This window comes from Schistocerca piceifrons, chromosome 6 (assembly GCF_021461385.2).
Source record: "Schistocerca piceifrons isolate TAMUIC-IGC-003096 chromosome 6, iqSchPice1.1, whole genome shotgun sequence".
NCBI lineage: Eukaryota > Metazoa > Arthropoda > Insecta > Orthoptera > Acrididae > Schistocerca > Schistocerca piceifrons.
The window spans coordinates 184,489,434-184,633,612 of NC_060143.1; positions in this window are offsets into that span (position 1 = coordinate 184,489,434).

The following is a 144,179-nucleotide window of genomic DNA, read 5'->3' on the forward strand; positions in this document are numbered from 1 at the left end:
TATTAAGCCCTTTGCTTGACATTTGAACGAAATGAATTCTTCCTCCCCTGTTGGAGCTGTTCACCACAGAACTCGGAGCACTAGGCAGGATCGCAGACGTAGCGAACGCGGAGTGTTGTTTGGACAGGCCTGATCTAGCAGAAACAGGATCATAGGATGTGCCAAGAGATGAGGGCTTAGTTTCCATGATACAAGAGGAAGTCACAAAAGGCATACAGAGAGGCATACAGAGAGGTATACAGAGATTGGTATATACGTCATCAATAATTGTGGACGTTGTGTGTAAGTGTGTGCCGGAGGTGAAGAGATGGGCAAAAAACTCTGGAAGACTTCATAGGACTGGTACAACAATTCAGGCGAGGGAGAAACCCGAAAACCAAAAAAGTCGTGAATGGGCGGCGATGTGACAGTAACAACAATCGCCTTCATCCAGAGATTTGATAACTCTTAACTCCTCCAGTCACCTATGGGTGAGGACGTAACAGCTAATTTCCAGGGACTTCCAGAGACAGTGCAACTGCTTAGTCTTACACATACAGCATCTTTTTATAAAAAAAAAGAAAAAAAGCTCTTCCTTCGTAACCTAAGAAGAGGAGCAATTGGAGACAAAAAGACTGTAGAGAAATTGCTACGAAGAGAGATCCAAATACAGGAATTGTGCCGCTGGCGACACAAGGCTTCACTAATACATTTATGGGTCTATTTTAACTCTCTGTCACAAAGCTCTTTCATGAAAGTATAAAGGCAGAGAACGAGCTCATTCACAATGCCCAAAATTATATGGCATACAAACAACATAATTGTGATACTGAAATCAGCCGAGAGCTATACTACTAAAATTACGAACTAAAAGCAGGATAAAAGGCAAATAAAAAAAATGCAGTTGTTTTTGAAACCGTGTTCACACTAACAGGAAAATATGAACCTAAGGTACTGAATAAACCCAGATACCGAAGCTTTTCATACTGTTACAGACAGCGAAATTCGAGAAGTGACAGTCGCACAAAACGACTGTGGCGTTGTAGGCGGTGTAAAGCTTCAATACTAAAATTACGAACTACAAAGGAAGAAAACACGGAAATAAATACAACCCTCATATCCAGTAGAAGCAGACAACGTTAAATTCTTACACAAAGCGAAAACTGTGAGCTGTTTAATAAGGTCAGAGATCAAACACCACTGAAATGCCTGCAGATACACATCTAAAAACACAATGCAGATTATCGTGCATCAGTAGTAAACTTCCACTTGATAATACAGTATTGCTGCAATAGTGACATGTGTTGATGATGACACCGAGCGAGATAGCGCAATGATTATCACACCGGACTCGCACTCGGGAGAACGACGGTTCGAATCCGCGTCGGGATATGCAGATTTAGGTTTTCCGTGGTGCAAGGCCGATATCCTCCTCTACCCTTCCGTAATCTGAGCCTGTGCTCCATCTCTAATGACCTCTTTGTTAATAATACATTAAACACTAATATCCTTTCTCCCCTTCCTTGATGATGCCTCTAACCAATAGACGGAGGATGACATCCAATAAATCTGCAGTAAACCACACTTTAAGAGAGAAAAATAGAAATAACGTATCACGAAGAAATTAACCAAATGTAACTTAGATCGGTAGATTTCATTTACAAGTGCAGACAACCAAATGATTACAATTTCTGAAACATTGGATGATTTATTCACGCGTAAGAGATACGCTAATCGAGCAAGTCAGTAACGCATCGTGCCACCTCTGACCTTAACGCAAGCAGTTATTCGGCTAGACATTGATTGACAGAGTTGTTGCATGTCGTTCTTAATTACATACTGCTACATGCAGTTCGATTGGTGCATTAGATCGCAGAAGCCTGATCAGATCGGAGGACCCTACCCTTAACGTTGCTAACGTTTTAGACTGGATGACAATCAAAGGTGTCCTGATATGATATGAAATCGCGCCCCAGATCAAACGAGTCCTGCTATGATATGAACTGGTGCCCCAGACCTTTGCTCTTGGTTGCTGGGCCGTATGGTGGGCGGTAATCGGGTTGATCTCTCACTGCTGCCAGGGGTGTTTCTAGAAACGTCGTGGTCTGGAATCTCATTGAGTGGGGTAGTATTGCCTTCCGTGACGAGTTCCCGCTTCGATTCGTGCCACGATGACCAGTGAAGACGCGTCAGGAGACGCCCTGGAAGCCGTGGGATATCAACCTCACTGTAGACAACCATACGTCCTGACAATCTGGAGTGATGGTCTGCGGTTCAATTTCTTTCCGTAGCAGGACCCTTTGGCTTTCATCCATGGAACCCTCACATCACAGCGGGACATCGTGATATTCAGTCCCCCCTATGGTTGTCCTTCGTGGCAGATCATCTTGGGCTTAAATTTCAGCAAGATAATGCCCACTCGCATACTTCTAGAGTTTCTAACACTACTCTTTGTGCTTGCCGAATCTCTCTTCAATGAAGAGCATTTGCAGAATCATAGGCAGGTCCCTCCAACCTACTCGGAATTTTGACGATGCTACAGGATATTGAGACGAACACTAGTAAAAGCTCCAAAAAGGGCTTAAAACGATGTGTGATGTGGTCGGTGTCTGTCAGGGTACATGTTTTGGTATAGGTGTGATGTCTCTCAAACGTTTCTATTGAAACGTCCCCTTAGAAAAATTATACAAGACTGTGCTTAAACTGACACACAATATTTTTAGCGCAACGCAATCTGACTTTCAAAAATCCCTACAAAAGAATGGCCGTGACTAACATTAACCTATACGTTTCACAAATCACTTACCACACAAAAATCTTCGTTACTCGAAGTACTGCAGTACAGCGAGCGCCACTACTGCCAGCTAAATAAAAGATTCAAACTACGGAAGGCACTAACTACTAATAGGCATAGTTAGCAAATGAAAGATTTTAATAGAGAACAAACAATCTATTTACCTTAATAGTCATAATATATATAGCAGTTCATGACAAATTTCAAAATTTCGCCATCTCTCTCCCCACAACCACCACTGCTGGCGGCTCACCTCCAACTCTGCAACGCTACGCGCTGTTCACATCCAGCTGCCGCTGCCCAACACTACAATGGCAGACAACAATGCAAACTAGACACAGACTGCACACAGCACAGCCAGTGATTTTTATACAGAGGTGGCGTTACCAATAAAAAAACCTAAACAGCCTACTTACATAGCCCCATGCTCCCCATAAAAAATTTTACAAATTGTTTTGGGCAGTGGCCAATAATGATTTCATAAAAGTTTTCATAATTACAATAACAATCAAATGAGCACACTTATTGATACAATGTTGGTCAAAAGCTAAAATTTTCTCACAGTCCATAAAGACAGTCCTGATCAGTCATCACAGTAAAATTGCAGTGTTTTTCTCAAAGTCTGAGCAGTAAAAGGAAATGCACACGGAAGTAGTGGATTTCCATGCAGTCTTGAAGAAGTAGTGTTGTCCTTCCAACGGAAAGACAGTGCTGACTCTTGACATGCAGACAGGTAATGGGCCACAACAGAGCAAACCCACAGCAGAGTCAGTCGAAGTTTTGAAGAATATTGGTAGGTAGGTCATCACAGAGTAGACCCACTATAGTCCTGGTAGAGATTACGGTATTGGTGGGCCACCAGAGGTGCAGACCCACTGCAGTCCTTGTAGAAATAATGGTACTGGTGAGTCAGCAAAGGTGTAGACTCACTGTAGTCCTTGTAGAAACAATGGAATTGTTGGGTCATCAAAGGTGCAGACCCACTGCAGTCCTCGTAGAGATGGCCAACAGCCATCTGTTGCGACTGTGCAGGTGCACAATCACCATCCAAGAGTCTTGCAGAGACTATAGCAAGTCCATAAACCACCACTTGTCCACTCACAAAAAATTTGTTTGAAATGTCCTTAGAACCAGCAATGCTGTTATCCAGTCCCTTGCTGAATTATTAACACACATGCAAACACTATCAGTCTCTACTTCTCACATATTGTCCATATACTATGACCAACAGAAACGTGTGCAGTGAAATGTAACTTACAAGTTACTTAATTTGATGAACTGGTGTCAATTACAATTTTATAACATAAAAATACAATAACAAAGCTACAAAATACATCATTAAAGAATATAAAAATACAGATAACATTTGTAGTAAAACAGGCTTTACAAAAGAATAGAAATAAACATGTACATCAGTGTTACAGGAATTATGACGTAAGTAAATATATAAAACAATGAGAATAGTTTTCGAAACATTAATTTCACACTTGAGCATAGAAACAGAACAGAATTAATAATATCTATTCATCTTTAGAAAGTGAATAACATATTATTCATGCAAATTATATTTGAGGATAGCAGTATTCCTCATCATAGTGAATGTACCTTAGTACTAAAAAAATTCCACGACATAAATCGTATTAGCTAAACACATAAAGACAGGAAGAACACAAATATACCAGAGTACACAAGCACATAGCGGAATAACAGAAAGGGAAAGGACAGGGTTTGTTTTACTGCAGTATCTTGCAAACAAAACTTTCTTTACTTCTTGGAGATCTCCCTTCGTTCTTCATTATTTCATAAAAGTGCTATCTATACCTGCTTTCTGTACTTTCTTCCTAAAACTTCTCAATGCATTTCTTCCAATTCATCGCAACTCATTCTCTTATATAGTCTACCCCTGTTAAGCTAACTTAAATCTACTGAGCTCAGATACTAAACTAAGGAACGAGGCAATGCAGGAGCACAAAACATTTAACACAAACAGCAATGATAAAAAATACAAAAGGCAAAGCAAGCAGCATAAATTACAACTAATAGAAGGCAATGAGCAGCAAACAAGAAAAATAAATCAGTAGTAAACTGGCCTAGCAGAGTAACACAAATTAAAATTCAGTAGCACTATGCCTGGCAAACAGCAGCAGTAAATACTATAACATATACCTAAGCATGACAAAGCTCAAGCAGAAAAAATAGTACACTAAAGACAACAATGCAGATAAAGGAAATGTATAATCGCATCTTAATGTCTATATAATTAAAGTGGTGCACCACAACTATTTCTACAAAAGAAATTACCAAGTACTTGAAAAGAAAATGATATATGCAGTTACTGTTATTAGTCCCTTCTTATTGTTCTTTCCATCCCAAGAGCTCCTTTTTCGAAGAATGTGGGTCATAAAATAATTATTTAATAGATCTGTTGACAGAAAGTGTTCACATTAGCAAATGCATTTAATTTTATTTTATGAAACCAATGCTGCAAGACAGCTGGAAACCAGATATCAAATGAAATAAGCAACTATGTACAAAGTAAAGCATAAAATAATCATTCAGTAGTCATGAGGCATTTCATAAGTTAGTTGAAATTCTCTCAATTCTCGTAGATAGACACTTGTCCTAATCAGGTGTGCAGATGTAAGAATGTTTCCAAGTAATGAGCATGTCGTATTTCCGATGCTTTCTACAAAGGAATGTCAATAGCGAGGATAATGGCCTCCCTTTTTTTTCTCCACCTGTACCTCTGAAAGGCACACGCTAATGGTTTTTTTTTTTTTTTTGCAGGCGACTGTCGCCCAGCTGGGTGCCCACGACGCATTACGTGCAGGTGGTCACTTAACTTTCTTACCGAAATATTTACGACACCAGTTTCCGTTACAGTGGCAGTCTCATATAAAAAAAATCACAGGTTGAGAAATTGCGTTACAAATGTGTAGAAACAAAATCTTATGAATATAACAGTGTCCAAAAAATTTTCGCCGGCATTGTGATACATTCACGCATTTACACACATTTCATAAATCTAAAGTACGATTCTTGGTTTCCAACATCCTTTTCCACAAGTCACAGTCCCTAATCACTTTTCATTACTCCTTACCTTATTACACATATACATATTCGTCGACACGTCAAACTTGCGACGACGCTTCAATATTTCATCGTAATAAATACATAGCATAATCAAATTCCTCATATAGCATCAGCTTATTGATCATAAACATGCCACAACAGCATAATACACATAGTCATCGTAATAATAACATCATAACACCCCAGTCAAATCTCAAAAACGTCGTAGCTTTTTGCAGTAATTTGAAAACCAAAAAAAAAATTCTTTGCTCATTTCAATAGTGTCATCTACCTCAAACATACCCTAAAAATCATGATGTCATACCAAATACATCATTCAAAGCTCTCATAGTATCACAATGGTTCCGAAAAAATATGAACAGTTCACAAAGTACAGACAAAATGCAATTTCGTAAGTGTGAAGGTATCTAACTGTGTAATTGCGTAAACATGTGTCAGTGATGTAGTAAAAAAAATGTTTATCTCTCAGTTAAATGATTAGATAGCTGTGTAATTTGTGTGTTAGAGAAATATGGAACCGATGTGTAAATTTGTATAAGCAAATACCATATTAGCCAGGGCTCCTTGTGCTTGCCAAACACATGGTACACAAAGTAAGCGTGTACCCCCCTGAGGATTAATGTAATTATACCCTCAGGTGTTACAGATTATTGCAGTGGAATTAAATGTATCATGGAAAAACTTCGTATCGTTGTACATCAAATATCTTTAAAAATAAATGTTTTAAGTATGAAATTAATCACTCAAATACGTGTCCTATAGCGCTAAATGTGCGTCTTGCTGTAAGATAATTCTGTGGAAGTGTCGTAATTATCGTCCTCCAAAAGCTAAGTTCTGCAGAAGTCAATGTACTTACTTCATGATAAACAAAAGTGAAATGCTTTGAGTATAGATATCTTAGTTATTACGCTTATTGCCGTGATGTAGAAAGTACTGTGCTGTAACGTATTGTTGTGCTACAGAAAAGGCTGTCTCCTTGTAGCTATACCACAAAAGTTACTACTAAAATATGTTTTACTTTTGAGAAGAATTCAGAAATACTGTGCAGATATAAAACAGATACACCCAAAAGCAACAAGGTAAATTGTGTCACACATTCGTAGCGTCATGATATAGTCGTGTAGCTGTCAAATAAACTAACCACTGTGTCATCTGGTATCTCTCAGAAAGCACTTTAAATTCAGAATGTATTTTCAAGTAAACCAAAATGTTGCATTAAAATCTCATTAGCAGTACTGGTAAATGTTCTAAGTATGTAAGCCTTATAGTCGTTACATAATCATGCAACTAACAAGCAAGAATGTACACACACAATAACACTGTGACGTCTGTTCACTATAACAATGCATTCATAATTTCTGTTTAAATAAGTTCTCTTGGTTCTTGATTGTATATTTAACTTCAAACATTGTTGCATGTTAACAGTGTCTTAAGTCTGACAAAGCATACTAGAAATGTGAAGTGAAAAGTTTTATGGCAAAGACAAAGTTAAAAAGCAGATTATCTTTCAATAAACGGTTATACATGTGAAATGTGGTGTAAACCTTTACTCTTCTTACTATGCAAAGCTCGAGCTTCAACGGAATTGTCATGTCGTATACGTCGGTAAAGAATACTGGAATTTTTCTCAAGGTTAGCCATGTTATTTTTCTCCCAGCCAGCCGGCGAACGTGGCTGCCTGTGGGCAAGTCATTGTCTGTCCCTTTGTTGGCGCGCGTCGTTATTGGGATTTGGAGACCTAACTTCTACAAATTCACCATGACGAGAGGGCCCAGCTCTGTTAGAATCCCGCCAGTTCTGATGAAATTCACGTCTTTCGTTTTGTCGGTAGTTTACATAGTTTCTTGTTTGTCGGTCATGTGATCGAGAATTTCTCCCTGAATCGTAACTGCGCGCTGGACCATTGCATCTAAAGTTATTCTGTCTCCCTTGATAATAATTGTTTTGGTTCCCATATTGTCTGTTTCTCTGATTGTCTTTGTGATAGTAATTACTGCGGAGAGGTGATCTTTCCCTGTAATTATTACTACTCTGTCATCGATTGTCATACGGGTTTTGGTCACAATATGTGTTGTGAGAATAGCCTTGTCGTGTCCAGTTATTACTTCTTTCATCGCGGAATTGTGACGAATGTGATCTGTAACTGTTGTGCTCCTGTTTTCGGGTTCCGCGATTGTCAGTGTCAATTTCCAGTACTTGTAACAGTCCCTGAAAAGCTTCAATGTCGTCTTTGCAACGTCCTGCTAAAATAATATGTCGTAAATGTTCAGGCAATTTGAGTAAGCAAATGCGGATGAGTTCTGAGGGGCTGTATGGGTTTGAAAGATACTGATTCTTATGCAACATGTCTTCAAAATACACTCCTGGAAATGGAAAAAAGAACACATTGACACCGGTGTGTCAGACCCACCATACTTGCTCCGGACACTGCGAGAGGGCTGTACAAGCAATGATCACACGCACGGCACAGCGGACACACCAGGAACCGCGGTGTTGGCCGTCGAATGGCGCTAGCTGCGCAGCATTTGTGCACCGCCGCCGTCAGTGTCAGCCAGTTTGCCGTGGCATACGGAGCTCCATCGCATTCTTTAACACTGGTAGCATGCCGCGACAGCGTGGACGTGAACCGTATGTGCAGTTGACGGACTTTGAGCGAGGGCGTATAGTGGGCATGCGGGAGGCCGGGTGGACGTACCGCCGAATTGCTCAACACATGTGGCGTGAGGTCTCCACAGTACATCGATGTTGTCGCCAGTGGTCGGCGGAAGGTGCACGTGCCCGTCGACCTGGGACCGGACCGCAGCGACGCACGGATGCACGCCAAGACCGTAGGATCCTACGCAGTGCCGTAGGGGACCGCACCGCCACTTCCCAGCAAATTAGGGACACTGTTGCTCCTGGGGTATCGGCGAGGACCATTCGCAACCGTCTCCATGAAGCTGGGCTACGGTCCCGCACACCGTTAGGCCGTCTTCCGGTCACGCCCCAACATCGTGCAGCCCGCCTCCAGTGGTGTCGCGACAGGCGTGAATGGAGGGACGAATGGAGACGTGTCGTCTTCAGCGATGAGAGTCGCTTCTGCCTTGGTGCCAATGATGGTCGTATGCGTGTTTGGCGCCGTGCAGATGAGCGCCACAATCAGGACTGCATACGACTGAGGCACACAGGGCCAACACCCGGCATCATGGTGTGGGGAGCGATCTCCTACACTGGCCGTACACCACTGGTGATCGTCGAGGGGACACTGAATAGTGCACGGTACATCCAAACCGTCATCGAACCCATCGTTCTACCATTCCTAGACCGGCAAGGGAACTTGCTGTTCCAACAGGAACGTCCGCATGTATCCCGTGCCACCCAACGTGCTCTAGAAGGTGTAAGTCAACTACCCTGGCCAGCAAGATCTCCGGATCTGTCCCCCATTGAGCATGTTTGGGACTGGATGAAGCGTCGTCTCACGCGGTCTGCACGTCCAGCACGAACGCTGGTCCAACTGAGGCGCCAGGTGGAAATGGCATGGCAAGCCGTTCCACAGGACTACATCCAGCATCTCTACGATCGTCTCCATGGGAGAATAGCAGCCTGCATTGCTGCGAAAGGTGGATATACACTGTACTAGTGCCGACATTGTGCATGCTCTGTTGCCTGTGTCTATGTGCCTGTGGTTCTGTCAGTGTGATCATGTGATGTATCTGACCCCAGGAATGTGTCAATAAAGTTTCCCCTTCCTGGGACAATGAATTCACGGTGTTCTTATTTCAATTTCCAGGAGTGTATACAGCAGTTCATGACAAATTTCAAAACTCCGCCATCTCTCTCCCCACATCCACCACTGCTGGCGGCTCACCTCCAACTGCGCAACGCTACGCGCTGTTCACATCCAACTGCCGCTGCCCAATACTACAATGGCAGACAACAATGCAAACTAGACACAGACTGCACACAGCACAGCCAGTGATTTTTATACAGAGGTGGCGTTACCAATAAAAATACCTAAACAGCCTACTTACACTATTTGCCTCGGTATATAGAAACACCATCTCGACCTATTCGCCACCTGAATACCGGAATATTCTGCTGCTTATTGTAGGTTGCGTCAGTCACACAAGGAACACATTGCACATGGTCAGAGGAATGTGTTCAGCGAGTGCCATGTACCATGACAGTGGACACTTGTACATAAAGCCTTTTGTCCTTCATTTCCAAACAGTAATCCGTCCCTGAAATTTTTCGGTTTCATTAATGATCACCCAGTATATGTCGTTGATGACTACAATGTCTGTATCTGTACACTGCTTTCATGTTCACAATACAGTGTCCTTCAGACATGTATGTTCGAAATGTGTGAGAATGAGGGTTGTGGAGAGTATGTGATACGGAGGTTTCAGTCGGTCCTGGAGTCGAGTACCGATAGCTGAAGTTATAAGCTAACTGCTTGTGTTAAGGAGGAAGTCTGAGTTCGAGTCACTGTCTGCGTCATACACCGCAAGCCACCTATTGGTGTGTAGCGGAGATACTTTCAGTACCACTAGCTTATCCCTCCAACTCACGAGTAGTGAGTGGGTAGAAAGATTGTCGGTAAGCCTCCGTACTGGCTCTAATTGCTTGAATTTTCTCCCGTGGTCAATACGCGAATTGTATGTGGGGGGAAGTAATATGTTGTCCCAATCCTCCTGGAAACTGCTGTCCCGAAATTTTAATTGTAAATATCTCCGTGATGCACAAAGTCTCTCTTGTAACGTCCGCCAGTGGAGTTTGTTTAGCATCTCCGTGGCACTATCTCGCCAGTTAAACGATCCCGTGACGAAGCGCGCCCCTCTTCGTTGGACCTTCTCTATCAGTTCTACTGATAGGGATCCTATATAGATGAACAATACTGAATAAAAGGTGAACAAGCGTGTTATAAGCCACTTCTTTCGTGGATTAGTTACATTCTTTAAGATTCTTCCGAGGAATCTGAGTGTGGTATCTGCTTTTCCCACTATCGGTTTTATGTGGTCATTCCACTTAAGGTAGCTCTAGATAGTTACGCCTAGATATTTTACGGCATACACTGTCTCCAGCTGCTAGTCATCAACAATGAAGCTGAACAGTAGTGGCTTCCTTTTCCTTTGTATGCATTATATGTTACGTTTATTTACGTTCAGGGTCAACTGCCAGAACTTGGACCATTCACCAATTCTCTACAGGTCGTTCTGCAAATTCTTACCAACTTCAGGTGTTGCTACTTTGGTACAGTCAACTGCATCATCTGGAATAGTCTTAAAGAGCATCCGACGCTTTCAACGAGATCACTTATATATATTATAAACAGCAACTGTCCTATCACACTTCCCTATGGTACTCCGGATATTGCTTTTACTCCTGTCGATTTTGTTTCGTTAAGCGATGTGTTGAGTTCTATCTGCAAGAACATCTGGAATGCAATCGCAAGTCTACTCTGATACTCTGTAAGCTCGTTTTTTTTCATTAAACGGCAATGCGGGACGGTGTCAAATGCCTTACTGAAATCAAGGAACACGCCAAAGACCTGAGCGCCGTTGTCCACTGCGCTCTCGACCTCATCGAGGAACAGAGGGAGTTGAGTATCGCAGGATCTCTGTTTGCGAAATCCATGTTAATTTTTATAGACAAGATGTTCATTTTCCAAAAACGTCATAATTCTTGAGCATAATACATATTCAATAATTCTACAACAGTTTGACGTCAACGATAAAGGTCTATAAGTGTGTGGATCTGTCTTACGGCCTTTCTTAAAAACGGGAATGACCCGGGCTTTTTCATGTCGTTAGGTACCTTTCGTTGCTCAAGCGATGTATGATAAATTACTGCTCGGAGGGGAGCAAGTTCTTTCGCATAAACTTTATAGAATCTTATAGGTATCTCATCCGGCCCTGACGCCTTTCCACAATTAAGTGATTGTAGCTGCTTTTCAGCTCCGGGATCGGTTGTCTCAATATCTACCATTTCGACGTTCGTACGACGATTGAAGGGAGGGACAGTGATACGATCTTCCGCACTGAAACAACTTCGGAAGATCGAATTCAGTGTTTCGGCCATCTCTCTTTTACCTTCCGTTTCGGTGCCGGTGTGGTCCCTGAGAGAATAAATAGATGATTTTGACCTCTTACTGATTTTACATCCACCAAAATCTCTTAGCGTTTATACTCAAGTCGTCTGACGACGTCTTACTTTCAAAATCATTGAATGCTTCGCTCATATTTCTCCTTACGCTCATTTTGGCTTCATTCAACTTTTGTTTGTCAGCTAGAGTTTTACTTTTCTTGAATCTGAGATGAAGTGCTCTTTGTTCACGTAGCCCTTTTCTAACACGGTTATTTAATCACCATGGATATTTCCCATCCCTTAAAACCTTATTCGGGACGTACTTGTCTAGGGTATATTGAACGACGCCTTTGAATTTTTTCCATTTCTTCTCCACGTCTTCGTCCTCATCACCAACTGTTTGATGCTGACCGCTCAGAAATTCTGAAATTTGAATCCCGTCACCCTTGCTGGGAAAATATATCTTCCTGTTATTCCTAGCATTCCTTGTAGTACCCGTCGTTATAGATGTTGTCACAGCCTTATGATTACTCATACCTTCTCTGCGTTAACTGATTCGATAAGTTCAGGTTTGTTTGTTGCCAGGAGGTCTAGGACGTTACCCTCACGAGTACGTCCTCTACCTCTCTGCTCACGGTAATTTTCGGACAACATCCAGTACAATGCCACGCGAATCCCTGTCTCTGGCACCAGTTTTGATGGCACAAAACTACCAATCTATAACTGGCACGTTGAAGTCACCCCTATTACAACGACATGATCAGGAAAATTACCGATGATACTCTGCAAGTTCTGTCTGATGCGCTCTACAACTACAGATCCTTACCCAGGTGGTTCATAAGAACATCCGATCACCATTTTTGACCGTTTTTTGAAACTCAGTTTCACCCAGATTGAATCACATTCGGAGCCCGTGATAACCCCGCTAGATTTTATAGTATTGTTTACTGCAATAAACTCCTCCCGTTGGAGCTTCGGGTCCTCCCTCGGGCATGGATGGGTGTGTTGTTCTTAGAATAAGTTAGTTTAAGTAGTGTGTAAGTCTAGGGACCGATGACCTCTGCAGTTTGGTCCCTTAAGACCTCACACACATACACTGCAATAAACAGGCCACCACCATTGGTGACTAACCTATCCTTAAGATAAACATTCCAAACTGAACTTAGGATTTCGTTGTCACTGATGTCTAGTTTCAACTATCTTTCTGTTCCCAATACTACCTGTGCATTATAACTTTCAGTAAGTGATACTTATTCTGGAGCCTTTACTTGAATGCTTCTGCAGTTTACTAAAGTCATATTAACGTTTTCTATCTCTGATCTGCAAGGTCCGAGATTCGCTGAGGTCACTGTGGCTGATTTAACAGGCAAATCTTTGTTCCCAAGGACGGTGTTCTCTAACCTAAAAAACCCCATGTGCACGCCACACGTACTCCGCTACCCTAGTAGCCGCTTCTTGTGCGTAGAGCACGCCTGGCCTATTAAGAGGAACCCTGTAATTCTGCACCCGATAGCGGAGGTCGAGAAATTCGCACGGGCTGCTCCCTCTTTCGCCTTCCGCCCAGTGACACGAGAACCCACCACGGCCTGCCACCCACTCTGGAGTGAGGACGGACCGGCCAATTGTAGGGTATCAGAAGCCACAGAGACGTCCAGGCCGCCAGGGGATTCCGTTGGCACCAAAGGTGTCACAGGTCTCGTCACTGGCGCCCCATCTTCACCACAACTTTGAGCATCAGCTGGAAGCTTGTCGACGGTAGCCAACACAGCTTCCAGCTGTTTACGGACAGCAGCCAATCCCCCTTGTGTCCGCTCACAACGAGCACAGGCCCTAGGCTTATCATACTGTTTATAAAATAGATATAAGGTCTCAAATGGCGGAACTGAGTTTGAAATGTATACAAAATATACACCACTGGCCTTTAAAATTGCTACACCACGAAGATGACGTGCTACAGACGCGAAATTTAACCGAAAGGAAGAAGATGTTGTGATATGCAAATGATTAGCTTTTCAGAGCATTCACACAAGGTTATCGCCGGTTGCGACACCTACAACGTGCTCATAAGACGAAAGTTTCCAACTGATTTCTCATACACAAATGGCAGTTGACCGGCGTTGCCTGGTGAAACGTTGGTGTGATGCCTAGTGTAAGGAGGAGAAATGCGTACCATCACGTTTCCGACTTTGATAAAGGTCGGATTGTAGCCTATCGCGATTGCGGTTTATCATATCGCGTCATTGCTGCTCGCGTTGGTCGAGATCCAATGACTGTTATCAGAATATGGACTCGGTGGGTTCAGGAGAGTAATATGGAACGCCGTGCTGGATCCCAGGGGCCTCGTATCACTAGCATTCGAGATGACAGGCATCTTATACTCATGGCTGTAACGGATCGTGCAGCCACGGCTCGATCCCTGAGTCCAACAGATGGGGACGTTTGCAAGACTACAACCATCTGCACGACGACGTTTGCAGCAGCATGGACTAAAGCAGCAGCATGGACTATCAGCTCGGAGACCATGGCTGCGGTTTCCCTTGACGTTGCATCACAGACAGGAGCGCCTGCGATGGTGTACTCAACAACCGACCTGGGTGCACGAACGGCAAAACGTCATTTTTTCCATGAATCCAGGTTCTGTTTACAGCATCATGATGGTCGCATCCGTGTTTGGCGACATCGCACATTGGAAGCGTGTGTTCGTCATCGCCATACTGGCATATCACCTGGGGTGAGGGTATGGGGTTGGTTCAAATGGCTCTGAGCACTATGGAACTTAACGTCTGTGGTCATCAGTCCCCTAGAACTTAGAACTACTTAAACCTGACTAACCTAAGGGCATCACACACATCCATGCCGGGGCAGGATTCGAACCTGCGACCGTAGCAGTCGCGCGGTTCCAGACTGTAGCTCATAGAACCGCTCGGCCACTCCGGCCGGCTGGTATAGCGCGCCATTGGTTACACGTTCTCGCTAACATTGACGGCACTTTGAACAATCGACGTTACATTTCAGATGTGTTACGATCCGTGGCTCTGCCTTCATTCGATCCCTGCGAAACTCTACATTTCAGCAGGATAATGCACGACCGCATGTTGCAGGTCCTGTACGGGCCTTTATGGATACAGAAAATGCTCGGCTGCTGCTCTGCCCAGCACATTCTCCAGATATCTCACCAAGTGAATACGTCTGGTCAATGGTGGCCGAGCAACTGGCTCGTCACAATACGCCAGTCACTACTCTTGATGAACTGTGGTATCGTGTAGAAGTTGCATGGGCAGCTGTGCCTGTACACGCCATCCAAGCTCTGTTTGACTCAATGCCCAGGCGTATCAAGGTCGTTATTACGGCGAGAGGTAGTTGTTCTGGGTACTGATTTCTCAAGATCTATGCACCCAAATTGTGTGAAAATGTAATCACATGTCAGTTCTAGTATAATATATTTTTCCAATGAACAACCGTTTATCATCTGCATTTCTTCTTGGTGTAGCAATTTTAATGGCGAGTAGTGTACAAAAGGAGAATAAAGTAACCCTAAAAATTACTGTGCAGATTTCACACTGTACTCTGAGACCGCGACCTATTACACAGGAATAAATTTCTCAACTGAAGTTGATGTATTTACAGATACCTGTCATTACAAACCCTGTTTACCGATAAGTAACTGCACGAGATAAATATTCAAACTAGAATATACTGACCTAAACTGTATGCTGTCCACTAACACAAAATTAAAATTTAGTGGCGTGACGGAGTTTCTGGAGACTTGAAAATTTACGGTACACAAGGATATTCAGAAGACTTACGCAAAATCAAAAAGTACGATTAATTTCCTAACCTCTGGTCTACACAGTAAAATACATACGTATAGTTCACTTCTTTGCAAAAGCACGTGAGAAAAGCAAAGACTAAATCAATTTACTGTTTACTAGACAACTGCTGCTGCTGGGGGCACTGCTGCGCGTCCTCTCAGCTAGGCGGCTGCTGAAGTCAGTATGTATTTCCAAATGTGAATCGATTTCGCAGTACTTCAACAGCTGTATTCACAGTGTCTGTCCCTGAGACATGCGTGTTTATTTAAAAGATGTACTGTAAAGGTGTAGTGTACAAAGATAGACATTGTAATCAACACTTTTGGTAATGGGACGAAACTGCTGAGGTCATCGGTCCCTAGGTTTACACACTACTTAATGTAACTTAGACTAACTTACACTAAGGACGAGACACACCCATGCCCGAGGGAGGACTCGAACCTCCGACGGGGGAAGCAGCGCGAACCGTGACAAGATGCCTAAACCGCGCGGGTACCCCACGCGGCTGTGATCAACACTGATTCACTGTATAAGATTCATCAGAATATAATTTATGTGTACCCATTTTCACACGACGCTTTCAAAATCAGTCTAGATCACAAAAGTACTCACATGAATTGCATGTGTTCAACAGGTTCTGTAATTTTAAAACGTTCGTTTTTTGAACAATCTTCCTTGTGATTATTTAGAGTCATTTCAGAAACAAAGTATTGCAGTCGTATTCTCTTTATATAACTTTTTCAATATATGTTGTATACTGAGAAAGAACTATAAGAGGCACATTTTAATCCAGTATTGTGTGGATTATTAGAATCTTTTATGCACAGAATGTCTTCATGTATTTTCATTTCGCATTTAGTAAACATTAATTGGTGTATTACTAACGTCTCATCATACGCATATACATAACCGATGTTTTGGTTTTATACTCATTTTAGATATATCATCGGTATTAATTGGATATTCTATTAGATCTAAATTTCCCTCTAATTCTTTCATCTATTCTTCATAGTTATTAGTTCAATTATGTTTTTTGCGCTTTCTAGGATCAACTCGATGTAATGCTGATGCTATTGACCAAAGATACAACTTCTGAATATTGTTCTTAACACATTTACATGCTTCCTTATTCCTTATTTGCATTGGAAATTCCTTATAACGTGAAACATGAAGTGGTGTGTATTTGTTAATACCTATTTGTAATCCTAAAAGCCTTGTGCTACAAGGAACTCAAATACGTTGGTAAAATCTTAAAGGGAGCTATCTAGATGTTGGAGGGAACAAATTAGGGTTTAACACGAATCAAAGAAATTAATGAATCTCTTATGACACGTGAAATGAAATTACCTGCAGGCAAAAACTAAAAAAAAAAATTGAAGGTACTGTTAAAATGCTCCACCCCTTCTCTAGCATATTTGCCTCAAAGAAAATTCTCCAAAGGAGTGGATAAGTGGAATGGTGATAAACCTCCCAAGAAAACAAAATATGTCAGAGTGTAACAACAGGTGTGTTGGTACATAGCTGTCAGTACCCATTGAGTTCTTCGCCAGAGTTATTGTAAAAAGGATTAAAGACTGAGTTGAATATCGACTGCATAAAGAACACGCCCGTTTTCGGGCACAATACAGTTGTATTGATCTTATTAATACTCTTAGGACCATATTGTCACGTAGAGGAAGGTGTAAGTAGACGAATACTAACTTCACTTAACGAAGGTTTATTCAGCACTTCAACATACAACAGCGCGGAGCGAACTGCCTCGGGCCAGAACACATACGGTATACATACAGCTACAGAACATTCCACTACAATGATTCTTGCCATTTGTAGATACTTCTCGAATGTACTCCATAGTTCAGGGGAGTTTTGAACTCACGACCGTCCAAGCAACAGTCCAGTATCATAACCACTACACGACAGCGACTGTACTACACCGCTTCTTCTGCGATATTGCTCCCTCCTTAAGAGAACAGCGTCTCGGTGTTACGTCATCCTAGTCCAGGAACGAGTCATTAGTCCTGCATACTCCGACTCCCGATGACCGATGTTCGCCCTGGCGGTGATCTTCTTAGAACTTCCCTGGCCGCTACGTTCTTCGTCCCCTTTCCGCTTGTCGCCTGTCGTGGTGCTTCGAATTTACCCTGGGTTGCAGGATCCTTATAAGGCTTCATTCGAAGGACATGGACCGTATCTCTGATCTTTCGACGTCTTGTGTCGGGGTCGAAATTTTCAACTTCGTAAGTAACATCAGACAACTTCCTTACAAACTTATACGGTCCAAAGCTGCGCCTGAGGAGCTTCTCAGAGGGACCAACCTTCCGAACGGGAGTGCAGATCCAGACGAGGTCATCAGGCTGGTAGACAACAGGGTGGTGGCTCACGTCGTGCCTTCGGTGATCGTTTTCTTGAGCCTGCAGCGTGCGGAGTCGGGCTAACTGCCGAGCTTCCTCAGCTCTGGTTAACACCTGGCCGATGTAGTCGTCGTCCACGTCATCAGGTTGTAACGGAAACACAGTGTCCATCGTCGTCGTCGCCTCACGCCCATGCACCAGGAAAAATGGCATAAATCCTGTGGTGTCTTGCTTGACAATGTTGTAGGCAAACGTCACGAAAGGTAGCACCTCATCCCAGTTGCTTTTCTCAACAATGACAAATATTGATAGCATGTCGACCAAGGTCTTATTAAGGCGTTAAGTAAGCCAGTTAGTTTGCAGATGGCACGCAGTCGTCAAGTGATGAGTAATGTTGCACCGTCGGTTTATCTCTGTCACAAGATTCCATTGAAGAACTTCCATCAATCCGCAATTAACGACCTTGGGGCACCGTGTTTTAAAACGATGTCTTCTACGATGAATTTGGCTACCTTGAGTGCTTCGGCTGTTTTCACGGCTTTTGTAATGGCATAGCGCGTCTGATAATCAGTGCAAACATTAATCCATTTTTGCCACCATCAATCGTTGGAAATCGTCCGAGGATGTCAATCCCAACACGCTGGAAAGGCGTTCCGGCTGGTGGAATTGGTATGAGTCGCCCAGGTGGTTTCTGAGAAACTGCCTTTCTTCTCTGGCACTCTCGACAGTTTGACGCATAGTGACGGACACTTCTGAATAAACCTGGGGCGAAAAATCTCTTGCGGACCCTATCGTATGTCTTAATAAATCCTAAAAGTCCGGCCTCGAGTGTGTCATGGAATTTCTGTAGAACATCTAAGCGCATGTGTTTACAAATCACTGGTAGCTACCTCTTTCCAAATGGATCAAAGTTTTTCTTGCAAAGTAATCTTTTAACTACCTTAAATTGTCCTCTCACATCCCCTGACTGATTTAAGGCAAGCATAATTTGAGATATCTTGGCGCACTTCTTCTGCTCAGCAGAGAGATCCTGGAGAGCAGCAAGACAGTCACTATCTTCATCAAAGTTTTGATGGTCTTGCACAGGGTTTCTTGAGAGATAGTCGGCGTCTTGGTATTTTCTTCCAGTTTTGTAAACTATGGTAATGTCATACTCTTGAAGATGTAGTGTCCACCTGGCGAGTCGTCCTGTTATATCCTTAAGACCTGTCAACCAACTAAGTGAATGATGGTCTGTAACAACTGTGAATGGCCTTCCACAGAGATACTGTCGAAATCAGCACATGGCCCAAATCACAGCAAGACAATCTCTTCATGTAGTTGAGTAGTTTCTCTCGGCTTTTGTAAGTGTCCTAGAAGCATTGGCTTCTCTTTTCCATCCGAAATCTGATATAAAATGATATTTTATATTTTATTCATTATGGAGTATCCAATATTGCAGGGAATCTGAATTGATCTCCTGCAAATATTAACATTATCGAAATGAATTTTATTAAACTGTTAAAACAACTACAACTTAGAATACCCTGAGATAAAATACAATAACCCACTCACTTTGGAATATGACTACATACAATTATAACTAACAAGGGAAAGAGTAGCTAAAACAATTGCATAGAAAACTACTGAAGATGCCATTAGATGAGAAACATAATTTTACACATGTTTCTGACAGTCCTTGTTCAAGGTTACTGAAAAATAACATTTTTCTTAATGAATCCGTGTCATATATATTTTTTCTATTATCTATTGGGATTTTTAGATTTTTATATGATATTTCCTACCCATTGAAAATTTCAAGCGCATTGAAAATGATTGTGATAATGGTCAGGATGATGTCACTCACCAGTAAACGAAATTACCTGTACAAAAATTATATATGTAAATGAAGCCATTCATTGATTTAGTTAACAGCAAACTTCTGAACAATGACAAGAAATTTTTATAATGTTTTGATGATAAGAATAGAAGGTGAAAAAGGTAAATTTCCGTTTTGTGGCCTATTCTGCTTGACAAACCACCATGTCATCCTCTTTCCATGAATCATCTGATGTGATGCAGAGTGGCATGGAGTCGGCACACTGCTCTCCTAATTGTTCTGTGGTTTATTGATCTTGGAACTGCTACTAATCAGCCGAGTAGCTCTTCAGTTGGTCTCTGGAAGCTGGGTGCTCCTCATACCATTCCTCCCACCAAAGGTAAGTCCCTGGCAGTGCTATAAATTGAACCTGCATCCCCCAAATGGCAGTAAGCCATTCTAACAACTAAGCTATGGACACAGATGATGGTAAGAATAGTCCTTGCTTTAAATTTAAAGATATAGCTTAAATAGTGGAGTATAAAAACACAAAACAAGCTATCAGAAAGAATGTTGATGATAATTCGTTACAACTTATGCACTTACCAGAGGTATCACTGTGAACTGCAGGATATAGATCTGAAAACTACATTTATTGGTGAAGCAAGCTTATATTAACTCATAATGCCATTTAAGAAATTAGAGACAAAGTAGTTTGAAAAATCCGTGTCTGGTAACATTGCACCATCAATTAGAGAATGCACTAAATAGAGATTTAAGAACAAAGTAATTCATTTGGAAATGGAGAATAAAGATTTGAAAGAGGATAGTGTGGTTCCATTTGAAACAGCTCAAATTGCAGTTGACCTCATCCATCCTGGTACAGAAATGTTATCAAAAGGAAAATATTATCTTGAGAAAAGTGTTTATCAATTTAACTTTTTTGATGAACTGTTTCCAAATGATCACTATATGAGTAGATATCAAAGCAGATTACTACAGATATGATTATATGTACTTCACAACAGGAATCCTAATTCTGAAGAAATATTAAGAACTGTTTGTAATCCACTCAATAAACTTAAATGACAGAATTAAAGAAGCACTGAACAAAACGTAAATTTTTACACAAAGTACTTTAACCTTTAACTCATGAAGTGACTTCCCTGTAACTGATAATGCGAGTTGAGGATCTGGGACCTTTAAATTTAGGCTGAGATTTAATTTCCAAATCATTTGAAATTTTTCATTTAAGTTATACAAAATTTATATTCATAATTACTGAAGTGTTATTTAACTACTGCTGGTTGAATTTATTGCACTAAAGAATGCTTGCTGTATTTTACTTTTTTCACACAAAATCACATACTTCTGTGAGCTTTTTTAAATAGTATATATAAACAAACTGCTAGAAAACTGAATTTTACATTATGAAAAATTGTACTATGTCGGTAAAGGAAATGTTCACATAAAATTAAATTTAAGGCTGATGTGGAAGCCCTTGTGTCAGTGTAAGCTTGTTTGTCTAGGTGTTCCACCTTAAGCAAAACAGTTTTATCTTTTTTTCTGTTTTGCAAGCATGTTTTGCTGAAGTTTCAGATCATCACTGGGCTTTTTAATTGTCTTTCTATTAAACAGAAAAAGTACTCTGCCTGTACACATATCAATTTGAGTTTTTCAGACACTATTGAACATTTGAAAAACAGAAAAATTTTGTATGTACATTCCTTATTACTACATGCTGTGGTTTTCCCGGGTTTTTATATTTTCTGTTGCACTTACAACTATAAAATAAAAAAACTGCATTAAAAACATAAAAACCCTGGAAAACCATAGAATGTGTTATAAAGGTTTATATACAAACCTTTGCCTTTTTTTCTAATTTGTAAATACTGCCTTCAAAACTCAAAATGATATATGTGCAATTACTAAAGAGCATATCTGCTGTTTAATAGACTGTAAATGCCCACTCATAATGCCAGAATTTCAGCGAAACATGTCTGGAAAGCAGAAGAAAAGATGAAATTGTGTTTTACTCAAGGCAGACACCGTTCAAAAACAAGATTCGAATTCCAGGGTTTAAACTTGAACTTAAAAATTACATTAGATACTTACAAGGAGAAAGTCTGCGAAAATTGACACTTAATTCTCAGATCTAAATTTTTGTCATCATTCAGGATACATATAATTTTCAGTACCACTTTAAGTAGTCCATCAGAGAAACAGGAAGATTCCTATCAGAATTGTCGTGAACTGGTAACTTTGAATAGTTGTCGTGTTCACTACCATAGCTGTGATTACCAGCTGTTGTATAAAAACGTCATCTTATTTAGAAAACGTCATCATATTTGTCTATTTCTTGATCTATATCAGCGATATCTTCCTACACATTCCACCATTCAACAAAGCTAGGGTCGTTGAAAGCGACACGTTTCTGCGAACAAATTTTTACTATACTGACGAAAACAGGAGGTCAAGAGGCGTGGTCTAGGAGACAACAAAATGTATGGGTAACATTTATCAACAACGAATAAATTAGGTGGTAATTCAACTGACTGCAAGAAATTATACGGTGAGCTATTTATGGAGGGTAGGTACCGAAAAGAACCAATGATTGCTGTCAAAACTTGCATATTTTTCTTCATCGATTTCGCAGCCGACACCTCTCACGACGTTTTGAGAATAATCACTTTTTCGTTTGTATTTGCTAATTATTATCTTTAGGGTACCAAATTTCCACTTTTCTTTAAAATGACCTGTGTATTGTTTAGACACTTTAGGGTCCCACATCATACTTAATGAAAACACACTCTAGCACTGCGTATACAGGCAATCACCGGGTCACTTCGCCTGTAAACAGAAGGCCCTTTATGAAGTAAATTGCGTGTCGTAACCTGTCAAACTGTGTTCTTCATGGTGGTGTAGTACGATATCTACTTCTTACATGTCGCTGACTCATGTCCGCACTGGCAATGTTCCGCAATACTGATATGATAATCCCGTTTCTAGTAGGTTTCAAAACCTGCGAAATACCGTCCTGCAGAAGCCAGGTTTAAGATGCAATGTTAGAGACTCAAGACACAATGTCGGGGAATCACTGAGTTGCCGCAGTTTTGAATGAACGTGTCACAATTTTGCGTCCCAGTGCGTACAAGACGACGGTAGCGTATGGGTTCAGCATCTTTGTGTGTGTGTGTGTGTGTGTGTGTGTGTGTGTGTTTCTCTCTCTCTCTGTCTCTCTCTCTCTCTCTCTACCTCTCTCTCTTTCGTTCTAGGGCGTAAACACAGTACTCATACAATGGCCAGGTTTTCTCTTTCATTTCGCTGGTACATGCTTCGTGTTTAAACTTATGATGTACAAATACTACCATTCAAAAGTATTGTCTTGATGATTCTGAAATTACATGCATGTACAGATAAACAAATGGCATGAGCAGAAAGTAAATATGTATATACTTCAGGTCACTGTGGATGCAATACAATAAAATGTGGCAGAATGTGTACGCAAAAACATAAATTTCATTAATTCAGCTGCAAATACAATAACCCCAGAATTATTAATATAGTAAATATCACTTGCATTACTTTCTTGATTAACAATGTTACACTGTCGGGACACATTTTATGGAGTTTTTCCTGTTCGTAAGTACTCTTTTTAGGCCATATTTCCTTCTGTCTAGAGCAATGCCACTTGGAAAAGTCATACAGTGAATCTTTTCTGAAATATAGTTAACACAATAGCTGATAACGCTGACGAAAAGCGGCAGTGTGTTCTGTGCAAACGTAACAACAAAGGCTATGAAATTGAGCAAATTGAAAGATCACTTTGAAAGAAATCATGCAGAGTGCGCTGAAAATGACGTTGACATATTCAAACGGCAGTGTGTTCTGTGCAAACGTAACAACAAAGGCTATGAAATTCAGCAAATTGAAAGATCACTTTGAAAGAAATCATGCAGAGTGCGCTGAAAATGACGTTGACATATTCAAACGCAGTGATGTCGCATTGAGAAGTCGATGTATGGATTCATCAGATTACTTTTTCCAGTCAATAAAAGTTTGTCTTGAGGCTTCATGCTGAAAGGCTCTTCGAATCACTAAACCAAGAAACCTCAGCAATAAGACAGGATCTCGTCAATCCTTGCTTACTAAAGGCTGTATAGGTAGGAGAGCAATATGTAAAAATGTCTCTTTCTGGAACACAGTCGCAAGTCGTGTCAAGGACATAAATTTGGATATTTCTGACGCAGTGCTAAGCGAAATAAGATCATCGGGGTGAAAATGTTTTCCTATCAGTGAATAATTTTGATAATGAAAATGAGGTACATTGGTCGAAGTTGGTACATGTATGTAGAGACGGAATACCTTCCATTTGGAACATTCAGTATCGATTTTACAAGATGGTGTTAGAAGTTTCTTCAAATGCAGCGTTCAGCTTCTGCATTTTACATCTTTATGCTTTGATAGCGAAAACACTTCCACCGTATTTGTTGAATGGACTAATTCAGATAAACCTCACCCGAAATGGTGCAACAAACACAAAAGTTCTCAAAGGGTTGTGCAAAGAGATTGGATCCAAATTCGATGTACTCTTGCTCCACACAGAATTACGATGGCTTTGAGGTGCCATGGTGTTGCACAGTGTAGCGTGTTGTAAATATTACAACAGATTACTCAACCTTGAAAAAGAAATTTCTTTGTTTCTCGAAGTGGCGAGGACGAAGAAGCAGCCAGTCTTACATCAAAATATAACAAGTAATACACTTACTTCCTAAATGGCATATCCTGCAGATTTCTTTGCAGAAAGAAACACGCTTCACCTAATCTTGCAAGGAAATATGGCAAATATTTTGAGAGCACAAGATGAAGTTGCCAGTTTTATTCGTAGACTGGGCTGAAAATCAAGGAGCTTCCGTTTTCCAAGAACTTATACTGACGCTCGACGCTACAGAAAAAAAAAAAATATTTCATTCCCGCTGGAAATCAGACAGCAATTATGGTCGCTAATAAGTTCAACTATTAATTATTTTCCTGGACTGGAGAATCGACAACTAAATGCATTGGTTTTAAGACCATTTTCACTGAGTGATTGGTTATTTTCGTTCAGAAATGGAAGCAAAATTTCCTGGACTAAGTGAAGACAACATAACGAAAACCGATTTCTCTCAAACAGGACTAATAGCATTTTGGAGGAAGACTGGTGACAAGTATCCATTATTTTCACGAAAATTCTTCAGACTACTCATTCCATTCACCACAATTTATAGATGTGTGGTGGATTAGCGACTATGGTGGCAACTAAAACAAGGGCATGGAACCAACTGAACTTGGAACATTATTTATAATGTGCATTGGCCGAAGCCAAACTGAATACACAAAAGTTCTTTAGAAATAAGCAGCATGAACCATTTAATTACTTTCATTATTTCTTGTTTTAATACAAGACCTACAAAATATTTAAATTTTATTTGTTCAACGTTAATAAAACGTTGAGTATTTTGCTGTAATTTAAAAAAAAAAAAAGGAATGTTCACACACTTTTCTCACATCAAACTTCGTTAGATATTAACTCTGTAGGGGTGTATCGGTTTCTTATCATCACATTCAATGATAAAGGCCGCAGAAAGGTCGAGAATCAGTAAAGTATTATCGTTCAAATTACACTGCAATAAACTAATTACAAAAGTCAAAAAATTACTCAAAAACGCAGAAACAAATCGTAGTACAAAAATGCAGCAAAACGGATTATAATTAATCCAGAAAACGAAAGATATTGTGCCACGTGTGCACGACGTCTTCAGTGCTCTAGTATCGACTGCATCTGCCCTGCGTTCATCCTTGTCTGTTTGCTGAGAGATCAGAGGACGTCTGGCCACAAGAGGGAACGCATAAGCAGTGGTGGTCGTTTCGATAGAACTCCGCTAACTAGGAGGAAGTGACTTGCTGGCAGCTGTGTGCAGTGGGATGTCCGTGGTTGCCGAGGACGCATGAACCCTCTGTTGGTCTGAACATAGTAGGTGGCGACCTGGTTTCTGGAGTGTTACTGGCGCCAACACGTCATTTGGAATTTCAACTATTAGCTACTCGAGCACTGAATGAAGCGTGGCTTCTAGGGGACTCTTCTATGCCATTGCTGTAGTCTCGCTACTCCCCAGAAAGTTTCAACGCACGAATTGTGAATTTCTTCTGTTTTATTCTCACTGCGGCCAGGCAGTAGAGATCAGTGTCAACTGATGTGGTAACTAAGTAACCCATAGACATTATGACAAACCACTCCAGGCGCACAAGAGTTTGTGAAACAGGTGAAAGGTCGAGTGCAAGGAACAGCTAACACAAGAGTGAGGTAAACTGTTTTTGTTGAGAACTAGCAAAAACCTCACAAGTTGCCAATTTAGCTGGGCCCAACAGCCTATACTCGGCACCGAGCGATCTATGGTACGCTGACAGGTCTAAGGATATGAAGCAAACCTACTCGTCCACTCCAGTAGAACTACGTCAGAAGTGTAGCTATTAGTGTAGCTATTAGGGTATCAATCGAGCTTAGTGGCTCAAAACATGCAGTCATGCTGCCAATCTGTCTGCGTCTTGAACTGCAGAGATGGGTTTTTGAGTTTCAGAGAAACCACAAATGGCTCTGAGCACTATGGGACTCAACTGCTGAGGTCATTAGTCCCCTAGAACTTAGAACTAGTTAAACCTAACTAACCTAAGGACATCACAAACATCCATGCCCGAGGCAGGATTCGAACCTGCGACCGTAGCGGTCTTGCGGTTCCAGACTGCAGCGCCTTTAACCGCACGGCCACTTCGGCCGGCAGAGAAACCACAACCCATCCTTGATGAAGATCGGCCAACCACCTGCCTGCTGACTAATTCGTCGAGTTCCAGTGATGCGTAACTGCCTGTCGCGTAGCACTGAAGGATTTGGGAAAACTCACCAACGGAAGGAGCTTCTATGCGGCTAGCATCCTCTCGCTGAGGGACTTCAGCTGACAGACAGGAAGCTTTCGGTCATAGAATTGCGGAGGCTTGTCCTTGCGGTTTCCTAGCCAGCTAGATGTCATCGGCCATCGTCCTATTCGAGCCCTTGAGTGTAGGAGAGGGGAGGGGAGTGACTGGGGCATTGATGCACGGCAATGGACGTCTCGTGTTGGTTACCGCACATAAGTACACGACATGGGGCCATGAGTAAGCGCAAGGGAGGGGGGGGGAGGGTGCATAGCCGCCGTCCTTGACTGCTGGTGGTTTGCACGGCATCACAGTTGCTTCCCTCTGCAACCCAAGCCAAGAGTCGTCACCAGCATTCCTTGACAAGCTGCATTTCCAAGCACACAGTGCGGCTATGAGAATGGCCAGACTGCTGCATAAGGCTGTATGAATAAACGCCTGTCTGTACCACCAATGTTTGACTGTACGCCCAGGCATAAACCTGCCCTCTCCCTCTGCATTGCTGCCACCGATCCTGACGTCTAGCGGCCCAGAACAGGCCGAGTCATTACAGCTGGTGTCAGCAAGTCGCCGTCACACTTCACGGCATAGATTGTGTTGGGAAGAGTTCGTCCAACGTCCAAACGCTGGAGTTTGGCGAGAGAAGTGATTGTAGAGTAACTCTTGACACGCAGACACAGTAGTTCTGTATCGAGCGGTAAGACTGGGTACTTCAGTAAATTACGTATGAGCAGTGTTACTTGGCATATCTCCAGTTCAGCACTATCAGCTCATCTCAATGGACGCGGCGAGTATCACTTTATGTTTAACTCAGCATTTATTCTCAGTTATTAGACCTAATTTGTGGATTACTGGATAGAATATGTTTAAGGTTACGTTTCCCAAGTCACGTGAACCCTTGAACTCATCACTGTTTAAGGATAGTACCAGTAGGGTGACAGTTTTGTAATCCTGCAAGGTACGAATTTCCATGCACTAGAGATCTATCAGCCAGATGTTTTACTTGTGGACGTGTTGGTCTTTTGGCTCGCCATTGTTCAGATTGTAGGCGAGTGATTATAAGCAGGTAAAAACAATTAATAAGATTTTTAATGTACTAATGAGCCATTTGGGTTTCTGGTATTAATTACAGCACAGATAAAGTACGCAAAATGGAAGTAACACGTGCTGCTACTGCTACAGATTATGTTACTGCTGCAACAGAGCAAGTGTGGGACTTAACAAAGGAAAATTTAAACCTGGGCCCCTTGCATGCCCTTCAGCGGCGCTGACCACTCAGCTACCGAGGCGGACACATGAAGACTGTCGGGCCTTAAGTCACAACCGCTCTTTATCATAAATTATTTATTCTGTTGACTCACGAAATGCGGAGCATATGTCGTGATCCTGGCAGTTTTTCAAAAGAAAGGGTTAAACAGGCTCATGACCGTGTATTGTCAGGTCATGGCCGCCGGCGAGCAACAGATGGGCATGTTACAGAAAGGCTTTGGTGGAGAAATAGGAAGATCGACATGGAACAGTAAGTCAGAGACTATGTAATCTGCGCACAGGGAGCGGATGTATCAGAAAATTCATTTGCAGCTACTTCTAGTGCTTGGGATCCACATTTGCGGACAATATAAAAGAACATCTGCAGGATGTAGGCATATGCTTACGATCATCGACCTTTTTTCACGGTATCTAGTAATGACAGCGATTCCAAACGAAGAGGTGAGTAATGTGGCCGGTCATTGTTAACAGCTGGACACTGGAGTTTGCAGTGTCTATTAACTTAATCGCATGTGAACCTACGAACTTAGTATTGGAATTTATGAAACTGTTATGTCATGCTGAAGATTAGATGGGCAGATCACATAACTAGTGAGGAGGTATTGAATAGAATTGGGGAAAAGAGGAGCTTGTGGCACAACTTGACTAGAAGAAGGGATCGGTTGGTAGGACATGTTCTGAGACATCGAGGGATCACCAATTTAGTATTGGAGGGCAGCGTGGAGGGTAAAAATCGTAGAGGGAGACCAAGAGATGAATATATTAAGCAGATTGAGAACGCTGTAGGCTGCAGTAGGTACTGGGAGATGAAGAAGCTTGCATAGGATAGAGTAGCTTGGAGAGCTGCATCAAACCAGTCTGAAGACCACAACAACAACACAGTCATGTGTTGCGTATTCGGGAGGTACGAACGATCCCGTTCAACCTTCAAACCAACGGTAGCATGGAGCGTGTCCATAAGATCATTTCGAAAGAGCTAAGCTTTTACGAGAATGTTAGACACAACTACAGGGATACCTACCCTACATATGTGGTTAGTACACAAGTCAACGATTCATATGGAAACAGCCATGTCATCATTTGAGGTGGTTTATGGGAAGAAGATGCCGACACTCTTTGACATTGTAGGTCCTGAACTAGGACCGAATTGAGAATCAGTGAAGACATTTGTGAGAAGAATACGGGAGGTGTGAAGAAAGGTACAAAAGGCTACATAAATGTTCTGGAACCTCAGTAACAGCCGATTAGGCGCAGGGGCAGATTGTCACAGTATTGTCCTGAAGTAGGACCGAATTGCGAATCAGAGAAGATGTTTGCGAGAAGAGTACGAGAGATATGGAGAAACGCACAAAAGGCCAACACAAAGGCTCTAGTAGCCCAGCAAAAGCCGAATAAGCCCAGGAGCAGACTATCACAGTATTATAAAGTGCAGTCGTTATTGATCAATAATCCCTGTACAGTAAAGGGGGAGGGGAAGAACATCTTGACCAAACATCACGGACCACATCAGGAAGTGGAAGTGACCTCACCAGTTAACATAAAAATAAAGATACGGTTTCTGATCGAAAGGTCTATCTTGCTTATCAATTGGGTCAAACTGTTCACGGGTACCGTGGATACAGGGTCACAATTAACTGCGACTTACCTGCTACGCAAAGGCGCAGTCGGTAGAAAGACGGGACCTCTATGGTTAGACTGCGCAAGGCACGAGACATAGTTATGCTTTGAGGCCACGTAATTGATTACATTGTTAGGTTCTTTGTAATGGTATGTGGATGACAGATTTATTCCTGATATTTGTTTACGGTATGTTCTAGTGTATTTGGTGTATTCTTTTCGTTTCCATGTGTATGTTTCACTTATTATTGTAGGGTTATTTTCACGCTTTTGTTGCTTATATTTCTAGTTTCTAACTGTTGTTAGTTACTTGTTTCAGAAGGAGCGGGGATGACGGGCGGTTTCTTTCTGCAGGTGGCGACATCATGAGGACATCCCGGATTATGGGAGTGGTCCTTGGTTGACCAAATATCGTTAGGATTGGAACACAATGCTTAACTCCTGTCCATCCGTTGAAATTAGATGTGTTGTTCTTTAGGCAATCGGATGTCTTGCTTGAAATCGACAAAGAAACCTGAGAAATTAGGAATGAAATTCTGAGACTGTAAGGTGCTTTTTCGGAATTGCATAATCAGGCACGGAGTGGTGTTGTTTTCAGGCAAGTTCAAAGAATGTACCATGAGTTACAGTTTACCTATGCGAAATTAAACGCAATGTCATCACAGCTGGTGGATACTGTGTAAGTAGGCTGTTTATGTTTTCTTATTGGCAACGTTACGTAGCGCTCTGTATGAAAATCACTGCCTGTGCTGTGTGCAGTCTGTGGCTAGTTTGCATTGTTGTCTGCCATTGTAGTGTTGGGCAGCGGCAGCTGGATGTGAACAGCGCGTAGCGTTGCGCAGTTGGAGGTGAGCCGCCAGCTGTGGTGGATGTGGGGAGAGAAATGGCGGAGTTTTGATATTTGTAAGAATGGATGTTATGGTTCAAATAGTTCAAATGGCTCTGAGCACTATGGGACTTAACATCTGTGGTCATCAGTCCCCTAGAACTTAGAACTACTTAAACCTAACTAACCTAAGGACATCACACACATCCATGCCCGAGGCAGGATTCGAACCTGCGACCGTAGCAGTCCCGCGGTTCCGGACTGAGCGCCTGAACCGCTAGACCACCGCGGCCGGCCTGATGGTATGAACTCCTGTATATATTATGACTTTTGGTGACTATTAAGGTAAATACATTGTTTGTTCTCTATTAAAATCTTTCATTTGCTAACTATGCATATCAGTAGTTAGTGCCTTCCGTAGTTTGAATCTTTTATTTAGCTGGCAGTAGTGGCGCTCGCTGTATTGCAGTAGTTCGAGTAACCAAGATTTTTGTGAGGTAAGTGATTTGTGAAACGTACAGGTTAATGTTAGTCAGGGCCATTCTTTTGTAGGGATTTTTGAAAGTCAGATTGCGTTGCGCAAAAAAAATATTGTGTGTCAGTTTAAGCACAGTCGTGTATAATTTTTCTAAGGGGACGTTTCAACTGTACACAGACCATATTTCGGAGGAAACTAAGTTGCTTACTTGTGGGAGCTAGTTTACTGCAGCACATACGGATGATGTTCGTAACTTACAGCATACACATGGCCAAGTCAGCAAAAGGCAAAGTTCTACGAATAGCGTCGTAGAATGGCAAGCAACTTGGTTATCTAATATACAGTTGCGAGTATTAAATAATGCAAGGTTAGTACGAGAGTTGACTACAGAGATGACTCAAGATACCAGTAATACAAAGAAAATGTTGAATAACTATCTGTGACAGACACAGTCACAATTAAATTTGTTGGATGAAAAATTGGCCATTTCAAGTTGGCCATGTGCAGTGGCAGATCGGCTGGGAGAAGCAAGCAGTGAAGTGACCGTATTGCAGAAAGTAATTTATCATGCGGTAAACAGACAGCTCTATCCTGTGCTGAATCACGCACAGGAGCAGAGAAGCAGTTCCCAGCAGAATTAAGACATATAGTAGAAGTGGTAGAAGGTAATGTAGCGTTATTTTTTAATTTGCCTAGAAACGGACGGAGGGTGAGTAATTAACTATTGCCACCTAGAAAGTATGACAGTAGGTGAAAAGTTTGTGGGGCAAATATTGCCCATTTCAGGTTTCATCAGTGCAATAGAGCACGTTGCAGCCACACTTCCACCTAACGTGGCAGAAAAAGTCCGCCGAGACATTTGGAGGGCTCTCACCAACGCGAGACCGCCAGAATCGAACATAACAACTGAGGAGAGGTGTGCACTAAAAAAGCTCCGGGAAGACAACAGTATTGTAGTACTGCCGGCAGACAAAGGGAATTCTACAGTCATTCTGCAGCGGGTGGAATACGATGAGAAAATACTGCTACTTCTGAGGGACGCTGCATTTAAAACCTTTGAGTGTGACCCCATTGAAAAGGTGGACAAGAAGACCAGGGCTATTCTGAAGGACACGGGGATGCCCGATAAGGTCATCAGACAACTATGGGCAAATGCACCAGTATCACCTAGACTATATGATTTGCCTAAAATACACATGGAGGGCGAGCGCCTACGCCCAATTGTCAGTAACAGTGGGGCGCCTACGTATGCAGTAGCCGAGTACCTGAAAGATCTGCTGTATCCGTATGTGGAGAAATGTGTTCACAACATCCGAAACTCAGAAGACTTCCTGCAACGCCTCAAGCGACTAAGCATCACAGATTCGGACATCATGGTTAGTTTTGATGTGGTATCATTGTTCACTATGTTCCCGCTGAAAGACTAACTAGAACTGATTTCGGAAAAATTTGACGGTTCTCTGTTGGACCTGTTCAGGCATACACTAATATCCATGTATTTCCTGCATGGGAACGAATGTTACGAAAAAACTGAAGGTGTAGCGATGGACAGCCCACTGTGTCCTGTGGTGACCAACATGTTTATGGAGAGATTTGAGGAGAGGGCATTAGAGACAGCCAGATATAAACCCACAAGCCTTTTCAGGTATATGGACACCTTCTCGAATTGGCCTCATGGGAAGGACAGGCTCAATGAGTTCCTTGAACATATTAACTCCTGCCAGCCAAATATCAAGTTCACCACAGAAATGGAGAAGAGTGCCCAGCTGCCGTTTATGGATTTACTAGCTAAAAGGAAAGTAGATGGATCAATTGGCCACAGTGTGTATCGAAAACCCACACATACTGATTCATACCTGCAGGCCAGCAGCTGTCACCACCCTGCGCAGAAGAACGGGGTTCTTAAGACATTGGACAATAGAGCACGTATCCTGTCACAACAAGAGAGTATACCAACAGAAAAACAGCATCTTAAAACAGTGTTCCGTAAAGATAGATACACTACCAAACAAACTGAGATGGCACGCCGGCCGGAGTGGCCATGCGGTTCTAAGCGCGACAGTCTGGAACCGCGAGACCGCTACGGTCGCAGGTTCGAATCCTGCCTCGGGCATGGACGTGTGTGATGTCCTTAGGTTAGTTAGGTTTAAGTAGTTCTAAGTTCTAGGGGACTGATGACCTGAGAAGTTGAGTCCCATAGTGCTCAGAGCCATTTGAACCATTTGAGATGGCACACCAATCAGTCACTACACCACAGGTTCCAGAAGCAGAGCAAGATGGAGAAGAAGTTGGCGTATCTGCCCTGTGCTAGTTCTATTTCTCCCAGAATCAATAGGATCCTCCGTAAAAACAACATCAAGTGTGTTTTCTGTCCATCCAGCAAGATCGAGGGGACTGGTGGGAAATGTTAAAGACGACCTCGGGTTAAGGAAACCAGGCATTTACAATACACCTTGTCAATGTGGCATGTCATACATCGGCCGGGCGACAAGAACAGTGGACATCAGGAGCAAGGAACATCAAAGGCACGGCCGATCAAGGAGGTGACGAAATCACCCATTGCTGAACACTGCCTAGAACTAGATCATACCATGAATTATGATGAAACAAAAATTCTAGCACAGACACCCAGATTTTGGGACAGTGTTATAAGGGAATTGATAGAGCTAAAATTAACTGCCCATCCCACGAACCGCGACATGGGGTACCAGCTAAGCAGAGCCTGGGTTCCTGCTCTGTAATTGTTAAAGGAGCAATTGAGACAGCTGCAGCACTCCATGAATAGAAGAACTGAAGGTGTGGATATAGAAAACGATCCACAGACAGGGTTCCAGGCTCTTCGGACCGATATGGAACCTCCGGGAGAGGGGTCGGCGGGCGTGGACCGCAGAGATAACACCCATAATCGCAGTGAGAGGGAGAGGTCCGCAAGGAGAATGCCTGACAAACCAGACAGAACTCCAAAGGCAGCAGACTGAAGACGAAACACCCAGGAGCGGGTCTGGTGGGCGCGGGCCGCAGAGGGAACTCCCAGAACCGCAGCGGACGGAAAACGGAACGGCAGCGCTGCAGCAGGTCGCAGCGGGTGGGCGCGGACACCAGAGGAGACATCTGCAACCGCCAGTGGAGGGGGAAGGCCACAGACATAAATATTTGACCAGATCCACTCGAGGAGCAGCCTCAGGTCGCATCTGATGAAGGTTACGAGCTACGTTACCGAAATATCGTGCAAGAGCGACGCTGATATCCGCAGAATACCCAACAACCCAAGATGTCACGTTGCCATTTGCTTATTTATCTTAGCTATCCACGGGGCTTAAGTGATTGCGTCTACATATCTGGTCTGCTATTGCTGCTGTTTGTTTTCCTGTTATCTCTACCTCTCTGCTTTCTTTGGTGTTTGATATTTAAGTTTTAGATAATTTAATGCAACTGACTTCTTCTAAATCGTTTATGAGTAAAATCACGCAACAAAATCTAGAGGCGGGCTTTAATATAAGATTAACCTGATGTTTGGCTCCCTCATTCGGTAATAAAGCTCTATTTGTTGAAGCTAACATTCTCCAAAATCGCTACTAACACCCATGAATCCTGGAGCACCTTCACTAGTTGTAAAGTTGTCACATAGATGTCGACTGTATGTTGTTAATACTCTATTGGCTGCTCCTTTAAGTTTAAATCTGTCTGTCCACCTATGTTTCTTCGATGTTACGGGTTAACCGGTGTTATGACCGAAGAAACATATTCCTTGTTGAAATGATTTCGTATTGGTAAATATTTTTCATTGATATGTAAATTGAAGCTGGAGTGTAGAGGGGAGGTATCATTGATATGTAAATTGAAGCTGGAGGGGAGGGGGAGAGGGAAGGGACGGAATTACTGATGTCAGCTGCATTGGAACATTATGCGGAATCAGCCGTGACGAGTGAAGATGTGTACTGGACCGGCATTCAGACCCGGGATTTCCTTCTCACCAGGCAGGTGCCTTAACCATTGCACCATCCGGGACACAATGTTACTGCAACTGCCCAGACTATCTCGGCACGCCTCATGGCAGACCCAGGCTCCGACCGAGCGCCACCTATCCGCAGTAGCTGTCCATTTCCTTCATGCTCGCTACTCTGAGATTTCTGCAGTCGGTCAGAGGAACTTCTGCATCTGTACTGAAGAAGGTGAATCCATTGGCCATCTACTGCGGACAGAAGTCGTTCGGTGGGAATGTGGGTCGGCCGTCAGTCCCTGCAGTTACGATAACGCTTTGTCCCGGATAGCACAATGGTTAACGCTCCTGCTTCGTAAGCAGGAGGTTCTGGATTCGAATCCTGAGCCTGTACACATTTTCACTCCTCGCCTCAGATTCCACACAATGTCCTGATGCAGCTGACCTCAGTAATTCCTTTGCATCCATTCCCTATCTGAATGAACGGGTACCACACATTCATACAACTTATTCATGAGCCTTAAGTCGTTTAGGCTATTACTCATTTGATGTTCTTGTTCTGTAGTAGGTGCTTAGCACTTGATTTATTTGCTAATTTCATTTTCTCCCTACAATGTTAGGTGACTTGTATTGTTTTGAATCATTATCATACTTTCGTGGATTTCAACGCTTATATTTAACTGTGTATTTTCTCACTGAAAGAAGTATAATTTTTGTGTTAATGAATCAGTATTCTAGTACACCTTATTTTGTGGTTCCCAGCCAGCTTGCTATTGTTTCAGATATACATCCCATAAACTGTAAATCCGATTTCCTAAGAAGTGACGGCCGCGGTGGTCTCGCGGTTAGGGCGCTCAGTCCGGAACAACGCGACTGCTACGGTCAGAGGTTCGAATCCTGCCACGGGCATGGATGTGTGTGATGTCCTTAGGTTAGTTAGCTTTAAGTAGTTTTAAGTTCTAGGGGACTGATGACCACAGAAGTTAAGTCCCATAGTGCTCAGAGCCATTTGAGCCTTAGAAGTGAAAGACATCATTCAGACTATCACAGGCACAGATGATAAACATTAAACAAATGATAAGGAGAAGCAAGAGACCATTAATTAGTCAGTCATATTGTCTACCTACATTCTTCTTAGAATAGCGATGATCGCCGTCATATGTTCTACGGATTCACAACACAACCGCCGGAAAAATGTGAAAACCCGCTTCTTTGAACATTAATTCTTCTTGCATCGTTTACAAAGGCATTCCGATATACGTGTCTACAAAACTAAGATCATTGTGTCCTTCCACTTTTTGTACTTGCAAATACTATCGTACTATAACGAGACTAAAGGAAAGAAAGCAAAAGAGATGGTTCAAATGGCTCTGAGCACTATGGGACTTAACTGCTGTGGTCATCAGTCCCCTAGAACTTAGAACTACTTAAACCTAACTAACCTAAGGGCATCACACATCCATGCTCGAGGCAGGATTCGAACCTGCGACCGTAGCGGTCACGCGGTTCCAGACTGAAGCGCCTTTAACCGCACGGCCACACCGGCCGGCTAGCATATGAGAGAAACACAGTGAAGGAAACTGCATTAATAAACGATAAAGCATATGGAGCACACCGAACCGACTACAGTGCCATTAATTTCGCGGGTCAGACTGTAAAACACAAAGCTTACACAGAGCGTTGGACGCACAAGTACTCATCCGTATGATAACGTGCGTAAATACATGACAAATGTGGCAGTATTTGAAAATGAAATTTGAAAAATGGCTGTTTGACCAATGTTTTTAAACGTTTGCGTCTGTTTACTCCTTGCTAACACAGGCAGTTGTATAGATAGACCCCGATAATACTCCACTAGGTAGAATGACGTGAATGACCGGAGAACTCAGCACATATGTTTGTCACTGACGGCAATCCATCACAGAAAAACAGCACGGCTCATAAGTAAGTGGATGCAGGTGGAAGTGTCCGTTTCAGGCCGGAATACCGCCGCGTATGTCTGAACGAAAGTGGACGTTAGCCTTTATGACGGTTTCAACTGTGCTAGGTACACTATCCTAGAGGAATCGGAATGTCGATGGATGAATGGCGGCTCACTGTTCCTCAAGAAGGAGCGAAGTCGACGTTAAAACACATTACTGAAGCTTCTCACTGGATTCAGATCGGAACTCTGGGCATTCTTGTACATTTGTGGAATGTTATTGTCCACAAACCATTGCTTCACACATTCTGCTCTGTGGCAGAGTACGTGGGCATTCTGATAAAAACAATCATCTTCTCCAAATCGCTGTTCAACTGCACGTAGTAGACCATGCTGTAAAATGTATTCATATCCTTTCGCATTTAGTTTCAGTGGAGGCCAAGAGCTAACCATTAAAAACGCCCGTATAAAATAACCCCACCTCCTCCGTACTTTACTGTTCTCATTAAACATGACGGCGGATACCGTTGAAAAGCCGTTGGCCAAACCCCAACACCTTCCATCCGATCATAGCATGATTCACAGTTCTACGTAACTCGTCCCCCAACGCTTGTTCTGCAGTGGTATCGCTTTTTACTACACCTCATGCGCCTCTTAGCATTGACTACACATACACTGAAGCACCAAAGAAACTAGCGTAGGCAAGCGCAGAGGTATGTAAACAGGCAGAATACGACGCTGGAGTCGGAAACCCCTATATAAGACAGCAAGTATCTGGCGCAGTTGTTAGATCGGTTACTGCTGTTGCAATGGCAGTCTTATAGTTAGCGCACATAGGATCTCCGAGGTAGCGATGAGGTGGGGATTTTTGGTACGAGTGTACCTTGAATATCAGGAATCTAGTAAAACATCTAGTTCCCGACATCGCTGTGGCCGGAGAAAGATCCTGCAAGAGCAGGACCAACGACGACTGAAGAGCATCGTTGGGCGTGACAAAATTGCAACCCTCCCGTAAATTGCTGCAGATTTCAACGCTAGGCCATCAACAAGTATGAGGGAGCGAACCATTCAAAGAACCGTTATATATTCTTTCGGCGCCGAAGGCCCATTCGTGTACCCCTGATGACTGCACGACACAAAGATTTACACCTCGCATGGCCCCGTCAACACCGACACTGGACTATTGTGACTGGAAACATGATGCCCGGTTAGACGAGTGTCGATGTTCCAATGTGTGTGTGAAATCTTATGGGACTTAACTGCTAAGGTCATCAGTCCCTAAGCTTACACAGTATTTAACCTAAATTATCCTAAGGACAAACACACAAACTCATTCCCGAGGGAGGACTCAAACCTCAGCCGGGACCAGCCGCACAGTCCATGACTGCAGCGCCCCTGACCGCTCAGCTAATCCCGCGCGACGACGAGTGTCGTTTTTATTGTATCGAGCGGATGGACCTGTACGGGTATGGAGACAACCTCATGAATCCATGGACCCTGCATGTCAGCAGTGGACTGTTCAAGCTGGTGGAGGCTCTGCAATGGTGTCGGGCGTGCGCCGTTGGAGGGATATGGGACGTTTGATACGTCTAGATACGACTCTGCTAGATGACATGGAATGAAGTATCATGTTTGATCACCTGCATCCATTCATGTCCATTGTGCATTCCGATGGACTTTGGCAATTGCAGCAGGACAATGCAGCACCTCACACCTCCATAATTGCTACAGAGTGGCTCCAGGAACACACTTCTAAGTTCACATACTTCAGCCGGGTAACAAACTCCCCAGACATGAACATTATTGAGGTTATCTAGGATGCCTTGCTACGTGCTGTTCAGTTGAGATCTTCACCCCCTCCCCCCCCCCCCCTCATACTCTTACGGATTTAGGGACAGTCCTGCAAGAATCATGGTGTCAGTTCCTTCCAGCACTACTTCAGACATTAGTTGAGTCCATGCCACATCGTATTACGGCACTTCTGCGTGCTCACGGAGGACCTACGTGATATTAGGAAGGTGTACCAGTTTCTTTGGCTCTTCAGTGTAGAAATATGATTTACGAGGAGCTACCAATGTACCGCATTAGTTGTTGGAACTCCAAGCACAGTCATTATGCTATCTTGACTTCTGGCAGCACTCTAGAACTCACGAGTGGTTCCTCAGATTTCTTACAACAAACCTCCCCAATGCTCTCGACTCTCCCAGTCCGTCAGTACATGACGTCTACCTGGACTTGATAACGCCGTAGTTGTTTCTTCGCGTTTCCACTTCAAAATCACCAACCGTCAATCAGTTTTAGAAATGATGACTGGCACTGGTGGATTTGTCACTCAGGTGTCGAAGTTACTTAGCTCTCCTGACAGACCCATTCTACTGATGTGCCTCTCTACTGTCAACACAGTTCTCCCAGCCTCATTTCACACTGGTATGTCCGCCTCGCATTAAACCTGGTGATCAATTGTGTTTTCCATTGGTGTGTCCGGATATTTTTGATCAGATAATGTATACTCCACACGCCTATGTACGATGTCTAGGTAGGTGAAACTGTAATATTTCCCCATTCCCGCCCCCCGATCTCCCCAAATCTTTCCAAGTCCTTTTGCTGATGCTACGTGGGATGTAAGGCAGTGTGTTTCCATCCGCAGGGGCATAAGATGTTTCTTCTGGCTTCTCTCTTTTCAGACTGATGGCGTTCTCACGCTTAGTAAACACGTCCCCAGCTAATCAGCTCTTCTTTGTACTATTTCTATACTTCCGTTTAGCGAACTTGCTACTTGTCCCTGATCAATATGGAATAAGAAAATAATCAAGAAATGGTCAAAAGAGAGATTTGGAAGAGGCGTTAGCGTTCTACCAATAAACCAGAATCTCCCATCTGCCTGACCCATAGCTAGACACATGTGGTCGTTCCTCCTCGAACCGTTCTAGACAGGTTCTCCTAGCCTTGCGGCGTTGTCGAATGAGTAACCGCAGATGTCGTGCGAAATGAAAGCGATCACGCACTCTCCTCTCCATAGGAGACGACACAGGCTCAATATTACAGAGATCTAGTGGTTGGTTCAAAAGGCTCTGAGCATTATGCGACTCAATTTCTGAGGTCATCAGTCGCCTAGAACTTAGAACTAATTAAACCTAACTAACCTAAGGACATCACACACATCCATGCCCGAGGCAGGATTCGGACCTGCGACCGTAGCGGTCACGCGGTTCCAGACTGAAGCGCCTTTAACCGCACGGCCACACCGGCCGGCGAGATCTAGTGAATGTGGTGTCCAGGGATATGCATCTATTCATCCGCGTGTTGATAAAGCCAGTCCTGGATGATACGAACTGCATGAAGTATGGCACTGTCGTCTTGCAGCACAGAATCACAACTGGGGAACAAACGTTCTCCCATGGAATGGACTTGACTAGTGAAAAGGGTCACATAATCCTTGTCAGTAATTCGAACTTTCAGAATATCTATGGAATCCAAGGAATACTACTATACTTTTATTGCCGGCCGGAGTGGCCGAGCGGTTCTAGGGGCTACAGTCTGGAACCGCGCAACCTCTACGGTCGCAGGTTCGAATCCTGCCTCGGGCATGGATGTGTGTGATGTCCTTAGGTTAGTTAGGTTTAAGTAGTTCTAAGTTCTAGGGGACTGGTGACCTCAGACGTTAAGTCCCATAGTGCTCAGAGTCATTTGAACCATTTATACTTCTATTTTTTGAATCATCAGTCATCTGACTGATGTGATGCAATCCGCCACGTATTCACCTCCTGTGCAACCCTTTTCATCTCAGTTAGCGGTTGCAACATACGTCCTCAGATATCTGCTAGATGTATTCCAATCTCTCTCTTGCTCTACAGTTGTTAGCCTGTTTTGCTGCTCGTCTGTTTACGCTAGCTATATTACGTTTATTTACGGTTAGAGTTAGCTGGTAAGTCTTGCACGAGGGACTGATCCTCAGACCGACTTTCTGCACTCCACTACCATGTTCATTCATTGTTATCTCCCACTACACAAGTACGTCGTGTGCAAACTGCCTCTTAGGATTATGGCCATTACGCACCAAACCTTTTATACAATGTGATTTTGCTGAATGGGGACGAACTGTAGGAAACCATTCCCTAGAGGGTAAGGAGCAAAGAAAATTCATATGGACACATGGATGGAAGTGCACCCGAAGGGAGGTACAACCATTAGAAGCTGGAGATAAAAGGCTTTGAACAGCGAAGGTTCCAACAGTTCTAAGGACACACCAGGCAGCTGGGATCGTACTATCTCTCCTAGTGTTTCATGCTCAACAGGGCACTGAGCTGCGGCACCATTAGATATTAACCTTATTACCATTCGTACCACCAAAGGTACGTCTTCCAGCAGGGGATTCGAAATTATATTTAGGGCCACAAACTTTAATCTGCTGACAAACTCCAGTTCAAGAGTGATGGTCAAGGGAGAAGTCTAATATCGTGCAGGGTCCCGTGAGCACGCGGAGGTACAGCAACACGACGTGGCATAGACTCAACTAATGTCTGAAGTAGTGCCGGAGGAAACTGACACCATGAATCCTGAAGGGCTGTCCATAACCCCGTAAGAGTGCGAGGGAGTGGAGATCATTTCTGAACAGCACGTTGCAAGGCTTCCCAGATATGCTGAATGATGTTCATGTCTGGGATGTTTGGAGGACAGCGGGAGTGTCTGAACTCAAAAGAGTGTTCCTGGAGCCACTTTGTAGCAGTTATGGGCGTGTGAGGTGTAGCATTGCCCTACTGGAATTGCCGAAGTCCGTCGAAATGCACAATAGACATGAATGGATGCAGGTGATCAGACAGATGCTTACGTATGTGTCACCTGTCAGAGTCGTATCTAGACGTATCAGGGGTCCCATATCACTCCTACTGCACACGCCTCACACCATTACAGAGCCTCCAACAGTTAGAACAGTCCCCTGCTGATATGCAGCGTCCATGGATTCACGAGGTTGTGTCCATACCCTATACAATTTGAAACGAGACTCGTCCGACCAGGCAACATGTTTCCAGTCATCAACAGTCCAATGTCGGTCTTGATGGGCCCAGGCGACGCATAAAGCTTTGTGTCGTGCAGTCATCAAGGGTACACAGGTGGGCCTTCGAATCCGAAATCCTATATCTATGATGTTCCATTGAATGGTTCGCACGCTGACACTTATTGATGGCCCAGCTTTGAAACCTACAGTAATTTGCGAAGGGGTTGCACTTCTGTCACGTTGAACGATGCTCTTCAGTCGCCGTTAGTCCCGTTCTTGCATGACGTTTTTCCAACCGCCGCAGTTTCGGAAATTGGAAGTTTTACCAGATTACTGATACTCACGGAACACTCGAGAAATGGTCATATCTGAAAATCCTCACTTTTTCGCTATCTCGTAGATGCTGTGTCCCATCGCTCATGCACCGTGTATAACACCACGTTCAAACTCAGGTAAGTTTTGATTACCTGAAATTGTAGCAACAGTCACCAATATAACAACTGCGCCAGACATTTGTTGTCTTCTATAGGCGTCGCCGACAGCAGTGCCGTGTTCTGCCTATTTACATATCTCTGTATTTGACTACGCATGCCAATACCAGTTCCTCTTGCACTTCAGTGTATATCCTATCAAATGCCCAGTAAAATTAAGATGCCCATTGTCTGTGCCACTGTTCGTCAAATTACTCGACTCATTGATAAACAAGATCATCCTGGAAAACTCAGGCACTGTTTGTAAAACACAACAGATGATCTAGGGATGTTGATTGAAGATTTCCAAGACTTGGACAAGGATCAATACGAATGAGCATTGGCTGCGGCGATAAGCCCCACGAAAACTCCGCACTTCCCCATGGGGACAAAAGCAGAATAATTCCAGCTTACGCAATACTCAATAAAAGAGAGAAACAAAACCCTCGAAGTAGATGTATAATCCCATATTTGCCATATGGTGGCTTACAGCTGGCGAACAATCTACAAATAAGACTACACAAAACTTGACACTGACAGTGAAGGTGAAGTTATTGAACATATATTTAGTATGAGGATCTTGAAAATTGTCCAAATTGTGAACCTTGTAAGAGGTCCATGATTAAGAAATTCGTTGCTAGCGCACTTGAGCAGATGTAATTTCGATGGATTACTCACGCGCTGCCCGCGGCACGTAAGGTATAAGAGAATCTCAGACCATTTTGTATCTTATAAATAAATTTTTTTTAAAAGAAATTTTAAAAATATATTTATTATATTTTTTATTTTTATTTAAAAAAAAATATAATAAATATATTTTTAAAAAATTTAAAAAAATTATTTATAAGATACAAAATGGTCTGAGATTCTCTTATACCTTACATATCGCAGGCAGCGTGTGAGCAATCCATCGAAATTACATCTGCTCAAGTGCGCTAGCAACGAATTTCTTGATCATGGACCTCTTACAAACTCACTAAGGACCTTGGTTGAGCTATAATACAAGTATGAGAATCTTGTACATTGTCCAAATTATAAACCTCACTACGGACCTTGGTCGAGCTATATTACAAGCGGTCTCCTGGCTACTGCGATGTGGAGATACATTGTGATTTCATATAAGATATGTGCTCTAAAACCATATAAATGAGTCTCCAGCCGAATCTATTTTATGTCGAAGTGCGTCGTTCTGCTGATACACAGGACACTTGATATCATGGAGAATAACGGGGCCAGACAGACAGCGGTCTTTTTCGATAAATGCAGAGCAGTGGCCGACAGAGCGCCAATGGCCCACACAAAGATTCCAAGTAAACACGCCTGTATGCGACATATTACAAGCAGGAAACCTACGCAATTAGAGGAGCCTTCAGTCCCAGACAGAAGACTATAATGAAAACATATGACGCAGTCAGCGGCAATTGACTCAAGAACACCATTACATTAAAACTTCCGCAATACCGTGAAACATAGCGTAGCATAATGTCCTTGTGTTTTTTTATTCCCGGAAGTACGCTGTACGTGGTACAAGGGTTTTTTAGCAGCACGATACCGACCAGTTAAACACTAGCAGGTAGACATCCATTTGAGAACGGACGCCTGCGACATGTGCAGCGAACCATACAGTCTGCAGCACAGTTTTCTGTGTACATCGTTCGCAGTCGTTCGGAAAACTAGTGAAGTAATACTCAGCCCGATAAACCGTAACGCGCCGAACCATTTGCGTGCAATTCACACGGCACCAGACATGCCACATTCTGCCTGGAAGGGTTTTCCACCACATGGATAGTCGATAGTCGTCCACACCGTCGCACTCCATCTAGCACCTACGACATACTGAGAAATTACAGTTTCTATTTGATCTATGAGAGCAACACGAGAAAAAGAAAAGACAAAACTATGTAAAAATGGTTACGAATTTTTTAATCATTGCTGCAGACACAGCCTTTCAAAACCCTGCGGCGGACGTCGGCAGTCCGGCCGGTCAACCAACTGTTTAACGACAACCATCTGTGTTGATCCATCGTGGATAAGGGACAGCGGCCGTTGAAATATTTACCAAAGAAAAATTCACAAAACGGCCACATGTTTTCAGAGGTTATTTTTTTCTTTGGTAAACAACATCAGGCCGATGGTCTCCTAATAACACGAAGACGCAGCAACACAGTATGCCAACACCTGGGAAGAACCAAAGCTGCAAGAGCCTGACGGACGAGGCACCTTCTATACGGGAGTCGGTCTCTCTGTAACACCAAAACACAATGAGTTGCCACAAGAGTGAAATTCATTCCCAACTCACAATGATGAATTAACAACGTATGCTCTTAACATAACAACAGAAGTAAGTATTTAAAAAAAGTGGATGCCAGGTCCCGCAAGATATAGAAGGGATGTAGAAAGGGAGGGGGCAGGAAGGCATGGATAGGGATAGAGAGGGCCGGAAGATATGCACAGAGAGAGGAACAGGAGGGGATGGACAAAGGGAGGGGAACTGACTGAGAGAAGATGGATAGGGAGTGGGGTGGTGGTAAATAGAGGGCCAGAAGACATGGACCGAGAGATGGGCAAGGAGGGGAGGAGATGTACAGAGATGGAAGGAGGTGATTGTCAGAGATAAGGGAAGGAGGAGATGGAGAACAGCGGAGAGGTGGCAGGTAGGAGGTGTAATGGGATAGTGGGCAGGTGGAAAAAGAAGAGATGTAGAGAAGATAAACAAAGAGAGTTATGTCGAACATATACGTAGACGAAACCGTGTGGAAAAGGCTAGTCTGTCAGTAAATTAACATGTCATTTTGTCCTACCTCAATAGAGTATGCCCGTCTGTAGCAAAGATCTCTCACCCGCTGAAATCTTATGACCATTAGCTGCCCAGAACCTATCTGCTATCCTCTGTGACTGATGAACTCTAACACAGAACTGACGCAGCACAGAACGGTGTACGCAAATCTGTCGAACAAGTTCTGGATGTTTCAATATCCAGCGGCGTTAGAGCATTGTTGCTGCAAGAGGTCATAGCTCTGTGTACTAATTTTCGCTCCCTTTACATCCTTAAATCACCTACGGATCTGATAACGCTTTCTCTGTAGTATACCAAACGAGAACAGTAAGTAAAATTTTGTGCTTTACTCCATTGGCGGCTCATCAGAATACACTCTGGGTGTTCACAGACTATTAGATTCAGATAATTTTGAGAGCGTGAAATTAATAGCACCCGCGGTATAATAGTTTCGCTTATAAACAAATTTAAACAACTGCAGCCACAACTAATAATAATAGTACCAATAATAATAATATGTATTACTTGCGTGACAAAAGAAAGAATTGTTTTTGTCGAATTCTGTAATTGTGTACCTAATTAACTACAGTTCGGGGCAAGAACGAATTAATGTGTGCGCTTTCGCTACTCTCCGTCTGACACTTCTGCGCGAGTGGAAGTTTTCGCGTTTTTTTTTTCATTTTTTATGGCAAATATACAGGATCCCTAACATCTGTATTAGTCCACGAATTAACCTCCTGGCTGAAAATTGGACATCCTTAGGTTGCACCCATCCAACAGCTTATGCTTGTTTGATTTCGTCACTTTCTCAATCAACGGGTCTGGTCCGGCATGCCTTAGTTTCTTTGCGGCTAGCTTTTTCAGGTAATTTACATTCCTGTTAGTACTTAAAGTAGATCGAACAGAGTTCATGTTGACATTGCACACGAAAGCCAATTCCCACACAGTATTCGACCAACTCAAAAAACTGCCGTTTGTGGAAATGGTTAAAGTCAGGTACTGACGTCTACCAACATGGTCTCTTGGCAGAAATAGAAACAGGTGCTCATAACCATAAGAGACTAAAGCAAACCGTCGTCGACTGCACATTTAAGTGACTCTCAGAGAAACGGAGGCTTTTCGTGAATGTCCATGGGCGTATATGCTATGTGAAACATGAGTTACCGTAACGTCAAAGGATGTCAAAAGCATGAATACATACTACAATCTCACAAGCGACGAAGATGTGCTGTAGACGCTCATCGTTCTTAGCAGATCAAATAGATTACTGTACGATCAGCCGGCCGCGGTGGTCTAGCGGTTCTAGGCGCTCAGTCCGGAACCGCGCGACTGCTACGGTCGCAGGTTCGAATCCTGCCTCGGGCATGGATGTGTGTGATGTCCTTAGGTTAGTTAGGTTTAAGTAGTTCTAAGTTCTAGGGGACTGATGACCACAGATGTTAAGTCCCATAGTGCTCAGAGCCATTTGAACCATTTGAACTGTACGATCAAATACAAAACATAATATGCACCAACTCATTCAGAAACCGACAAAATAGGTTTTGCTGCCGTATAACCATAATATACAGGGTGTCCCATTTATCTTGACCACCATAAATAACTGTATGTCCAGATGCAAATTACAAAATCTTTCTAGCAAATGTTCTTTAGCCGTCAGGGGGACATCAATCAGCATGATTGCCTTCTTTGTAGCGTTGTTTTCTGCAAAGATATGAACAGCGGAATGACTTTTTTTAAATGGTACCCTGTATTTTTTATTCGGTAGCTCATTTCACCCCCCCCCCCCCCCCTCCATGAACCATGGATCTTGCCGTTGGTGGGGAGGCTTGCGTGCCTCAGCGATACAGATATCCGTACCGTAGGTGCAACCACAACGGAGGTGTATCTGTTGAGAGGCCAGACAAACATGTGGTTCCTGAAGAGGGGCAGCAGCCTTTTCAGTAGTTGCAGGGGCAACATTCTGGATGATTGACTGATCTGGCCTTGTAACTCTAACCAAAATAGCCTTGCTGTACTGGTACTGCGAACGGCTGAAAGCAAGGGGAAACTACAGCGTAATTTTTCCCGAGGACATGCAGCTTTACTGTATGATTAAATGATGATGACGTCCTCTTGGGTAAAATATTCCGGAGGTAAAATAGTCCCCCATTCGGATCTCCGGGCGGGGACTACTCAAGAGGACGTCGTTATCAGGAGAAAGAAAACTGGCGTTCTACGGATCGGAGCGTGGGATGTCAGATCCCTTAATCGGGCAGGTAGATTAGAAAATCTAAAATGGAAATGGATAGGTTAAAGTTAGATATAGTGGGAATTAGTGAAGTTAAGTGCAGGAGGAACAAGCTGTTGGTCAGGTGATTACAGGGATATAAATACAGAATCAAATAGGGGTAATGCAGGAATAGGTTTAATAATGAATAAAAAATAGGAGTGCGGTTTAGCTACTACAAACAGCATAGTGAACGCATTATTGTGGCCAAGATATACACAAAGCCCATGCCTACTACAGAAGTGCAAGTTTATATGCCAACTAGCTCTGCAGATGACGAAGAAATTGATGAAATGTATGACGAGATAAAAGAAATTATTCAGGTAGTGAAGGGAGACGAAAATTTAATAGTCATGGGTGACTGGAATTCGTCAGTAGGAAAAGGGAGAGAAGGAAACATAGTAGGTGAATATGGATTGGGGGGAAGAAATGAAAGAGGAAGCCGCCTTGTAGAATTTTGCACAGAACATAACTTAATCATAGCTAACTCTTGGTTCAAGAATCATAAAAGAAGGTTGTATTCCTGGAAGAATCCTGGAGATACTAAAAGGTATCAGATAGATTATATAATGGTAAGACAGGTTTTAAATTGTAAGACATTTCCAGGGGCAGATATGGATTCTGACCACAATCTATTGGTTATGAACTGCAGATTGAAACTGAAGGAACTGCAAAAAGGTGACAATTTAAGGAGATGGGACCTGGATAAACTGAAAGAACCAGAAGTTGTACATAGTTACAGGGAGAGCATAAGGGAACAATTGACAGTAATGGGGGAAAGAAATACTGTAGAAGAAGAATGGGTAGCGCTGAGGGATGAAGTAGTGAAGGCAGCAGACTATCAAGTAGGTAAAAAGACGAGGGCTAATAGAAATCCTTGGGTAACAGAAGAAATATTGAATTTAATTGATGAAAGGAGAAAATATAAAAATGCAGTAAATGAAGCAGGCAAAAAGGAATACAAACGTCTCTCAAAATGAGATCGACAGGAAGTGCAAAATGGCTAACCAGGATGGCTAGAGGACAAATGTAAGGATGTAGAGGCTTGTCTCACTAGGGGTAAGATAGATACTGCCTACAGGAAAATTAAAGAGACCTTTGGAGAAAGGAGAACCACTTGTATGAATATCAAGAGCTCAGATGGCAACCCAGTTCTAAGCAAAGAAGGGAAGGCAGAAAGGTGGAAGGAGTATATAGAGGGTTTATACAAGGGCGATGTACTTGAGGACAATATTATGGAAATGGAAGAGGATGTAGATGAAGACGAAATGGGAGATAAGATACTGCGTGAAGAGTTTGACAGAGCACTGAAAGACCTGAGTCGAAACAAGGCCCCGGGAGTAGACAACATTCCATTAGAACTACTGACGGCCTTGGGAGAGCCAGTCCTGACTAAATTCTACCATCTGGTGAGCAAGATGTATGAGACAGGCGAAATACCCTCAGACTTCAAGAAGAATATAATAATTCCAATCCCAAAGAAAGCAGGTGTTGACAGATGTGAAAATTACCGAACTATCAGTTTAATAAGTCACAGTTGCAAAATACTAACGCGAATTCTTTACAGACGAATGGAAAAATTGGTAGAAGCGGACCTCGGAGAAGATCAGTTTGGATTCCGTAGAAATGTTGGAACACGTGAGGCAATACTAACCTTACGACTTAGCTTTGAAGAAAGATTAAGAAAAGTCAAACGTACGTTTCTAGCATTTGTAGACTTAGAGAAAGCTTTTGACAATGTTAACTGGAATACTCTCTTTCAAATTCTGAAGGTGGCAGGGGTAAAATACAGAGAGCGAAAGGCTATTTACAATTTGTACAGAAACCAGATGGCAGTAATAAGAGTCGAGGGGCATGAAAGGGAAGCAGTGGTTGGGAAAGGAGTGAGACAGGGTTGTAGCCTCTCCCCGATGTTATTCAATCTGTATACTGAGCAAGCAGTAAAGGAAACAAAAGATAATTCGGAGTAGGTATTAAAATTCATGGAGAAGAAGTAAAAACTTTGAGGTTTACCGATGACATTGTAATTCTATCAGAGACAGCAAAGGACTTGGAAGAGCAGTTGAACGGAATGGACAGTGTCTTGAAAGGAGGATATAAGATGAACATCAACAAAAGCAAAACGAGGATAATGGAATGTAGTCAAATTAAATCTGGTGATGCTGAGGGAATTAGATTAGGAAATGAGACACTTAAAGTAGTAAAGGAATTTTGCTATTTAGGGAGTAAAATAACCGATGATGGTCGAAGTAGAGAGGATATAAAATGTAGACTGGCTATGGCAAGGAAATCGTTTCTGAAGAAGAGAAATTTGTTAACATCGAGTATAGATTTAAGTGTCAGGAAGTCGTTTCTGAAAGTAATTGTATGGAGTGTAGCCATGTATGGAAGTGAAACATGGACGATAACTAGTTTTGGACAAGAAGAGAATAGAAGCTTTCGAAATGTGGTGCTACAGAAGAATGCTGAAGATAAGGTGGGTAGATCACGTAACTAATGAGGAGGTACTGAATAGGATTGGGGAGAAGAGAAGTTTGTGGCACAACTTGACTAGAAGAAGGGATCAGTTGGTAGGACATGTTTTAAGGCATCAAGGGATTACAAATTTAGCATTGGAGGGCAGCGTGGAGGGTAAAAATCGTAGAGGGAGACCAAGAGATGAATACACTAAGCAGATTCAGAAGGATGTAGGTTGCAGTAGGTTCTGGGAGATGAAGAAGCTTGCACATGATAGAGTAGCATGGAGAGCTGCATCAAACCAGTCTCAGGACTGAAGACCACAACAACAACAACAACAACAACAGTTCATTTCCTCTCCTGAAGACCTATTCAATAATGTATCCCAGTGTACCGTTCACTGGAAAACAACGTTGTTAATTACATAACACAACACTGACTTTGATCTCGGGATCACAAACTCGTCCACTTGCTAGAGTTGTCAGAAAACAAATGAGAACCAAGTAAATACGTAACACACAATTGACTGTCACTCTCCTGTATCATTGCCCTGGAGTAGAACATTCAAAGCTGCTCAAAGTGGTGACCCTGGACACCCATACACTGGTGCACTCGTTGAATGAAAGAATTATTTACTGCTTCCAGTGTTGCCTGCTGAAGAGAATTACGAGCAAGCACGATACGTTCCTGCATGTCATCTGGAGTTGTTGGAATATCGCGATAGACAACATCTTTAATGCATCCCCAAAGAATAAAGTCCAGAGGATTTAATTCAGGAGACCTGGCAGGGCAAGTGACTGTTCCTCCTCGACCAATCCATCTGACAGGATACCTTCAGTTCAGAACACGACGTGCACGGAAGGCATTATGTGCTGGACATCCATTGTGTTGATACCACATAACCATTCGTGTTCTTAGCGGCAATCCATCCAGAAGAGGAGGAAGAATCTCAGAAAGTTGGCATACGCTATGCCGTTTAGACTACCACTGATGAAATAAGGGCCAATAATTGTAGTACCAGGCATCCCACACCAGACGTTAACCCTCCGTTGAAGCTGATGTTCCACCTGTCTTAGCCATCTTGGGTTGTCGCTGGACCGATAATATATGTTCCATGTATTTCTCCATCCTTTGTTTAAGAAGTAACATTCGTCGGTAAATAGAACATTGGAGAAGAAGTCCTGGTTGGCGAGGATTTGCTGCTGTGCCCACTGACAGAACAGTACACGATTCTGAAAATCATTCCTATGCAATTTTTGATGTAGGTGTACATGGTAAGGATGGAACCGGCGACGTGTAAGAATACGATGTACACTGGTTTAGGAATGCCAATGTCATGTTCAAGCTGTCGTGTGCTCACATGTGGATTCACAGCAACGGTAGCGAGAACAGTAATTTCTGCAGCTTCATCTGTGCGAGTGCTTCGACGATTGCGTTGTCGTGAGTTGATACTTCCCGTTTCCTTCGTCGCAACAAGACGAGAAAACTTCCGTCGCGTAGGTGGGTTCTTGTCAGGATATAGCTCTCTGTACAGTTCCGCTGCTTGCGTAGCATTTCGCCTACCTCCAACAACAACAATAAAAGAAATGTCGATGTAGTTTGTAGCAAGGACAGCCTTTACTGTATGCCTAATTTACACAACAATATTTACAAGGTCTAAATTATTGTAGAAAATGTACCCGAACATAAGAAAACAGTATTGCAATTACTGTTCTGCTAACTTACATGCCCCATAGATGACTAGCATTTCTACCTTCTCTTCGTTGGTGCACATTCTACTCAGACAACTCTTCAACTAACGATGGTTGTCGGAATGACGTATGTTCATTCTACTTATGTTTACATTTGTCCTCTGTCAACGTCAGCACGTGGATGTGTCCCATTACCCCGAGTACCTGCACTAAGCACTGGGAGCGTCGACATCAATGTTGTGTTTCAGTGAATGGTACACTGTGATACATTTTTGAGTAGGTCTTTAGGAGAGGAAATGAAGTAGCGAATAAAAAATACAGGGCGCCATTTAAAAAAGTCACACCGCTGTTCATAACTTTCTAAAAAACAAAGCCACAACGTAGGCAATCATGTTGATTAACGTCCCCCCCGACGGACATGGAACATTTACTTGAAACATTTTGTAATTTGCATCTGGATAAACAGTTATTTAGGGTGACCAAATAAATGGGACAGGCTTATCCTAATGTCCAGTCTAATTTTAGTATATAGTAATTGAACTGGCGTATCTGCAGAATGTGCTACGTCCTAGTGGGATGTATTTCAAGCGGAATGGAGTGCCACCACCTAGTAGCATTGACGTGAAATTGTAGTTGAGTTGTAGGGGGCCAGATTTCCACGCCGTGAATCGCGCATGGTTGTTCATCAAATCCGTATGTATTTGACCCATAAGGCCATTACTTCACGCCAGTCGCACAAGCACAAAAGCTTCTTAAAACGTGCAAAACTGTAGGTGTGCCCGCGACCCTGATGCCAGGTTTCAGAGAGCCTTATAGAAGACTAGCAATGTACACTACTGGCCATTAAAATTGCTACACCACGAAGATGACGTGCTACAGACGCGAAAATTAACCGACGGGAAGAAGATGCTGTGATATGCAAATGATTAGCTTTTCAGAGCATTCACACAAGGTTGGCGCCGGTGGCGATACCTACAAACTGCTGACATGAGGAAAGTCTCCAACCGATTTGTCATACACAAACAGCAGTTGACCGGCATTGCCTGGTGAAACGTTGTTGTGATGCCTCGTGTAAGGAGAAGAGATACTACCATCAAGTTTCCGACTTTGATAAAGGTCAGATTGTAGCCTATCATATTTGCAGATTATCGTATCGCGACATTGCTGCTCGCGTTGGTCGAGATCCAATGACTGTTAGCAGAATATGGAGTCGGTGGGTTCAGGAGGGTAATACGGATCGCCGTGCTGGATCCCAACGGCCTCGTATCACTAGCAGTCGAGATGAAAGGCATCTTATCCGTATGGCTGTAACGGATCGTGCAGCCACGTCTCGATCTCTGAGTCAACAGATAGGGACGTTTGCAAGACAACAACCACTTGCACGAACAGTTCGACGACGTTTGCAGCAGCATGAACTATCACCTCGGAGACCATGGCTCCGGTTTCCCTTGACGCTGCATCACAGACAGGAGCATCTGCGATGGTGTACTGAACGACGATCCTGAGTGCACGACTGGCTAAACGTCATTTTTTCAGATGAATCCAGGTTCTGTTTACAGCGTCATGATGGTCGCATCCGTGTTTGGCGACATCGCGCTTAAGGCACATTGGAAGCGTGTATTCGTCATCGAGTACTGGCGTATCACCTGGCGTGATGGTATGGGGTGCCATTGGTTACACATCTCTGTCACTTCTTGTTCGCATTGACGGCACCTTGAACAGTGGACGTTACATTTCAGATGTGTTACGACCCGTGGCTCTACCCTTTATTCGATCCCTGCGAAATCCTACATTTCAGCAGGATAATACGCGACTGCATTTTGCAGGTCCTGTACAGGCCTTTCTGGATACAGAAAATGTTCGACTGCTGCCCTGGCCGGCACAGTCTCCAGATCTCTCACCAATTGAAAATTTCTGGTCAATGGAGGCCGAGAAACTGGCTCGTCACAATACACCAGTCACTACTTTTGATGAACTATGGTATCGTGTTGAAGCTGCACAGGCAGCTGTACCTGTACACGCCATACAAGCTATGTTTGACTCCATTCCCAGGCGTATCTAGGCCGGTATTACGGCCAGAGGTGGTTGTTCTGGGTACTGATTTCTCAGGATCTATGCAGCCAAGCAGCGTGAAAATGTAATCAAATGTCGGTTGTAGTATAATATATTTGTCCAATGAATTCCAGTTTATCATCTGCATTTCTTCTTGGTGTAGCAATTTTAATGGCCATTAGTCTATGTTTTTTAATCAAAATAAACGAAGTGCGAAATATTCTTCCAGTTGATAAATAAACTTATTCCGCCTCTAACTTCCATTCTGGCTACTTTTATACAAAAGCAAGCACACACCGACATACGTCACCTGAATCGTGGTTGCAACATAACTTTCCCACCGTTAGTTAGTATGAGGTTTTACGTAAAATGAAATATTAAATTTTAACGTATGTCCCACATACACTCTCGCACTCACATGGCAAAATATAATCAAGCAACAATTTTGACCGATTTTTGTATTACGTAATGCACAGTGACTAAAGTTTTAAAAAGGAAATTCTATTTAATTGATTTTTATGCACTGATAACTTTGGAATGGCTTCATATGATAATGAAAGTCAATCTGTCAGTGTACCTAACTGGGTTTTAAAAAACAAGCGTAGGTTGTAGGACTATTGGGTAATTCTCTAATTTTGAAAGCAGCATTCCATTAATAACAAAACTCTGCGTACCAAATTTGAACAAAATCGGATGGATTATTTAGGTTAGTAGAGGACATGAATCTTCGTATCGACTGAATGTTACGCTATGCAGTTTTCACGGCAGGCAGCGTCAGCTATGCTGTGACCAGAGCGAAAAAAAAAAAAAATAGCCCCACCATACTAGACGGCTGCGTGTCTTACTGCAACGAATGTTGAAACATCCCCTTATAAAAATTAATCAATTACTGTGCTGGAAAACCTCTACGTTATTTGATTTTCGAACAGCTGAGCACAACTCAACGTGCTCAGACATTTCTCTCTTTACTTATTCTGATCATCACTAAACTGACACAGAACATTTTTAGCGCAACGCAATCTGACTTTCAATAATCACTACAAAAGAATGGCCCTGACTAACAATAACCTATACCTTTCATGAATCACTTACCTCACAAAAATCTTCATTACTCGAACTACTGCAATACAGCGAGCGCCAATACTGCTAGTTAAATAAAAGATTCTAACCACTGAGGGCACTAACTACTGATAGGCATAGTTAGCAAATGAAAGATTTTGATAGAGAACAAACAATGTATTTACCTTAATAGTGTTCAAAAGTCATTTTATATATATATATATATATATATATATATATATATATATATATATAACTTCATGACATGCAGTCTTACAAATTTACTGTCTCTGATGGACACACGTCCAGATAATCCGCTCTCAAAACTCCGCCATCTCTCTCCCCATATCCACCACCGCTGGCGGCTCACCTCCAACTGCGCAGCGCTACGCGCTGTTCATATCCAAATGCCCGACACTACAATAGCGACTATTCCAACAATGCCAACCAGCCACAGACTTCACACAGCACAGTCTGTGATTTTCATATAGAGGGATACTGACAATGTCATCTCGTAATGACTTGCTGCGGTACAGTGGAGTTGTAGGGGCTAGCTTTCCACGCCGTGAATCGTGCGCGGTTGTTCATCAAATCCGCATGTATTTCATCCATAAGGCGGTTACTTCACGCCATTCGCGCAAGCACAAAAGCTTCTTAAAACGTGCACAACTGAAGGTGTGCTCGCGGCCCTGATGCCAGGTTTCAGGGAGTCTTGTAGATGACTAGCAATGTAGCATGGCGTGGTAGATTTGGTGCCGTATGTTTCAGATTAACCGTGTGTGTTATATTTAACATCACGAAAAAAAGAAAGAAATCCGCAAGGTGTCAAAAAATAAGGCGTACGCGTGCTCTTGTGCTGTTACACAACAGTCGCCACTGGTTTGCTATCGTTTCTGGTGTTGCAGTTTTAACGGCCAGTGGTGTAGTTTATGACAAGTACTGAACGCTCACGATTCTCGGCCGATATTTCACCTTTCAGAGGGCTGACTGTTTAGGGCGCAACGACTGCGCGCCCTTAAGAGACCGCCGGCACTGGGACCTGCACTGTGCTACGTGTCGCCGACAGCACACGCTCATCGTTCAGCAGGGAGCGGCGAGGCGCGGCGATCCAGCAGTGACCCCCCGGGCCGTAACGCGCCAAGTTTTTAACGACCCGCCATTGTGCTTTATGGAATTGTTTTGCATTGCAGTGGCGGCCGTTACAGCATGACGCACACAAAAGGGCCACCTGCACGAGAATAGATCGTTACGCGTAATTCATTTCCGAGGCTGACCGTGCATAATGAAGATACGGGCAGCCGAAACTAATGTCTGCGCCCACAGACCGGGCACACACCCATATTTCGTTTCGTCCCGTTGTTTTATCTCTACGCGAAACGTAAAAAGTACGGACGTTGAAGTAGAGACCACGAACGAATGATTGGGACGTTTCTACAATTTCTTGAATTCTGGAATTTTTTGTTTTTGGCTGGCTCACGTGAGTTATAAAGCCCTTAGCTACTCCATCGGAAACTGGAGCAAATTTAGTATCACAAATTGCGAAATATTTTACATCACTGCAACTTAGTTGTTCGTTCCTAACGTCAGCTCAGGAAGATTAACATTTATAATAATAGAAAAAAATAACAGCTCAAGGTGCATGATAAATACGTATCTTGTTTCACGGTCATTTTGGCTATTAAATTATACTTAGTAATTTCGATATAAAGAAACTAAGTTTGATAAACGAAAATAGCGGGAGCAGTAAACATCGCTGATATGAATAATGTTGCTTAATAAGTTGAAATCATATTTACGTTAAACTTGTATCTACAGGATGGTTCTAAAAGAGCGCTGAATTTGAAATGTCAAAGTAAGAAGTTTAGTTTTGCAAAAAACACAAACAAAAGACACAAACATGTTCATCGAACCTTGCCATTTCATGTATGAAATACGTGAGGCATATGACCTCCTGTCCATGAAATTCACTATGACTGCACCACAAATTTTTACGTCAGTTTCGCTGGGAACTCTTCGACTTTTCTCTTTCAAAAAAAAATCAGTCTGAGCACTATGGGACTTAATTTCTGAGGTCATCAGTCCCCTAGGACTTAGAAATACTTAAACCTAACTATACTAAGGACATCACACACATCCATGCCCTAGGCAGGATTCGAACCTGCGACCGTAGCGGTCGCGCGGATCCAGAATGTAGCGCCTAGAACCGCTCGGCCACTCCGGCCGGCGCTTTTGTCTTTCAAATCATGGGTGTTTCATGGTTTAGTGGCATACAAAATTGACTTAAGACGACGCTAAAGAAGAAAGTCACAAGGAGTTAAGTCACGTCATCTTGGTGCCCATTTATTATCAGACCTGAGTGAAATGAGGCGATACGGGAACCGCTCATAGAATAACTGAACTGTTTTGCGGGAAGTATGGCACGTGGCACAATCCTGCTGAAAACACAATGCTTCAGTTTCCATTCCATCGAACTCAGGCCATAAAAACTGTCTTATCATCACACGGTATCGGTCTCCATTGACTGTTATAGTTTGTCCTGCCGCAAATTCAGAAAAAATAAGGCCGGATGACGCCGCCCGACCAAAAACCGCACAAACTGTCATCCGTTGTTGGTGCGTTTCCCTTTCTTGGGCCACGCAAGGATTTTCTGTCACCCAGATCGGCTGTTCTCCTTATTCACAAAACCATTTAAGTGAAAATGTACTTTATTGGTGAAGATGATGTTGTTTGAGGATCTGTTGTCCTACAGTCGTCCTCTCAGAACCATGTCAACAAACTGTCGTCTGTTCCGGTGATCCGTCACTCTCCCCTGCTGAGTTTCCTAAATTTTATAAGGATGCTAATGGAGACCGTAACGGAGAATTTACTGTACTGAATAACTGCTTAAGCTCAATTGTTGCGAACGGTGACGAATTGATTTCATCGGACTAACTGTAACACTGCCACAAACCACCGCAATCTTCTACTTACTTCGAAAGAATGAGACGCCAAGGACTTTTAAGGTTTACAGTTGAACCCATATCAAAGAACTTTTTCATAAGTCTGCGAAATATTAATTGACCTTGAACCTCACTACGCCCGAGTTACACGAAGTCGCCTCATATTTGCTGTATAGCTTTCCCCATTCTAATAAAAGGTTTTCACGATTAGCACACGTTGTGCACAAATGAAGTGCTCCACGATTGGACACTAAATGCAAGAAATTCAAACTGAGTCAACAGTCGGAATGTTCCTGGAAACAGAAACGAGTCAAAACAATGACCGCAACCTACAAACGAAAATTTACTAGTCATTTCAAAACCGGTGCTCTTCTTTTCCAACCGCACTGTGAAAGATAACCTGTTTGGACTATTTAATTGATTGAGAGTGTTGGCAAAATTTAATGTACTAACAACATTAATTTTACCAAACAAGCCATAAATTATACTAAACTCTGTTACAGATTGAATTCCCTAAACAACTGACAGATGCTTAAACACTCCACTGCGTGGCACCTGGTTGACCAAGATAGTTTAACTAGGTGATCAGTGTGTCAAGTACTGTGGCCCTAAAATGTGGATAACGAAAGCTGAATTGTTCTGACACTGAGCAGACATTGAGTGATCAAATCTACTAAAGTTTCTCTACATAGGTGCAGCTGAGAGCAAGTGGCGATTGAGACCTGTACGCCCTGACAATGCAGTACGTTACCCTGGTTACTTAGTGCGGCGACGTGATCTGCAGCTGGCGAGATGTGTGCGGCGGAGGAGGTGAGACGTAAATCGATCGCGGCCACGAAATTAAGGCAAAAATCTCACGGTCTAGCGATCAGGCAGACGGATCGCAATTTACTCTCTACCAGAGCTCTGATATCACAGTAGATTTCAGTATGTGACAGACCCGTTCGCTGATCGTACCAAGGATCAGTTTGGCTCACTTATACGACAGACCGCACAAGGATACCAAACGTCAAGACTGGTAAACCACAACCGAATATGTGTGTCCTCTTTTTTTTTTTTTTTTGGTCATCGGTCTACTGACTGGTTTGATGCGGCCCGCCACGAATTCCTTTCCTGTGTTAACCTCTTCATCTCAGAGTAGCACTTGCAACCTACGTCCTCAATTATTTGCTTGACGTATTCCAATCTCTGTCTTCCTCTATAGTTTTTACCCTCTACAGCTCCCTCTAGTACCATGGAAGTCATTCCCTCACGTCTTAGCAGATGTCCTATCATCCTGTCCCTTCTCCTTATCTGTGTTTTCCACATATTCCTTTCCTCTCCGATTCTGCGTAGAACCTCCTAATTCCTTACCTTATCAGTCGACCTAATTATCAACATTCGTCTATAGCACCACATCTCAAATGCTTCGAATCTCTTCTGTTCCGGTTTTCCCACAGACCATGTTTCACTACCATACAATGCTGTACTCCAGACGTACATCCTCAGAAATTTCTTCCTCAATTTAAGGCCGCTATTTGATATTAGTAGACTTCTCTTGGCCAGAAATGCCTTTTTTGTCATAGCGAGTCTGCTTTTGATGCCCTCCTTGCTCCGTCCGTCATTGGTTATTTTACTGCCTAGGTAGCAGAATTCCTTAACTTCATTGACTTCGTGACCATCAATCCTGATGTTAAGTTTCTCGCTGTTCTCATTTCTACTACTTCTCATTACCTTCGTCTTTCTCCGATTTACTCTCAAACCATACTGCGTACTCATTAGACTGTTCATTCCGTTCAGCAGATCATTTAATTCTTCCTCACTTTCACTCAGGATAATAATGTCATCAGCGAATCGTGTCATTGATATCCTTTCACCTTGTATTTTAATTCCACTCCTGAACCTTTCTTTTATTTCCATCATTGCTTCCTCGATGTACAGATTGGAGAGTAGGGGCGAAAGGCTACACCCTTGTCTTACACCCTTCTTAATACGAGCACTTCGTTCTTGATCGTCCACTCTTATTATTCCCTCTTGGTTGTTGTACATATTGTATATGACCCGTCTCTCCCTATAGCTTACCCCTACTTTTTTCAGAATCTCGAACAGCTTGCGTCATTTTATATTGTCGACCACTTTTTCCAGGTCGACAAATCCTATGAAAGTGTCTTGATTTTTCTTTAGCCTTGCCCCCATTATTAGCCGCAATGTCAGAATTGCCTCTCTCGTCCCTTTACTTTTCCTAAAGCCAAACTGATCGTCACCTAGCGCATTCTCTATTTTCTTTTCCATTATTCTGTATATTATTCTTGTAAGCAGCTTCGATGCATGAGCTGTTAAGCTGATTGTGCGATAATTCTCGCACTTGTCAGCTCTCGCCGTCTTCGAAATTGTGTGCCCTCAGCAAACGTGTAGTCGGAGAAGTTTGAAGTCACCCTGTAGGTACAGTAAGAACTTCACCACAGGCTCCCCCGTCTAAACTACTCGCAAGTGAAGTCAGTCTCAGGACAGGTCCCAAGTACCAACCACACATGCCAGAGCTTCGACCAGAAGCTTACCAACCCAAAGTCTCTGCACCCGAGAGCTTCCCACCTATCCAGAAAAAAATTCCGTTTTCCCACAAAGTTCCCAAACGACACTGCCTTCATACCATCTTGAGCAAATCTCGAGGTTCTACAGGCGCTAAATCTCCCCTCCCACACGACAGCACAAACTCATGTCTAAACAGGGTAAGCATTAAAAAACCTGTGTCTCTGAAAAAAAAAGAAACCGCCAATTATTAGCTTTTTTAAGTTTTTGCAGAGGGGGCAAACGACGATTTTCTCCAAAGTCGTGTCCCTTCCCATGGCAACAAGCAAACGGATACAATCTCAAAGATCTTTATATAAATTGCCCGTGCCTTGGAACTTGTTAGTCCTAGCTATGAGGTGTAATACAGATTCCATGTCTGTTTCTCAGATGCTGGACTTTTCCTATACAACAGTGGCAGCTGAGAGAAGTGGCTCACTGGCCTTCTAGCAATATCTGCAAACATGAAAACATGTGAATTTTTATTACACGTGACTCTGCACACAATGCCTGGTTTACAACTCCGCTGCGTAGACATGTTCCTTTAGACCGTCAACCCTGCCCAGGCTTCTGCTGGCGCCATGGCAGGTATCGCAGCATTGTTCTGCTGGAGCCCTGCCCTGATTACAGACTGCCCTGTCTGCCCTGTCTGGCTGTGGACCTGTCCAGCAAGATTTACTAAGGGGTGGGCTCATTGCCAATTGCTTTTGACTCCCAACAAGCCGTTTCTATGAGCTAAGAATCATAAAAAAACCTCTTTCTCTTAGCGCCCTACCAGGCTCCATCAACGTCTACTCAGGCCGTTAACTTTATGGAGTCTCACTCAAAGTCCCTCAAGTTGTAATAAAATCCTTCACAATTTTCTGTTAGCAGAAAATAGTTGAGAGTAACTTGTCCTCTCTCAACTGTAGACAGATATATAAATTGAACACACTGCAAGTCTTGCTGCCAGACTGTAGCCATTCGAGGCAAACCATTGGAGGAGAGAGAGCCTGTTGACGATGTACTGAGACTGGAGAATAAAGGAGAGAGCCAGAAGAGGGAATTTAACAGCAGCATAATACAAACAGAGACACAAACACTACGTTTCCAAACCAAACGGAATATAGTAGCACACAAAGCAAGACGCATCTCATCTAGGGAAGAACAGGTGACTATTCATCAAATTGTCCACCAATATACTTGGTGTACATGCTAAGTCTGGCGCGTTTCCTGTTGTCTTTCGGCAGATATCTGCACTTAGTTATTCCCACGTGTAGTTGGAATCAGCCAAAACAAATACTGCTCATTACAGAAAGCATCAGTTAGCTTCCCATAATACACAAAATGATTTTCAAATGGGAATTTTATGCACCCATTCCACAGAGTGGCCCCACATCAGTCATGTAGGATATTCGTCTTATCGATATGCAGTAACAGGAACACTAAAAAACGGTGACTAACGAGCACTCCGTCCGCCCCCGGTAGCTGAGTGGTCAGCGCGACAGACTGCCAATCCTAAAGGCCCGGGTTCGATTCCCGGCTGGGTCGGAGATTTTCTCCGTTCAGGAACTGGGTGTTGTGTTGTCCTAATCATCATCATTTCATCCCCATCGACGAGCAAGTCGCCGAAGACTTGCACCAGGTGAAGGGTCTACCCGACGGGAGGCCCTAGCCACACGACATTATTACTACCAGTACTCCAACAGCGATTGAGCGACTGTGTTGCAGGGCGGTAGCAATCTATGTGGGCCAGGGTGGCACACAAGTCGCTTTTTAAGTAATCGCTATTTATCGTGTTTAACATATACGCACAGAGCTGTTAAATCAATACAAATTCTTGGTTTAACAATAACGAAAGACGCTTCCATACATGAAAATCATCAGGAGACACAGAAAGGTTTCCAGTAAGTTATTTAATAACAACAGTGATGTTGTGAAACCATATCAGTGACAGACGTGAATACTGAACATAATTTTTAGAATATGAACTGCAGATTAAAACTGATTATGTTACAGGAAGGTAAGTAATCAAGGAGACGGCAAAAGAAGCAGTTATAAAAAATAAAATAAAAGGAGGAAGAAGAAGAAGAAGAAGAAGAAAAAAAAAACAAAAATCGAGAGATTCAATGAGAACATTAGCCAGCTATTAACAAGAAATGTACCCCATAGTTTCTTTCCCTGAAGTGCCTCACCCCCCCCCCCCCCCAACCATAGGTTTTTTTCATCTCTTTCGACTCTTATAACAGCAGACTGGTTTCTACACAAGTTGCACATAACTGATCGCTCTCTGCTGCCTTCAAAATTTCAAAGAGAGGTGTCCAGTCTACAATTTCAAAAGCTTTCTGTAAATCTGCAGATACTATTAACATACGTTTGCCTTTCACCACCTGTCTTCTAAGATAAGTCAAAGGGTCAATACAGCCTCTCGTGTTCCTACATTTTTTTAGAACCCAAGCTGTCCTTCTGTGACGTCTGCTACTACTATTTCTTTTATTTGTGTCAGCATGAGTTATTAGACCTTTCCAGCTGTTGGATCTAAGAGGGTAGTAGCTTGCATGACGTATTTCGCATGGTTTTAATCTACGAACAAGTAAAATGATTAAGTGAGCCATAAACGTAATTTTCCTGTTTTCTGTTAAAAATGACTAATAAACGAAAAGCATCACAGCACATTATCACAGCAGAGCTTCTCATGTTTTTTCTCGCAGCGGGTTTAACAGAAAGTGTTATTGTATAATTCTTATTCGATTTGGCATCAAACATTGTCAGACTCACTGATTCGGCGATCATGTGGTTCATTTCCGTTGCGCATACACCCACCTACATTTTGACGCCTCACGAGTGCCTATTTTCCAGAGAAAGAAAATGTTTGCAGTACACCAAATAACCACGATCTGACATCAATGAAGTCTTTGAAACACAACAAAGACATGATCCACACCGCTAATACACGTTTGGCTTTCTATTTTGTCGACTATCCGAGTTTTTTGTGCGTAAGATCCAACTGAGCAAGTCGAACTCGACTGTATCCGTCTTTTCGGAGTCATGATGGATCGCAGTTGGGAAATTCTCATTCGATTAGCCTCCAAACGCTGTCTACGCTTTTCGTCAGTCTCACTGACTGGACAATCAATTGATATTTGGACTCCTCACTGGTGGCACATTTTTCAGAGAAATAACCACGAGTTGAAATAAATTGAATGGTTCCAACACGCTAAATTACCAATAAGCGACGTCAATTCAGTTTTGCAACACACCAACGACATGATCACATCGCTTTTAGTTGTATCCTTCTTCGCAAAATATCAATATTTAATGCGGAATTTGTTATTGTTATGAAAACACGCGACAGCAGAACTGTCAGACAGTCCGTCACATTCTTTTCATTGGGGTTTTCATACCAAAATACCAACCAGATTTCCGACTTTTACACTGCATTTTTACAATCTTTTCTTCATATAAATCACGTCCTTCCAATTACGAAAACACACACTAAACACCAGCCAAATCGGTGGAGCAGTTCTCAAGTGATGATATTGCATACATGTGACAGCAGATTTTTATTTATGTAGACAGACAGATACGCATTTATATACGTAAAAATTTAATCTTTTCCACCTTAACTTTGCTGTTGATATTATTTCATCGATGTGTCCACATCACGTAGTAAAGCGCTTCCTCACTAAGAGGCAGAGCGACAGGGAAGCTTGGAGGGGATGAAGTCTGCGTAAGCAGAGACAGGGAAAACAAAATCCTTGACGCCAAAAAGTGTTTCCGCACACAACAATCTGTACATCCTATTATACGTTCGAAAACTTGGAAATTTGTGCTAAGGTCCTGTCGCACCAAACTGCTGAGGCCATCGGTCCCTATGCGTACACTCTACTTAATCTAACTTAAACTAACTTACTATAAGGGCAACACACACAGCCATGACCGAGGGAGGACTCAAACCTTCTACGTTCGAATAACAAATTTAAAAACCGATGTCAAATAGCCGTTTGTGTGAGAGAAATCTTATTGCTCTATGTTGTACATGCTTCTCCACAGATATGATCCCTGTGACGTAGAAAGGCGAGACGAGCCAGTCCAACTGACTCAGCTTTATAAAGACATCAAGCACAACTTTTCCTAAGAACACGATAGTCTAACGACAAGGTCATCGAAATTGGTTACAATTTTTGCAATTTTAGTGACAACGTTACAAATAAAAAACACCAAAACAAAGTTAATTAAAAAAAATCACTCAAATTAATACACTTGCTTCCCAACGCCTTGTGCTCTATAGAATTTTAAGAAAATGTGTACTTTTATAATGTATGTGAGTGTGTGTCTATGTGTGGGTATGTTCGACTGTATTTAAGTGTAAATCACTGTACGCGAAAAATAATTACTAGTTGCAAAGACAAATGTAAAATTTTGTCATGTAAATTGTTTGTATTATGATGTCATTTTTTTCTCTGTCAAACAGTGTTATGGATGTAAACTAACTCGTTCGACATTACAGTGAGAAACTTCGCTTTTTCCTTCTACATAAAATCACCAACGACAACATTTTGTCCTCTACAGTGATTTACCCACCTGAGCCAGCTCTCCTTAAGACAGGTAAATTCGCCCTGACTGACCTTTTGATTCCCGTGCTTCAAGACATTTCCGGTGAAACGATTTTTATTTTTTTTCAAATCATCGACAATGTAGGTGGTAAAATAGTGAACTGTCTTGCCATATCTCTTTTCGAAATTCTGTTCTCCACAGCTTCAATAAGAGTTTCTTTTCATTAACTGAAAAACATAACATTTCACTTTTTCAAGAAACACAGATTGCTTGCAACACAGTGTGAAAGTACACTGAAAACTTAATGGGACATTGGTCAAAGAAACAAACGACGGGATGTCTGAGCATGTAATAGGAATTACAGAAGTAGGCTGACTTCATTGGGAGTCACAAAAGTGGGACTTCATGTTGTACTAATTATAAAATGTTAGCGAGATCCCCTCACTACTACATCCTCAAACGCATTGATGGTTTTCAACTTTTCGAGTATTTTCATATTACTAAGAGTTTCAAATGCGTGTCAGATTATCGACAACTAGCATTACTTAGTTGTTGCACTGATGATATTCTCGGTAAACGTTATGATGTGGAATGTGTCAAAAGTACGAACTGGAAGACACACTCACTCGCACACACACACACACACACACACACACACACACACACACAAACCGTAACGTGTCCGGCTTTGTGAGCCATAGTATTCACTCCCAAGCATCGAGTAAGTGAATGTTCTTTGAAGCATCATGACGCAAGAGGTGGAGTAAGTTGTACACTTTATCTTTCATTAATATATCTTTATATGTAATTCAGATTTGATTGACAGTTATCGGAGAGCTCCTCAATAGTAAGTCGTTACACACTGTATTCCGATACTTTTTATAGCTAGTCTTTTTGACAACTCCGGTATTAGGAAATGCAGACTCGCTACAACAATACACACCGGACAAGGTGTTTCGAGCTGACTATAGTTTGGAGAGTCGAGTCAAGTGAGTGCTTTGGTAGAGAGGTGTTGCACAGTAGGGTTGTACACCGAAGGATACACGTTTAACACCTCAGCGGCGTGCCACATATGTAAATATCTTAAAGAATAGCGTTTCAGCGAGCAATGCGGAATGAAGTGTAAATACGAAGTCTTTTTTTCATCTGTGATTGTAATTCATGTACAGTATTTCTACGTACTTGCGTACTATCGATGTTTGTTGTATCATTATTTAGTTGTTAACATCTTTGTCTTCTACATCGTTTGTTTATTTTTTTAAGCTATTGGCATCGGTCTTTGAAATTTGACCTCTATTTTAGTAGCGTAGAAATCCTTAGCCTACTCACTGAGAGAAGTCGCAGCCTCACATCATGAAACACATACCCACGACCCTAGTGTTGCATCTGTGATGGGACATCAGCAGAAGACACCAGGTGGGTGTAGAAATTAGAAATCTCTGTGTTCTGCCTAGATGAGAAGAGCAGAACTGGGTCTCTCAGATGTTCCGCAGTCATAGCACAAACTTGGCCAGGTGCATGCAATCTGTAGTAAGGCAGAGGTCGGAATACACAGGACGCTTGTTGCGTTTTTTTTAACATTGACTCTGTTTCCATTCGGTCTAAAAGTTAATTATCTTCAAAACGACGAACGTTGTGGTATTGTTCCTCCGTAACACAAAAACAAAACACACATTCACACACGTATCACTAATCGCTGTCTATTTCAGTTTTTTTCTGCAAAAATTGACTATTTCCATTCAACAGTTGCACAATGAAATACACTGAGTTTTTGACGATTATTTTCTTTAATTTACAGTTGATAAACTTCTGCCACCAATAAGACATTTTGTTTCAAGGGTAGACTGTCATAGAGTTTTATGGCTGCATATTTCATACCTTCATGTGTCAAAGTCAGTTTCATTAATGTGTAATGTAGGTCATTTTCTCCTTCTAATGTTGTACTCGTACCTTCGAAAATCTCAGTTTCTTTCGAAGATGGATTATTGATCATGAGCTAAAAAGTGTATTGCGAGGCAGTGAGTAGTATCCCAACTCCTTGAAGAGAAGCCTACGGGCTGTACGTATGTGAACCCACCACACAATTCTAATTACTTTCTCAAGGTATTAGGCAGAATGTTATATCATAAGACATCAATGAATGAAAATACGGATAATGTGTTAATTTACTGACTTCTGTATGTCCAAAGTAGGAAATTATTCTTATGGGAAGAATAGCTCAACCTAAGCATTTTACCAGATCAACTATATGACTTTTCCAGTTGAAGTTTTCATCAATGTGCACAAGTAATAATTTAAATTCCTTCTACCTTACTTATAATTTTTATTGGTACGCTGGGTTGACAGGATGTGGGGTCCTCTTTACAGCACAAATTCCACTAGCTGTTGTTTCTTGTGTGGTTTAAAGCTAGCCCCTTTGTGAAAATCAGTCTCTAAGTTGCACAAAAACATTATACACTACCTTCATTGTTGATGCAACTCTACTCGGCATCGTAACAGCGCTTGTGTCTCCTGCCAACAGGACTCATTCCGCCTCCTGATTCAAATGAAAACGCAAAATATTAGCACAAAGCAAGAGTAGAATTGGATCAGTGATCGAACAGTGTGGGACATCCACTGTAATTTATTCCCATGTCAAAAATGTGGCGTTCCTCTATATATTACTTGAATCGCCTAGGACAACTCTTCGCGTTCTGTTTCTTAAACAAGAACTACACCAGCCACTTGCTGTACTGCGTATTCCAACTTGCAGTACTGCGTATTCCATAAAAATGCTAGAGTAGTGAGACTAACACAGTACGAGAACGATGCCTTCGATAAGTCACAGAAAATTCCGACTGAAGATGTTTCAGCATTTACAGCCGCGCGAGATTAGCCGAGCGGTCTGAGCGCTGCAGTCACGGACTGTGCGGCTGGTCCCGGCGGAGGTTCAAGTCCTCCCTCGGGCATGGGTGTGTGTGTGTGTGTTTGTCCTTAGGATAATTTAGATTAAGGAGTGTGTAAGCTTGGGAACTGATGACCTTAGCAGTTAAGTCCCATCAGATTTCACACACATTTCAACATTTTTTTAAACCATTTACAAGTTCTATTACGTGCTCAGTAAACGAAGAGGTGCACCAGACCTCTGTTCGCAATGAAGACCGACACAACTAGAGTGAGGCTTTAGAATTCGAGCATGAAATCGAGAACAATAGTCTCTATCTCAACACTTCCCATCAGCCACCTCGTCAAAACGTAACACCTTCGCGGTGACGGCTCTCCCAGCCGGTCTGACGCCTGCGAGGAATTTCGGCGGCTCCGGCAACGCGGGGCGGTGCATCTGAGAGGAGCAGAAATGAAAGTAATCTAAAATGAAAAGATTCCATTTCGGGGGGCACAGGCAGCCACTGTACCTCTGGAATTAGGCCGCGACCTCGCTCCGTTCTGCACAGGGGCTCGCGGCCCGCCCACCTGGCTGAGCCGAGCCGCGCTGCCCGAAAAAGAGAGACCCACTAGAGAACGAACAGAGTACAGCGCAGAGCGCCGGCCGCAAATTGGGCCGCTCCGTGCGTGCGGCGCTTCCGCTGCCTTTGAAAGTCGCCCATCCGCTCGTTACTTTGCGTCTTGCCGTCGCTTCTGTTTTCTCGTTTCCCTGCTTCGCTTCCTTACCTTTGACCTTAGCCGAGCGACTCTCTTCCTCAAAGCACTTCTCGTGTTTTCAAGCTGTTCTAAATCGCATGCTCGCCACACGGTTTGCACATTCGCGACATTGCGTTGTTAGCTATTAAAACTGCATAACAACGAAGCGTAGCAAGTGATGAAATTTTAATTGGTGTGAATAAACAGCATACAGTATACAGTACATTTCACAAAAATATAACAAAGTATTAGAGATAAAGTTAGTGATATGCTTATAGATGTTGACTATTACATTATTGGTACATCAGAGAACCACTTAAATAATGTGATAGTTCAAGGGCTTCCATTAACAGGATACAGATTACCTGGCTGTTTTTCAAGGAGTTCTTTGCAGATTACTGGAGTGGCCCTGTATGTAAGAAACGTTATTCCATTTGAGTCCGCAGATGTGCCAAAGCACTGCAATGGACAGATACTTGAGAGCTGTGCAGGAGCAGTTTAATTTAGGGAAACTAAACTTCGAAATGTTGTTGTATAGGTCCCCTAACTCTGACTTCTGAACATTCCTGCTCAACATAGAGAGTGTTCTATGTGCAACTGATAGGAAGTACCATAAATTATACTAGACTCTCGCTAATCCGGCCCTCAGTAGTCCGGCCTCTCAGTAATCCGGCGTACATCCAAAAACACGTGCACAATGAATTATCGTGCGTAACAATGCTTAGTTAAACAATGCTTTATATACTGTATTTGAAACTGTAGCTTTCTTTATATTTCGGAATCATGTCTTCTAAAAAGAAACACCTTACGCTAGACCTCAAGTAGAGACTCGAAATTTTAGATAAGTTAAATCGAGGTTCTTCGCAGAAGGCCATTGCTGCTGAGCTCAGTGTTGGACGAGCAACTACTAAAGACATCTAAAAGAAAGAAGATATTATTCGACAGTACTCAACACAAATGTATAGTATGCTGGGAAACGGAAGTGGCTGAATGAGGAAAATTGTGATGCGGACCGAACTTTAACAGATGAAAAAATAATCAAAAGCGTGTAAGAAAGTAATGATGAAAATGATGTAGAAGAGGACACAGGAGGAGAGAGCATGAAGGTTTTTCACTCTGCTGGTGCTGAAGCTGCTGAGGTCTTCCCGGAGTACAACCAGATACATGCAGTACCGATGTAATGCTTGTAAACAGGTTGCGTGATAAAGCATGCCACCGTCACGTATCATCATTGCGACAGTTAAAAGTTAGGGACAAGTCTCATATGGAGTGATAAGACTGTATAATTATGTACAGTATTCACACAAGGACTAACTATTCTTTGAAACTTAATGTATTTTTGGATTTAATAAAGTATGTCCTCTAGGTTCTAAAATTGTATCCCTCGGCGTAATAAAATACATTACACTATATCCCCTACGTTTTCAAAACAAATAAAAAACAAAATGAATGAAGCCGGATTAGTGAGAGTCTAGTGTAGTTGTATGCGGCGACTTAAATATTAATTTAGTATGTGTGCAAGAAAAAAGTTGTTTGAAGGTCTTCTAAATTCGTAAAATCTGATTCCGACTGAATTTTTTCAACCAGGATGCAGGGAACAGTAACACAACCACGGTCAATATTTTTATTCATTCTTCGTTACTACATGGGCATTTCGTTAGTAAAAGGGTGAATGGACTTTCAGAACATGATGCACAAATTTTAACACTACAAGGTTTTTGTACACAAATGTTAAACATAATTACAAACCCTGTAGAAAAGCTAATCCGACGGTGATAGAAAGTTTTTTTGTATCTCGTTGAGAAACATGAGTTTCAGGGCATTTATAGTACTGATAACATAGATGAGAAATGTAATCCTTTGCTGAACAAATTTCTCAATCTCCTTGAATGTTGCTTTCCGTTAGAACGTTCAAAACAGTGTGCTAGCAGTAAAGGAAAGCCTGGGTGGCTGACTAATGGGATAGTAATGTCATGTAGAACGAATTGGAAATTATATCAAAATGTTAGAAATATTGACAATCGAACAACATTAGCCCATTAGAAACAGTGCTGTAAGGCTCTTAAAAATGTTATTAGGAAAGGAAAGAGTTTGTGCTACGCAAATAGAATAGCTAGTTCCCAGGATAAAATGAAAACAATATGGTCAGTCGTGAAGGAAGTGTCGGGCAGCAGCAAAAGGTCTAAGTTTCTACAGGGAATCATATAACTTTCGTGGAAAATGATTTTCCGCGTCTGATATCTGAATTACACCTCCATGACAGTCACAATGGGATATTGAATCAATAATTAAACCATTGGAGACTAATTACACTCACGGAAATAAGAGTATCTAGCTGAATACTAAAGCACTGTGCTGAACATGTTAGCCCTCTACTTAGCTATAATTGAAATTTTTCCTTTGGTCAGTTTCCTGAAACATTAAAATACTCAGTAGTAAATGCGCTTTATAAAATTGGGGGAAGGGGGTAATTTAGACAATTTTAGACCAATTTCTGTGTCATCAGTGTTTGCTAAAGCTATTGAAAAGGCTGTATATGTAAGGATAAATAATCGCTTCATTTCACATAATTTGTTGAAAACTGTACAGTTTGGTTTTAGATCTGATTTAACAACTGGAAATGCTGTACTGTATTTCCTCTGTGAGGTACTGGATGGAGTAAACAAAGGGTTTCCAACTCTAGTCGTCTTTTTTATTTAACTAAGGCATTTCATTGTGTTGATCACAAAATATTGCTCCAGAAGTTGCACCATTATTGAATACGGGGAGTAGTTCACAATTGGTTCACCTCTTACTTTAAGAACTAACAGCAAAAGTCATTCTTCACAGGACTGAGAATAGCTGTGATGTGGGGCCCGAATGTGATACAGTTAAATGTGGAGTGCCACAGGGATCAGTGCTGGGGCCCCTCGTTTTCCTCCCTTACATAAATGATATGCCTTCTAGTATTACATGTGATTCTAAAATATTGTTGTTTGCTAATGACACTAGCATGGTAGTAAAGGACATTATAGGCAACATCGGCACTGTTTCAAACAGTTCATCTGAAGACATAATTTCGCGACTTGTAGAAAATAAAGCTAAATAACAGCAAGAGACAAGTTTTACAGTCTCTAACACACAATTCAACAACATCTGAAGTTTTAATACCACAGAACTGGCATATTATTAGCGAGTCTGTGCGGTTCAGTAATCTGTCGTGGAACGCTAACGTTCAGGATCTTGTTCAAAGACTTAATGCTGCCGTTTTTACTGTTAAAATAGTATCTGAAGTACCCTGTCGCACGTGGCAAGTCAACATGGCTCCTAGCTCATGAAGCCAAAACTACAGCGTCCGTGGCGTTAATGGTTATTGGGCAATGCATCCATATGAGTGGCACCCCTTGAAACACGTATGTAACGCAGCAGCGATGGCGAGGCATTGTAGCATCTGTGACCAGAGAGTATGCGCTTGACCGCGCGAGTGTTGCGAGCGGTTCTCAGTCAGTAGCAGTCAGTCTGTCGTTGCGAGTCTGTCAGCAGTAGTCGTTGCGAGTGTGTAGCTCTGTCTAGTTGAGAGCAGTACTCAGTCTGTAGTCGTCATGCAGAGCGGTCGGTCAGTAGTAGCAGCCCAGTGCGGTGGTGTGATGTAGGCGGTCGGCAACACTGGTCAAGATGAGGAATAAGGTATACTGTTAATTAATATAATCATTAGATAATGAAAAATTTTATTTATTGTAATTATTCTCCAACAAGTCTCCCAATAATAATTTTTTTATTTCAAAAGCATTTTCTCAAAAATTTAATTTTTTATTGAACTCAAGATTTCATTGCACTTCCCATTTCATTCCACTTCTTTTGAAGAAAAATTCCACTAAAATCACAAAAAAAGAGAATATTATTATTTGCAATGCAGTTCCTCCAAGCGGTGCGCAACAACAAGAGCAGATATGTGACATCCATTTATTCTGAGGTAAGACTTTAATTCTGATTGTTTTACACAGGGCCAAAGACCGATATTTCGGTTTAATTGAATTTTCTTGTCACTGAATGGACTTTAATTTTTTGAAGGATTTATATTTGAGTCAGATTGCGTATTTCACATTTTTGTTGCCATTGTCAGTACATTTCATTGTGGGCAGGTTACGCTTAGAGCAATGTCCATTAGCATTCTTAAATAATATTGTCCATAATTTTTCAAAATTATTGTGGGGACGTTACACTTGGCTCCCATTTGTATTAAGTATTGTCACTTACATTTCTTATAAAATTACGGTGGGGAGGTTACACTTGGCGACACCCAGTCCAGGATCGTATTTCGTTGAGAGTCTTTTGAACAACAGTCAGATATCTGCTCTTGTTTGCTTAGATATAATTAGGATTTAGCGCCACGCTTTTAATAATATTGTGACTTTCTCTCTACAGGTCAACGGCAATTTGTTGCTTTGTTGTATTTGTGTGTTGCTTTTGCATTGTGCTTATTTGTTTTGTGAAAAATTTTGACTATTGTAAAAATGCCGCGAAAGACTGTGAATAGTGTATCGCGAAGTATTGTGAATGAAATTACCGACTTAAACAACGTGACCGATAGTAATTGTGATACGCAACGTAATGATGACAATCCTGCGTTCACTAACAATCAGTGCATTCCAACCACTAATGATGACTTTCACCTTAATGATGAACAAACGAACTCAATTGTCTCGTCTGTTAACTTGACGACAATCGATGACGCGGAACGCTCTATTGTAATGAGCGCTGCCCAGCCTAACACACACGGTGTGAAAAATTCTCGTGACGAACAGACAAATTTGTCTAATGAAAGTGGTCAGTGTACCGAAAATACGACGGACTCGAGTGAGAAACGTTTTTGTAAATTACAGAATGACCAAATGGTCATACAAAGCGCAACAATTCCATGTACACGATCAAACAGCACAGTTGATGGAGTGGGTAATGTTACTTTGGATCAATTTATGGCAATAATGCTACAGTTTGGGAACGAACTTACTGAAAATTTCAAACAACTTAGGGAAGATAACAAACACTTAAATGAAAAACTTGACAATAAGAACGAAAAACTAGACAAACTTAGTGAACAGATCAGACAACAGAGTGAAAGTTTCGACAACCATTTCAAACAACTTAGAGAAACAATTGGTAAAAGTTTCGAACTCACAAGCGAAAGACAAGACGACCTTAAAGAACAGAACAAACAAGTTAGTAAGCAGATTACAGCTGTTACCGTGCAATGCCAGGACATTAAAGAACAATTACGTGTGAATGCTAAGACTTGTGCTAATAACAGTAATGAAAAAGTTGGCACTGTTGCACAAGAATTAAGTAGCACACGTGTAGGCACAACAGAATCACATAAAGACGAGATTAATGCAGTCACTGAAAAATGTTTAGCGAACGAAACACAGATACACGAAATTAATGCAGTCACTGCACAATGCCCTAAAAACGCAGTACAGATTCGCGATGATTTGGAGTCAGTGGAAGTTTCACACACTCCGAATACGGAGGCTGACGAGAAAAGTGAACGACACAACAACCAGATTGACGAAAGTATTAAAGTAACAGAATTAACAATTATTTCAGTCACCAACACGTCACAGAATCCGCCACGTTGCGAGCATTTATCAGAGTCACGCAGCGTGTATAATGTGAGCAATTTACAGCAACTACGCGACTTAAAATCCGAAAAGCCACGCGATTTAAAATCTGAAAAGCTACGTAACTTGAAGTACGAAATGACACAGACGAACAGATTCACATACAAACCTGAACGTGTTCTCAAATTCGGTGACGAGAACATAGATTATGAGCAATTTTTATCCGCAAGAAAATGTAAAGAATTTAATAATGACAGAACACAGGTACACGCTTTGAGCTGTATACGACAATTTGTTTTTATGCTTTCACCGCTATTGCCTGTAATGCAGAAGCTAGCTTTGAACCAGATGCGACAATTTATTTTTGTATTTACAACAGCATTGCCTGTAATGAGGAAACTTGAATTAACATGGATACAACTATTTGCTTTTGGATTTATACCGCAATTGCCTGTAACGCAAAAGCCAAAATTTATTTGCAGTGCGTAAATGACCTCAGGGGATTCATTACGCTTTAATGAATATGTGCCGTAGCGAGCATAGGGCCCCGAGCTGTAGTAGTGCTGTTTCATCTTTAGTTTTCTGCACTGCTGCCTTCTCTTCTACTATCCTTTATATCTATCAAAACTGCTCTTTAACTATTGCTCTACCTATAATTAAGAAACGTGACTAAAGAAAACCGGATACGACAAATCTTTTACCGAATGTGACAATTTTCAGTAGGCACTCCAGTACCGCCGTAATTTTAATTACAGATAAAATCGTAATCATCAGTATGTATAAAATTTTGAGCAGTCGGAACCATATTTTTGTAACAATAGATGTTTTTCACCACAATAGCATGAAAGTCAGCCGCTTAGCATACCTAACCAACAATGCAGTCTACAAGGTCAACCAGACTTTAATGTTTCGCCGCGTGCACGTATAGTCCCAGCTCCAACAAATGGTAACGCATGGCAGCAAAGAAACAACTACGTATAGAAAAACACAGTATTTCAATTCCTATCGCAATGCGCCGTATAGAAATTACTATCAGGACAGACGTAAAAAGAATGATGAGCACAATTTTCAGCGTACATTTAATAACAGTCGATCTTATGAGCAGCATGAACATCAGCAACAACATATTATCATGAATGAAGCAGACAATAGGTGTCATCCATAGCGTAACACGTCAGTAAGAAAGAACAGAGCAGTTCATATAGTAGATATGCCACAATATTCTCCCGTAATTAATAGCACGTACGACAGAATTTGACCAGACACAGTACAGATTGCATATTCCAGTAACGCAAACATTACTTTTGACACGCAGAATTTTGTTCACGGGAATGTTATTTGAAACATGCTTTGTTGAATGCACCACTTTTATCGCACCCTGATCTTACTAGAAATTTTTCCATTGCCACCGACAGTTCCAACACCGCTTTAGGCGTACATATTTTCCAGGAAATAGAAGAAGATGGCTGTATAATAATTAAAAACATCGCATTTGCAAGCCGCATTCTGTCACCTGCTGAACGAAATTATTCCGTTACAGAATTGGAAACATTATGTGTTGTATGGGCTTTTACGAGATTTCGGCACTTTCTTTATGGCAGACATACCACCGTTTACACACACCACAGAGCGATACAATTTTTACTTTCAGCTAAATTCACTCACGACAGATTAAGCAGATGGAAACTTTATTTGCAAGAATTTAATTTTACGATTGTTCACATTCCCGGCACACAAAATGTTATAGCAGACGTACTATCGCGTTCTCTCGGCAACAATCAGCAAGACGTAGCAACCAACTTCTGTAAAACAAATTTCAGTGTCATGTACATTCAGCAAGTTGCATTTGAAAATTTTATTTCATCGTCATTACAGGACATAGCACAAGAACAAAACAAAGACAATGTGTGGAAAGAAATTAAACAGCTTTGGCAAGATAAGAATAATGTTACGATTAGAAACCACTACACTGTACGCAATGACATTCTGTTTCGCCGCTCTCATCCTGACAGCAACAATTGGTTATTATGCATTCCTGACGAACTGGTTAACAAACTAATTTGGTACACTCATTTAAGTTACGCACATTACGGAGCAAGAAAATGTTTTCTTATACTGAGACAGAACTGTTATTTTGCCAACATGGAGAAACGTATACGACGAGTTTTAGCGTCTTGTAAAATTTGCCAGAAAGCTAAATCAGACACCATTTCACATATTCCTCCTTTATATCCCATTATACCTGTTAAATTAAGACACATGGCCGCAGTAGATATTTTTGGTCCGATTCCCAGAACTAACAGAGGTTTTTGCTACATATTTGTCGCTGTTGAGCTCACTTCAAAATTTGTTACTTTCACTCCGTTACGTAAAGCTACTGCTAAAACTGTTTCGAAAGCATTTGTAAAACATTTTCTATCTCATGTAGGGCATGTAATGAAAGTAATTTCTGATAATGGATCTCAATTTCGTAGTAGCGTATGGACACGCATGTTACGAGCCAGAAACATTTCTCCGATCTATATATCCAAGTACCACGCTTCTTCGAACCCTTGTGAAAGATTAATGAAAGAAATTGGTAAGCTGTGCCGAATATACTGCCACAAAAGACATATTGATTGGGATACACACATACTCTCATTCCAAGATGTAATTAATTCCATTCCAAATGAATCCACTATGCTATCTCCGACTGTTATATTGAAAAACGTTGAACCACCAAACAAAATTAAAGAATTAATAGAATTCCCCAAAAGTCGTCGCCTACGACACCACGAAATAATTGACATTGCGCTGAACAACATCAAACGTGCCGCAGAGCGCCGGAGAATACAGCAAAAACAGGTTTGTACACGCCGCGTCTTTCACGTTGGACAGAAGATACTAGTACGTACACACTATTTATCCAGTAAATTAAAAGGTAAGTGCAGTAAATTTGAACTTCTATACGGAGGTCCATATCGGATTCGCAGCATCCCTCACCCCAATGTTGTACATGTCGAAACTTTGAGAACTAGAAAATCGAAAGGCAATCACCATATATCAAACATTAAACCGTTTATTGAGTGAAACCACTGTATGATTCAACACACTATGATGCCATTTACTAATGCAATTAATTCACCTGACTAATTATTGATGATTATCGTATTTTTTCTTGGCAAGTGCCCGGCAAGGTAAGGTTAGCAGGTCGCTTTTCTTGTCGTTACACATCAGACCGTGCACATTTTCCATTTTTTGGTGTATGTGACTGTACTCCAGTTTTGTTTGTATGGACTATGAAATAGTTAAGATATAACACACACCAGTCGACTTTGACATTTTTTTGCCTTATGACATCTCAACATCGTGACTGTTTCACATTTTTTTTTGCTGCTGCATTGTATTATTCTGTGTATATCTTTGTTTTTGAACACTGTCAATGTTTTTGACATATTACGTTTTCTGTCATGTTATGCTGTAGGGTTAATTATGTTACCATAAACCAGTCATTATCTAGAGGGTATATGATTTAAATGCAGGACATTAATCTTTGTTCATCAATTTCAGAAAGGAATGATGATTCTAAGAAATAAATTTAACATAAATGGGAATTTCACCTACGGAATAAACGAAAGGAGATGCGATAACTTTATGAGGAAGAGTAAATGGATCAGGATTAACAAACATTAACACGAATATACTATACTCATCACAGAATAGCAGTCTTAACTAATTTTTTCTTTCAGAATACAAGGTGATTGATGCAGGCTGTCAGACTGAACTACACATCTTAGTTTTAGTGATGAAATATGCTAGGGATAAGGAATAGTTATGTAATGAGTAATGAAGTGATTTTTTGCAGATGATAGTGAATACTGATGAATAATGATGAAGGAAATGGTATTATGAATAATGAAGTTTTTCTTTACAGGTGATGATAATGGTGAAGTTATAATGATATGGATAATGAAGTTTTTTTTTCTTTACAGATGAGGATAATGTTGAAGTTATGTATTTATGTTATGTAGTTATTTAAGTATTTGTTGCAGTTTGCTTTGACAGCAGGTGTTACATTGCATAGTAGGATGACTGAAAGTTTTGGAAAGGACAGCTATGAAACACATTTTTATACACATTTCACTACCTGTTAATTCGAAGTTCACTACTTTTCAGCATAGTGTGCGTTTCTTCTTTCAGGTCAATAATCCGTTTTTGTATTTTTTCCAGGAGAAGCTTTTCATGATACTTACTAAACCTGTTAGTTATTATACCTGTTCTAGTACTTGCATTTTTATTTTTTACCCATTTGTGTCTATCGCTTATAAATGTGATCACATGTACTGCCTTGTTACATAACCTTGCTACAGCTGACTCATGACGAATGACGTTACCTATCCTCATTTGCAGCAATAGGTCAAAAGCAAAAAAGTATTATGCCTCAGCAATTAATTATCGATCCCAACGCAATGCATTGCTACCAAAGAAATGTATTACCAGTCCCACATAATGTCACTAGTTTATGAAAATTCTGAATAATACTGATCAACTCTGAATAGCATGTCACTTGAGTAATGACCTCTTAATGAGACTATATTCAAAATAATGCTTTGTCACTAGCTAATAACTGCCACTGTCTATTATAATGATACTACGTATAATGCCTGTGATTATTAATGATTTGCCTCTAATTAACTGATTTTAATAATGACTTTGTAATGGTCTGAATACTACTGAAGGAGGAACACTGTTTATTGTAATGTTACCACTTATAATGCTTGTGATTACTAATGATTTGACTGTAATTAACTGATTTTAATAATGCCTTTGTAATGATCTGAATACTACTAAATGAGGAACACTGTTTATTGTAATGAGTACTTGTAATGCCCATGATTATTAATGCTATGACTGTAATTAACTGATTTTTAATAATGACTTCGTAATAATCTGAATAATACTGAATGATGATTTTATTCAATACTTGCTGGCCACTGAGTGCCAATAATTAATGTCACTCCACGAATTGTTATTAATTATGCCATTGATTAGCTCTTGTTTCCAATGTTGATACTTTGTTGTTGGAAATGAATGTGACTGTTTCATAATGCTTTGTAATTAGGAAAAGACTAATGATTCTTAATAGATTGGAATGACACATAATTAATTAACTATGGTACTGTTTAATAATGCTTTGTAATTAATTAAGGCTAATAATTCTTACTATATTGAAATGACAAATGATTAATTAATTAACTGTAATTAGACAAATGATTAATTAACGACAAATGATTAATTAACTGTAATTAGACAAATGATTAATTAACGACAAATGATTAATTAACTGTAATTATACAAATGATTAATTAACTATAATTAGACAAATGATTAATTAATGACAAATGATTAATTAACTGTAATTAGGAAAAGGCTAATGATTCTTAATTATACTCTGTAACTGGAAAAGAATGCGATTATTTAATAATGCTTTGTAACTAGGAAAAGAAGATTACTGATTCTATGTAAAACAATTAATGAACATTTTTCTGTAATACTACATACATGGTACAGAAATGTTCAATAACTGGGCTATGAATGCCGCACACTACTACTGTAATTGACAATATTATGTGACTTAATGTCCTTCACCTTATGAGCTAACTACCCTGAATTACTGCAATGTCCATTTGTCCTGTTTATCCTAGTGATCATGGAGCACTATATTTGGTTTTGCACTAATTCTACGTTGGTGTGCCTTGTAAGAGTGTGGTGTTGACACGGCATGCTGTCCACCACCATGACCGATGAAGACATTATTATGGTCCCACTGTTTGGTGTACGTAATGTACTGCCAAAATGACAACATGGAACATTACTACGACAGTTCAGTGTCTTGGCTACACTGATAAATTCTGATGGGAAAAGAACTTCAAGTTGTGTCACTTGGTGTTGTACTTCTGTGGAAAGATATGGACTTTCGGAGCAGCTGTGTGCAATCTAAAGTGCTACAACCATGATGCAATCCTTCCCTTTCCTATCCTGATTCTTGCCACATAGTTCATAGGTTATACATTTTTCGATTCGCTGAACTCCAATGCGAATACACTTATGTCACTTGTCAATATAATATTTTTGCCAGTCTGTTTATTTGTTCTGAATATGCTAAAGAATTTTCAGTGCCTGTGCACTTTGTTATCTGTCAAATAATTTGTATATACTTTTCTGATTTGCTACTATGTTTTGTACTCACATTTTGTCTTTGTCTGATATATTTTGTACTTAGTGCGTGTGCACAACATTTACTTTATGTACTACATCTAATTATTCTTGCCAGTCTGTTTATTTGTTCTGCATATGCTAAAGAATTTTTTTCAGTGCCTGTGCACTTTATCTGTCAAATACTTTGTATATACATTTTTCTGATTTGCTACTATGTTTTGTATTCACATTTTGTCTTTATCTGATATATTTTGTACTTAGTGCGTGTGCACAACATTTAAATATTCTGTAAGTTGTAGGATTTTGTTAATTAAAGAAAAATTTTGCCGCGATTGGCAAGTCCAAATGACTCACCATCGCTGCCAAATTTTTGCCCCCCCAGTGGAGGGTTATGAAACACGTATGTAACGCAGCAGCGATGGCGAGGCATTGTAGCATCTGTGACCAGAGAGTATGCGCTTGACCGCGCGAGTGTTGCGAGCGGTTCTCAGTCAGTAGCAGTCAGTCTGTCGTTGCGAGTCTGTCAGCAGTAGTCGTTGCGAGTGTGTAGCTCTGTCTAGTTGAGAGCAGTACTCAGTCTGTAGTCGTCATGCAGAGCGGTCGGTCAGTAGTAGCAGCCCAGTGCGGTGGTGTGATGTAGGCGGTCGGCAACACTGGTCAAGATGAGGAATAAGGTATACTGTTAATTAATATAATCATTAGATAATGAAAAATTTTATTTATTGTAATTATTCTCCAACAAGTCTCCCAATAATAATTTTTTTTATTTCAAAAGCATTTTCTCAAAAATTTAATTTTTTATTGAACTCAAGATTTCATTGCACTTCCCATTTCATTCCACTTCTTTTGAAGAAAAATTCCACTAAAATCACAAAAAAAGAGAATATTATTATTTGCAATGCAGTTCCTCCAAGCGGTGCGCAACAACAAGAGCAGATATGTGACATCCATTTATTCTGAGGTAAGACTTTAATTCTGATTGTTTTACACAGGGCCAAAGACCGATATTTCGGTTTAATTGAATTTTCTTGTCACTGAATGGACTTTAATTTTTTGAAGGATTTATATTTGAGTCAGATTGCGTATTTCACATTTTTGTTGCCATTGTCAGTACATTTCATTGTGGGCAGGTTACGCTTAGAGCAATGTCCATTAGCATTCTTAAATAATATTGTCCATAATTTTTCAAAATTATTGTGGGGACGTTACACTTGGCTCCCATTTGTATCAAGTATTGTCACTTACATTTCTTATAAAATTACGGTGGGGAGGTTACACCCTTTTCTGACACCCACGAACAACGTATGCCTCAAAACACACAGTATATTCATTTTATATTCACCCCGTCATACATTTTTACATTTTTTTTACACATCATGAACATTGTTGCTCTACTTACGACGTTTTACACTGAAATGACAAAAGTCATGGGATGATCTCCTAATATTTTGTCGTACCTTCTTTTACCAGGCGTAGTGTAGCAGCTCGATGTGACATGGACTCAACAATTCGTGGAATTCTCTTCCAGAAATATTGAGCCATGCTGCCGCTATTGCCATCCATAAGTGCAGAAGTGGGGGCAATGCAAGTTTTGTCCACGAAGTGACCTCTCGAGTGTGTCCCATAAATGTTCAAAGGGATTCACGTCGTGTGACCTGGGTGGCCACATCATTCGCACGAACTGTACAGAATGTTCTTCAAACTAGTCGCAAACAGTTGTGGCCGGCTGACATCGCACATCGTAATCCATAAAAATTTCTTCGATGTTTGGGAACAAGAAGCTCATGAATGGTTGCAAATGATCAATGATCGCTTCAGTTGGACCAGAGAAGCCAATCCATTCCATGTAAAAACAGCCCACACCATTATGAAGTCACCACCATCATGCACAATGCCCTGTTCAGCCCACACCATTATGAAGCCACCACTATCATGCACAGTGCCTTGTTGAGAACTTGGGCATATGGTTTTGTGGCGTCTGTGCACACACACGAAACCAACCATCAGCTCTTATCAACTGGAATCGGGATTCATGCGACCAGGCCACCGCTATACAGTCACATAGTGTCGAACGAATATGGTCCAGAGCCCAGGAGAGGCGCTGCAGGTGATGTCATGGTCTTAGCAAAGGCACTCGGTTCGGTCGCCTTCTGCCGTAGCCCATTAACGGCAAACTGTCCTAACGGATTCGTTTATCGTACACCCCACATTGTTTGTTCGGTTATTTCACGTAGTGTTGCTTGTCTGTTAGCACTGCAACTCTACGCAAAAGCCGCTCCTCTCGGTCATAAAGTGAAGGCCATCGGTCTCTGCGTTTGTCTGCGGTGAGAGGTAATGAATGAAATATAGTATTCTCGGCACACTCTTGACACTGTGGAAATCGGAATATTGATTTCTCTAATAACTTTCCCAATGGCAAATCCCGTGTATATGGTTCCAACTTTCAGTCCGTGTTCAAAGTCTGCTAATTCTCATCGTGCGGCCATTATGACGTCGGAAATCTTTTCACATGTATCAGCTGGGTACAAGTGACAGGTAACCGTAAGCAAAGGCTTAAAATTACTTGTGTATGCAATACTACCGCCATCTGTACTTGTGCAAGTCGCTATCCCATGCCTTTTGTCACCTCAGTATGCAATAGCTGTCTTATAAACGTGTGTTGCATACTTCTGTACACAGGACACATTAATGAATGTAAATGTTGTGGACTAACGAAACTAGTTGCACTCAGCCGCAACATTGGGCTCCTTGAATGCTCAGGGCAAATGCTCATCAAACTAAACCTATGAAAGATCAGTTCACTTCGTTACAGAACTGAACAAAACATTCACTCAACTTTGACACACTTCTGTGCTACAGAATTGCTTGATAATTTGCGAACCATGGCTTCCTGCGATGCTCTTGGCAGGGTAGTTTCTCTGTCGAAGTTACGCGCCTTGCGGCCTCCTTGTTGGCTAGCGCCCTCTGTTTAGGACAGTCGGGGCTCGCGAGCGAGAGACTCGGTAGGAGCAGTGACGGAGACTCGGTTGGCAGCAGTGACAGCCGGAATACTGCGCACGGAACATCGCGAGTTGTCACTCGGCTCTTGGTGCGCTGCGGGGACGCATGGTGTTGACGTTCCGCCGCCGGGGTCTGGCGGCCAGTGGAACTGGAGTGCGGAAGCAGTCACCGGTCAACATAGGCTCTGTTTAAGAGTCGTGTCTATCTGGAACCCTGAGGAGAGCGCGGGAGTTTACCCTGGTGTGCATGTTAACGGCGAGGTCCTGGACTAACTTTAAATGGTGAGCCATTTTGTGGTGGAACCTTTGGATGTCATTGCTCCGTATAGCCACTTTGATTTTCGCTAGTCACTCCTTAAAGTGGGTCCGGTAGACTTGATACTGCAAGTCCATCTAACTGCGTTGTGTCCTGGTTCCGTTGCATTACAAGTGTGACCGATGTTCGACGATTCCTTTTTTTATTTATTATTGTTAATATGTTAATTGGTGAATTTTGTCAATCAAAGTTTATTCTCTGTATTAAACTTCATCCGCCAATTTAAATTGGAATTGTAAACTTCTTGTTGTGGTATTTGGAAATTTGTTGTAAGTCCCTATGCGACCAAACTGCTGAGGTCATCAGTCCCTAGGCTTACACATTACTTAATCTAACCTAAACTAACTTAGGCTACGTACAGCACACGCACCCATGCCCGAGGGAAGACTCGAACCTCCGACGGGGGAGCCGCACGAACCGTGGCTAGGCCCTCCTAGACAGCACGGCTACCCCGATTTCTTGTTGTCAACTTTCATAATAACAATTTTGAGCAGTCAAACTGTACTTTGGTGTTTGAGGTTGTACGCGGATTGTATAGTCATTATTACCTTGAGCTTGTTGTGGTTTATAAATTTATCAAGCGACATTTCACGTCATTGGAGACCGTTTAATGAACTATTGCTTCAATAAGTAACAGCTGTTGTCACACTATAACGTTTAACATCTCTTCCTGTATTTGGCGCTACCCAGTGTTTAGCTGTTAGTTTTAGTATTTTAGTGAACTGTGTATTACTACTGAGTTTGTGTATTTTAGAAGCCGTTACTCGTGTGTGCAGGCCCTCCAGCCTGTTGTTGCCACTTGAGCTTTCGAGCACGGAATTCAGACGCGCGGCCGATGTGAACGCCAAACATCGAGAATGTGCTGTTTGCTGTATAGATCTTTCAGGCTGTCATAACATCGTATTACCGAATGTTTTCAATAATAGTTAATTCACATATTCATGAGATTTGCTAATCCATTATTTTTGAAACCTAACGGCCTTCACAAATTTTATTTTTTATAGTTACAACTAGTGAGCACAGATCTGGAGTTATGTTAAAGTTATATTTGTGTAAAGCAGTTTTCTTATTATTTTAAAGTTGGAGCCATAATGCTGTTTTTCTTTTAAAATTTTTAGAATTATTCTCATTGCTTTTATACAACTGTAGTTCACCCCCATTTGCAAATACTAATTAATCATTATGTTGTTACCAGAGTTGTTTTCATTAACGTGTTGAAAATAAATTTTGTATCCTCAGATGGGGTCAGCATTCCACTCCAGCAGCCCATGTGCCCTGCTTACCAATCCTATACCTCACTAATTTACTGCTGTCACTGTATACGAAAGCGTCACTTTATGCACAGATTAAAAACCCCTTGAGATTGAAGCCTTTCGTGACGCCACTGATACGTAAAGCTTTCTCGAGTTTCTTGTCGCGTCAGTTCGGGATAAAATCCCGAACTTCCGACGATAGCCTCCATCTCATCGTCAGGAGCAACTGACTGTCTTCACTGGCTGGCTGGCTGGCTAACTTGAAGTGCCATCCTTAGGCACGTGCGGGTGCAGTGTTAGCACTTGTTGTGCTTTACCTGACGGATAAGAGAGGGGGGGGGGGGGGGGGGGGACCTTATGAATAGGATTGTATTGATAGACAGAATTCGTCTAGGTTCAGGATGGGTGACTGACGGATGAATGCACACATATCCTCGTCTATTCGGTCGGAACCAGAAGATTTGCGTAGGTCGGGCTGAGGAGTTTCGCACCGACCCTAGAGGGACGCCCCCGCCGACCCATCTCCGGCTGAGACCACAAAAATGTATTCCCAGTCTCAAGGCGTCAAGACAGAGTGTTTATTGATGAAATTCAAGTCCTTGCTCCAGACCAAATAAGGCCGCATTATGCCCGACTGGGCCATAGGGCTGGTGAGGAAGGGGAGGTTTGGGCCTGTCTGGAGGGGTGTAGGGATAGGGATTTTCGTGGTGCGGGTACGTTCCGTCACGAAGGGACGCAGCGACCTTCTGCAACACCGGCTGCACGCTGGGCCTCATAGGAAGCGGCAAGCATGCAGCCGCCACCGCTGCAGGTGGGAGTCTCTCGGTGCGCGTCCCCTCGTCATGTGTCTGCATAACCTCCCCACCAGGAGGGAGATCAGGCGGCTCCACTTCCATTTGAGACGCCGCACAGTCCAGCTCGGAGGCGGGAGGGGCGGCAGGCCCCGTCTAGGTGGAGGCGTCCACCCCCGCCGACGGTCTCGCAGTAGTGACAGCGGCAGAAGGCGTCTTATTTTTCGAGAACCCGCAGCTAGTCCCGCAGCTGCTGCAGCTGGCGGTGGACGGCCACAAGTTCCTCCTTCAAGGCGGCCCTTTCGGCCGCTAGGGCAGCGTGGAAGGCGGCAAGGGCTTCGTCCATGGAGGTTTCGAGGTGGCACGGCGGCACGGCTCACCACCCCCGCACGCATGAGCGGGGGGGGGGGGGGGGGGGGGGGGGAACGGCAGAACGGCCGTCGCGGCGCAAGGGACCACGTCGGCGAGTGAGGCGGCTTTCGTGCGTCAGTAGCTCTTGACGTAGTCGCAGCTGCGGGAATTTGCGGCGTGAACACTGCTGCTGTGGTGGCCTTATATAGCCCGTGGACGGCTTCTGATTGGTGGGCTTGTGATTGGTCGGTGATTACATACTCCTGCCCCAGACGGTGTCAATACCTGCGCTGGTGGCGCCACCGCTTCCGTGGGAGCGTAAACACTGCAAGGAATGTCTCTGCTGCTTCTTTGCATCGAGCGCTCATTCCCCTGCACCGCTCAATCCGTTATCATGGTTAAAGTTCTCCTCACTCATTCTTATTTCACCAACCTCCCTAATAACTGAATCCCAGTATGTAGAGGCATGGGACAAAATTTTTGTTCCATCAGACAGTATTTCATGTTTGTTACTGAGGCTGTGCTCCGCAATTGCCGATTTCTCTAGTTCTCTATTTTTAATATACCGTTGGTGTTCTGCACAGCTGTCGGAAACGGTACGAGTGGTCCGAAATATATAATTGCTTCCATACTCACAGGGGATATTATAAATTCCAGGGACCCTGAGGCCCAGACTGTCCTTAACAGGATGCATCATCTCCTTAATTTTCTTAGGACGAAAAATCGTACTTATACCGCGACCATCCAGGACTCTTCCTATTCTGCTGGATATAGAGCCACAAGAAGGAAGAACCGTAATCGGTGGTTCAACCAGTGAGTGTGCAGCATAAACACGTTTCCTTTTCTTGGAGAACGCTACATTTATATCGATTGCACCATAGCCGTTCATTCGGAACACGTACTTCAAATGGTTAATTTCGCAATTAGAGTAGTCATTGTGAAAACAGTTTTTGCTTTGTACACTGACGTGTTTAAAACGGCTCTCTTCTGAACAGGATGATAGAAACTCTGTACATTAAGATATAAATCGGTATGCGTCGCCTTGTGGTACACATTATGGAAGACTAGCCAGGTGATCGTCAAAGAAAGATTACGACACACAAGGTACGAACTGGATTTTAATGCGAGCAGTTTATACAGGTTGGTCCATTGATAGTGACCAGACAAAATATCTCACAAAATTAGCATCAAACGAAAAAATGAGACCAAATCTGTTCGAGCGTGACGGGAGGAAAAACAGATTGCGCTATGGACGGTCCAGTAGATGGCGCTGCGATTGGTCAAATTTATAGAAATTGCATTTTTTAAAATAGGTACCTCCATTTTATTATATATTCGTACAGTATGGAAATAAATATGAATGTTTGATTTGGAACATTTGTTTCGTTTTGTGATTGATGGCGCTGTAATATTCCTACTCTTATATATAATATGCCTCACCCATTTAGATGAACAGATGGTGACAATGTGGTTTTTATATTAAAACACAAAATGTAGTTACGTTTGGAATTTATTTCTGTTGTTCCATTGTGATACGTTTACTTTTGTAACCTTACCATAAATTATGGTAACGCATGCTGTTACTGTGTGAGCAGGTGTAATAACCGCATTAATGTAATAAATGCTCAAAATGATGTCCTTCGAGTTAAATGCATTTGGCAATACGCGTAGCAAAATTCCTCTCAACATCAAGTAGGTGGGCTTCAGTAACCGTCGCACATGCATTGACAATGTGCTGACGAATGTATTTAGGTGTTGTCGGTGGAGGATGATAGCAAATATCTTTCAATTTTCCCCAAAGAGAGAAGTCTGGGTCTGTAAGGTCCGGTGAACGTGGAGGCCATGGTATGGTGCTTCTATGACCAATCCATCTGTCATTAAATATTCTATTTAATACCGCTTCATCTGCACGCGTGCTAAATGCCGGACATCCATCATGTTGAAAGTACATCGCCATTCTCTCATGAAATGAAACACTTCCTAATAGAAGCAGTAAAACATTAATTAAGAAATCGGCATACATTGCAACATTTAGATTGCCATCGATAAACTAAGGGCCAATTAGATGTCCTCTCATAATTCCACATCATATATTAACCCGCCAGGGTCGCTGATGTTTCACTTGTCGCAGCCATCGTGGATTCTCCGTTGCCCAATAGCGCATATTATGCCAGTTTACGTTACCTCTGTTTGTGAATGACGCTTCGTCACTAAATAGAACTCTTGAAAAATTAATTTTGTGTCCAGTGGTAAAAATTTACAAGAAGTTCAAAATCATCGCCATGCAATTCCTGGTGCATTGAAATATGGTAAGGGTGTAATGTATGATGATGTAGAATTCTCAAAGCCGACGTTTTTTAAATTCCCGATTCCCACCCAATTTATCTGCTACTGATGTGCGGCTTAGCCGCACCTGAAGCTAATACACTTATTTGGGCACCTTCATTTGTTTCAGTTCTTGGTTGCGTCTTCTTCTTTGGCTGAACACTTCCGGTTAACTATCCGACAAAACGTCGAGACACTTTGATGCTGTCTGTCAGGATAACGATCATCATACATGGCACAAGCTTGTTGGGCAGTTTAATCATAATAGCCATAAATAAAAACAACACCTACCTTTTCTGCGACTGTTAAACGTTCCATTTTAACAAGATTATGTCTCCCGCGTACTTATTATGACTGAACAATCGTATATTACCATAATTAATGTAAGTAATGAATTCCGCAGAGTGCTATCAGGTGCGTTGCTACATTTGTGAGAATATTACAGCGCCATCCATCACAAAGCGAAACAAATGTTCCAAATGAAACATTCCTATTTATTTACGTGCTATACGAATATGTGATAAAAATGGAGGTTCCTATTCTAAAAGGTGCAGTTTCTATCAATTTGACCTATGGCAGCGCCATCTAGTGGGCCATCAATAGCGCCATTTTTTTCCCCCAGCACACTCGAACAAATTTGTTCTTACTCTTTCGTTTGATGCTAATTTTGTGAGATATTAGGCTCAGTCACTGTCAATAGACCACCCTGTATAGTTGCCATTTTTTGTTACCAACAGTTCTCTCACCTTTTCAATGGGAGTGGGTCGATACAATGACAGATGCTCATCAAAGGGCTCAACTTAGCAATACATCGGCTAAACAAGTAAAGAAATTGAGAGTCTTGCAGCTACCCGTCCCCCACGTGGATCCTCTATGATCTGATTCCTTTCTCCCATCTGCTCCTTTTCCTTGAACATACCCGCAGCCTCTACACTTCCCACTGACTTGATCCCCCTCACCCCCTGGTTGCTCCTCTCCTCTCCAACCCCTGCCCTCTGCCGCGCCGTCACTGTTGTGTCCCCCACACCCTCCAGCTCTATACCCTTCATCTCCTTTTCCAAGGTGGATTCCATCAACTCCCACTCCCAGATGATGCCCTCTTTCTCTTCATTTGTCCCTCCTATCAACTCTGATCCTCTCCGCCCCTCCCTCCCTCTGTCCTTTTCCCGGGCTCCCTCTCCGCCCCCTCCTGCCATCCTATTTTTCCCCACCTACCATCTCTCTCCCCCGTGAGTCCTTTTGCTTTCCCCTCCACTGCCTTCCCCAATGCTTTCTGCATCCGCCCTGACCCCCGTTTTTCTATGTCCTCTCATTCCATCAGCTCCCCCTTTTCCTCGCCTCCCCCCTTTTTTCCCCCTAATAGGTTCTTGTTCTCCACCCACCTCCATCTGTCGCCGTGTCGCCTCTATAGTGCTATTTAAAGTGAATGTGCAGTGTTGTGTGTCCACTGTCAGTGGACCATACTGTAGCTAGTTGTGTTTTTTATCTCTTGCATACAGAAACCAGACTGTCGCTGTGTTTTTTTAATTGTTTCTGTTTACTTACTGTGTGTCATCATCCGCATCGTCCACACCGTGTTTTTGTATTTTAAATTCCACAACTTTCCGCCATTTTACAGTTTTTTACAGTGTCACCGTTTATCACCTGTTTTTGTTTGTTTATATTCTCATTATGTTTTTCAACTTTTCTGTAGGCTGTGGAACGACCTATTACACTTCTGCCAGCCGGCCACCCCCCCACCCCTCCCTTTGGGGGCTAATCGATACGCAATATAGAAAAAAAAGACTTGCAGCTATGCAAAGTTCGGAGTTATCGTATGAAACACTATTCACTGTCGTAAACCTGTCGGACAAGAACCTAGACAAAGGAGCCATCTCGGCCCTTAATAAAGGTTTGAATTTTGTTCGTACCCATGTACTGTACGCGTCGTTGATCTTATCAGTGGAGTAGAACAGGCAGTGCGGCATCTTGAATCAGTACTGTTCGTCAATATTTCTAGTACTGACAATGCGATAATACTTGTCCTCAGTACTGACGTATTGACACTCGTATTGGACGTGTGGAGAGGCCCCATACATTCCACGTGACATTTCTACCATAGCAGATGAAAGCCACGAATGGTACCGCATGTTGTTAGCACTGCACGAAACGAAACTGCTGTAACCCATGATAGCGGACCTCACTAAAACTTTTACAGAGTGTATAGCTAAATTCAAATCAGTAGTCTTGTGACGTGGTAGTAGCGTCTCTGAAACCTAAGTTCGAAGGTGAAATACGTCTTTCCAGGAGAACATGAATATTATCATACAAAAACATCTCTCATAAATAAAGACAATAATATGGCACATTAAAATGTTTCCTTTCCACGAATTTCTTCAGGAGACTGGATTGAAACCAACTATGGGCCGGATTTAGATCGTTTGCCCACCCACGGCATATAGGGTATGAGATTTTGTAAACAAACCCGTTACCTCTGGTATGTATTCGGCCACCTGACGCACTTAATGGCGATCTGCATGATATCTCTCTCAGTCGTTTTCCACCGGTGACTGCCGGACAGCCATCCAAGGACAAGAGCTGTCAGTCGTGAGAGACGTGTATATTATTATGAGCAGATGAAATTGCAATCATCCGGCCGTTATTATGGGCTCCTTGATAGCTCAGGGAGATGTTTCATTGGAACCACGACCTACGAAAATTTAGTTCACTTTATTACATGAACGACATAAAGATTTACTTAATCTGATACAATTCTTTGCACTGAAGTGCTTGATAATTTACAACTACCATTAACTATTACAGCGTCACTTGGTGCACTAATTAACAAACCACTTCCCTGAAGTACAATGTTTAACATTTAGAGACGTACGTACCCATCCGCGACTTGACTAACACTGGTCCTACTCGAGGATGTTGACTGTATCAGCTTAGATCACACAATGGTTGAGGGCGCTGGTGTGCTGAGAGAGAGGGTGTGCCTTCTTCAGACTCTACCATTCGTCGTTGCAGATTGCAGCGAAACATCGCTAAGGTCTATGGTATTAACATGCGCTGCTGACTTTGGTGTGGCACCACCACCTCTGGACGATACCACAAATACCGTAAGAGGCTGGTGAAGTTGAATATCACACTTACAAGCTCAAGAAGCATATCACTTAAATTTGGTGGATAGTAGTCTTCGAACTTGGTCTGATATTTGGCGTATTCTGAGTTCGTGGGCGAAGTGTGATTATTGAGCCGTAGTCATCGGCACTTGCTGAACTTGTTTGGCGAGCAATTTAGTGTGAACAGTTATTCGGAGCTATACACTGTGATGTAGGGTTCTTTATACTACGTGTTTAGGTCTGAGATGTCCGGTACGAACTTGACTAATTTTCATTGCTAAAAATTTGTGTGCGTTATGTTTATCTGTCAGATTTGAGACCGTTTGGTAATTTATAATCATTATTTTTGATGGTTTTCTGTGATTTCTGTGGTACGAAGGATTAACGTAAGTTTAGTTTTACTATTTCCAGTTCAAGCCATGTCAAGGTTATTGTTCATATTTTATGTTGTGGAACTAGCCTCAGTTTACTGAATTCTTCTTACAGTGCTAATAATATTTCTTGGATTAACATGACGATTACATTTTACATTGATTGACAGTTGCACATTTGTTGTTAAGGTCTGCTGTCTGCTGTCTGCTGTCCTTGCAACGTTGTGTTATATAAATGTTTAAATATGTTTCATGCATTTCTTTTTTTTTTCAACACGTGTTAAATCTACACTGTCTGTTTTGCGAGTGCCTGTATTCATACTCTGTTTTACTGAATTTCTTTTGAGACAGAAGTTCTATGCCATGTCATGGTGTTAAACCTCCATTGAAAATTGTTCATTGTACGAGTATTAATATTTATCAGAGATGTCCTTGTATTTACTTGAGATTATGAAATTTTATGTGTTAAAATCAAATTAGTAAGAACTGTTTGGAGATTTTTACATAAATTTGTGTTTCTGTGTTAAGTGTTCTGTCTTCTGATTTGGCACCACTAGCAGCTCTTCACTTGCTGATGTTTCTCACCATCTGGCCTTGGATGACGCAAACAGGAACGTCATTCCACGCTGCTTCAGTAGGCTGCTTGTTGCGTGCCAGTCTCTCAGCAAACGCTGATCAGAAGTTTGTAATAGGAGCATGCTGGCCAGGAAATTGAACATTTGTGGTAAGGGCCTATGCGACCAAACTGCTGAGGTCATCATCGGTCCCTAAGCTAACACACACACACCCATGCCTCAGGGAGGAATCTGACAGGGGGAGACCGTCCAAGGCGCCCTAGACCGGCTGCTGGGCAGAAGAAACAAAAGCCATCTGTATGGGGATAGTTGAGGACAGCAACGGCCACATGCTATTTTTCGTTACCTTGTCTAAAGCTAACGTCACAGAGACCTCAGCGATGAAGTTCAGCCACCAGCCTTCATATGTCAGAAAGGCAACTCTGGCCGTCCGCATTATCATCTACATCCATACTCCGCAAGCCACCTGACGGTGTGTGGCGGAGGGTACTTTGAGTACCTCTATCGGTTCTCCCTTCTATTCCAGTATCGTATTGTTCGTGGAAAGAAGGATTGTCGGTATGCCTCTGTGTGGGCTCTAATCTCTCTCGTTTTATCCTCATGGTCTCTTCGCGAGATACACGTAGGAGGGAGCAATATACTGCTTGACTCCTCGGTGAAGGTATGTTCTCAAAACTTCAACAAAAGCCCGTACTGAGCTACTGAGCTTCTCACCTGAAAAGTCTTACACTGGAGTTTATCTATCATCTCCGTAACGCTTTCGCGATTACTAAATGATCCTCTAACGAAGCGCGCTGCTCTCCGTTGAATCTTCTCTCTCTCTTCTATCAACCCTAACTGGTACGGATCCCACACTGGTGAGCAATATTCAAGCAGTGGGCGAACAAGTGTACTGTAACCTACTTCCTTTGTCTTCGGATTGCATTTCCTTAGGATTCTTCCAATGAATCTCAGTCTGGCATCTGCTTTACCGACGATCAACTTTATATGATCATTCCATTTTAAATCTCTCCTAATGCGTACTCCCAGATAATTTATGGAATTAACTGCTTCCAGTTGGTGACCTGCTATATTGCAGCTAAATGATAAAGGATCTTTCTTTCCATGTATTCGCAGCAATTTACACTTGTCTGCAGCCGGCCGGGTTGGCCGAGCGGTTCTAGTCGCTACAGTCTGGAACCGCGCGACCGCTACGGTCGCAGGTTCGAATCCTGCCTCGGGCATGGATGTTTGTGATGTCCTTAGGTTAATTAGGTTTAAGTAGTTCTAAGTTCTAGGGGACTGATGACCTCAGAAGTTAAGTCCCATAGTACTCAGAACCATTTGAACCATTTTTGAACTAGTCTGCACTGAGATTCAATTGTCATTCCCTGCACGATGCGTCAATTCGTTGCAGATCCTCCTGCATTTCAGTACAATACTCCATTGTTACAACCTCTCGATATACCACAGCATCATCCGCAAAAAGCCTCAGTTAACTTCCGATGTTATCCACAAGGTTATCGCCAACGCGAACAGGACGCGATCGCGTTCCTTACGGAATGGCACCGTATACGATCATCTACTGGGTCCGTATGACAATGAGGTATGCAGTCTGGTAACATTCTTGACCCGAGGTACGTGACGTGGTTATACGATTCAGCACGGTGGAACCAATTATGCAGGGTGTCTCAAAACAGTTCTGCACAAATTGAATCAGGTGATAATGGACCCGCAACAGATTATACTGAGAGAGGAACCCAGCTGTCGAAAGCGCATACTTATTGTTTTGTGGACATACAGAGCGTACACCACGTAACAAACGTTACTTGCAGTAATTGTTCAAAGCATCGACCGCCGGTCGCCGTGCATGTGTTGCAACGCAGCATGCAGTTGTGCCACACTCTCGCGAAGATCGCGGATGCCTGTTGTACACTGGGACAGTTAGTGGGTGATAAACAGCGCACACCTCTGACCATCACAGAGACATACTGTATTGTACAAAATTTAGTTCATAGCGCGTGTATCATGTGACGACCGCATGCATCGCTCCGGCTCATTAACCTGTGCCTCACGCACAACATTATCGCACGTGTCAGTTGTCTGTTGCATTACACAGCTTGTGATGCTTCCATGGTGAGTTGTGTTACTGTGTCGAATGCGTGATATGTAGTCAAAGATCGAACGTTACTCGTCACAAGATTTGGCAGACACGCATTTAATGTACGCTGCAGCAGGAAGCAGTGCCTATGAAGCAGCACAGATACATACAGAACGCCTTCCCAAAAGGCATTATCCTAACTGGAAGAAGTTTATCTCCGACGATAGCAGCCAACGAGAGATGGGGAGTTCACTCCACAGAAAGCCGACCAAGATTTCCGTTAAAGCTTGTCCGAATATCAGATTTGGAACCGACCGTGTTCGATCGTGTAGCCAAAATCACCTAGGAGGACTTTATTTATTGTCTCCCCGTTTGACTCGTCCACCTTCCTTGATACGCCTTCATGATCTGTTGCCACAATTCTTGGAGACTGTAGCCTTTGTTTTCCGCGAAACGATGTGGTTTCAACACGACGGTGCACAAGCCCATTTAGATGTTAATGTCCACGAGCGCCTGAACAACACGTATCTTCATCGTTGGATGGGAAGAGTGTCCCATGGCCAGAGCGATCGCCACATCTCAGGCCTCTGGACTTTGCCCTCCGGGGTTACGACAAGAAACCCCCGCAGAAACGCCTGCAGACCTGATTGCTAGAGTCCAAGCAGCCTGTCCGCTGGTACAACAGACACCAGGCATCTTTGAGACAGTGTAAGAGAATTTCATGCCCCCTTATCTCACATACACTGAGACTGGCAGTCATAACTCTGAATAATTACTGTGAGCCACGTTGTTATGCGGTGTGTATTTCCATAAAACAATTAATCTGGCCAGCCGGTGTGGCCGTGCGGTTCTACGCGCTACAGTCTGGAACCGCGAGACCGCTACGGTCGCAAGTTCGAATCCTGCCTCGGGCATGGATGTGTGTGATGTTCTTAGGTTAGTTAAGTTTAAGTAGTTCTAAGTTCTAGGGGACTGATGACCTCAGAAGTTGAGTCCCATAGTGCTCAGAGCCATTTTGAACCAATTAATCTGGATTTCCGACCATTAGTTTCCTATCTAATATTATCTGTTTGAATTTTACTCAAAATGTTTCAGATACCCTCTGTAGCTATTACCTCAGGCGTTATTTGCGTGGACCCATTGATATGCTGCATTGACATTAAGGCACCCATGAAATCATCGATCTCAGATTAATGTCAGATGTGGGACACCGACTAAGGCGATTAGCAATATCGCGGAGCACAATACCGCAGTCTCGACTGACCACAATGCATTCTCTGACAAACTCCGACACTAGCTGGTAACGCTTCTTAATTAGACACGAGGCCTAACGCGATCTTCTTACAGATAACATTTGCTCGGTAATCTTCCTTTGTCTATAGAATGAGTAGATGGCGTTTCTCCTAATAACTCCGTGAGGTCGCATCGAAACGCCAGTCATCTGCATATTATGGCAAGTAGTACACTACATGTCGGTATGTCGTTATATAGCGCCTCCTTTATGGTGTAGCAATGACCAGCACTGTAATTAGGAGTGTCTGAGTTGGGGAACGACTTTGGAAAAATGATACGTTACGGGGACCTGCTTTCCTCAGTTGTGAGTGACGTTAGATGCTGTCTTGGTGTCACCTTCTAAATCAATAAGAATTCCGTGTAAAATCAACTTCAGATATGTGACTATTTTGACGAAATACTTGTACTGAGAAATCAAAGAGTAGTATTTAGCTTTTGATTGGAATTCTCTCCCGTGTCTCCTTCGCCAGACGGATGTTGGTGCAATGAAGGCAGCCATGTGATGGGCTTATTCCAGTTTCGCGCATAATTCAAGGATAAACATTATTAAAATTACTATTGTCATAATTATAATAGTTTGGTCCTTGGACAAGGTACCTAACAATCATAATACGACAGTATCTGAAGCTAAAACTAAGATAATTGCATTTCATGGTTAGGAGATTTTAAAAGCAAAAATAATAGTTGGTGATAAACACGTAGAACAAAGCTATACTTTTACATACTTGGGAATGGAGGTCTCAGACGTCAGACACAGGGATCAAGAACAGAAACTGCAAAAAATTCGAACAATTGGTGGGTGCTATAAATCGCGCTATCCGCAAAAAAGCCACAAAAGAAACAGTACTACAGTTTCATAACGTGACGGTAGTACCGGTTCTAATGTATGGGTCAGAGACTTGGACTATAACCGTCAGTTAAAGGAGGAGGATTGAGGCAACTGGTTAATAACTTACAGATCGGATAAAATATAGTGAAATAAGAAATAAACTGGCTGCCAAAATCATATTTCATAAAGTAGAGGAGTACAGAATGAAATGGCATGAAGACATTCAAAGGATGTCAGTAGAATGAACACCTATATTTTTATACAAATATACAGCACAGGAGAAAAGGAATGTTGGACGTCCTAAGGAAAGATGGAAACATCAGCTGCATTCTGCTTGAAACTAGAACATGCAAGGATGCCTAAACGAAAACTTTGTATGAAGATGATGACTGTAAAATTAATAACAACTGAACCACTGAAGCGATATGATCATATAAAGTGTAAAATGAAATATGATGTCGTCAGCAAACAAGCCACTTCTAAAATCATAGATATGTAGACTAATCTATAAAAAATCACAGATTATTTTATTAAAAGTTTAAATGCACATTTGCGAATACTATGAATCCTCCGCAGTAATACGATGGCACCATATCTTTCTCAGATCATGAGCTATTCTTCTTATGGGATGAGTATCCAGTATATGCTGTTTCATATAAATTTATAATTCCACACGAGCTCTGCGACGCTGTAATACAGATGTAGGAACATTTCGTGAACTTCATTAACAACTTGTTTAATACAGTATTATTATTTTAATAAATACTGCAAAGTAGCACAAATATTTTAACTGTATCCTTGTGACTTACATGTTTGCGAAATTAGCTTTGAAAGTGATTAAAGGTCTTTATTTAAGTGTGTAACGTGGATTCACTAGTGTAGGAGGTCACCGAAAGTATTTAGAGGCGAGTGGTAGAGAGCGCAAGATGACGAAGATGAATTACGTACTGAAGGAAAGCAGGTGATTAAAACGCCAACAAGTTGCAATAAATGGTGGTTTTCAATCAACCTTTATCATGGTTTCAACGGATTCAATCCCTATGTTCTCCAGAAGAACAAGAAACATACTTCGCATTAGCAAACAGTCAGCAAAGCAATCGGACATGTCCACGTGAAACCTGTACATCCACTTGTAAAAGCTACAGCCCCTAAAATCAAAGGTTTTTTATGTGACTGATTTTACTGATGTGACAATCGCTTGATTTTTGGGGCCCTAACTTTAACAAATGGATGCACAGATCGTTGCCGACACATTTCATGTGGAGGTGTTCAATGGCATTGCTAAGTGACTGTTTGCTAATGTGAAGTTTGTTTACTTTGTTCTTTTGAGAAAGACGGGTTTACATCCGTCGAAATCACAGCTGAGGTTAATCGAAAAACAATAATTATTGCAAGTGGTTGGCTGTCTTAATTCACCTGCTATTTTGTAACCGTTGCTGAAGTGCAGCATTGATGAAATTGCTGAGGGAAACATTTCGTTAGAATAATTTTGTGAGCTCAAGCTACATCGTTATTACTGGACATAGATTAACTGTTTTTTTCGGTAATTGATTTTGTGCAATTATACGAATTTCAATTTTGCGTATGGGATTGGAGGCAGGTACGAGTTGTAACTATTTGCTACTGATGATACCTCTTCTCGTGTGTGATGGCCTTGTTGCAAGTTTTTCACGGTGGTTATTCAGGATACTGAACTTAACTTTATAGCACGATTGCTAGTGAGAAAATACTCTTTCAGATTTCGAATGTTTGCTGTTGATTTCCGTGAATTACTGTGTAGTTAAATGAAAATCGTTCGCACGTGTTACTGTATTCGATACTCTGCTCACGCTACACCGTTTAATTACTGTTTAATGATTTTATTTGGAAACTTCAATTTGTATGAAGTCACCAGTCACACGTATTTGAACATAAATTAAGAAACATTTATTTGACTTAAAAGATAAACGTGTGGTTTTGTCAACTTCATTAATCCTGTGGGATTTTTTTCCAGTTATTTTTACTTATTCATATATTCTGTATGACAAAAATAGTGAAGTGCCCAGAAGGAAAGGAGGAAACGAAACGGAGGGAGTATCGCCATATTGTTAAGCTGCCACATCGTAACCCCTCCACATCTGCTCCTGCCGTCTGAAAAGGAGTAATGCACTCTCTCCTACATGCTGCGTCACCCCGCAGCGTCGATCGGTCAAGACTAACCGCAGCCAGACTAGCAACTACAGTTCCATGTCTGGGCTGCTGCTAACAGCACAACACAAACGGCTGCGGTTGGACTGATATCGTAATCGAGAAGCATAGACTGTGGTGCATGATGTCGCATTGTGTTCTGCGATGATCTGTAGTTCGGCACTATCCTGGATGAATTCAGGTCACGGCGGATTACTATTTATAGGTGTCAGCCGGCACAACGATACGTCACAGACGTACTGCGTCTTCGAGTGTTACCTCTCATGCAACAGTATCGGGTCCAATTATTCAACACGAAAATGCTCATCGAAGCTTGTCAAGTTTCTTTCTGAGTTGTCTGCGCGATGCTGAGGTACTGTGGTGAGCAGAAAGACTACGAAATCTGTCCCCATGTATGGGACTAGCTCGGACGTCAACTCCGCCTCAGTGTCGGTATCTAGGATACCAAGTACCAGTTACAACAGTTGTGGGGCCGACATGTCTCAGGAAATGACACACGGGTACAAACCCATCCCAACCGAATCAGTGGCTGTATCCAGGCCAGACGCCGTGCAACGTCACAGTGGTAAGTGGTCTCATGTTGTCAATTCTTTGTAAATTTTACTCGACGCTGCAGTCACTGAAATAACATCACAAACACGGCCGACCGGAACCATGACAACGATTACACCTCCCCTGATTTTCCCAAGTGGTCCAGTGTCAGGGCAACTGTCACAAACGAATGCCCTACAAACTTGGGCATTGCACTATTCGACCAGCCAGCAAAATAGATACCTACGATGAGACCGCTTTATAACCGTGTCAGGTGCTGATAATTTTGTCGCAAACAAGAACTAGAAATGGGTCGTTCACGAACTAACGGGTCCAAAGGAACGGTTCATCAAGATGAACGCAACGAGCGCTGAACGAATTCTAAGGAACGGTCTTCCATAGTTCACTTCGGTCGCGGCTTTCTACTTAGTTTCCGGGAACGGGAAACGGTCGGTCTCGTTCCCACAACGCAACGTCGGCCGTTCTCGTTCCAGCCTCGGTCCCATTCCCGTCTGTCTCGGTCTCGCTCGGCCGCAGTCGTCCTTCTTCGGGTAGCCACTCATCGCAGTCCCACTGCCGACTACACATAGTTCAGTATAGCGTTGTTGGTATCGTTCGCTGCTCACGCCCATTCTAGATCTGTTTCAAACCTTTTTCGAACTCTGAACTTCTGGTTCTTTTCGTATTTCATTCAGCGTCCATGATCATTAATTAAAATGTATTTTATAGTTACGAAAATTACATAAAATTACGTGGTATGTAATATACACATCTTTTCAGGTAACAAAACGGCATATCAGCTTACTTCACTATTTCGATAAACAGCACAAGAAATACTCGTAAAAAGGCAAGATATTTTTGTTATTACACATGGAAAAGAAGTCGGCAAGACACACCCGAGTGGCCATTTTCCGTCTTTTTTTTTATCCAAGGTAAAAGAGGATGTTCTTTGTTATGGAACGCAGACCGACTTACAACCGAATGAAGCCCGCGTTACATAATAGAGTGACTGGTGTCACAGTTTGTAAAGAGAATATGAAAACATCTACAATTTTTCAGCGGTACGGGGTCGCGCACGAAAAACCGGCCCAGAGTACTAGACTGCTCATTATCGCCTACCAATCGTCTTCTGTTGTTTCGTAGTTGTTGTTTGCATTAGCTTATTTGTTATTTCATCACTGTTTAATTACTACATGGTTATCTGTTCTGCTTGTAGCGGTCAACAAATCCTGCGTAATTAGCTAGCAGTCTGCACTCGGGGCCGGTTTTTCGTGCGATCAGCCACATAACGCTACAGTTGGCTAAACGAAAGCTTTTGCAGAATCACGACAATTACAAGTATGTGTGAATTCTGTTATGAATAGAAACTCTGTACTCCAGGGCGGAGGCAAGTGCCCCTCTTGGCGCCTTCCATCTTCAGTCACCTATGCTACTAATTATCAAGTTTTCATAAGAACCGTATACCAAGCACAAATGAAGGGTGAACGAGTAAAGCCGGCCGGAGTGGCCGAGCGGTTCTAGGCACTACAGTCTGGAACCACGCGACCGCTACGGTCGCAGGTTCGAATCCTGCCTCGGGCATGGATGCGTGTAATGTCCTTAGGTTAGTTAGGTTAAAGTAGTTCTAAGTTCTAGGGGACTGATGACCTCAGAAGTTAAGTCCCACAGTGCGCAGAGCAATTTGAACCATTTTGAATGAGTAAAAATGAACGGTTCCCAAAAAAAAGGGATCACCAGGAAACTATTTCCCAAGGATGATCAATTTTCCCATCTCTAACAAGGACGCGTCATCCGTTTATCCTTTATAGTGAGTACTCAATATCTGTTCAGTCCTCTCGTATAATCCATCGGGCCTTGTAAAAGCACTAAACACACTAATACACATTAACGCACTCTGGCGCCGTTCACCTGCTACAGAGAACTGCATCAGTACTCATTAAATACCCACCGATGGTGTGTACATGTACGATCATGCTTCACTCCAGCTGTCAGACAGTGTATATCATGCGCTTATTTGGTATTCTTTCATAAGGTTATGCATTAAATATGTATCTAATGTATGGGCTTCGAAGAGACGGTGCTTGACTCACCCCTCTGATAACCACGAGACAAGTCAGAAAATTAGTGATAACTACAGAAAACTTTATAAGCCTAGATGAAGAGTTTTCGGGCTTACAGCCGGGTGGCGGTGTCTTCAAACTGCGACGTGACATACTCATCATCCTCTGGCGAAGGGCCGAGACTTTTTTATTTTTTTAAGCACTTTTCATTCCTTCCCATAAGGGAAAGGCAGGCCTTTCTAGAGCTTGTTTTTTTCTTTTTCGGCCGAGGGATTACAGGGGACATCATTGGTTATTTTATTTTATTTGTTTGCATGTGTGCTATTGGAGATTGGGAGGGGGGGAATTTATATCCCCCAGTTGGGAATTTATTTGTAGGAAGTTCGGGGGTCAGCACCGGTATTTACCTTATGGCCTAAGGAAAACCTGCAAAACCCAGCCAGGGCTGCTGGTGTTCCCACCTTTGGTTGTTGTTTCATTTTCGTTCTTCTCGTTCATTGCGCCTTCTGCCAGTCAGTATCGGTTATAGCGGCGGTAGTTGGAATAGCATCCTTGTCTGCGCCGTCCTTTCTCCTCTTCTTCCCAGAGGAGAGCTGCTTCTTCTTCTCTTTCCCTTTCCGCGTGGTGAACTCCAGCCAGTTGCGTTGATCCCTTTTTCGCTCTGCAGGATTTGGGCACACTTCGTCCATCACCTCGAGCTTAACTATAGATTTGCTGTCTGTAGTGACTTCTCTCGTCATCACTTCTTTGTCGATCAGCGCGGTGCGGTTTGTTTGCACGGCTAGGTCGCTTGCAGCAATCGGCTGTGATTCCGTTTGCGTCTCCGTTGCTGTCATTCGTGGCCGAGACTTCGCGGATGCCGGTCCCTTTATACCTGTGACGTGTCCCCCACCACCTGGCTGGGGTAGGTTGGATCCAGTGGAGCCAGCGGGTGGGATGGAGGGGGAAGCAGGTGCGTAGTTCGTGTCTCCGACAGAGCATTCCGGTCGCATCTCGCGAGCTGGGCGGTTCTTGATGCGTTCAAGGCGTATTGCGGCTAATGCTGGATTCCACGCCGCGCTAAGTTGATATCCTTCGTTCCTGTTCACAAGATTTGCGTGGACCCGTATTTATATCGTTTCTTTAATGACGCTGTCCCAATATCTCCCGGCTCGACACAGCACACTGGTGTTCTCGAAATCAAAGGTGTGGTTTTCTTTGATACTAAGTACAGCTATAGCAGATTTCTCGGGCTGTCCAAGTCGGACGAGTCTCATGTGTTCCCTGCACCTTTGTTTGTCCAATGTACTGTACACCACATTCGCAGGCAATGCTATATATGCCAGGTGTGTTGAGTTTGAGTGGGTCTTTAGCTGAGCGCAGCAGTTCTATCGTTTTCAGCGGTGATCGGAAGGCGGTATCTATGTTCGATTTTCTCAGTAGCCTCCCGTTGTGGCTGACAGGGCCCCCATATACCGCAGAAAGGCGAGGCTCTTGTTATCTTCTTCTTCCTCTTCCCGAAATTTGTCAGCCTGTCTGCTCTTGAAGACCCTGCCAATCTGTGTTTCACTGTACCCTTTTTTCCGAAATACGTCCTCTGAGAGGCTTTGTCACAAATGACGCGTGCCCTATGTACCAAGGTGGGCAGTACTGATTGGCGTTGCGCCGGATGGTGGCAGCTGGTTGCACGAAGGTACATGTCTGTGTACGTCTTCTTTCTATACACTGAATGGCCCAGCGTGCCATCCGCCTTCTTGTTAATCAGTATATCCAGGAATGGATTACAGCCATTCTCCTCTACTTCCATCGTGAAGGAGATATTCTCATGTATGCTGTTTAGGTGGTCCAGAAACTCCTCCAGGGCCTGCCTGCCATGCTGCCAAATCACGAAAGTATCGTCGACATGGTGGAAGAAATGCCTGGGTTTACGGTGAGCAGTTTGTAGGGCCACCTCCTAAAAGTGTTCCTAATAAAGATTTGCGATCCCTGGAGCCGACTGGAAGCCCGAGAACACTTCACTAGGTGTATACGCCGGGAAAGCATACATTCGGATTCATAAGCCTAGGTAAAAAGAGCATTTTACTGGATGATAGGTTTCGAAAGAGCTGTGCTATCACCATCGGATCTTATCCATTTAAAATATTACAGCATAAGCATAAGATCAGCTAATGACAGGGTAGCTCTGTCGAAACTGGTCATCCACTTAAATGCTTTTTCAGCTTGGCTCAAGTTGTTTCCTTCTGTTAGCATACATTGCAGATGGTCCATTCACTGACACTGACGAGTATATTTATATAAAATAGATCATGCTTTGCCCTCGTAGACAGTAGCCAATGAAATCTGCCGGTGCGCTCGGAAATATTGCACGTGTAGCATGTCCATATGATGTTCACCTGAAGCTTATTGCCAACTTTCCTACCATAAGTAAGATCGAGTCCCTGACCACAGCGTCATGGGACCATCGTACCGACAGGTAGCACAGACAGTTGGCTCTCGTGAAGTGACTGTGCAATAAGTCGTGACGAAATGGTCTGAGGACAACAGTATGGCAAGAAGACTAGGCTTGGATCCTCCTACAATATACCACCGTAACGTAGTAGGAGTGTTCGATTGGATCTAACGAATATACGTGTAAGAACAGCTTAAATGTGGACAAAGGTTAGAGTACATCTGTCACCACAAATTGTCGGTAAAAGTTTGCTGGAATCTGAGTTGTTTATCACTGTTATCACACAACAGAGCCTTGCATGGTGTCAAGCCTGAGTCAAATGGTAGTATTCAGTGGTATACCGTGAACCTTAGCGCTCCTGTTTGTCGTGAAAAGGTGATACCAGCGGGTACATTAACGAACTGGTAAAAACTCACAGGGAGCAGTGATTATCGTGACCTTCCTTCATCACTTCTGGAAGTTAAGGGAATTAAAAGATATAATGAATGGACTGATTTGGTTAGTAGTTATAGTAGACTGATTTTTCGTCAGTATTAGGCAAGAATGGCCAACCCTATAGTTGTACCCTTCGTAACGACTAGGGCACCAAAGAGCATATTCCAACAGAAGAATTCAAAACCTCACGCTGCAGTTGAAGCCACAACTGGCTTCAGGAGTTTATGCGTCTCTGGCTGACATGCTCCGTCACCAAATTTGCCTCCCGAGCATATGTTTCAGGGAAGACGGATACTTTCACACCAGTAAATATTAGAATTATTCCTACTATCGTTGTAAAAGTGGACCTGTATGCCTTCGAACGACTGCACATAAGAATTACGTTATTTCTGTTGTCCTTAAATTGCACTAGCATGACATGTTCAATATCCCGTAAAAGTAATCTACTGATAAGTAAAACTACTACTACTATAAAGGGTGATTATAAAGTTTCCATTCGAAGGCCGTACAGTCCAGAATCGGTATGCCAATCAGGCAAAATTGCCGTAAACATTTAGCAATTATCCCAGGTTGAAGGTAGCCATTTGGTAAACACTGCGTGACGTCGCCCAACTGCCTGCTGCATATCCTCCCCCGACTGGAATAATCGACCCTTCAAGGCCTTTTTAAGGGACTGAGAGCGTGATAAACGCATAGGGAGAGATCAGGATCGTAGAGAATTACTCTAGTGTCTCGCACTTGAATCGCTGAAACGTCTGCATTACGACACTAGCATGAAGCAGCAGCACAATTCCACATTGGTGGTTTTGGTGGTTTTCGACTGACTTTCTGTCTGATACACATTCTTCATTCTCCTACGGATGCTTGTTCTTAGAAAAGAATAACAGCACATTGGTCCTGTTTCGACGCATTTGGTAATAACATCGACATATTTCACGTTTCCACGTTAACCGCACTCAGATTGGAAAGACACGAATGCCACACTAATCCTTCCCCTACATGTCGCATCGAAGTCAGGCTACTCTGCATACACGCTAAAGCAACGTCATCGAACGGAAGCTACTACTACTACTACTACTACTACTACGAACTCTACTATACTGGCACAGAGTCTACGGTCACAACGACTGGGTGCACTCACTAGCCCCCATTTCAAAAAGCCCGAGTTCACAAAATCAGTATGCTGCCAACGGCGTCTAAGTTCCATGATTTCCTCGTCAGTTTACACCACCCACTAGGGGGGAGTCGAATGTTATGGTGGTCGCGAGTATTTACTCCTACTCCTGTATCCCCCTTCCCCATTCCCTTGGAATAATAGGATCAGAAATGCACTGCCCCATTGCCATCACATGCTCTGGTAAAAGCTGCTTGCAATAGTGTCCGAAAGGATGCAATTTTATTTGCCAGTGTGATGTTGTCTACAGCAAAGAAAAGTTTTAAGGAAATTTAAAATATTTTATGTGTACTATCCTCACAAAATGAATGTGTCCAGACTGTAAGACGCAGATATGGATTCGTCTATGGTACAGTCAATTCAGAAAATTAATTTTCCACTATACATACTTAGGCTATAAATAGTAGACAAGGAAGGGAGCCGGTGTCAAGAATTAGGTGAAACCGGCAATTTCTATGCACACTGGTGTTGTGAGAACGACCATAACAGAAGTGGCTCAGTACAAAACATTACTCTGTCGGTTTCGTGTCGTTATTTCCTGCCCTCGATTTGAAATGAAAAGCTGTTCCGCATTTAGTTCATTCCTCGAAAAAATCGTTAACGTAGCAGCGATGTAATTATATTTTTAAAATTAATGTGTGCTGCTGTATGCGACGGCTGCTGCTGTGGTTTCTGCGGTCTCACTCATTTAGTACAAAATAACACGTATCGGACGAGTCTCGTTGCGTCCAACGCTGCGTCGCCTGGTGGCGCATTGGAGAGCCAGGATAACGCAGCACGACGCAGAGTAGCCCCGTAGCCTGCGACGAACGTAGGGTGCCTTCGGGGTGAGAGCAAAGATTCAGTTGGCCCTGGAAACAGTACGACGCAATTTTTCTCCCCTCTCCCCGGTTTCCTCCCACCTTCCCCCCCCCCCCCCACCTCCCCCTCACCCACGGAATACACAGGTTAAACCAGAAATCCACTAATAAACTTTCAGAGATTTCAAACATGGCTGAAACAGCAACTATTGAAAATCTTCACGGTAAATGTTAACAGCCAAACAGTCGCAGGATAAAGATTTATTAAAATCCTTGACCACGGTTTCGGTATATTTAAATATACCTTTATCAGAACAAAAAAGACACTAAAATCACATCCTGCAGTGGCGATGCATAAAACAGTCGTGCCAAAGGCGTCGTCAGTAGTTAAAAGATCATCTCCAGTTATACAACATAATTATGAAGAGAAGGTCTATGCTAACAGAGGTTGATTTGGGATACCTTCAGAGTATTTTGGCATACGGAGCCCATGATGTCTGGCAGCTCTTTACGGAGTTAATTTAGATTGGTTTCTTGCCCCATTTAGCCATGTATCCGTATTGCACTGCAAATGATGCACTACAATGCAGATTACTTTGTAACGAGATTAGGTTATTAAAAAAATGTTCAAATGTGTGTGAAATCTTATGGGACTTAACTGCTAAGGTCACCAGTCCCTATACTTACACACTACTTAACCCAAATGATCCTAAGGACAAACACACACACCCATGCCTGAGGGAGGACTCTAACCTCCCCCGGGACCTCAGGTTATTACTCTGTAACGAGCCGCCGAAGGCCGTAGGGCCCTTATATGAGAACAGTCAGCAGGTACCATTCAGCACACTCCGAAAGTTTGTCTGTTGATTTCTGGCTCACCCTCTAACCCCGTGTTCCTCCTAAGACTTTTCAGAAGCATTTTCTGTGGTGTATCGGCAGATATTTGCAATTTCGTTTGTTTAGTATGTATCTGAAGTCAACCCATTAAGGCTTTCATTCGACGCCCAGTACCGACGGAAATTTACAGCTCGTTTCCAGTTGGTAACAAAATTATTTTTATAGCTGAATTTTGCGTACCGCCTTGCGGTTCTAGGCGGTTCAGTCCGGAACCGCGCGTCTGCTACGGTCGCAGGTTCGAATCCTGCCTCGGGCATGGACGTGTGTCATGTCCTTAGTCTAGTGGACTGATGACTTCAGATGTTAAGTCCCTTAGTGCTTAGAGCCATTTGAACCATTTGCGTGACCGTCCAATAGCAAGGTTCCAAACTGATCAAGTGAGATACTCTTTTTATTCATTTATTAACCGGGACAGTAAAGCACGAAGAATAGGCAGTACTGCAGCAGCAACTGGCCAGCGCTGCTGTCCGACGGTAGCAATCACGGCGAGTCAGGGCGGAATTGTCACTCCTGAAGTACTTCTTACTCTTTGTGTTGTATTGTCTCTGTTAATACCTATCGTTAAAAGAAATAAAGCATTAGACTAAATTGGGATCGCTCTATCGAATGTACCGGTAAAATTCGGCTTTGAAAACCATTTCGTTAGTAAAAAAAAAAAAGGATGTTTTCGGTTGACGCTGGACATCTCATGAAAGACGTGATACGCAGTATCTGTTACACTCCCGCTACACATTGTGAAAACTAAACTGCAAATATCTGCTGATACACCAAAGAAAATTATCCTGACGACTAATAGTAGGGATACCTTGTACATGCCGTCAATGAAGAATGAGTACCCAATGCAACCAAAATTCCTTGATTACATCACATTCAGTGTTAGACGCTATTCACTTACTTTTGAGCATGACGTATGTTGTATAAAACGGTGACGACAATAATCGTTATACTTGTTAAATTAATTTTTATTGTGTCTGGAAATAAAACACATTTTTCCTTGAAGATAAAATCTTCTGCGATTATTACGCACGTCATATATATGTTCAAACAATTGACTTTCCGACTCCCCTACTGGCATTTCTTCAGGATCTTGTGATGTCCACTACAGACAGAAAGCGGTCAACTTACATTGGACACCACAAGATTCTGAAGATCACAGAAGATCATATCTGTCGATAGCGGTGCATCAGTCACTCCACAATTGTTATCCTGTCCCTGGCTCCTTCGTGTAGATTCGGTCTATGTTTACAGTTGTGGTTAGTCGTCACCGGTCACAGTCTTTTATTACGAGTTTTGCTGAATTGTGTGCACCAGATGTGACAATTATGACTGAATGAACAATTATGCTATCGAAACAAACACTGAGCTGACAAGAGTCATGGAACACCTCCTAACACCGTGGCGGGCCTCTTTATATCCGACATAGTGCAGTAACTCGACGTGGCACGAACTCAACAACTTGTTGACAGTCCCCTGCAGAAATATTGAGCCATGCTGCCTCTATAGCCGTCCATAATTAAGAAAGAGTTGCCAGTGCAGGGAAGATTTTGTGAACGAATTGAGCTCCCAATTCGTCCCGTAAATATTCGACGGGATTCATGTTGGGCGAGCTGGGTGAGAAAATCATTCTCTCGAATTGTCCAGAATATTTTTCAAAACAGTGGCAAACAATTGTGGGCCGGTGACACGGCGCATAGTCATCCATAGGAATTCCATCGTTGTTTTGGAATATGAAGACCATGAATGACTGAAAATGGTCTCCAAGTAGCGAAACATAAGAATTTCCAGTCAATGACAGGTTCAATTGGTCCAGACGACTCAGTCCCTTCCATGTCAGATTACACCATTATGGAGCCACCACCAGCTTGCACAGAGCCTTGTTGAGAACTTTGGTCCATGGCTTCGTGGGGTCTGCACCACACTCTAAACCTACCATCAACTCTTACTAACTGAAATCTGGTTTAAATGGCTCTGAGCACTATGGGACGTAACATCGGAGGTCATCAGTCCCCTAGAACTTAGAACTACTTAAACCTATCTAACGTAAGGACAGCACACACATCCATGCCCGAGGCAGGATTCGAACCTGCGACCGTAGCGGTCACGCGGTTCCAAACTGAAGCGCCTAGAACCGCTGACCAGACCACGGTTTTCCAGTCGTGTAAGGTCCAACTGATACGATCACGAGCCCACTATCGGAGGTGCAGACGACGTCGAGCTATTAGGAGTGGCACTCCGTCGGTGTGCAGGGAGGAGACCCCCCAAGAGGGATCATTGCCGACAAATTTTTTTTAAATTAAACGGCCCCAAGAGGGGTTGCCGTCTGCTCATCAGAGAGGCAGAGGCTAGAGGAGCGACTACTCGGGGCCGAGGTCAGAAGCTAAGAGAGCGCGGAGCTGTTTCGAAGCCGCCCTCGCCGCTCCCGGCCGCGTCCCCACGTGATCACACGATTAGTCTCTGATTGGAGGATTGATTCTGCCAACGCGCCTTGCTATTAGCGTACTCCCGTCAGCGCAACCAACCCGTGGGACTTGAGTCTGACCGAGGAGCACTTGGCAGGAATGTGCCGATCATGGTCTTCCGGCCAGCACCTTCCACCACAGTATGCCCAAGCCGGCTACGGCCGAACATTATGCATGGAAAGTTTTATTTAATAAAACTTTGTCGGCAGTGATCCCTCTTGGGGGACCTCCTCCCTGCACATCGGTCATCTGCTCTTATAGTCCATTAACACAAAATTTCGCCTCACTGTTCTAACGGATATGTTCGGCGTACGTCCCACGTTGATTTCTGCGGTTACTTCAAGCTGTATTGCTTATCTGTTAGCACAACAACCCTACGCCAGAGTCGCTGCTCTCGAATCGTTCAGCGAAGGCCGTCGGCCACTGCGTTGTCAGTGGTGAGAGATAATGCATTAAATTTGATATTCTCGGCCCGCTGCTGACACTGTGAATCTCGCAATGCTGAATTCCCTAACGATTTTCGAAATGCAATGTCCCATGCATCTAGCTCCAACTACAATTCCGAAGTCAAAGTTTGTAAATTTCCGTCGTGAGGCCACAGTCACGTCAGCAACCTTTTCATATGATTTACTTGAGTGCAAATGACAGCTCCAACAACGCACTGCCCTTTTGTATCTTGTGTAGGCTATGCTGCTGCCATCTGTATACATGCATATCGCTGTCCCGTGACTTCTGTCATCTCAGTGTAAAGTGTAGCTACTGAAGGAGGTCCAGTGTGGACTGCATTATCGTATGGTAGCAAAACTTGGTAGATATGCTAATATGTTAATGCGGAACCGATTTACGTAGCAAAAACTTGGTTCTTATTTTGTCACAAAGGTGTAGATCTGGTGCTGTGCAGCATCTGGTGACGTCTCCAGTGTTCATACTGAGCAAATTGCGTTGGCGGCGGTTAATAGCAAAATCAACAGTACACATTTCTCACTTGTTTGACCCTTTCTTCCCCCCTCCCTTTCCTAATCCATCACATGTGGGAACATTTCTATACGTCTTTCTTACAATCAAAGTGCCACATTTACACCTCGTATTAACACATTAGCGTATCTGAACAAGTTTCGCTGTCATGTAATAATTACAGCCCACAGTGGATCTCAGTGAGTGGCTGCACTTTAATTATAACCAACTGCTATATTCATGGATTCTTCGTGAAGCACTGATTTCTGGAGCTTTGTAAGCAGGCTTGATAGTTGACTTCCGTCTTCAAGCATTTGCCAGTTCAGCGTTTTGAGCATACCCGTGGCGTCCCTGCCTGAATTAAACTCAACTTTAGTGCTGCATTTCACTGAGTAATTTATACATTACTAATTACATGTGTCCTGCATTCTTGAGCAAGTATTCTCTCAGTCAACCAAGGTCTGCCACTTCCTTTACTTCCTATTCAGCCTATGTGATTATTCTATATTCCTGGCATAAACAAGTGACTTCGTCAAAGAAAAAATATGTGCAGAATATTCCGTCTGTACTTGGAGCAAAATATTTATCTTAAAAATTTAATACACAGACTTACTGTTACAATTTTTTTTTATTTTCAATTTCGGAACCGCATTCAGCTTTCTAGGCCATCATTAAACATAATCATTAGTCAAAAATTATAATATGAGAAAGAAATTGCGAAGATATTTTAGAAATTTTGAGGTTTTTTCCAATGTAGGAGCAGAGGCAAGAGCACTTTCCTTTCACCTATTGGCCCCAAACTCGTACTACAGTGGTAAACCGATGGGAAATTAGAGAGATTCGAGCGCGCACGGAGGCTTTCCGGCAGTCTTTCTTCCCGTGAACCATGAGCGACTGGAAAAGAAAAGGAAGGTAATGACAGTGGCACGTGTAGTGCCCTCCGCCACGCACCGTTGAGTAGGTTGCGGACTATAAATGTAGATGTAGATATAGATGTAGAAACAGAAAGGAGAGATTCAAACTTGAAACGTAAGCACTTCCGCAGTATAAATCTACATAGCAAGACTGACCCAGGGCTGCAAATAAAAATGCTGAAACCCAAACCCATGTTGGGTGTAACAAAACTGCATTCTTTGTTTGAAAACACAGAGTTGAGCGATATGATCTCCGAGAAATTAACATAATTCCGTCTGTCTGCGCCCAGCAACGAGAACCAACAACTTATACGTGCTAAATTGGAGACGTTTGGTTCGTACCGCTCCAGCTTTCTGCTCTTTACCGCATAGACAATGGACAATTTGTGAGAACGACAATGAAGAAACGTTAAATAAACTTTCAAATCTCCATAATTTATTATTCGAATTATTGGTGTTTGTACTGTAATATGTAATAGAGCTGTTGAAGCAATCTGATTAGCACGAAGCTTGTTTAATGATTTATGTTGAAATTATATCCAGATCGATTTGTTGTCCAGGCACATAGGTTTATCCTACGTGTAAATTAATTAAGTCGGGTCGCGTCGAGCTAGTCCTCGCAACAGCGCTGTTAAGCTTAAATATCACGATTTAGCATCATTAAGCGTAACAAACTGTAATGAGGTGTGCTCCGCACGGTGTAATTCCATATTCTGCAAAAGACCGCGTTCTGTATTACGTCGATATGAAAGCAGATGATTTAAAGCTGTATATTTCTGACGACTGGCAAAGCTGTGGGAAGTGCTGTTGACACAAATGAGACCGCGTGGAAAGTTCTGAAAGCTGGAGAAATATTGCATGCATTGTACGCTTAAAACTGAGATAAGCGAGGTTATTCTGGCCAAGATTTCGGCATTAGCGAATTAGAATGATGGCGTAGAAAGAGTTTCATTACAGAAATAAAAGAACACTACTTTCTTTTATTACGTCACTTCATCGAAAGCACAGTACTAAATACTGCAGCCAATATTGAATGTTGTGTCTTAACACATTTTATCTTAACACAGTTAGTGATTGATTAGTGAGATTCAACTCCACCGTTGCCCTACACACAATAGCAGTATTGTTATAGAAGAAAGACTGTTTAATCTAACGTTAGAGCGTCTCGGTTACTTACAGCGTCTCGGTTACCGCAAGGTAATTAGAGTAGCAGCTGTTTTAGTCTAGAATGTTGGAATGAAGCGGTCAGTTCGCGTTTAGCGAAAACTCCCTGATATCACCTTAAATCATTTCAGGAAACAACGGAAAGCCTGGATCGGTGTGATCGAGTATTTAATCCCGGTCGTACAAAATACGAGACCTAGAGTCTGCACGAAATATCTTGCTGGCGAAAATCGAGGCAAAGACCAGGGAAGGAGTCTGACATTGTCAAATCGAGTGATAGGCTAAAATGTATGAATAAATATCGTAGGTCTCAAGATCGCTAAAATTCCTTTATTAATCACTAACTTGAGCTCACTGACGAGCCATTTCAAAACTATAAAAATTCTTACTTAATTCAGTATCTATCAGCCACCAGACACTACACATCGTCATAATCGACGTACTTTAATGTGTACACGGCAACAAAAACAGTTCACCTCAACAGATTATGACGATGACTAATGCCTGGGGGCTGATACACACTGAATTAAGTAACAGTTTTTATTGTTCTCATTACGGCTCGTCAATGACCTGACACTACAATAACGGAATTTTAGCAATCTTGACGAAATAATTTTACCCACACATTTTAAATTTAGCATTCTTCTAGGTCGACACATCAGGATTCCCTATGCTGGTATCAAGCTGCCGCCTGTCCTTCTACAAGTAGGTCACGCTATGTTAGTAAATGAGCATGCCTGGAATACCGAAACAAAAATCTCACTTGTAGCAAACTACACATAAGAATCTTGATAACTCGGACCTCCAGAGAGATTCTTGCATTACGCAGCTTTCACTTTCCTAAAAGAGTCACTCAAAACGTCCACTTTCGAAAATAACAGGATATAGATGGAGGATCGTTGCTCCGTACACAGACCAAGGTAGGCCCATTGGTGCTAATCGACCGCGTTCTCATCGCCTGCCAGTAGTGTCACTAGATGTGGTATGGAGGATAGTGTGTTCAGCACACTGTTCTCCGGGCCGTTGTCAGTTTTCTGAACTGGAGCCGCTACTACTGCGTCAAGTAGCTGCTCAATTATCATCAAGAAGCAGACTGCAACCCGTTCCAGTCTTGCAACCAAGGAGAACTTCCTGGCACTGCCAGGAACAGAAGTCAGGTCCTCCGCAGGGCAGTCAGCCACACTTACCACTGCAGCTTCGGAGACAGTCGCTTATCTCGGCAGTAATTTACATATTAACTGAATCAAATTTTATGAAGTGAAATGAATGGACCCAAAGGTGATAGAAGCTATAAAAAGTCTTGTGGGATGCCGGTGACCTGAACTGAGAATCAAACCCTGACACAAATTTCTATTTGTCATGAGACACTCTTAATAATGTATTCATTTGTTTCTATAACTATTAAAGTGAGTAGGCAATACAACCATATAAACCTTAAATAATGATTGTAGTCATATCCTGAGAAAAGTTCCTGTAAACGTCGAACCACATCAGCCTTCAATAATGATTTAGTTATACCCTGAAAGAAATTACTACAAACACCAAACTTTTGCACAGTTGAAAAAGTTTATGTATTGTGATTAACTTTCTTAATCCCTGTTCCTGACGCAAGAGATGTTTCAGTGTTGGTTGCAATGTCTCCGGATATCTCAATCTCAAAAATCACCATCGAAATTGGTAAATACTTCCTCTGTCTCTCTCTCTCTCTCACTCTCTCTGTCTCTGTTTCTCATTCACACACACACACACACACACACACACACACACACACACACACACACAGAGAGAGAGAGAGAGAGAGAGAGAGAGAGAGAGAGAGAGAGAGAGAGCGTGCGCACGCATAGAATAATAGTTCAGCGTCGATCTAGTGTTCAGTAGTGTTTTATCTGTTGTTTGGGACATGAATATTGTGCTAGGACATCATCTTAGATGTAAAAAATATATGAAATTAGTAAATCAAAAATCAGGCACATACAGGTAAGTGATGAGCAGATATTTTTGTAGACTATCCCAGGAGAAGATACCAAAACCCTAGGACGTAGCACAGATATGTAAGGCAAGATAGTTATGTATTTCGTTTTCCATTCCATCTCCAATTATGTTGTGTACCAAGTAAAACAACAAATTTCAGGACAGGGCGCCATCACACAGGCACACTCACTTTCATGGGACACCTCAGTTCCGTGCAGTAGCCTCCAGATGGCTCCCACAAGTCCGTATCTCTTCCTGCTTCCACGCCTCATCCCTCATCACATCGCATACGTCCGCCGACAGCGTGGACGGCCACCGATGAAAGAGTTGTCAGCCATGGACTGCATTGCTTTCATCTTGTACTGGCGGAGATGGAAATCCTTCCTCCGACAGACACCGTAACACACGCGTCGCGGTCACACACACAGTTGCGATCCTGCGGTTGGTTCAGTTCAGTGCCGGTCGCCAGGTCACTACAGTTCTCTGCAAGACTACCCCCCGACTAAGCAGTCGCTGTTTCTGGATTAACAGGACTACCAAGAGTGTCTAAACTATTGGTACCAGTTATAACGATTACATCATAGGGTAAGAAGAAAAAAAGTGTGTGAAATCTTATGGAACTTAACTGCTAAGGTCATCTGTCCCTAAGCTTACACACTACTTAACCTAAATCATCCTAAGAACAAACGCACACACCCATGCTCGAGGGAGGACTCGAACCTCCGCCGGGACCAGCCGCACAGTCCATGGCTGCAGCACCGTAGACCGCTCGGCAAATCCCGTGCGGCAGGATATCAAGAGACACTAGGGTTACAATGACGGAAAAAAATCGCAACACCAATTATTAATGTAGGGTAGTGACATTTCGGGAATACATTTGTCTAGGTAGCACCTTTAAGTGAATAACATTGCAAATGTGAAATGCTAGCACATTAACAACCTGTGTAACAGCAAGAATGTTGAATGTAAGCATGCAGACATAGATGAACTGCATTGTACAGGAGGCGAACGTCATTTCGTCGGGTGAAGTTCCATACCCGTTGCACTTGGTCGGTCAATACAGGGATGGTTAATGTTGGTTGTGGATGACACTGTGGCCGGCCGGGGTGGCAGAGCGGCTCTAGGCGCTTCAGTCTGGAACCGCGTGACCGCTACGGTCGCAGGTTGGAATCCTGCCTCGGGCATGGATGTGTGTGATGTCCTTGGGTTAGTTAGCTTTAAGTAGTTCTAAGTTCTAGGGTACTCATGACCTCAGATGTTAAGTCCCATAGTGCTCAGAGCCATTTGAACCATTTGATGACACTGGAGTTATCGCCTGATGGTGTCCCATATGCGCTCGAATGTGGACAGATATGGTGATTGAGCAGGTCAAGGCAACATGTCGACACTCCATAGAGCATGTTGGATTACAAAGCCGGTATGTGAGCGAGCGTCGTCCTGTTGGAAAGCACAAACTGGAGTGCTGTTCATGAATGGCAGCAGAACAGCTCGAATCGCCAGACTGAGATGCAAATTTGCATCCAGGACACGTAGGATAGCCACGGCAGTGCTCCTGCTGTCATACGATATGGCACCTCTAGACCATAACTCCTGGTGTATCTCCAGAGCGTATAGCATACATACTGTTTCGTGCAGGCCCTCAACGAACCTCCTACTGACAAAGACCATCACTGACACCGAGTCCGAACCAGCTTTCATCAGAAAACACAACAGACCTCCCCCATGCTCTCCACTCAGCTCTCCATGGACACCAGCGAAGTCGCAGTTGGCGGTGGTCGTGGGTCAGTGCAGTGCACGCTACAGAGCGTCTGCCTAGGAGCTTTCCTTGACGTAAGCGATTTGTACAGCGGTGTCAACTGCTGCTCAGATTTCTGCTGCAGATGAAGTACGATGTGCTAGAGCGATACACCGAGCTCGATGGTCTTCCTTCTCGCTAGTGCAACGTCGCGGTCCAGAGCCCTGTCAACTTGCGACCAATGCCGCCAGCTATCACGTACAGTGACTGCACTCCTGCCAAGTCCTTCGGCAGTATCGTAGAAGGAACATACAGCTTCTCGCAGCCCTGTTGCACTACCACGTTTCAACTCAGTGAGATATGACAATGACGTGTCTTGCGACCAACGCCGTCAGCTATCACGTACAGTGACTGTATTCCTGCCAAGTCCTTCGGCAGTATCGTAGAAGGAACATACAGCTTCTCACAGCCCTGTTGCACGACCACGTTCCAACTCAGTCAGATATGACAATGACGTGTTTGTCACCTTGAAGGCATTCATGACTAACATCAACTCATACGTCTAATCCAAAAGGTAATTAACGGTCACGACTGTGACAGCATCTCTGATTTGGATCCTCATTGTGGCGCTACTAGCTCCACTATTACGCAAACGACGTGAAATCGGAACACACTTCATATTGCAGATGTAGAGACACTCCAACAGACTTTCGTTTATGTCGCAAAACTCTTCTTGGTATTGCGATTTTTCTCCGCCCATGTGTTTAGAAAAAACAAATTACTGGCCAATCAGTCGTTAAAACCAGTTTGTTGTCCTACCACTCGTAGCAGACGTAACTGAGTACTACAATAATATGCCACAGGCGCTGCAGTAGACTAATTCGTCACGAGTAGACAAGAAATTCATAGCTATTTCTCTATCATTTCACTCTCGACGGCGCGCGGCAAAAACAAGCACTTACATCTTTCCGTGCAAACTCTGATTTCTCTTGTTTTCTCATGATGATCATTACTCCTAATGTAGGTGGGCACCAACAAACTATTTTAACACTCAGAGGAGGAATTAGGTGACTGATGTGTCATAATATCATGCCGCAACGAAGTACCCCTTTGTTTTAATGACTGCCAGCCCATTTCATGTACGAGGTTCTCTCCAAAAGAAATGCACACTTTTTTTTTAATTCATCTTTTATTCTACATGTTTGAAAGTTGTACAGTGTGTACATACGTCCTTTAGGAACAATATTTTCATTTCTCCACATAATTTCCATCCCTCTCAACTGCCTTACGCCACCTTGGAACCAGCGCCTGTATACCTGCACGGTAAAATTCTGGACCAACCTATTGGAGCCACTGTTTGGCAGCGTCATCTTCAAACCTTGTTGTCCATCCGAGTTTTGTGATCACTTCCATGGTTTTTTGACTGACATGCGGCCGTGCATTGTCGTGCAACAGCAAAACATCTTGCTTTTGCCCATGTGGTCGAACACGACACAGTCGAGCTTGAAGTTTCTTCAGTGTCGTCACATATGCATCAGAATTTATGGTGGTTCCACTTGGCATGATGTCCACAAGCAAGAGTCCTTCAAAATCGAAAATCACTGTAGCCATAACTTTTCCAGCAGAAGGTGTGGTTTTGAATTTTTTTCTTGGGTGAATTTGCATGATGCCACTCCACTGATTGCCTCTTCGTCCCTGGTGAAAAATGATGGAGCCATGTTTCATCACCTGTCACAATTCTTCCAAGAAATTCGTCTCCACCATTCTCGTACTGTTCCAAAAGTTCGCTGCATACCGTTTTTCTTGTTTCTTTGTGAGCCACTGTCGACATGCTGGGAACCCACTTGGCACAAACCTTTTTTAACGGCAACACTTGCAGTATTCTGCAAACACTTCCTTCCCGTATCCCAACGTAGCGTGACAAATTGTTCATTGTGATGCGTCTGTCAGCAGTCACCATTCGTTAACTCTCAACACACTGGAGTGTGTGCAGTACGAGGTCTGCCGCTTCGAGGACAATCCTCAATATTGCCGTCCCCGCTTTCATCACGTAACCTGCTTGCACATCGACTAACTGTACTGCGATCGACAGCAGCATCTCCATATACGTTTTTCAACCTCTTGTGGATGTTTCCCACTGTCTCGTTTTCATAGCACAGGAATGCTACGAGTGACAGCACGTTGCTTCTGACGAACTTAAGTGTAGCAGCCATCTTGAAGACATGCTGTGACGGCGCCACTCATGGGAACAGGTTGAACTAAGTTTGAAAACAAGCGGGATGGATGTATCTACACATTGTAAAACTTTCACACATGCAGAATGAAAACTGTATTTTTAGAAAAATAGTGTGCATTTCTTTTGGAGTGACCCTCGTATTATATCCGAGGCACTCTGCTCTGTTCCGCGAGTACACAAAATTGACTGTCCTTCTGTGAACTTTTCCGATGTCGTCCGTCAATTCTGTCTGACGCGGATCCCATACCGCACAGCAATGCTCCAAAAGAGGGTGGACAAGCATATTATAAGCAAGCTTTTTTATCAGACCTGTTGCCTTTTCTAAGTGTTATGCTTTCCCCACAAAATTATCTATGTGAGCGTTCCATTTTAAGTTATTCGTAGTTGTAATCTCTAAGTATTTAGTTGAGTTTACAACCTTTAGCTTTGTGTGTTTTATCCTGTAGCCAAAATATAGCTGATTCCTTGTAGTACTCATGTGGATGGCTTCTAACATTTCATTATTTAAAGCCACTCGCTGCTTTTCGCAACATACAGATATCTTGCCTACATTGTTTTGCAGTTTGTTTTAATCCTCTGATGACATTATAAGACGGTAATGACTGCATCATCTGCAAAAAAAAAGAAAAGTAAGAAGACAGCTCATATTGCCTCATACATCGTTTAAGCAGATGAGGAACAGCAGGGAGCCAAAACATTTCCTTTGGGAATGCCAGATTTCCGTTTTACCCGATGGTTTTTCATCGATTACTACATATTGTGACCATTCTGACAGGATACCACGAATCCAGTCTCACAGCTGAGACGATAATCTTTAGGCACGCAATAGAATTAGAAGTCGCTTGTAAAAAACGGTGTCTAAAGCTTAAGTCTACAAATATGGAATCAATTTGACAACTCCTGTCGATAGCACTCTTTACTTCGCAAGAATAAAGAGCTAATTGCGTTCCACAAGAACGATATTTTTCCGAATCCGTTTTCACTGTTTGTGGATAAATGATTTTCTTCGAGGTAAATCATAATGTTCGACAACATTATACGTTCAAAAATCCTACCAAAAATTGACCCTAGCGATATGGATCTGAAATTAACCTGATTACTCCTATTTTCTATCTCGGGTGTTTTTATGACTTGTGCAACTTTATGTTTGCTAAGTATGGAGCTATGGTAACAGTATACTCTGAAAGTTCGGAAAGTCAGATCCTAGCGAGCCTCTTGAAACAGCCTGTTGCCACCATTTCCTCAGCGTCAAAAAAAAATCGCTTTTCGCTTTACTGAACAGTTTCGAAATGCACCTGAATTGTGGGATACAGAACGTTCTCCATATTCCAACGGTGTAAAAAGAAAGAAAAGAAACGGAACGGTAAAAAAAGAAGCGGTCGTGTAGGTTGTTTTAATAAACTCAAACTTCAGGAACCTGACATGACTTGTGATAATATAGTGACGATTATCAAGATGCTTTTCGGGAAAAAATCAATGAGTTAATGTAGATTCTTTCACACTTCTATCTTCTGTCACCTATTGCCATATTATCGTGACGGACACGGTACGATTCGCAAAAATTGACGTAACTTACTTGTCAGAACTGAATTACGGGGAAACTAGATCTGACATACAAATCTGTTGGAATCTTGACTTGAGTGGATAACGTCACAGTTAAATTAAACATGTGTAAGCTTCTGAAAAGGGTATTATAGTCCTGTTTAATGCCGTTGGCGTTTGATAGTTAGCGAACAGGAATTTACTTGCTTAGAGAATGTAGACTTCTGTTTTTCTCTTCTACCACCAACCCAGCAATATTTGTGTCGCGTTATAGATATTAAATTGATTTTATCACCTACGACAACACAAGGCAAACATATGCAATATTCTAAATGCCTTCGTTTGTTTCCCTCTTTTCGAAGATGCTAGCTCTAGCACGTCATCAAAAACATGAAGAGGCTTTCTGTAGTAAGCTCCACCATCATCTGATATCCGCCATTAGATGCAGCATAATTAACATGTAAGAAGTCTGACGTACTTACTAATAATGTACTGAAAGAAATATAACGAGATGCATACCCCGGGCTCCAATTTTATGCTAAAATGACAAAGAACGAATCCAAAGATATTGGGAAAGTAACTTTTCTATCCTCTGTAAGTTATCATTTTCTAATTAATGAAGGAGAATTTTTTCTTTCTAGTGCCATATAGACAGAAGACTGAAGGGTGAATATTACATTTATAATACTCTATGTCCGATATAGCAGGCTGCAAAGCACATGATTCAGTAACATTATTTGAGGTAAAAAGCATGCATAAAGAGAAGAAAGAAGACGCCAAAATACAAAATAAAAAGAATATAATTGGTCAACAAATAAATATTATATCTACTACCTTTTTCAAAGAAATACGACAAGACGCTGTAGAGATTAGAGCCCCATAAGAACACAACATTAATGTGATTCCTTTAAGAGAGAGACAGAGAGAATTTCAAATTCATACTTAATACAAATTTTCAAAAGAAGCATCGTATTCCGAAGCTTATACGCAATAAGGCAATGTCTCCTCAACTCTGGAAAGATCCGTTAACATTCTCAGACAACAAGAAATAGAGGGTATTTCAGTGATGTTAACAGTTTTGCAACTGTGCCTTGATAAATCTGGATTTGGTTTCCGGAAGGGAAAATCTCAACCGTTTAAAGAATTAATATATCTTTGGTCCTAATTAGAATTAAGAACAGATTTTGAACGTGATTAGTATGGAGATCTTTAACATACACGATTTCCAGATTTTTACGTAATTTTTGTAGGGGATAGAAGTTTTAAACTTATTTTCCATCCCCACGGAGACCTGAGTGCTGTGGCCACTATCTGAAAATTGCACGTGTCACGGGACCGTCGCAACTTTAGACCTTTAAAAATCAGATGTCAAGTAACTTAAATTAGATGCAAGGTGTGGCCGACAGCGCTGAAGTCAAGACCGCTCCCTCTCACTGCGCAATTTCCTCTCTGGACGTAACGAGGCGCCACCGTCGCATTCCGGACACGCGCTGCCCCTAGGGCCCGCTGCGGTCCCATTCTAGGTGCACGGTGCGTGGCGCTCGCTGCGTGTGCGTGAGCTTGGCGCTGCACACGCACGTCGGCGACGCGGCGCCGATTTACGGCCTCCTCGCGCGCCACCCGGCCCGGCCGTATTTCACTTTTATTACGTTTACAACTCCCCCCGTAAAAATGTCCGAAATGAAGACGAACTCTGCTTAGGCGCTTGTAGCTTTACATTTAATCCCGTAAAACGGTCGGAGAGAGGACGGCGGCTCCTTGCGGCTGGGAACAGATACGGGGGACCCTTGTAGTGCGTTTTATGTGTGCGAATCGGGCGGCGGCAGTTACGCATCCGCAGTAAAGCGAAGGGGGTTGGGGACCGGGGGTTGGGTGGGGGTGCCATGAGGAGTAATGCCCAACCGTCGCGAGATCTCTGCGCCTCGACCGCGAGATGAAAGCGCTTGCCATCTCGCGTCGTAAAACTCGTTTACAGAAGCTGCACTGTGCGATAACGTGCGTTTTCGCTTTTCATGTTTCGACAATACTGTCCAGTCAGTCACGTGACAACCGCTCATTCCGTTTCTGCCTGAACAGAAACACAAAGGCGCGACAAAAAGTTCTCTATTGCTTTGAGTGGATGAAACCGCCGCCCATACCACTGTTACCTCTTTCGTGTTAAAACATATTAATCAGTAAGAGGCATCAACTCGTATCCTCTACTGTCTCATTAAATGGCCAACCGTTCTCACCAGCTTCGAGTATCTCCACATATCCTACGCTATCTGCAAACGAGATTGCAATAACCCCATGTTTTTCCCTCTGATCACCAATCCCGTCCCGGTATGCTGCCGCACCCATACAAACACATCTCACCGTCCCTACACCCATATACAGTCCATATCTTCTCACAACGCAGCTCTGTCTCTCTCTACTAGACAATGAAATGCGCTCCAATATTTATACATACTACTTACTATACCTCTTCCCCACGCTTTGTGCCTCCACATTAGCCGGTCGAGGTGGCCAATCGGTTCTAGACGCTACAGTCCAGAACCGCGAAACCGCTACGGTCGAAGGTTCGAATCTTGCCTCGGGCATGGATGTGTGTGATGTCCTTAGGTTACTTAGCTTTAAGTAGTTCTAAGTCTATGGGCTTGATGACCTCAGAAGTCAAGTCCCATAGTGCTCAGAGCCATTTGAACCATTTGAACCTCCACATTAGGGCTCCCTCCACCCTCTTACCTCTTTGTCTTTCCATCACTTCTCCTCTCGAACTACAGACCTATTTACTCGCCATACTCGACCCTTTCCATCGTCCCACTATCCACCCTAAAACCAAGTTTCATTTCCATAGATACCTAACAGCGGCCTGCATATTTATATACACATGCACCCCCAGCCAACCTACAGAATACTCAACTTCCTTTCCCTCTCAACAAAATGACTGTTAATGACTGTTATCATCCTTTCCCAAGTGGAGGCAGGAAGGGCATCCGGCCACCTCTTAAACTAAATCGTGCCAAATCCGTACTTAACTCTGCCGACCGTGCGCACAATGCGGGATAAAGGCTGTAGCAAAAGAAGAAAAGAAAGATCGTCCTTTCCCAAGTTTTTTAAATATCTCTTTCTTTCTTCTGTCTTTATCTGTTGGTCATTGTAATTTTTATTTAAAACAAAAAATAAGGAATCCAGTATTGTACTTTATGTAAATAGCATCATACAGTCGTCTTCTTACACATTTAACAAAAAATCTTTTGTTAAATCTGCGTTCTCGATATTTATTTTGAATGTATTTATATTGTAGAAGATTTTGGCAGAGAAGTATCATATTGTGCAGCTGACAGCCCATCCCTCGCACAGAATAGGCGAGAGAGATGAATTAAAAATTTACGAAAATCTTCGTAGCCAAAAGTCTCCAAGGTACACTAGGGTTGTGGAATTCGATGCCAACGTACCCAAATCGAATCCTTGTCGTAGAAGAAATTTTCATCAAATGTACACGCATCAAAAAAAGTTTTGCATCACCTCGGTTCCGAGAGTTCCGGGACATGTACAGAATATTGGAATAGAGGCCAACATAAACATCATTTCCGCCCTTTTTACTGCTCATAAAATTCATACATTGCATGTTGTACCACTATACAGCGAGACCTTCAGAGGTGGTGGTCCAGATTGCTGTACACACCGGTACTTCTAATACCCAGTACCACATCCTCTTGCGTTGACGCATGCCCGTATTCGTCGCGGAATACAATCCTCAAGTTCATCAAGGCACTGTTGGTCCAGATTGCGACACTCCTCAACGGCGATTCGCTGTAGATCCCTCAGAGTGATTGGTGGGTCACGTCGTCCACAAACAGCCCTTTTCAATCCATCCCAGGCATGTTCGAAAGGGTTCATGTCCGGAGAACCTTCTGGCCACTCAAGTCGAGTGGTGTCGTTATGCCGAAAGAAGTCATTCACATGATGTGCACGATGGGGCCGCGAATTGTCGTCCATGAAGACGAATGCCTCTCCAGTATGCTGCCGATATGGTTGCACTATCGGTCGGAGGATGGCATTCAAGTATCGTAAAGCCGTTACGGCACCTTCCATGACCACAAGCTACGTCGGCCCCACATAATGCCACACCAAAACAGCAGGGAACCTCCATCTGGCTGCAGTCGTCTCCGATGATTGTCTGTTTGAAGGCATATGCGACACTCATTGGTGAAGAGAACGTGATGCCAATCCTGAGCGGTTCATTCGGCATGTTGTAGGGCCCATCTGTTGCGCGCTGCATGGTGTCGTGGTTGCAAAGATGGACCTCGCCATGGACGTCGGGGTCGAGGTTGCGCATCATAAGGCCTATTGCGTACAGTTTTAGTCGTAACACGGCGTCCTGTGGATACACGAAAAGCATTATTCTACATGATGGTGTTGCTGTTAGGGTTCGTCCGGGCCGTAATCCGTTGTCCTTCCTGACAAAAGTAACAATGCCGACGCGATCGAACCGCGGTTGAACTGCAGAGAACACGGGCCGTGAACCTCCTCTTTGGTGGAATGACTTTAACTGATCGGGTGTCGGACTCTCTCCGTCTAATAGGCGCTGCTCATGCATGCCAAAGGGCGGGTCTAGTAACATCTGTCAACAGTCAGAGGGACTGTCTCTGTGATACAGTATCCACATTCAACGTCTATCTTCGGAAGTTCTGGGAACTGGGGTGATGCAAAACTATTTTTAGTGTATGTATTTAGCCGGAAGGTGAGCAGAAACAGAGGTGTCATTTCCTCAAAGGTTCAAAATTGGCTCTGAGCACTATGGGACTTAACATCTGAGGTCATCAGTCCCCTAGAACTTAGAACTACTTAAACCTAACTAACCTAAGGACATCACACACATCCATGCCCGAGGCAGGAATCGAACCTGCGACCGTAGCAGTCGCGCGGTTCCGAACTGTAGCGCCTAGAACCGCTCGGCCACCGCGGCCGGCTGTCATTTCCTCACCACCAACGGTGAGACAGCTGTTCTATTTACCTCCGACAGGTCTCCGAAATGTCTCAAGGTCTGGCAACTATAACTCAGTGACCTTAGAATATTTAAACGTTAGGATTATTATTTTGTTCAGTAATAAGCCGTTTTCGGTGAGAAAATCATACTACGCTGATTTAGTCCGACGTGTTTCTGAGCTACAACTTAATTCTCAAGAGCTATGTTCTTGTGCGTTACATCTGCATCACCTTGTGCCGTTTGCGTTTAAATAACACTGGGTTTCCCGGCGGAGCTCCATAGCAATGCCACTGGGCGATATAAAGAGCGCTGTTGTCACAGCCTTCTCTGAGAGGGACGTATAGGCGCACCCCATCTCGAGTTTTCAGCGGTAGTTCCACTGGACAGGAACCAGCAGGCCTGCATGGTGTTACAGGGCGTGACTGTATCGTTGCAAGAGGCACTGCTTGTTGGACGTTGTATAGTATGTTGTCGATACGAACTTAAAACATTGTTGGGACTCTCTGTGACAATTACAAGTATTTCGGTCCGGATGTTGTTCAAGTTATTTCCACTCTGTCACAGTCCATCTTGAACATTCAGTTTTTTTCTTTAATATTCTGTTTGTAGGATCTTGTTCGTGCCATTGCTGACATTTATTGTAACATCATGAAACGTATTCGCGAATTCCGATTACAGTATTACAGTGACTGTTCTATATACTGGAAGCTTATGAAAATTTGAACTGGACCGGGTCTCGAAACCGGTTTTCTCGCTTGTCTTGAGCAGTCGCCATAACCAAATCGGTTATACGAGCAAGCTTCCCCGACCGATCCACACCTCTAAATGTTCAGTGTCTGCTTGCCGGAGTTATGTGATTCTCACTTAGGCTACCCTGGCTTTGGCATGAAATACGTTAGTGCACTGTCTGTACTTGATAGTATATAATTCGACGCAATATTCCTTCGGACATGTGTAACAAAGCTGTTACCTTAGCAGATTCTTGGATTCAGTTTAGTTCAACATCCACATTGATAACGTTTTTTAAAAATTTTCTCGAAATGTAACGTTCCTTAAAATTTCTGTAGAGTAATGTTCTTTCAAAATTTATCGAAATGCTTAAATGATGCCTGAACTGGGAATTCATACAAAACTGAAGTTATCGTGTTGCGTGTTGTAACTGCAGGTGGTGTGCTTACTCTGTGTTATCGTTAGTAAAACTTTATACGAATTGATTGGGCAATGCAACTCCTAATACCAATAAAGAAATACAGCCACTGCAAAAACCCCTTAGGTACTGAATCTTCTAGCCCTGTTCTAAACTGATAACTTTTATCCTGTGCACATAACAAATAAATAAAATTGTCTCATCTGTAAAGCAGCAACCGTGGTTCGCGTTATATTCTGCTCTCTCATGAAGAACAATAAAATACACTAGCTACAAGCTCAGCGGTGTGCGGTGCTGACCGTAATGCTTTGAAATATACATGAAATTCTTGTGGATGCACGAGCTATTAAGCTGATTGTGCGATAATTCTCGCACTTTTCAGCTCTTGCAGTCTTCGGAATTGTGTGGATGATATTTTTCCTAAAGTAAGATGGTATGTCGCCAGATTCATACATTCTACACACCAACGTCAATAGTCGTTTAGTCGTTTTGTTGCCGCTTCCCCAAAATTATTTCAGAAATTACGATGAAATGTTATTTATCCCTTCTGCCATATTTGATCTTAAGTCCATCAAAGGGCTTTTAAATTCTGATTCTAATACTGGATCCCCTATCTCTTCTAAATCGACTCCTGTTTCTTCTTCTACCACCTCAGACAAATCTTCCCCCTCATAGAGGCTTTTTCATTGTATTCTTTCCACCTATCCGCTTTCTCCTCACCATTTAACAGTGCGATTCCCGCTGCAGTCTTAATTTTACCATTCTTGCTTTTAATCTCACCGAAGGTTGTTTTGACTTTCCTGTATGATGTGACAGCCTTTCCGACAGTCATTTCTTTTTCGGTTTCTTCACATTTTTCATGCAGCCATTTCGTATTAACTACCCGGCACTTCCTATTTATTTCATTACTCAGCGACTTGTATTTCATTATTCGTGAGTTTCCCGGATCGTTTTTGTACTTCCTTCTTTCCTCGATCAACTGAATTATTTCTTCTGCTACTCTTGGTTTCTTTGCAGTTACGTTATTTGTACCTATGTTTTTCTTTCCAACTTCTGCGATTGCCGTTTTTAGAGATGTCTATTCCTCTTCAACTCTACTACCTACTTTTCTATTCCTTATTTCTGTATCTACAACCATAGAGAACTTCAAGCGTATCTCGTCATCCCTTAGTACCTCTGTAACCCATTTCTTTGCATATTGATTACTCCTGACTAATGTTTTAATCTTCAGCGTACTCTTCTATGATTAATATGCATGATTTATATGCCTCCTTGTTTGCTCTCGGCTTTCCGAGCTGTTTGTAGCGTGTGAAGGTGCTGCTCCGGGGTGTTATCTGTTACCCACCAGTTCATTGTGAGTAGCCTGTCCGCGTCGGCTGTGTATGTGCAACGCCTCTCATCTCACCGTAGTCTCTGAGATTCTACGGCCTCCTGGCTTTCTACGGCATCCCTCATCAGCTGAGATTCTATCTCGTAGCAGTCGGGCGTCACTTTAACCAGAAGTGCCCGTTATTTTGAACCATATTACTCAGACATGGCTGTCGCACATGCTCCTTCCAAGCTTCCCTGTGTGAAGTTTGATTTTAACGTAAAAGATTTAATATTGGCGTAATCCTCACTTTTTTAACAGATATTTCATTACTTTTCCACGTCAGTAAGTTGATTGTGCCCGAGGGGCTTCTCTGATTGACCAAATACTGGATATTGTTGTTGAGAGTTACTCCTGTACTCGTTGCTTAAAATATTAGTACTTAACAGACCTCAGTTCGTGAGTTACCAGACTTGTGTGATTGTATGTTACTACGCTTCTTGTTGACTATTGCATAAAAAGAGTTGAAAATCTAATAGTCATGGGGGACTGGAATGCAATTGTAGGGAAGGAGTGGAAGGGAAAGTTGCATGATAAAATAGGGCTTGGGACAAGGAATGAGAGAGGAGTTCGGTGATAAAGTTCAGGTATTAATAGCGAGTAATCTGTTCGAGAATCACAAGAGGAGGAGATATACTTGGAAAAGACAGTGTGATACGGGAAGATTTCAGTTAGATTACACCATGGTCAGACAGAGATTCCAAAATCAGATACTGAATTGTAAGGCTAACTCAGGAGCAGATATAGACTCAGACCACAATGTACAGGGCTATTACAAATGATTGAAGCGATTTCATAAATTCGCTGTAGCTCCATCCATTGACATATGGTCACGACACGCTACAGATACGTAGAAAAACTCATAAAGTTTTGTTCGGCTGAAGCCGCACTTCGGGTTTCTGCCGCCAGAGCGCTCGAGAGCGCAGTGAGACAAAATGGCGACAGGAGCCGAGAAAGCGTATGTCGTGCTTGAAATGCACTCACATCAGTCAGTCATAACAGTGCAACGACACTTCAGGACGAAGTTCAACAAAGATCCACCAACTGCTAACTCCATTCGGCGATGGTATGCGCAGTTTAAAGCTTCTGGATGCCTCTGTAAGGGGAAATCAACGGGTCGGCCTGCAGTCAGCGAAGAAACGGTTGAACGCGTGCATGCAAGTTTCACGCATAGTGATGTGAAAGATTCAGTGTTTAAACCTCCTCTACCAAGAAACGTGCCAGAACTGCGAGCTCGCATCAACAATGCTTTCGAACTCATTGATGGGGACATGCTGCGCCGAGTGTGGGAGGAACTTGATTATCGGCTTGATGTCTGCCGAATCACTAAAGGGGCACATATCGAACATTTGTGAATGCCTAAAAAAACTTTTTGAGTTTTTGTATGTGTGTGCAAAGCATTGTGAAAATATCTCAAATAATAAAGTTATTGTAGGGCTGTGAAATCGCTTCAATCATTTGTAATAACCCTGTAGTAGTGATGAGGAGTAGGTTGAAGTTCAGAAGATTAGTCAGGAAAAACCAGTACGCAAATAAATAGCATACAGTGGTACTAAGGGATGACGAGATACGCATGAAGATATCTATGGCTGTAGATACAAAAATAAGGCATATCAAAGTAGGTAGTAGAGTTGAAGAGGAATGGCCATCTCCAAAAAGGACAATCACAGAAGTTGCAAAGAAAAACATAGGTACAAAGAATGTAACTGCGAAGAACCCAAGAGTAGGAGATGTCATAATTCAGTTGATCGACGAAAGAAGGAAGTACAAATACGATCCGGGAAACTCACGAATACGGAAATACAAGTCGCTGAGTAATGAAATAAATAGGAAGTGCAGGGAAGCTAAGACGAAATGGCTGCATGAAGAGTGCGAAGAAATCGAAAAAGAAATTACTGTCGGAAAGGCTGTGACAGGATACAGGAAAGTCAAAACAATCTTCGGTGAGATAAAAGGAAGACTGGTATCGTTAAGAATGCAACGGGAATGGCACTGTTAAATGCAGAGAAGAAACCGGATAGGTGGAAAGAATACAATGAAAAAGCCTCTATGAGGGGGAAGAATTGTCTGACGTGGTATAAGAAGAAACAGGAGTAGATTTAGAAAGGATAAGGTATCCAGTATTAGAATCAGAATGTAAAAGCCCTTTGAAGGACTTAAGATCAAATATGGCAGAAGAGATAGATAACATTACATCGTAATTTCTTAAATCATTGGGGGAAGCGGAACAAAACGAGTAAACAACTATTCACATTGGTTTGTAGAATGTATGAATCAGGCGACATACCATCTGACTTTCGGAAAAATATCATGCACACCATTCCGAAGACTGCAAGAGCTTACAAGTGCGAGAAATATCGCACAATCAGCTTAATAGCTCGTGCATCAACGTTTCTAACAAGAATAATATACAGAATGATGGAAAAGCAAATTGAGGATGTGCTAGATAACGATCAGTTTCGCTTTAGAAAAGGTAAAGGCACGAGAGAGGCATTTCTGTCGTTGCGGTTGATAATAGAAGTGGTACTAAAGAAAAATCAAGACACGTTCATGGGATCTGTCGACCTGGAAAAAGCGTTCGACAATGTAAAATGGAGCAAGATGTTCGAAATTCTGAAAAAATAGGGGTAAGCTATAGAGAGAGACGTATAATATACAATATGTACAAAAGCCAACAGGGAATAATTTCTTTTCAAGCCAGTCAGAAGACTGATGACCCAAATAAAAAAAAACACTTCTTATAAGTTATGTTAATTAATGTCCACCACCCTCTTTGGCCAGCCAAATGTTGGAATTGTAACCTTTAGCATCATTGCTGTCATAGTTTGCCCAGTGCTAAGCGTGTGTTTGAATTGTATTTGATTGTACTACTTCCTTGTTAGTCATTCTTAAATTGGCGCATTTTGTTCGTTTAAATCCACTAATTAATCATCAGTATGTTTTACTGAAGAAATTTTGGAGTGACTGCCAGAATCATTTGTATTTTATTTGTGTTTTTGGTATTGTACAATGAAAGATTGTAGGACACTTGTGAAGTACCAAATGACATGAAATAAAAGGCCTGCAGCTTTCCCATACTCGTTTAGTGGTTTTCATATCGTTGGGCGTCCACTGATATTTCACAAGTCTGTAGTAAGCCATTTGTTTCGTGACCGGTTCTTTAAAATTCCTCCAATGTATCGCAGCCTGGAATCTTCTATTCCTGCAGTTTTTGTACGTTATATTTCTGCTTTAGTTTGTTCTGGACGGTTCTTTTTTGTATTTTATACTTGTTACTGTATCCTGTGAGTTGTCTCGAAAATCAACTCTATCATCACGCACTATTATTATGCTATGTTCTGTATCTTGCCAAGTGAATTTCAATTTTTAAAATTGTTTTGTATCATAGCTTATTAGTCGCTGTGACAAATTTACTCATTTTGATATGTTTAACGCTAAATTTTAAACCAGGAGCAAATTCGGCCGTCGGGCACAACTGAACTAGTTATCTTCTATATGGGTTAGTGTGTAATACATTAGTTGAATTTTACTGTGAAACAGAATGGCACACAATCTGCCCAGTTCTCTCACTTGCCCAGTGTCAAGTTTCGCACATTCATCTTGTCACGAACTATTGATTTTCTGCTCCCATGAATAAATAAGGTAAAGTATTTATGAATATACTACATTACTAACTTATAAGTCAGTCACCAACAACTCACGACAAATTGCCCCTTACATCCCTAGTATGCACCGACACTATCTGCCCCTGCCCCACAATCACTATTAGGATTAAATTCACTATGTGCCAATCATTCGTTCCTTCTTATACTGAAATTACAACAGCACAGTGCACAAGGAGACTTCAGAATGATTCGCAATACGTAGAGGATGACCCTGAAAATTACATATACTTGTATGGATATGGTGTCTGTTCTTTCGGACGTGCCCGAATGAACAGACACCATTGAAGAACTGCAGCCGTCTAGAACAAAATTAGAATTATATATTAATACCTTCAGCTGCTGACGGGCGTTGATATATGAAGTATATATATACTTCCTCTTCTGTGCGGATGCGCACATATTACCCGAACTCTTACGGGACTTGGTAACAATGTCTTCCACGAGTAATGAGTGTGTTGGGTAGGGACACTACGAATGTAGTGTGTGGACACATACAGTGAGAATGTGGGTCTCTCGGGTGGCGTGGCGGCATAGTCCCTGCAGTCGCGCTATAGTCTGTGCCATCGGTGGCTCAGATGGATGGAGCGTCTGCCATGTAAGCAGGAAATCCCGGGTTCGACTCCCGGTGGGGGTACATATTTTCACCCGTCCCCGTTGATATATATCAAAGCCCGTCAACAGCTGAAGGTATTAATATGTAATTCTAATTTCGTTGTAGAAATTACAAGTGAAACCTCAACCGAACGCAACACGTCAGGATTCCCGTATTAACTATACCGTCCTTTGACGAATGAGAGCTGAACGTTTTTGATCAGTCACCAAACTTATGCTGATAAGCAGAGTACACCTCAATTTCTTTCGGTTTGTTTGCAACAGACTTCTGCAACAGCGTACCTTAAACTTTCATCGTAAAGATGTAAATTAAATTACATCGTTGCAGAGAGAATCCTTAATAGTCTTCATACAGTTTATCATTTATTCCACTATTAATTAGATGTACTGTCACTTTCCCTTTAAGAAGCAGATGTTTCGTACTAAAGAAAAGGTTTTCAACATTTTGCATAACATGCTTCACATAGAGCCGTATGAGACTTCATACGTCCAACTATCCAATTGGGTGTTGCTTTTAACGAAATACATTGTTTAGAGTGATGTAAAATTAAAGTCTAACTAGCAAATTTTCACTCTCAGTCAGATACATGTAAGAAGATCAAAAACAGACCTATCGGTCTGCACTTGACTCTAACAGTAAGGTCAAAACTGGAAGGAAATCCCTTCTGAAACTCAGATATGCGCTATAGCTACAAAGCTACAGCGGAGTTCCAACGTAATGGGCTTCATCAACGGACTACAACCATATGGGGAAAAAAAATGGAGTGAACTTCTTACAGTGCAAAGCAACACAGAATTCATCAATGCATGTAGACACAAGGTAACTCTAAAATATACAAAGTTCTGAAATAATATAAAGATTTGGAATGTTAAAGAAGGTAGAGAAATATTACTGCTCTGCAAATGCGGTAAGAAACAGGCTGTACATTGGCGAAGCAATGAATAACAGTATTTGCATACATTATATGTGGGACGTTCTTCACAGTTTCGATGTATTTAATGGATGGCGACATGCGTGGGGTGTCAGTTGTACTGTTTTGCATACCACTACGTGTAGAACTCGGATCTCTGGTGACCTATAGTGAAGGAAATACTGGAATCTGTGGTAAGTTCCTATGTGGCCAAACTGCTAAGGTCCCTAGGCTTACACACTACTATTAAACTTACACTAACGACAACACACACACACACACACACACACACACACACACACACACACACACACATACACAATACACACACACACACATGTCCCAGGGAGGAATCGAACCTCCGACGGGGGGGGGGGGGGGGGGGGGGGGGAGCCGCGCGAACCATGGCAAGGCGCCTAAGTCCGCACGGCTGTAAAGAAGGAAAGTACCCCATAAGATCACGCAAGTTAATTAAAGGAAATAATAATGCTGCGCTATCGGAAACATCCTACTGAATGGAAATTAATAGGAGTGGCCCAGTCAAACATGACAGTATGGGTACCACACCACGCAAGTAGACAAATTTATGAGAGGAGAGATCATCTAATCTGTAACAGAAACAAGTGGCCAGTATAACACTCAGATTTATTATCATAAACTAACACATGAGTTTCCCATTGTTATAAAAAAATGAACATTAAATACATAGAGAGGGGGTTGTAATGTGGATGGGCACGATAAATGCTAAAATATGCTTTAACACATGAAGATGACAAGTGACTGTAAGCATTGTTAGTAAGTTACACGAAAAACATGAAAAAATAGGATCGGAAAACAGTGTGGTCACGAAAGCGCGTAGTAATAGCAACCGGAATAAGTTGCTAATGAAGGGAGTGAACTAATGTCGCGTCCCTACGCAATTACCGATTGAAACCGTGGCGCAACCTACTACACTCGCAGCGTGGTGTGAAAGGCAACACCAGTAGCAGTTGGAGGCCCAGAGTTCAGCTCTGTCTCTGTCCACAGCCAGGTGGAAACATCTTTATGTGCAGTCGCAACGCTCGCGTTATCAGTCGTCTAGTGACAAGTCTTTATTCCATGACGTGCTAACAGTAAGATTTCTTTCGTTGCCTAATGTTAAGTTTTTACTCTGAAAAAGCCTAACATGAAGCGTGTACTTCGTGAACGCTCTGTAACTTGGCTGCCTTTTTGCAGGAGTAGGAACTCGCCGGCCATTAATGGCAAGGACTGCGAGTTCCGTCCAATAAAATCTAAGTAAAGATGTGAAACTATCTCCTACTCTTTCGGATTTTTACTATTTTCAACGAATAGTGGTCTGAGGTGGGGAAAGGGCAAAACATCTTTCGCCACTACATGCCTCCATATTCTTAACCAGCCTTAAGAAGCCTGACGCGTAGGCACGGCCGAGAAACTGTGTGCTATACGAAAAACTACAGTAAGGACTGACCAGAACGCTGGATTCTGAAAGTTTAAACCGAAAATTATTTCGATGCCTCGTAACGAAAAGTCACACGACCCTCTGAGAAGCGGCATCTAGCTAGAGATCTCTTAATCTTACTGGAAGGCATCAGCCAACAATAGCCTGTTTTTTCGACAGAAACCGACCTTTCCAGATTCTGCCTGCAGAGTCTGCCCTGAAAAAGCAAAATGCTTACTCTTCTACCTAAGACAGCCTCTTTGCCTCGGATTTGGTACATTTTTATGGTGGCCAACTCCTCTTAAACGAATTCTGAACTACCGACAGCCAGCCTGTAGGCTCCAAACTGATCGGTCCCTCCACCAGACTAAAAGGGATATGTGAATGGAAAACAGTAAAGGGAAATGTCAATGGAGACACTGAATCTCATTAGCAATTATTATACGCAACGCCAGTAATAGACTATTTAATCAAGGGAAATGACCATAAAGTATTCTAAAATAGGTTGTGGACGGTTTCAGGGAAGACTGGCCACGTATCACAATGAACCAACAAATTCTGTTGTAATATTTCTTTACCGAGAGCAAGTTTCATTCACGCGGGAATCTTCACCTTTCGAATTACTTATACGCTACTGGCCATTAACATTGCTACACCACGAAGATGACGTGCTACAGACGCGAAATCTAACCGACAGGAAGAAGATGCTATGATATGTAAAAGATTAGCTTTTCAGAGCATTCACACAAGGCTGGCAATGGTGGTGACACGTACAACGTGCTGACATGAGGAAAGCTTCCAACCGATCTCTCGTTCACAAACAGCAGTTGACCAGCGTTGCCTGGTGAAACGTTGTTGTGATGGCTCGTGTAAGGAGGAGAATTGCGTACAATCACGTTTCCGACTTTGATAAAGGTCGGATTGTAGCCTGTCGCGATTGCGGTTTATCGTATCGCGACATTGCTGCTTGCGTTGGTCGAGATCCAATGACTGTTAGCAGAATATGGTATCAGTAGGTTCAGGAGGGTAATACGGAACGCCGTGCTGGATCCCAACGACTTCGTATCACTAGCAGTTGAGATGTCAGGCATCTTATCCGTATGGCTGTAACGGATCGTGCAGCCACGTCTCGATCCATGAGTCAACAGATGGGGACGTTTGCAAGACAACTACCTTCTGCACGGTCAGTTCGACGACGTTTGCAGCAGCATGGACTATCAGCTCGGAGACCATGGCTGCGGTTACCCTTGACGCTGCATCACAGACAGGAGCGCCTGCGATGGTATACTCAACGACGAACCTGGGTGCACGAATGACAAAACGTCATTTTTTCGGATGAATCAAGGTTCTGTTTACAGCATCATGATGGTCGCATCCGTGTTTGGCGACATCGCGATGAACGCACATTGGAAGCGTGTATTCGTCATCGCCATATTAGCGTATAACCCGGCGTGATGGTATGGGGTGCCATTGGTTACACGTCTCGGTCACATCTTGTTCGCATTGACGGCACTTTGAATAGTGGACGTCACTTTTCAGATGTGTTACGACCCGTGGCTCTACCCTCCATTCAATTCCTGAGAAACCCTACATTTCAGCAGGGTAATGCACGACCGCATATTGCAGGTCCTGTATGGGCCTTTCTGGATACAGAAAATGTTCGCCTTCTGCCCTGGCCAGCACATTCTCCAGCTCTCTCACCAATTGAAAACGTCTCGTCAATGGTGGCCGAGCAACTGGCTCGCCACAATTCGCCAGTCACTACTCTCGATGAACTGTGGTATCGTGTTGAAGTTGCATGGGCAGCTGTACCTGTGCACGCCATCCAAGCTCCGTTTGATCCAATGCCCAGGCGTATCAAGGCCGTAATTACGGCCAGAGGAGGTTGTTCTGGGCTCTGATTTCTCAAGATCTATGTACCCAAATTGCGTGAAAATGTAATCACATGTCAATTCTAGTACAATATATTTGTCCAATGAATACCCGTTTATCATCTGTATTTCTTCTTGGTGTAGCAATTTTAATGGCCAGTAGTGTATTTGGCTACGACATTTTCCAAGAGCTTTGATTATCATTACTTAGGGCTCTCAATTTTTGTGTCTCAAAGGAATAGAATGTGAGTGTTCCATGCACAGTGAGCTGAAGTGTTAGCGTTGAGCGAGAAATAATGTGTGTGTCTGAGAAAGCGTATGGGACTTAAATGCTAAGGTCATCATTCCCTAAGTTTACACACTACTTAACCTAAATTATCCTAAGGACAAACACACATAACCATGTTTGAGGGAGGATTCTAACCTCCGCCGGGATCAGCCGCGCAGTCCATGACTGCAGCGCCCAAGACCGCTCGGCTAATCCCGTGCGGCAGCTTCTGAATCTCCTCGTTCAGACAGTTTCTTGCAGCATGGCCAAGAGACTTCAGCAGTGCGCTTCTCTGACGGTTTGCCCCTTACGAGTAGGATCTATTAGCACCACACGATGCCACTTCTGTAAGAAAACACAATCTGCTTACCTGCTAATTAGTGGACATATACAATTTTTAGTGGTCGTGAATCTATATGGTTCGAATGCCAGCCTTACACTTGTGTCTCGGGATCATAATAATACACATAGCACCCGTTTATGATAATTAGGTTTCTAAAGCTGTTAGCTGGATTGGTCAGACACGGCTGCAACATTTCCGCTGTTGCCTCGATTCGGCGGGCTTTTTGAGTGGATACACTTAACCGTGAAACCCTGCGGGCGGCAGCCTTTTTCATGTTCAGAATGTCGTGCGAAGTGTTGAAAACTTTCAGGACTCATTCCGATCGTTTCCAATATCACCGCGCTAGTTTCGAGCAGCCGACGAACACCAGGGCTTCTCGCCATTCACTGCTCTTCGCAGAGAGATGTTCTGTCGCTCCGTTCTTCGTCATTCAGAAGTCACTGAACATTCCGGAAATTTCTGCACCACCCAAGTCACTGTGATATTACGATGCATTGGAACTGTTGCCGTACACTTACAAGAGCTGAGTGTCGAATTTTGCAGCATTGTTCCCCATCATACTGCAATCTCACTCCTCCTACTTATTTCCATCTGTTGTCCACTTTAAGCAAAGTCTTCTATGAAGATTTGAGAGAAGAGATGATTAGAATAATCTTTCTAGTTTACTCAGCTTGTCATGCTGAGTTGGTTCCAGTTCTTCTTGTCTAGGGGTCTGATTCTTGAAGATTTAAGTGTCGCATCAGGTCCTCAAGGTTGGTTTGAACTAAATAAATTTGAAGATTCTTGGTGCAGCATTTTTTAAATGAATATATTTTCTCATATTTTAGTATATCACGCATTATTTTGATTTTTCACATTAACAAAACCGAAATTACACTGTTCGCACAAAAATACAAAATTATGTCCTATCGCATCAGAGACACGTTTACGACTCCCATACTCTGCAGAAATAACAATATTCCAAAGGGTTCACAGTTTTTCTTAACAAATTAATTCCTACTAGTTTAAATTGTTATTTCATTAATGAATCTAGAAATAAACATAATAAACAGTACATGATTGTGTAATTAATAACAGAAATTTTAGTGTGCAAGTATTTGGTAATTTCAAATGTTTCTAAAAAAAATTTATAACTGTACATTCAGAAATGGTACTTACCGATTATTAAATCTAAACTAAAATATTTTATAAAGTGATTCCTTCTCATAAAACTTAGCTTGAAATATAACATACTGTGTATAAAATTACACGAAAGTTTTCAGGAAAGCAAGTGAGGTAATACTGACCTGTCCAAAATTCGAAAAATAATGCTGGTATCGACAACTACTGTTGAGGAGAAGTAATGCTAGAGGAGGCTGTCCCGTTACAGTACGCAGAAAACCAATTACCGTACGATAGTCCCTTTCACAATTGGACAGTGTCATTTTGTTCTGGCTCCTCTGGAAGCATGATGCGGAACTGTGTGACGCGGAAACTGCAGTGCGTACCACGACGGCAGACATGTAGGGGTCTACCTGCAGACAAATATAAAAATAACTAATTAATACATTTTTCATACGACTAAATTTATTATACAGGATTCTTGCAAATGACACAGCGCTTTAATTTTCAAATGTATTACATGAACCAATATGATCTGCGTATGAACGGTACCGTAAACCCTTCCGCCCAGGTAGGTGAGTGGTAAGCGAGACAGAATATCAATCCTAAGGGCCAGGGTTCGATTCCCGGATGGGTCTGAGATTTTCCCCGCCCAGGGACTGGATGTTGTGTTGTCCTAACCATCATCATTTCATTCCCTTCGACGCGCAAGTCGCCGAAGTGCCATCAAATCGAAAGACTTGAATCCGGCGAACTGTCTACCCGACTGGAGGCCCTAGTCACACGACATTTATTTACTGTAGGCCCGCCAATTTGGCATTTTGCACTCTACAAATATTCTGTGAGTACCGCTCTGATCAAGCGGTAGTCAAGCGTTGGTGGGACCGGGCCCCTACCCCTGTATTCACACACTAAATGTATGTTGGGTCCAATGTCGTATGTGTTTTATTTTAAATGTTTTACGACAAAACCCTACAGTATTGGGTTATTACCTTCAATTGTCTTTTAAGCACTAACATTTGTTGTTGACATGCACATTGTACTAGAAAAGACTCTTTTGGCTCCAACATAAGTTTTCAATATGTGATTCTACGAGTCTTCTTTTTTCTGAAGAAGACAAATTTATATATGTCGACAACATGGTAGAGGCTTGGTAAACCTTTATTCTTTCAACTGGTTGGCTGTTATCTTCCAATCCTATCAAGCTTCTATGTGCAACAGTTAATGAGGCGCAGCCATGCTTAAAATTTTAATCAGCCGTCAGTTGTGGAAACAGCCACAATTGCAACGTTTTAATGTAAGAGGTGTCCGTCATAGTTTTCTCACAGGAGAAAAACGGTCCAAACAGTTTCTTCAGCCACATATACACGGAAAACATTAACCTACGGTGAATCTCGTTCATGCGCCACAGCATAAAGAGGTCGTTCAGCGCCCCACAAACTAACATTGTGGCGGTTTAACTCTTCCAGATAAATGGACGGCTATTGAAAAACTTTGGGTAAATTATTTTTAAAAGATGTACGGAAAGACGTGTGTAACACTGATAATTATAGCCTTCGAATTGAACAACCGATGTAGCTAACGAGAAACCAAGAATTATAAAGAAATTAAATACCTACTATCTGACTGCGAGTTTTAATATATCCTCTAACGTCTCCTAGCAACTATTCTGCAATGCTCCTGTACGCAACAAACAACTTACCTCGTCTTGCCGTTGCAACTGCATGATCCATGCAGACTGCTGCAACTGCTTGTGATCCATACAGTGTGCAATGCATGGCCGGCCGGTGTGGCCGTGCGGTTAAAGGCGCTTCAGTCTGGAACCGCGTGACCGCTACGGTCGCATGTTCGAATCCTGCCTCGGGCATGGATGTGTGTGATGTCCCTAGGTTAGTTAGGTTTAATTAGTTCTAAGTTCTAGGCGACTGATGACCTCAGAAGTTAAGTCGCATAGTGCTCAGAGCCATTTTGCAATGCATGGACTAATTGCAACAATTATTGCCATACTTTTATAGACAGAAAATAAATAACCAGGACGGGTTTGGTCAACTAATCTTGAATGATGTAAAGAAAAATGAAAGAAACCAATAAAAACTTTTAATTTACTATATTCAGAATATTGATGACGTAAATGCTGCCAAACGTTACACAGACTTTTTAACTATTACACAATGTCTATAGTCAATAACCACGTTTCTGGCCACAACAAATATATGAGTATTACTCTGGATCTTGTTGTGGTCTTCAGTCCTGAGACTGGTTTGATGCAGGTCTCCATGCTACTCTATCCTGTGCAAGCTTCTTCATCTCCCAGCACCTACTACACTCTACATCCTTCTGAATCTGCTTAGTGTATTCATCTCTTGGTCTCCGTCTACGATGTTTACCCTCCACGCTGCCCTCCAATACTAAATTGGTGATCCCTTGATGCGTCATAACATGTCCTAACAACCGGTCCCTTCTTCTTGTCAAGTTGTGCCACAAACTCCTCTTCTCCCCATCTAACCTTCAGCATTCTTCTGTAGCACCACATTTCGAAAGCTTCAATTCTCATCTTGTCTAAACTATTTATCATCCACGTTTTACTTCCATACATGGCTACACTCCATACAAATACTTTCAGAAACGACTTACTAACACTTAAATCAATACTCGATATTAACAAATTTCTGTTCTTCAGAAGCGCTTTCCTTACCATTGCCAGTCTACATTTTATATCCTCTTTACTTCACCCATCATCAGTTACTTTGCTCCCCAAATAGCAAAATTCCTTTATTACTTTAAGTGTCTCATTTCCTAATCTAATTCCCTCAGCATCACCCGACTTAATTCGACTACATTCCATTATCATCGTATTGCTTTTGTTGATGTTCATCTTATACCCTCCTTCCAAGACACTGTCCATTCCGTTCAACTGCTCTTCCAGGTCCTTTGCTGTCTCTGATAGAATAACAATGTCATCGGCGAACCTCAAAGTTTTTATTTCTTCTCCATGGATTTTAATACCTACTCCAAGCTCTCCTTTTGTTTCCTTTACTTCTTGCTCAATATACAGATTGAATAACATCGGGGACAGGCTACAACCCTGTCTCACTCCCATCCCAACCACTGCTTCCCTTTCATGTCCCTCGACTCTTATAACTGCCATCTGGTTTCTGTACAAATTGCAAATAGCCTTCCGCTCCCTGTATTTTACCCCTGCCACCTTCAGAATTTGAAAGAGAGTATTCCAGTCAACATTGTCAAAAGCTTTCTCTAAGCTTACAAACGCTAGAAACGTAGGTTTACCTTTTCTTAATCTTTCTTCTAAGATAAGTCGTAGGGGCAGTTTTGCCTCACGTGTTCCAACATTTCTACGGAATCCAAACTGATCTTCCCCGAGGTCGGCTTCTACCAGTTTTTCCATTCGTCTGTAAAGAATTCGCGTTAGTACTTTGCGGCTGTGACTCATTGAACTGATAGTTCGGTAATTTTCACATCTGTCAACACCTGCTTTCTTTGGGATTGGAATTATTATATTCTTCTTGAAGTCTGAGGGAATTTCGCCTGTCTCATACATCTTGCTCACCAGATGGTAGAGTTTTGTCAGGACTGGCTGTCCCAAGGCTGTCAGTAGTTCTAATGGAATGTTGTCTACTCCCGGGGCCTTGTTTCGACTTAGGTCTTGACACTGTGGATCGCGAAATTTCCTAACGGTTTCTGAACCTCATACGTCTGGCTCCAACTAGTATTTTGCGTTCAAAGTCTGTTAATCCTCCTGGTGCGGAAATACTAGGTGTGATTGGAAAGTTTTCAGAATGGAACCTTACTGGTTTGGCGGGAAGATACACGTGAGGAGTGAGTCATTGCCTTGTCCTTGAACGCCCTCTTTATTCATTTCGTAGTGGCAGCTGGTTGAGCGGGGGTATGCCAGGGCCTGTTGCCGGATTCTGAGTGAAAATGGACTTAAAAACGGAGCAACGAGTTTGTGTAAAAACGGGGAAACGGCTTCTGAGACTCACGAACTATTAATATCAGCATTTGGAGATAACTGTATGAGCCAGTCAAATCTTTTTGTCTGGTTCAACAGATTTAAAAATGGCCGCGAATCATTTGAAGATGAACCACAGTCCGGACATCCTTCAACCTCAAGAACGAACGAAAATGTTGTGAAAGTTAGAGACTTACTGCTCTCTGATCGTAGATTTACAATTAGGAAGATAGTTGACGAACTTAATTTAAGTTTCTATGCAGTTCAGTCAATTTTAACTGAAGATCTGAACATGCGTCGACAGTCCGCAAAATTCATCCAAAAGTGTTGTCAAGTGACCAGAGACAATACCGACTGGAAGTGTGCCAAAATCTGATTAATCGGGCTAAAAGTGACCCAGATTTGTTAAATAGGGTAATTACAGGTGACTAATCGTGGTTATATGGATATGATCCTGAAACCACAGTGGTCTTCGCAGTGGATGACTCCAGGTTCACCACGACCGAAAAAAACAGGCAAAGTCGATCGAAGGTCAAGACAATGTTGGTGATTTTTTTCGATTCTACCGGTATTGAGCATCATGAGTTTCCAGTGAAAAGACAGGAGTTGGATGCTACACCATGGTGATGCTCCGGCTCATCGTGCCTTCTCCATAGTAGAATTTTTGACCAAATTCAAAATTCCTGTGCTTCCACAAGTGCCATGTTCCCCTGATTTGGCACCTGCGGAGTTCTACCTGTTCCCTACACTGAAATTTTCACTGAAAGGGAAGCGATTTGACTCGATTGAGGACATCCAGTCAAATACGGAGAGCGTCCTTAACGCACTTCAGGAAAAAATTACCAGGAATATTTCAAAAATGGAAAAGCCGTTGGAGTCGGTGTGGTCAGTCAACAGGGGACTCTTTTGATGGAGATGCACCACAGTAACATGTAAGTACCACCACTGTACAGTTGCAAGCCCATTCTGAAAACTTACCAATCACATCCCGTTGTCACTTCGGAAAACTTTCACATGAATCAGCTGAGTACAAATGACAGTTCTGTCAGTGCATTGCCCCTTTTATACCATGTGTACACGATACTACAGCTCTCTGTATATGTGCATACCGCTGTCCCATGACTTATGTTACCTCAGTGTATTGAACTTAGAAAACAAATCAATCATTTGTAGTAGCCCTGTATACAGGGTGAAAAGTATTTAAACCGACAAACTTTCGGAGGATGTAGGGGACATCAAAACAAATATTTTTCCCTAGTGTCATTTTTTCCTATGAGGATTATTTAAACCCGTGGAGGACGTATTACGCTCTTCAGTTGTTCGAGGCCGTATTACGATCTTCAGTGGTTAGAGGGCGTATTACGCTCTTCAGTTGTAGGAAACTGCTATCCACCAGTGTAGTAGCGCATTGTCTCTGTTTACTAATGGAGCGATACACTTGCAGTGAGTACACTGATATGGTTGGTGCGTACTACGTAGCGCATCACAACGGACGAGCTGCACAGCTGGTTTATCAACAACAATATCTTAATTGCCGTATCCAGCATCATACGACCTTTGCTGCTGTGTACCAACGTCTGCGTGAGACCGGGTCATTTAGCAGATTACCTGGACAGGGACGCCGTCGCACGGTAAGAACGCTGCAATTTGAGGAAGCTGTCTTGCAGCATGTGGAGCGGGATCCTTCAATCAGTACTCGTGCAATTGCACGTAAAATGGGGCGCATCAGACGAGTGTAAGAACAGTCCTTCGAGAGCAATTGTCACGTCCATTTCACTTACAGCGTGTCCACAACCTGGAACCAGTTGATTATCTATCCAAAGCACAGTTTTCATAGTGGTACCTGGAACAGTGTGAAATGCATCCTACGTTTCCATCCTCTGTGTTGTTTACCGATGAAGCAACGGTCGGGCATGATGGAATCTTCAACATGCACAATTGGCATGTTTGGAGTGACGATAACCCGCATGCCACAGTTCCTAGCGCTCATCAAGTGAGGTTCTTCGTTAATGTGTGGGTCGATGTTGTTGGGGACTGTTTAATTGGGCTGCATCTGCTACCTAGGCCATTAAATGGCAGGCACTATTACAATTTTCTCGCTAGAGCATTACCAGAATTGCTGGAAGACGTCCCGCTCCCTACAAGACAACGTATGTGGTTCCAACATGACGGGGCGCCGGCACATTTCAGTCGTCGTGTGCGTCGATTCCTGGACCGACGGTTCCCAGACACGTGGATTGGCAGAGGTGGTCCCAACATTTTTATATGGGGAACAATTCAGGACACTCCTGATGTTTTTGCCCGTGTCAAACAGAACATGATCCGACAGTGTAACCTTTGTTTACGTGTCAATGGAGACATTTTTGAAAATCAACTGTAATTGAAACTGGGTTGTGTTAATGTGTTGTCTCTTCGTCTTAAAAAAATGGAAAAGTGTTCGTTGGTTTAATTAATTTGCTGCCAGTGAAATCTTCCTCTACCGGTTTAAATACTCCTCATAGGAAAAAATGACATTAGGGAAAAATATTTGTTTTGATGTCCCCTACAACCTCCCAGAGTTTGTCGGTTTAAATACTTTTCGCCCTGTACATATTTTGTTTCTTCAGCTGTAGACGATTGTTTTTGGCGTTTTGTTCAGCGACAC